Source organism: Dendrobates tinctorius, unplaced genomic scaffold, assembly GCF_039654945.1.
Source record: "Dendrobates tinctorius isolate UK_male_01 unplaced genomic scaffold, ASM3965494v1 ptg000022l, whole genome shotgun sequence".
NCBI lineage: Eukaryota > Metazoa > Chordata > Amphibia > Anura > Dendrobatidae > Dendrobates > Dendrobates tinctorius.
The window spans coordinates 50,012,833-50,157,011 of NW_027361690.1; the positions used below are offsets into that span (position 1 = coordinate 50,012,833).

Below are 144,179 nucleotides of genomic sequence, written 5' to 3' on the forward strand. Positions count from 1 at the left end.
GCTTTGTTTTAATACCCTGCTCTGGTCAAATAACAGCTGCACTGTGATAGGTCTAATAGAAAAAGTAACCAATTATTTTTTCTTTATATAGGAGAGCAGTGGTACAGTAGGCGAGACTCTACGGTACACACACACACCAACCATGCCACATACATTGCACGGGACCCGCACCCAGTCCCTGCCGCATACATCACACTGGACTCGCACCTGGTCCCTGCCACATATGTGGTGCCCCTGAGGGTCCAGTCGCCACAGAGGTATTGCACCTCACCCAGACGGGGGGCACCACCTAGGACTCTAACACCTGCACCCAACACACACTATAGTCCCTGTCGCATACATTGCACAAGACACGCACCCAGTCCCTGCCGCATACATCACACTGGACACGCACCCAGTCCCTGCCGCATACATCACACTGGACACGCACCCAGTCCCTGCCGCAAACATCGCACGGGACCCGCACCCAGTCCCTGCCGCATACATCACACTGGACACGCACCCAGTCCCTGCCGCAAACATCGCACGGGACACGCACCCAGTCCCTGCCGCAAACATCGCACGAAACATACACACAGTCCCTGCCGCATACATTGCACAGGACATGCACACAAACCCTGCTGAATATTTTGCACGGGACACGCACACAGACCCTGCAGCACACATCACACAGGACACGCACACAGACCCTGCAGCATACATCACACGGGAAATGCACACAGACCCTGCAGCATACATCACACGGGACATGCACACAGACCCTGCAGCATACATCACACGGAACACACGCCCAGTTCCTGCCGCATACATTGCACGAGACACGCACCCAGTCCCTGCCGCATACATCACACAAAACACGCACCCAGTCCCTGCCGCATACATCACACAAAACACGCACCCAGTCCCTGCCGCATACATCACACAAAACACGCACCCAGTCCCTGCCGCATACATTGCACGGGACATGCACACAGACCCTGCTGCACATTTTGCACGGGACACGCACAAAGATCCTGCAGCATACATCGCACGGGACATGTGTAATGCCAGTAAAGCACTACTCTGCCATAGGCCCCGCACCATGTGTTGTCTGGATGTTACCACCTCACTATGGCAGGAACACAAGTAAAATGACCCTGCTGCATATATCACATGGGACACACACAGACCCTGCTGCATACATTGCACAGGACACACACACAGGCCCTGCCGCATATATTGCACGGGACACGCACACAGACCCTGCCACATACATTGCACAGGACACGCACAGAGATCCTGCTGACTACATCGCATGGGACAAGCACACAGACCCTGCTGCAAACATTGCACGGGACATGTGTAATGCCAGTAATGCCCTACTCTGCCATAGGCCCTGCACCATGTGTTGTCCATGTTAGGCATCGGATTTCTGCGTTTACTCTGCAGGGATCCAGACCCTCACATTCTGCAGTCTCCTGCTGTTTATCTACTGCAGAGGAGATTGCAGAGGAGATTGCCTTGCAGCAAATCTCTCCTGAGGCTAAGTCCTTCTGCCCTCCTACTAAGCATGCTCATGGGACGATCTTCCATTGGAGATAGGGAGTCATGTGCTCAGGTCCTGCTCCAGATCTGATTGGTCCATCTCAGAGATCTGGAGGCTTGCAGAAGGTCCCAGCTGCTATAAAAGGCGCACATGGCTCTTCCGCCATGCGCTAGTATAGACTTACTTGCTGCTGTGTGTATGAGGACGGATGTATGATTCTGGTGAATTACTCATTATAAAACCCCTTCCCTCTGATATTACGTATGTGGTTAGGGACTGAGTTTAGGATCAGCACCAGCGCTCCTCTGCTGCAACATCCACAGCTGCTAGCGTCCGACATTGCGCTTGTGTCATAGCTTTGTTGTTTGGCGGCAGTGTCCACGCCGCGCTGCAGTAGCAGCCCTCCTTAGCGTCCGCAGCTGCGACGCCGCACACACGGTAGGTCTAGACGGACATAGTGCCGCCGTCTTGGGCTACTCCTGTGACCTAATACCGTGTGTGTATTTATATTGAGTACGTGACCTCAACAGGCTCAGTCTTTGTAGTTGTGTTTATGTGGCATCTCTGTGACTTAACAGAGATTGCTCTGCGCACCTGGGTGACCTTTAACCCTGTGCACATTACCACCATATTACTCCTGCCACCACTTAGCAGCGGTTATATCACCTACTGCACGGTGGATCCCGAGCGGCGAACGCACTTTATTATTATTTTTATTTAGTGCGTTCCGCCGTTCCTAACAGTCCGGATGTTACCACCTCACTATGGCAGGAACAAAAGTAAAATGATCCTGCTGCATATATCACATGGGACAGACCCTGCTGCATACATTGCACAGGACACACACACAGACCCTGCTGCATCTATTGCATGGGACACGCACACAGATCCTGCCACATACATTGCACAGGATACGGACACAGATCCTGCTGCCTACATCGCATGGGACAAGCACACAGGCCCTGCTGCAAACATTGCATGGGACATGTGTAATGCCAGTAATGCCCTACTCTGCCATAGGCCCTGCACCATGTGATGTGCGGATGTTACCACCTCGTTATGGCAGGAACAAAAGTAAAAGAAAATGACCCTGCTGCATATATCGCATGGGACACGCACACAGACCCTGCTGCATACATTGCTCAGGACACGCACACAGGCCCTGTGGCAAACATCGCATGGGATTCACCCAGACACTATCGCATACGCTGCACAGGACGCACCTAGACCCTGCCACATATATCGCATAGGACAGACCTAAACCCTGCCACGCACATTGCATGGGACACGCTCCAGACTCTGCCGCATACATCGCAGGAGACACACACAGACCCTGCCACGTACAGTGCATGGCACATGCACATTGCACGGGACATGCACCCAGACCCTGCCGCATACATAGCATGGGACGCACCTAAACCGTGCCTCATACATCGCATGGGACATGCTCCCAGACCCTGCCACTTATATCGCATGGAACACACCCAGACCATGCTGCATACATCACATTGGACACACCCAGACCCTGCCGCATACATCACACGGAATGCTTCCAGACCCTGCTGCATACACCGCATGGGACGCATCCAGACCCTGCCGCATACATCATACGGCATACACCCAGACCCTGCTGCATACATCGAACTGGAATGCACCGCATACATCGCACGGGGTGCACCCAGACCCTACCGCATACACCGCATGGTACACGCCCAGACCCTGCCACGTACATCTCACAGGACACGCATCCACACCTTGCCGCGTACATCTCACAGGACACGCACCCAGACCTGCCACGTACATTGCACATAACACACCCAGACCCTGTCTCGCATACATCGCATATGACGCACCCAGACTCTGCTGCATACATTGCATGGAACGCACCAAGTCTCTTCAGTATACTTTGCACAGGACGCACCAAAACTCTGGGTGTGTCCTGTGTCTCCAACACAGGATACACTGCAACTGCTGTATATACATCACATAGGATACAGTGAGACAGCTGTATATGCAGTACATCACATGGGACATAAAGAGACTGCTATATACATCTCAGGATACAGTGAGACTGCTGTATATACGTCACATAGGATACAGTGAGACAGCTGTATATGGAGTACATCACATGGGATATAAAGAGACCGCTATATACATCTCAGGATACAGTGAGACTGCTGTATATACGTCACATAAAATGCACTGAGATTGCAGAGTATACATCACATAGTATACAGTGAGACTGTGCCATATACATTAAGAGACTTATAACTGCATTACCCCATGTATTTAAACCATTGTAAACATTTTGGGGAAAAAAATAGTCAGGTTGGCCAATCCCTGCAAGATAACAAATGAAAACCATGACATAAAGTTAACATGCAACAGATGTTGTTCCTGATCTTTCATAGACACTTCCTTGATCGTTCACAGAACCATAAATGGAGAAACCCATCTGTGGTAGATTTCACAATATATTGGTTTGTGTCCATTGGTGTATAAAAATTATTCTCAGCTAAAAATGATTTTGGCACTGTTAAAATTTTATTTTAAAGGTTAGTTTGCTAATAATTATTTTCAATATAATGAACAGTTATACTGATTCAGAAAGTATAGTGGAAAATTGTTTAATATAAACAGCAAGTGTTACTAAATAAATCTTTGGCCTGGTGAGACAGGTGTACTTACATTGAAAAGTCTTGGCAGAATGGATGAATAATCCTTTGTAAAAGGCAGGTGCGAGCAAGGTGACCTACTAACCTGGATAATTTACACCAGTTTTGTCAGGAGGAATGGGCCCAAATTCCGACCAACTATTGTGAGAAAGGAGATCTCAAACGTTTGACCCAAGTCTTTCAGTTTAAGGGCAATGGTACCTCATATTAATGTAATGTATGTAAACTTTTGACTTTACGGTAAGTAATAAAAATGGCTTAAAGCATTCTCTCTCTCATTATTCTGGCATGTGACAAATATTAATAATTATGGTAATCCTAATTGACCTAAAATGGGAAAAGTTTATTCTGATTTCATGTTAGATATTGAAAAAACATGGATATGAGACTTTTTATATAGTGTATGTAAACTTCTGGTTTCAACTGTAAGTAGCATTTACCACCATTCCTGATAGCTTGATTCATTTTCAGTTTGGCTCAGTGCCCACTTTTGTTTATAGAATTCTTTTGGCTAATTCCCAGTGTACTAGAACATTTGGTGGCATGCAGCCTAAAAGTGTAAGAAAAGTACTTTTTCGTATTGTAGATAGTCGTGCAAACACATATTCATGCTGTTACTTGGCAGAAGTCAAAGTAGTCGAGAACTATAGCTAAAATCTACAGACATCTATTGGTAGCACAAGTCCAGTAGTGGAGGTGTTCAGATCTTCTATGGATTGGTTTTTGGTCTTGGAAATACCATATCTTACCTTACACTTCATGTGATCTGCTATAGAAATTTTATTTCTCCCACCCACATCCATCATTTCACATGGTGATCTGTCACCAGAACTAGCAATATTGTCTGTATCAATCATGTAACAACAAATTTAAGCTGCACACTAACCGCTACAGCATGCAGACATGGAATATATGAAATTAGAATTGCATTACCGCACTAGAAAATAGGTTAAAATGAAGATACTTAGTGCATAAATTGGCATGTTCATTTTAAACCGGAGTCAAATCCAATGCACGATATCACTATGGCATGACACATAGAAGTGATCTATAAAATACACTTTTATTGAAGATTATTTTTAAAAAGTTTTAAAATCAGTATAAGGTGCAAGATAGAAAAACAAAGAGCCGGGGCTCAAAATAACAATATCACTGGACTGGTTATAGGTGCCAAATAGGTAATAACAACATCTTGATGTATACATACTAACTGAGAGACCAAAGATAACATTTAACCGGTAATAGGTATGATCAATATCTACAGCTTCCAATTAGTGGTATACTGTTTTCCTAATGACTAAGGTACTCCATACCATTATTAAATTAACAAGCGATTATATCCTTTAGCCCAGAGGTCTCAAACTGCATTCCTCAAGGGCCACAAAAAGGTCATGTTTTCAGGATTTCCTTGTATGATGGTGATAATTTAATGACCTGCACAGATAATGATTCCAGCACCTTGTGCAATCCTAAGGAAATCTTAAAAACACGCATGGTTTGCAACCCTCAAGGAATGCAGTTTGAGACCCCTGCTTTAGCCTGACTGTAACGATAATGTACCTATCATGTATGATGTTCCTTGTTATTACCCTTTTCTAGAAAGATTCATAGCTGCACAGAGGCAAGCGACCCCCCCTTCCCTTCCCCCTGTCACACATTGCAGCTTTGCGTTCTCCTCTGCCTGCATCTTCACACACACTCAGTGTAACTTGAGACACCAGTGAGTGATTTCCCACCTCACAGCAAGGAGCTTCTTTGTCTGCCCATGTGCTCTGACTTCCCATAGACAATAATGAGAATCTAATCATTTGGGTCATAAAACGATGTGAGGTGGTGATAGAAAGATAAAAACTACATATCTGGCACATGCGTCGACTAAGCTTCATAGCCTGTGCTTTTCCTGGTTCCAGCGCTAACAGAACCGGAGAAATGGATTTCTCCTGAACCGAGTGGATTAACTAGTTTGGGTTTGGAATAATTGGAAAGCTAATTTCAATACAAGACGAATGAGGGTTCTGCCGATATTCTGCTAGGTTCTCAAGCCCAGTTATGATCGTTATAAGTTTTCAGAATCAGATCTGTAACTCTGAGCTAGGGGAGGACTGTCACAAGCCAGCCCCTTTAGTGATGTCACAAGCCCAGGGGTATAAGTCACTTTCACACAGGACAGCCCTCATTCTAGCCTGGGGAACTGCTGCCTCAAGACCCAAAATACATTGTGATATCTGGCTCCTGCTCCAACATGGTTTTGCCTAAGATGATCTGACCAACATGTGAGTTTATTCCTTCTGTTAATCCTCTTTTACTTGTATTCACATTGTACATATTTTAATTGTCTCATTTTGTAAAATCTTTTTATATCTCTGTAAACACTGCCTATCTTTTGGGATTAAAATCTAAAATTATTAGTTCTGTCTCCATGCTCTATACCGAACTTTTACGTGCCTGAAGTGATTACACTACTAATTTGGGTTGGCTTCGTACCCCTTTATTAATTTTAAATATTAATAGAGAGATCGGAAGCTGGTGGCAGCAAAGTGTGTTTTGGCAGTGACGGGGTAGCGCTGGCAGTGACGGAGCGGGTTTTATAAGCTGATTGTGTGGCTGCGGCCAAAGCATTTATAATTCCCTCGCTGCAGCGTGCCTAATAGCCAGCGCACATCACGTGGCCCTTCCGGCGACAATTATCCTAGGTGCATGAAAAACTGAGAAGAGAGGTACATTCACAAAATGGGAACTCCAGCACACAATTTTGACAAAAAATATAACAATTGTTATTGGTTGCATGTATACAAAACAGCAAGAAGATAAAAACACTTAAAAACACACAAAAAGCATGTCACAATCATGTAATACTGACATAGTGACTCTCCCACAGTAGATACCCCTATCTTGTAATATTATAAAGATATATGTATATAAATATAGCAGGCTACCAAAAAAACAATGACTATAGCTCTCAATATGTGTGCACTAACCATGATTGAGCAGAGAAGGCCCTAAAATACAAGGCAGCACATTAAACACAGCACCATGCAAAAGTAGTATAATGGCAATGCCAGTTTCTTAAGACAGCTAGCAAATGTTAGACTAGTCAATAAAGGTCTGATAATCCCTGAATAAAAAGGCAAGCAAAAAACCTTTACATGTCCGGGAATGGAGTGCTGAGGAAAAAGCCAAGAGATGGTAGTAGTAACCTGCGGGGTATAAAGTAGGGGGAAGCACATATCACGCATATCGCCACACCCTGTGTGGCTTTCTCAAGGGAGGATAAAGCGCTGGGAGGATACATGCATAGCGTCATTATATACGAAAAAAAACACATGATACATAATTAATTAGTTAACACAGTACTGACCCATGAGGCGGAGAGACGCAGCATGGCAGCGGCCATCTTGTCTGCGTTCAGGGTATATAAATAAAGCTGTTTTTACACAGTACGAGCGCCACCAAGTGCATTTGCGCATGCGCAGTCTGGCGGCGGCCTTCTTGTCCGCGTTTCTGAGCGAACAAATAAAGTTGTTGCGACGAAGTAACAAGTGATAGATAAATAAATGAATGTACCTGCACACACAAAGTGTGACGTTAGTCATCTTATCAGAGTTCTAAATACATAAGTTGAATCTTTCAAAACAGAATGGTGACGCCGCTAGAAAGCCATACACAATATAGTGGCGGCCATATTGTCAGCGTTACCCATAGATGAATAAAGTTATTTCACAAAAAAGAGGGGATATTGACATCACTGAATCAAACGTTAAGTGCGCAATGAAGAAGACCTAATATATGTTATTAATTAAGTAGGAGATGATATTCCCAAGTAATATAACGCCTGTACAGTAAAATACTTGAAAAACACGCATGCGCAATATGGTGACGGCCATCTTGTCCGCATTTCTAAGTTGACACATAAAGTTATTACAGCAAGTAATAAATGTGCCTATACATACACAATATGGCATCAGCCATCTTTATCAAGCCTCACAGCAGGGGGCTTCTTTGTCTGCCCATGTCCTCTGACTTCTCATAGACAATAATGAGAATCTAATCATTTGGGTCATAAAACGATGTGAGATGGTGATAGACAGATAAAAACTACATATCTGGGACATGCGTCGACTAAGTTTCATAGCCCATGTGTTTCCTGGTTCCAGCGCTAACAGAACCGGAGAAATGGATTTCTCCTGAACCGAGTGGAATAACTAGTCCAAGTTTGGAATAATTGGAAAGCTAATTTCAATATAAGACAAATGAGCATTCTGCCGATATTCTGCTAGGTTCTCAAGCCCAGTTATGATCGTTATAAGTTTTCAGAATCAGATCTGTAACTCTGAGCTAGGGGAGGACTGTCACAAGCCAGCCCCTTTAGTGATGTCACAAGCCCAGGGGTATAAGTCACTTTCACACAGGACAGCCCTCATTCTAGCCTGGGGAACTGCTGCCTCAAGACCCAAAATACATTGTGATATCTGGCTCCTGCTCCAACATGGTTTTGCCTAAGATGATCTGACCAACATGTGAGTTTATTCCTTCTGTTAATCCTCTTTTACTTGTATTCACATTGTACATATTTTAATTGTCTCATTTTGTAAAATCTTTTTATATCTCTGTAAACACTGCCTATCTTTTGGGATTAAAATCTAAAATTATTAGTTCTGTCTCCATGCTCTATACCGAACTTTTACGTGCCTGAAGTGATTACACTACTAATTTGGGTTGGCTTCGTACCCCTTTATTAATTTTAAATATTAATAGAGAGATCGGAAGCTGGTGGCAGCAAAGTGTGTTTTGGCAGTGACGGGGTAGCGCTGGCAGTGACGGAGCGGGTTTTATAAGCTGATTGTGTGGCTGCGGCCAAAGCATTTATAATTCCCTCGCTGCAGCGTGCCTAATAGCCAGCGCACATCACGTGGCCCTTCCGGCGACAATTATCCTAGGTGCATGAAAAACTGAGAAGAGAGGTACATTCACAAAATGGGAACTCCAGCACACAATTTTGACAAAAAATATAACAATTGTTATTGGTTGCATGTATACAAAACAGCAAGAAGATAAAAACACTTAAAAACACACAAAAAGCATGTCACAATCATGTAATACTGACATAGTGACTCTCCCACAGTAGATACCCCTATCTTGTAATATTATAAAGATATATGTATATAAATATAGCAGGCTACCAAAAAAACAATGACTATAGCTCTCAATATGTGTGCACTAACCATGATTGAGCAGAGAAGGCCCTAAAATACAAGGCAGCACATTAAACACAGCACCATGCAAAAGTAGTATAATGGCAATGCCAGTTTCTTAAGACAGCTAGCAAATGTTAGACTAGTCAATAAAGGTCTGATAATCCCTGAATAAAAAGGCAAGCAAAAAACCTTTACATGTCCGGGAATGGAGTGCTGAGGAAAAAGCCAAGAGATGGTAGTAGTAACCTGCGGGGTATAAAGTAGGGGGAAGCACATATCACGCATATCGCCACACCCTGTGTGGCTTTCTCAAGGGAGGATAAAGCGCTGGGAGGATACATGCATAGCGTCATTATATACGAAAAAAAACACATGATACATAATTAATTAGCTAACACAGTACTGACCCATGAGGCGGAGAGACGCAGCATGGCAGCGGCCATCTTGTCTGCGTTCAGGGTATATAAATAAAGCTGTTTTTACACAGTACGAGCGCCACCAAGTGCATTTGCGCATGCGCAGTCTGGCGGCGGCCTTCTTGTCCGCGTTTCTGAGCGAACAAATAAAGTTGTTGCGACGAAGTAACAAGTGATAGATAAATAAATGAATGTACCTGCACACACAAAGTGTGACGTTAGTCATCTTATCAGAGTTCTAAATACATAAGTTGAATCTTTCAAAACAGAATGGTGACGCCGCTAGAAAGCCATACACAATATAGTGGCGGCCATATTGTCAGCGTTACCCATAGATGAATAAAGTTATTTCACAAAAAAGAGGGGATATTGACATCACTGAATCAAACGTTAAGTGCGCAATGAAGAAGACCTAATATATGTTATTAATTAAGTAGGAGATGATATTCCCAAGTAATATAACGCCTGTACAGTAAAATACTTGAAAAACACGCATGCGCAATATGGTGACGGCCATCTTGTCCGCATTTCTAAGTTGACACATAAAGTTATTACAGCAAGTAATAAATGTGCCTATACATACACAATATGGCATCAGCCATCTTTATCAAGCCTCACAGCAGGGGGCTTCTTTGTCTGCCCATGTCCTCTGACTTCTCATAGACAATAATGAGAATCTAATCATTTGGGTCATAAAACGATGTGAGATGGTGATAGACAGATAAAAACTACATATCTGGGACATGCGTCGACTAAGTTTCATAGCCCATGTGTTTCCTGGTTCCAGCGCTAACAGAACTGGAGAAATGGATTTCTCCTGAACCGAGTGGAATAACTAGTCCAAGTTTGGAATAATTGGAAAGCTAATTTCAATATAAGACGAATGAGCATTCTGCCGATATTCTGCTAGGTTCTCAAGCCCAGTTATGATCGTTATAAGTTTTCAGAATCAGATCTGTAACTCTGAGCTAGGGGAGGACTGTCACAAGCCAGCCCCTTTAGTGATGTCACAAGCCCAGGGGTATAAGTCACTTTCACACAGGACAGCCCTCATTCTAGCCTGGGGAACTGCTGCCTCAAGACCCCAAATGCATTGTGACGTCTGGCTCCTGCCCCAGCATGGTTTTGCCTAAGATGATCTGACCAACATGTGAGTTTATTCCTTCTGTTAATCCTCTTTTATTTGTATTCACATTGTACATATTTTAATTGTCTCATTTTGTAAAATCTTTTTATATCTCTGTAAACACTGCCTATCTTTTGGGATTAAAATCTAAAATTATTAGTTCCATCTCCATGCTCTATACTGAACTTTTGCATGCCTGAAGTGATTGCGCTACTAATTTGGGTTGGCTTCGTACCCTTTTATTAATTTTAAATATTAATAGAGAGATCAAAATCTGGTGGCAGCGAAGTGTGTTTTGGCCTTGGCGGGGTAGCGCTGGCAATGACGGAGCAGGTTTTATAAGCTGATTGTGTGGCTGCGGCCAAAGCATTTATAATTCCCTCGCTGCAGCATGCCTAATAGCCAGCACACATCACGTGGCCCGGCCGGTGACCAATTATCCTAGGTGCAGTTCTATGACTGACCTGAGGGTAAAGGGGGCACCGGAGAGCTGCAAGTTCCAAAGTGGAACTGGAATATACATAAAGTCCAGCAGTTCGTGATATGGTGTGGCAGTGGTGGGAAAACTAAAATAAGCCCCCCTGGGGTAAATTGTTAGGGGAAGACTAGCTTGCTGTTTTTCATCACATTGTGGCAGCTGTGGGATAACTAAGATAAGCCCCCCTGCACATGTGATAGCCGTGTGCTGGCCAAAGGTCACACCCCTGATCGTGACTGACTCAGAATTCATATGTGGCTAACAAAAGCAGAAAAAAAGGATAAAAAAGAGATGAGACACTAGCGCTAGACACGATAAAAAACTACTCCGCTGCCTGGTTTGGCAGACTACCACCCTATGCTTGAAAAGTGTATAAAAAGTTAATGAAGTCTAAACGGCGCTTCTGGCAGATTAAGGTGGGCACATACTGTATAAGGCGAGACCAGTGTTCAGATGAGGTCCCTAGTAGACAGTTGCATAAATTATTGCTCAGTAGATTGGTATAACAGGTGTCATTCACGCATAATATATGGAAATATGTGTGACAAGACAATCTTGGGAAAGGAAGGTTTTTTACCTGCTGCTCTGTGACTGTGTAGAAGATGAGTGAAGGTCGCTGTCTTTGGTCCTTGGTTGCGGGGAGAGAAGTTGCCGTGATGCACTAGTCCTGCTGCTGTCATACTCTGTGGGAGATCCGTGAAGTCCGTTATCTCTGTTCCTGGGAGAAGGTGCCGTGGTGCACAGATCTGAGGGATCACAAAGTATCAAGCTGATCCAGGAGGTGAGGACTCGCTGCCCGAGTAGGCAATATGATCAAAGTGCAGCAAACAATGATCTTCAGGTGGGTGTCCAATCGGATATTCCACCACCAATCAGTCTGGCTGATGGCTGCCAAACAGTCACACATAAAATCTACCATATAATGCACACTAAAAGCCAGACATTGGAACAGAATGTATATAATCATGCATCTCCTTTGGTAAGAAATGAAAGTAAAAAAGTGCACTGTGCAATCAAGTCTATAAGCATGATAGATACAATGAAATCCACAGAAAATCGAGCAATAAAGTGCAATGTGCAGCAAGGCCTATAAATACATCAGATATAACAATACCCTTAAAGTCTAAAGTTTGTGACTGCTGAAATAAAGAGTGTAGAGTTATAATTTACCCTTGTTGCACACCGCTGTTAAGAAATGTGAAGAGCTCCTGCCAACAGCCCGGACGTGCACGTTTCACCCTGCTTCTTCAGGGGGCATGGAGGTGTTCAGATGGTCCATAGATTGTTTTTGGTCTTGGAAATACCATACACTACCGTTCAAAAGTTTGTGGTCACCCAGACAAGTTTGTGTTCTCCATGAAAACTCATACTTTTATTAATCAAATGAGTTGCCAAATGAATTTAAAATCTCGTCTAGACATTGACAAGGTTCGAAAAAAAGATTTTTATTTGAAATAATAATTTTCTCCTTCAAACTTTGCTTTCGTGAAAGAATGCTCCCTTTGCAGCCATTACAGCATTGCAGACCTTTGGCATTCTAGCAGTTAACTTGCTGAAGTAATCTGGAGACATTTCACCCCATGCTTCCAGAAGCCCCTCCCACAAGTTGGTTTGGCTTGATGGGCCCTTTTTGCATATCTACGGTCAAGCTGCTCCCACAGCAGCTCAATGGGGTTGAGATCTGGTGACTGCGCTGGCCACTCCATTACAGATAGAATACCAGCTGCCTGCTACCTCCCTAAATAGTTCTTGCATAATTTGGAGGTGTGCTTTGGGTCATTGATCTGTTGTAGGATGAAATTGGCTCCAATCAAGCGCTGTCCACAGGGTATGGTATGGCATTCCAAAATGGAATGATAGCCCTCCTTATTCAAAATACCTTTTACCTTGTACAAATTTCCCAGTTTACCAGCACCAAAGCAACCCCAGACCATTACATTACCTCCACCATGCTTGACAGGTGGCATCAGGCACTCTTTCAGCATCTTTTCAGTTGTTCTGCGTCTCGCAAATGTTGTTCTGTGTGATCCAAACACCTCAAACTTGGATTTGTCAGTCCATAACACTTTTTACCAATCTTCCTCTGTCCAAGGTCTATGTCCTTTTGCCATATTAATATTTTCCTTTTATTAGCCAGTCTCAGATATGGCTTTTTCTTTGCCACTCTGCTCTGAAGGCCAGCATCCTGGAGTCGCCTCTTCACTGTAGACGTTGATACTGGCATTTTGCATGTAATATTTAATGAAGCTGCCAGTTGAGGACCTGTGAGGCGTCGATTTCTCAAACTACAGATTGTAATGTACTAGTCTTTTTGCTCAGTTGTGCAGCGGGGCCTCCCACTTCTCTTTCTACTCTGGTTAGAGCCTGTTTGTGCTCTCCTCTGAATGGAGTAGTACACACTGTTGTAGGAAATCTTCAGTTTCTTGGCAAATTCTCGCATGGAATAGCCTTCATTTCTAACAACAAGAATAGACTGTCGAGTTTCACATGAAAGTTCTTATTTTATGGCCATTTTGAGAGTTTAATGGGTCCAACAAATGTAATGCTCCAGATTCTCAACTAGCTCAAAGGAAGGTCAGGTTTATAGTTTCTCTAATCAGTCAAACTGTTTTCAGCTGTGCTAACATACTTGCACAAGGGTTTTCAAGGGTATTCTAACAATCCATTAGCCTTATTACACAGTTAAACACAAAGTACCATAAGGATACTGGAGTGATGGTTGTTGGAAATGGGCCTCTATACACCTATGAAGATATTGCATTACAAACCAGACGTTTGCAGCTAGAATAGTCATTTACTACATTAACAATGTATAGAGTGCATTTCTGAATCATTTAAGGTCAGCTTCATTGGAAAAAAATGTGCTTTTCTTTAAAAAATAAGGACATTTCTAAGTGACCCTAAACTTCTGAACGGCAGTGTACATTACGTTACACTTGATCCGCTGTAGAAATTTGATTTTCTCTGACCCACACCCATCATTTTACATGGCGATCTGCCACCAGAACCAGCAATATCGTCTATATCAATCATGGAACAACAAATTAAAGCTGCACTCTGTAAACGCTATTGCATGCAAACATGAAATATATGAAAATGTAATTGCATTATCGCTCTAAAAAATAGGTTAAAATCAAGATACTTAACGCAGGCGAAGAGGGACAAAGAACTTGCCTGGCGGAACTGCCTCAAGAGCGACCAGAGTCACGGTCCTCAGGCTCTCCGTGGGGACGATTAGCCGAGGTTCAGCCTCCTCTTCCTCCGCTGAGACCACCGAGCGAGAGAGAGCATCCGCATGGACGTTCTTCTCTCCAGACAGAAGAGCGACCACGTAGCTTGATGAGAGTTCAAGTGCTGGGCTGTTTGCAAATAGACCAGGTTTTTATGGTCAGTGTACACCTGGAAGGGAAACCGGGCTCCCTCCAGGAGATGTCTCCACTTAGAAAAGGCCAGTTTCATGGCCAGCAACTCCCTGTCCCCGATGGAGTAATTCCTCTCCGCCGGTGAGAAGGTCTTTGAGAAAAAGAAGCAAGGATGCTTCCGACCTTGAGCATCCTTCTGGAAAAGGACTGCTCCTGCACCGACGGATGATGCATCCACCTCTAGGATAAAGGGTTTATCCACATCGGGATGGTGGAGGATAGGAGCGCCAGCAAAATGGGACTTCAGAGAAGGCCATGGAGACCTGCTCTGACCAAACCTTAGGATTGGCTCCTTTCTTGGTGAGAGTGACCAAAGGAGCTACCAGTGTGGAGAAATGGGGAATAAACTGATGATAATAATTAATGAACCCCAAAAAGCGCTGCACCGCTTTCAAGGAATGGGGCTCCTGCCAGTCCATTACTGCTTGCAATTTGGCAGGATCCATAGCCAACCCCTGGGCCGAGATGATGTAGCCCAGGAACGGCAAGGACTCCTGCTCAAACTGGCATTTCTCCAGCTTGGCGAAGAGAGAATTCGCCTGCAAACGGTCGAAGACCTTGCAGACGTCTTTCCGGTGAGAGGTCAAATCTGGAGAAAAGATGAGAATGTCATCCAGATAGACCACCACCGAGGTGGAAAGCATATCGTGAAAGATGTCATTTACGGAGTCCTGGAAGACAGCAGGTGCATTACAAAGGCCGAAGGGCATGACCAAATACTCGCAGTGGCCATCCCTGGTATTAAAGGCTGTCTTCCACTCGTCTCCTTCGCGTATGCGGATCAGGTTGTACGCCCCCCGTAGATCCAATTTCATAAAGATCCGGGCCTCTCGCAACCTGTCAAACAACTCAGAGATCAAAGGAAGAGGGTATTTGTTTTTTACAGTAATGGCGTTGAGACCTCTGTAGTCAATGCAGGGGCACAACTCTCCACTCTTCTCCTGCACGAAGAAGAACCCTGCACCAGCCGGTGACACCGATTTTCTGATAAAGCCTCTTGCCAGGTTCTCCCAGATATATTGTGACATAGCCTCCGTCTCGGGGAGAGATAGAGGATACACGCAGCCTCTAGGAGGTTCCACGCCTGGCAATAGGTCTATCGTGCAATCATATGGACGGTGCAGCGGAAGCGTCTCTGTAGACTTTTTGGAGAGAACTAGTGTCGGTAGTGTGTAGGAAGCACGGAAAGGTCCACGGGCACTTCTGTGAAGGCTACTTGGACACTGCCCCTCATGCATCTCCCCTCACAGTCCTTGCTCCAACCCAGTATATTCCCCGAAGACCAATCAATATGAGGGGAATGGTAACGGAGCCAGGGAACTCCAAGAAGCACCTGGTCGATGCCATCTGGCAAAATGAACAGGGACAAGGTCTCGTGGTGAGATAGGTCTGGGTGGGTGACCTGAGATGGTAAAGGCGCACCATTAACCACCCTGATAGTCATGGGATGGGGCAGTAGCACCAGCGGGATAGCGTGCTTTTGGGCGAAGGATGAAGACATTAAATTTCCTTCTGCCCCTGAGTCCACCGTGACCTCTACCTCCCAGGTGGAAGCACCGCTATCTAGCGTCCCTCGGAACACCGGTTTGGGAGAAAAGGGTGTCATATCAGATAGCCCCCCTCCTACGACCACGGGGCGTGATCGTTTTTTCGACCGCTGTGGACATGTGTTAGCCGAGTGACCAAACTGCCGGCACTGATAACAGCGTGCGGTGCTTCGCACCAGACGCGGTTTAGAGCCGGTGCGAGACACCTCCGGGGGTTCAAGAGGCACGGAGAAAACAGAACCCTCTGCCTGGATTGAGCTCGCTCCAACCCGCGCTCAATATACGGAGATCAATGCGGGTGGAGATAGTAATCAACTCCTCCAGTTACGGGAACCTCCCTGGTAGCTAGAGCATCTTTGATATGCTCCGCCAAACCCCTCCAGAACACAGGGACGAGCGCCTTTTCAGGCCACTCCAACTCGGAAGCCAGTGTCCGAAAATGAATGGCATAGTGGCTGACCGAGAGAGAGCCCTGTGTTAAAGCTAATAGCTGTAGAGAGGTGTCGTTAGTGACCAGTGGTCCCAAAAAGACCTGTTTTAGAGAGGTTAGGAACTGAGCAGCGCTCAGAACCACGGGATCACCACGCTCCCACAGCGGCGTGGCCCATTCTAATGCCCTGCCCGAAAAGAGGGAGATGATAAACCCCACCTTAGCCCGCTCTGTAGGGAATCGCACGGCCAGTAACTCAAGCTGGATAGAGCACTGGCTCACGAAACCCCTGCAGGCGGCACTGTCACCAGAAAATTTATCGGGCAACGGGAGGTGGGACATTTTCAGCACTGGCGTGGGCACATGCGAGACAGCCTCTGTGACTACCTGGGCAGCGGCCACTGCAGCATTCGCAGCTGAGGTGGAGCTCTCAATAGCCGCCAACCTGCTCTCCAGCTGCCGAATGTACTGCCGAAGCTGCTGCAGGTCCACCATTACTAGCCAGACCCTGGCGCTAGTATAATGCTAGGGACGGCAGAATGCGCTAAATATTAAATAGAAAGTGCGTTCGCCGCCCAGGGTCCACCGTGCAGTAGGTGTTAAAACCGCTGCTAGACAATGGCAGACGCGCTTTATGGCGGTATAACGCACGCGGGTTATACGTCACCCGATGTGCGCTGGGCGTACTCTGTTGATTCACAGAGTCACCTAAGGCATGAACATAAATGCCGAGCCTGTTGACCTCACAGGATTCAGCGAAGAGCACGCACGGTATGTGGTCACAGGACTAAGCCCAAGACTCTGGGCGGTGTCCGTCTAGACCTACCGTGCGTAGTGTCGCTACTGCGGACGCCAACTAGTGCTGCTACAGCAGCGTGGCGACGGACTCAGCCGCAAAGTGACAGTGCCCCAGAGGGGCGTACTGTCGGACGCTAGCACTGTGGAGGATGTGCCATGTGGCCAGTAACTTGCCACTGACTTTATAACTAGATCCCTAAACGCACTCATAATATCAGAGGGAGGGGAATCTTAATGAGTCGTTTGCTGTCCATACATCCATCACCATTCACACAGTAGCAATTAGAGTCTATACTAGCACATGGCCGAGCGGCCAAGCGGGCCTTTTATAGCCGTGCGCTTCCGGGACCTTCCAGATCTCTGAGATGGACAAATCAGATCAGGAGGACCTGAGCACGTGACTCCCGATCTCCAATGGGAGATCGTCTTGTGAGCATGCCCAGTAGCGCGATAAGAGGACAGCCTCTGGAGTGGCTTGCTGCAGGGCAGCCTGCGCTGCTATTGCTGACCCAGAGGTGGCAGCAACAACCAGCCCTACAGAGCTGGTCTGAGCAGAGCATCTGGGACGCCAAGATTGCTGTGCAGGCTCCTGAGCGGTCAGTGGAGAATGGGAGACTGCTGGATGCAAGGCTCTGGATTCCCACTGTGCAGCTGCAGGAACCCGATGCCTAACACAGAGCCACCAGACTACTAATATCCCATCATCCAGAGCGACCGGACAACTACCCCTAATATCCCACATCGTCCCGACAGTCAGAGCCACCGGACTACTACCCCCTAATATACCACATCAGCCTGGGGTCAGAACCAGAGTGCTGAGTGGAATAGCCCTATCTTCTATACCAATGATCCCTTTAATAGAAGCCTGGGGTGAGAATCAGAGCGCTGAGATAGTTATCCTAACTTCCATACTGGAGATCCCTTTAAGAGAGGCCTGGGGTCAGTACCAAAGCGCAGAGTGGATTTGCTCTCACTTCCATACTGGGGATTCCTTTGAGAGGCCTGGGGCCAGACCACTGAGTGAAATTGCCCTAACTTCCATGCCAATGATCCCTTTAATAGAAGCCTGGGGTCAGAATCAAGAGTGCTGAGGGATTTGCCCTAACTTCCATACTGGAGAGGCTTGAAGTCAGGGAAGATGTGCCTGGAGGATGTGTATATGGGCACGGAAGGGGAGATTCATTTCTGTCATGTGCTCGCTGCTCCTTTTTGGGGGCAGGCAATAGCTGGGAGCCTATATTTCCGGGAATGCTAGGTTTCTCCCACCATGTCATTGTCTGCTGAGGTGTTTTCTGGAACGGGAAAACTGATGCTCATAGCAACCAATCAGATAAGCTTCTTTTAAACAGCTCTGGTGAAATGAAATATGCTTAGTGATTAGTTGCAAGGAAAACTGTTGATCATAGCAACCAATCACAGCTCATCTTCTTTTACACAGCTCTGGTGAAATGAAAGATGCGTCGTGATTGGTTGGTGATACACACATACATACATTCAGTTTTATATATAGAGATGTATATATATTCATAGTGCAGGTCCCAGCTGATGAATACTCCCATCACCCGACACCTGTGATCATAGGTAAACTTTTTAGCTCAGGTGACATCTGCAGGCTCAGGCTCTCATCTGACAGCGTGGGAGGCACGGCTCTCTGACCAGCAGTAATGATCAGAGGCAGTGACATGCACATGACAGCATCGCAAACACAGGCTGTTCATGCCCGTGCCCCCCCAATCCAAGTGAATTGAGTCCGGGTTCTGTTCTAGTACCCGAACCAAAGGTTTTTTTTTTTTTTTTTAACTGTTCGAATGAACCCTAACGTCTAGGGGTTTACCCATCACTAGTTATCTCCATTCACTTAGTTTGACAAGCTCTTTTCACCATCCTCCTCCTCCGTAGAAGCTGCAGTCTTGATAGGTAAAGTATGAAAAAAGTCTGTCTAGCAGCACTTTCCGTGTGTAATAACCATATTCACCAGGAGTAACTCTATACGTGCCCATTATATCTACAATAGAACATGGTAGATTTGTCCAGACTATAAGAAGGTCTTGGTTAACGATCAGTGTTGAGAGGGAGGAGCGGTAAGTGACTAATCAAAAGCACTCACTTAAAGTTTACTTATTTGTAGAGTTGAGCGAAACGGGTCGAAAAAATTCAAAAGTCGCCGACTTTTGGCAAAGTCGGGTTTCATGAAACGAAACCCGACCCTAGGATGAGGTCGGCCACGAGGTCGGCGACTTACGCGCCAAAGTCGCGTTTCAAAAGTTTGTTTTGCGCTCTTTTTCAGCCAATCAGGATCCACGGACACTGTGGGCAACGTGATGACCTAGGCACGGGTCACCACCATCTTTCAGAAGGGCATGCAAGTGATTGGCTTGCTTTGGTGGGCGTCACAGGGGGTATAAAAGGGCGTGCACGCCGAACGCCATCTTACTTCTGCCGATCTTAGTATAGGGAGAGGTTGCTGCTGATTCTGTAGGGAGAGCGTTAGGCAGGGAAGAAGACAAAAAAACTGCTTCTGCTGCTAGCGATTTGGCCTGCACAACACACAAGTCACTGTGTGTGCAGTGCAAGGGGAGGCTATATAGTGGTGTATCAGTGGTGTTGGTTGTTGGGCTGCCTTTTAAGGCTTCCTGACATGCTGGCATTGCTGTTTACCCACTGCTCTGCAAACTGCTTTTTTAAAAGCAATCCAATCTCCCTTATCCTCTAGTCACTTTTGTCACAGCTGTGCCATCGAGCGTGTCACATAGCACTCAGATATCAGTGGGCCTCACACAATCCACAAGTGTCCAGTGTCCAAAAGTGTGCGCAGAGATTCAAAATCTCCATTATCCTCTCGTCACTTTGGTCACAGGCAGCTGTGCCATCGAGCGTGTCACATAGCGCTCAGATATCAGTGGGCCTCACACAATCCACAAGTGTCCAGTGTCCAAAAGTGTGCGCAGAGATTCAAAATCTCCATTATCCTCTCGTCACTTTGGTCACAGGCAGCTGTGCCATCGAGCGTGTCACATAGCGCTCAGATATCAGTGGGCCTCACACAATCCACAAGTGTCCAGTGTCCAAAAGTGTGCGCAGAGATTCAAAATCTCCATTATCCTCTCGTCACTTTGGTCACAGACAGCTGTGCCATCGAGCGTGTCACATAGCGCTCAGATATCAGTGGGCCTCACACAATCCACAAGTGTCCAGTGTCCAAAAGTGTGCGCAGAGATTCAAAATCTCCATTATCCTCTCGTCACTTTGGTCACAGGCAGCTGTGCCATCGAGCGTGTCACATAGCGCTCAGATATCAGTGGGCCTCACACAATCCACAAGTGTCCAGTGTCCAAAAGTGTGCGCAGAGATTCAAAATCTCCATTATCCTCTCGTCACTTTGGTCACAGGCAGCTGTGCCATCGAGCGTGTCACATAGCGCTCAGATATCAGTGGGCCTCACACAATCCACAAGTGTCCAGTGTCCAAAAGTGTGCGCAGAGATTCAAAATCTCCATTATCCTCTCGTCACTTTGGTCACAGGCAGCTGTGCCATCGAGCGTGTCACATAGCGCTCAGATATCAGTGGGCCTCACACAATCCACAAGTGTCCAGTGTCCAAAAGTTTGCGCAGAGATTCAAAATCTCCATTATCCTCTCGTCACTTTGGTCACAGGCAGCTGTGCCATCGAGCGTGTCACATAGCGCTCAGATATCAGTGGGCCTCACACAATCCACAAGTGTCCAGTGTCCAAAAGTGTGCGCAGAGATTCAAAATCTCCATTATCCTCTTGTCACTTTGGTCACAGGCAGCTGTGCCATCGAGCGTGTCACATAGCGCTCAGATATCAGTGGGCCTCACACAATCCACAAGTGTCCAGTGTCCAAAAGTGTGCGCAGAGATTCAAAATCTCCATTATCCTCTCGTCACTTTGGTCACAGGCAGCTGTGCCATCGAGCGTGTCACATAGCGCTCAGATATCAGTGGGCCTCACACAATCCACAAGTGTCCAGTGTCCAAAAGTTTGCGCAGAGATTCAAAATCTCCATTATCCTCTCGTCACTTTGGTCACAGGCAGCTGTGCCATCGAGCGTGTCACATAGCGCTCAGATATCAGTGGGCCTCACACAATCCACAAGTGTCCAGTGTCCAAAAGTGTGCGCAGAGATTCAAAATCTCCATTATCCTCTCGTCACTTTGGTCACAGGCAGCTGTGCCATCGAGCGTGTCACATAGCGCTCAGATATCAGTGGGCCTCACACAATCCACAAGTGTCCAGTGTCCAAAAGTGTGCGCAGAGATTCAAAATCTCCATTATCCTCTCGTCACTTTGGTCACAGGCAGCTGTGCCATCGAGCGTGTCACATAGCGCTCAGATATCAGTGGGCCTCACACAATCCACAAGTGTCCAGTGTCCAAAAGTTTGCGCAGAGATTCAAAATCTCCATTATCCTCTCGTCACTTTGGTCACAGGCAGCTGTGCCATCGAGCGTGTCACATAGCGCTCAGATATCAGTGGGCCTCACACAATCCACAAGTGTCCAGTGTCCAAAAGTGTGCACAGAGATTCAAAATCTCCATTATCCTCTCGTCACTTTGGTCACAGGCAGCTGTGTCATCGAGCGTGTCACATAGCGCTCAGATATCAGTGGGCCTCACACAATCCACAAGTGTCCAGTGTCCAAAAGTTTGCGCAGAGATTCAAAATCTCCATTATCCTCTCGTCACTTTGGTCACAGGCAGCTGTGCCATCGAGCGTGTCACATAGCGCTCAGATATCAGTGGGCCTCACACAATCCACAAGTGTCCAGTGTCCAAAAGTGTGCGCAGAGATTCAAAATCTCCATTATCCTCTCGTCACTTTGGTCACAGGCAGCTGTGCCATCGAGCGTGTCACATAGCGCTCAGATATCAGTGGGCCTCACACAATCCACAAGTGTCCAGTGTCCAAAAGTGTGCGCAGAGATTCAAAATCTCCATTATCCTCTCGTCACTTTGGTCACAGGCAGCTGTGCCATCGAGCGTGTCACATAGCGCTCAGATATCAGTGGGCCTCACACAATCCACAAGTGTCCAGTGTCCAAAAGTGTGCGCAGAGATTCAAAATCTCCATTATCCTCTCGTCACTTTGGTCACAGGCAGCTGTGCCATCGAGCGTGTCACATAGCGCTCAGATATCAGTGGGCCTCACACAATCCACAAGTGTCCAGTGTCCAAAAGTTTGCGCAGAGATTCAAAATCTCCATTATCCTCTCGTCACTTTGGTCACAGGCAGCTGTGCCATCGAGCGTGTCACATAGCGCTCAGATATCAGTGGGCCTCACACAATCCACAAGTGTCCAGTGTCCAAAAGTGTGCGCAGAGATTCAAAATCTCCATTATCCTCTTGTCACTTTGGTCACAGGCAGCTGTGCCATCGAGCGTGTCACATAGCGCTCAGATATCAGTGGGCCTCACACAATCCACAAGTGTCCAGTGTCCAAAAGTGTGCGCAGAGATTCAAAATCTCCATTATCCTCTCGTCACTTTGGTCACAGGCAGCTGTGCCATCGAGCGTGTCACATAGCGCTCAGATATCAGTGGGCCTCACACAATCCACAAGTGTCCAGTGTCCAAAAGTGTGCGCAGAGATTCAAAATCTCCATTATCCTCTCGTCACTTTGGTCACAGGCAGCTGTGCCATCGAGCGTGTCACATAGCGCTCAGATATCAGTGGGCCTCACACAATCCACAAGTGTCCAGTGTCCAAAAGTTTGCGCAGAGATTCAAAATCTCCATTATCCTCTCGTCACTTTGGTCACAGGCAGCTGTGCCATCGAGCGTGTCACATAGCGCTCAGATATCAGTGGGCCTCACACAATCCACAAGTGTCCAGTGTCCAAAAGTGTGCGCAGAGATTCAAAATCTCCATTATCCTCTCGTCACTTTGGTCACAGGCAGCTGTGTCATCGAGCGTGTCACATAGCGCTCAGATATCAGTGGGCCTCACACAATCCACAAGTGTCCAGTGTCCAAAAGTTTGCGCAGAGATTCAAAATCTCCATTATCCTCTCGTCACTTTGGTCACAGGCAGCTGTGCCATCGAGCGTGTCACATAGCGCTCAGATATCAGTGGGCCTCACACAATCCACAAGTGTCCAGTGTCCAAAAGTGTGCGCAGAGATTCAAAATCTCCATTATCCTCTCGTCACTTTGGTCACAGGCAGCTGTGCCATCGAGCGTGTCACATAGCGCTCAGATATCAGTGGGCCTCACACAATCCACAAGTGTCCAGTGTCCAAAAGTGTGCGCAGAGATTCAAAATCTCCATTATCCTCTCGTCACTTTGGTCACAGGCAGCTGTGCCATCGAGCGTGTCACATAGCGCTCAGATATCAGTGGGCCTCACTCAATCCACAAGTGTCCAGTGTCCAAAAGTGTGCGCAGAGATTCAAAATCTCCATTATCCTCTCGTCACTTTGGTCACAGGCAGCTGTGCCATCGAGCGTGTCACATAGCGCTCAGATATCAGTGGGCCTCACACAATCCACAAGTGTCCAGTGTCCAAAAGTGTGCGCAGAGATTCAAAATCTCCATTATCCTCTCGTCACTTTGGTCACAGGCAGCTGTGCCATCGAGCGTGTCACATAGCGCTCAGATATCAGTGGGCCTCACACAATCCACAAGTGTCCAGTGTCCAAAAGTTTGCGCAGAGATTCAAAATCTCCATTATCCTCTCGTCACTTTGGTCACAGGCAGCTGTGCCATCGAGCGTGTCACATAGCGCTCAGATATCAGTGGGCCTCACACAATCCACAAGTGTCCAGTGTCCAAAAGTGTGCGCAGAGATTCAAAATCTCCATTATCCTCTCGTCACTTTGGTCACAGGCAGCTGTGCCATCGAGCGTGTCACATAGCGCTCAGATATCAGTGGGCCTCACACAATCCACAAGTGTCCAGTGTCCAAAAGTGTGCGCAGAGATTCAAAATCTCCATTATCCTCTCGTCACTTTGGTCACAGGCAGCTGTGCCATCGAGCGTGTCACATAGCGCTCAGATATCAGTGGGCCTCACACAATCCACAAGTGTCCAGTGTCCAAAAGTGTGCGCAGAGATTCAAAATCTCCATTATCCTCTCGTCACTTTGGTCACAGGCAGCTGTGCCATCGAGCGTGTCACATAGCGCTCAGATATCAGTGGGCCTCACACAATCCACAAGTGTCCAGTGTCCAAAAGTGTGCGCAGAGATTCAAAATCTCTATTATCCTCTCGTCACTTTGGTCACAGGCAGCTGTGCCATCGAGCGTGTCACATAGCGCTCAGATATCAGTGGGCCTCACACAATCCACAAGTGTCCAGTGTCCAAAAGTTTGCGCAGAGATTCAAAATCTCCATTATCCTCTCGTCACTTTGGTCACAGGCAGCTGTGCCATCGAGCGTGTCACATAGCGCTCAGATATCAGTGGGCCTCACACAATCCACAAGTGTCCAGTGTCCAAAAGTGTGCGCAGAGATTCAAAATCTCCATTATCCTCTCGTCACTTTGGTCACAGGCAGCTGTGTCATCGAGCGTGTCACATAGCGCTCAGATATCAGTGGGCCTCACACAATCCACAAGTGTCCAGTGTCCAAAAGTTTGCGCAGAGATTCAAAATCTCCATTATCCTCTCGTCACTTTGGTCACAGGCAGCTGTGCCATCGAGCGTGTCACATAGCACTCAGATATCAGTGGGCCTCACACAATCCACAAGTGTCCAGTGTCCAAAAGTGTGCGCAGAGATTCAAAATCTCCATTATCCTCTCGTCACTTTGGTCACAGGCAGCTGTGCCATCGAGCGTGTCACATAGCGCTCAGATATCAGTGGGCCTCACACAATCCAAAAGTGTCCACTGTCCACAAGTGTGTGCAGAAATTCTAAATCTCCCCTGTCCTATACACACCTTGTACCTTGTTTTACATTACTATATAGCTTGTTGGATTTTGTCTACATTTCTACCAAAAATGAGGAAGGCTGGTGGAAGAGGCCGTGGAATTGGGCGGGGGTTGGCAGCTGGTAATGATGGTGTTGGTGGTGGATCTGATGGTAGTGGCAAGAGCAAAATAGGACTGAATGCAGGAGGTGCTGACCCTGCGTCATCGTCTGGCTACATAAGGCCTCGAACGCTTAGTTTTCTAGGAGTTGGCAAACCGCTTTTAAAGGCAGAGCATCAGGAAAAAGTTTTGTCTTACATTGCTGACTCAGCCTCCAGCTCTATCGCCTCCTCTTCTTCAGTTGTAAAAAGTAAAAGCACTGAGTTGTCATTGGAGGCTCATGTTCATGAACCACACCTTTCCTTGTGTCCTTCACCCCAACCAAGACTGAAGGATGACGCAGGCCATACTACTGATTACTCCATGGAGCTGTTTTCACATACCATGCCTGGATTATCAAGTCAAATGGTGAATTACCCAGGCCAAGATGAATCTGACATGGAGTGCACTGATGCACAGCCGCTGATAGATGATTCTGCTGGTACATTCACTCAGAGCACTACATTGTCCTCGCAGTGTACAGAGCCAGATTTTGACCCTGATGAGACTCAGGTGCCCCTTCCCGCACACTATACCACCATACACGGTGACACAGAGAAAGGTGCACATGACATAGAAGAGGAGGTGATGGATGACCCAGTTGTTGACCCAGATTGGCATCCATTGGGGGAAGAGGGTGCTGCTTCCAATAGCTCAGATGAGGAGCATCCACAGCAGACATCGACATCGCAACAGCTGTTATCTGGCAGGCCCGGAGCACTCCAAAGACAGGTTCCAAACATCAAAAGAGTTGCTGGACAGCTTGTCCAGAGGGTCAAAAGATCACAGCGTGCTAGGCCGCAAAATGTCTGCCAAAGTAGGAAGAGTGCAGTGTGGCACTTTTTTGAACAAAATCCTCATGATCAGGCCAAGGTTATCTGTAAGAAGTGCGCAAAGACCTTTAGCCGAGGGAAAAATCTGAAAAATTTGAATACCAGTTGCATGCTTAGACATTTAACCAGCATGCACTTGCAAGCGTGGACACAACACCAAACCTCAAGTGCCACATGTGCAACTGATCACAACGAAGGTAGTCAGCAACGCTACATTGTTTCCCCCACTGTAAACCCACCGGTTAGCACAGCAGCAAATGTTGAGGTGTCGTTGCAAGGCCACAGCAGTCAGGGAATCCCACTGTTATATCAATGAAAGACTGATTCTAGGCCATCAGAAAGAACACCAACTCCATCACCATCATCAACCCTCTCTCAGTCCGCCCTGTCCACCGCTACTTCCACCATATGCAGCTCTCAAGTCCAGCTCACCCTCCCAGACACTATGAGTAGGTCAAGAAAGTACTCAGTCTCTCATCCGCGTACACTGGGTTTGAACGCCCACATTGCCAAACTAATCTCGTTTGAGATGATGCCCTTTCGGTTGGTGGAAAGCGCAGCTTTCCGCGAACTCATGGCCTATGCAGTACCACGCTATGACCTACCCAGTCGCCACTTCTTCTCTCGCAAAGCCATCCCAGCCCTCCACCATCATGTGAAAGACCGCATTGTCCATGCACTCAAGCAGTCAGTGAGTGGAAAGGTGCACCTCACAACTGATGCATGGTCCAGTCGGCATGGCCAGGGCCGTTACGTGTCCATCACTGCGCACTGGGTTAATGTGGTGGATGCAGGGTCCACAGGGGACAGCGGTGGTGGGACAGTGCTGCCTAGCCCACGGTATAGGAAACAGTTGGCTGTAGGCGTTCGACCCTCCTCCTCCTCCTCCAGAAGCGAAAGCTCGTCCACAGAGCGCAGTCGTACGAGCACTCCATCTGCAGCTGCCACTGTTGCATACGATGTGTCCCCCTATCGAGCAGCTAGTGGAAAGCGTCAGCAGGCTGTGTTGCAGATGATGTGTTTGGGCGACAGACACACCGCCGAGGTGCTGGCCGAGTACTTGAAGCGACAAACCATGGCTGGGCAGTGTACATCTTGAGGCAGGCAAGGTAGTGATAACGGCCGTAATTTTGTGGCAGCCATAGCCCTTTCAAAACTCAGCCACATACCTTGCTTGGCTCACACCTTGAACCTGGTGGTGCAGTGCTTCCTCAAAAATTATCCGGAGTTAACAGCCCTGCTCCAGAAGGTGCGAAGACTGTGCACGCACATCCGCCGGTCGCCTGTACACTCTGTTCGTATGCAGAAGCTGCAGCGATTGCTCCACCTTCCCAACCACCGCCTCATTATCGACATTGCAACAAGGTGGAACTCCACCCTGCACATGGTGGAGCGGCTGTGCGAGCAGAGGCAGGCCATAATGCATTTGTGGGAGGATACACGGCCAGGCACTTTGAGAGCAGACATGGAGTTGACAGGCGTGCAGTGGTCGAAGCTGAAAGACCTTTGTAAAGTCCTTCAGTGTTTTGAGGAATGCACACGGCTGGTAAGCGCAGACGACGCCATCCTAAGCATGAGCATCCCACTTATGCGTCTGCTCATGCAAACTTTGACGCACCTTAAGGAGCAGGCGTCTGCAGCCAATGTTGATGAGGAGGAAGAGGAGGAGGGAATCCTTGATGACATTCAGCCATTGTCTGCTCAGGGACCTCTCCTGGACGAGGTGGAGGAAGAAGAGGAGGAGGAGGAGGATGATGGGGATGATTACTTAGGGGAGGAGGATGCATCTCATGGGGCAAGTGAAAATGTTGGCGTGGCAAGGTCTGGTACAGGGTTTGTGCGTGACTGGAGGGATGTGGATTTGCCAGAAAGTGCTCCTCCACCCAGCACTCGCAGTGCATCATTGACACCGGGAACATTGGCCCACATGTCAGATTATGCCTTGCGGATCCTAAAAAGGGACCCCCCGCATTGCCAAAATGATGAACGATGACGACTACTGGTTGGCCAGCATCCTGGATCCACGCTATAAAGGCAAATTACAAAACATCATGCCACAGGAGAACCTTGACCTAATATTGGCTAATAAACAAGCAACTCTGGTAAATCGGTTGCTTGAGGCATTCCCAGCACACAGCAGCGGTGATGGTTCTCACACGAGCCGTACGGGCCGGGGGCAGCTTGGCAGAGGTGTTCGTGGTGCACACAGCAGAAGTGGCGTTGGAGACAGGGGTTTCATGACAATGTTGTGGACTGATTTTTCAAATACCGCTCACACAACTGGTAATACTGCATCGATGGAAAGTGACAGGAGACAGCAGTTGTCAACTATGGTTACAAACTACTTTTCCTCCCATATCGATGTTCTCCCACACAGGTCATTCCCCTTTGACTATTGGGCCGCTAAACTGGACACCTGGCCTGAATTGGCCCAATATGCCTTACAGGAGCTCGCTTGCCCAGCTGCAAGTGTGCTATCGGAAAGAGTCTTCAGTGCAGCTGGATCAATCCTGACAGAAAAAAGGACCCGTCTGTCAACCCAAAATGTGGATGATCTAACCTTCATTAAAATGAACCACGCATGGGTTTCCAAGGATTTTGTCCCACCTTCCCCTGATGACACATACGGTGACAGAAAAATGGCTTGCTTTGGTCCACCTCTTCCTGGTACTTCACCTATTTCGCCTTTTGCATCAGCTGAATGTCCAACATCAACATATGCCACTTTCTAAAACTCCCTAACTGTGCTGCCTCCCCCCCCATGGCCGGGGTCACCACCTAGCGCACGACACCGTGCGAGTGCCGTTGCCCTGGACAGGTGGGTAGGCCGACTCTTGGGTGCGGGCACTGGCACAGGGTCACTCATAGTGCAATCAAGTGTCTCTGACGGTGGTGGTGCACACCCGCCGTCAGACACACCGCTGTACTATGAGGGGCCCAGTGCCAGTACCGACGCCCACGAGTGGGCCCCCCTTGCTTGGGCAGGGCCCCAGCATTTGCAATCTTTACCTCTCCCTGCTCCTCCGCTGTGTAATCTGGGCCGTCAAATCCATACTGTGCCTGACACCGTCTGAGCCTGCCTCCTGAGACATATATTTTGAATGTGTACGCTATCCATACATGTTATCCGGGGATACGGTACCCTTTCTAACCTTTGTGCAATCACGTGCAATCCATACTGGGCCTAACACCGTCTGAGCCTGCCTCCTGAGACATATATTTTGAATGTGTACGCTATCCATACATGTTATCCGGGGATACGGTACCCTTTCTAACCTTTGTGCAATCACGTGCAATCCATACTGGGCCTAACACCATCTGAGCCTGCCACCTGAGACATATATTTTGAATGTGTACGCTATCCATACATGTTATCCGGGGATACGGTACCCTTTCTAACCTTTGTGCAATCACGTGCAATCCATACTGGGCCTAACACCGTCTGAGCCTGCCTCCTGAGACATATATTTTGAATGTGTACGCTATCCATACATGTTATCCGGGGATACGGTACCCTTTCTAACCTTTGTGCAATCACGTGCAATCCATACTGGGCCTAACACCGTCTGAGCCTGCCTCCTGAGACATATATTTTGAATGTGTACGCTATCCATACATGTTATCCGGGGATACGGTACCCTTTCTAACCTTTGTGCAATCACGTGCAATCCATACTGGGCCTAACACCGTCTGAGCCTGCCTCCTGAGACATATATTTTGAATGTGTACGCTATCCATACATGTTATCCGGGGATACGGTACCCTTTCTAACCTTTGTGCAATCACGTGCAATCCATACTGGGCCTAACACCGTCTGAGCCTGCCTCCTGAGACATATATTTTGAATGTGTACGCTATCCATACATGTTATCCGGGGATACGGTACCCTTTCTAACCTTTGTGCAATCACGTGCAATCCATACTGGGCCTAACACCGTCTGAGCCTGCCTCCTGAGACATATATTTTGAATGTGTACGCTATCCATACATGTTATCCGGGGATACGGTACCCTTTCTAACCTTTGTGCAATCACGTGCAATCCATACTGGGCCTAACACCGTCTGAGCCTGCCTCCTGAGACATATATTTTGAATGTGTACGCTATCCATACATGTTATCCGGGGATACGGTACCCTTTCTAACCTTTGTGCAATCACGTGCAATCCATACTGGGCCTAACACCGTCTGAGCCTGCCTCCTGAGACATATATTTTGAATATGTACGCTATCCATACATGTTATCCGGGGATACGGTACCCTTTCTAACCTTTGTGCAATCACGTGCAATCCATACTGGGCCTAACACCGTCTGAGCCTGCCTCCTGAGACATATATTTTGAATGTGTACGCTATCCATACATGTTATCCGGGGATACGGTGCCCTTTCTAACCTTTGTGCAATCACGTGCAATCCATACTGGGCCTAACACCGTCTGAGCCTGCCTCCAGAGACATATATTTTGAATGTGTACGCTATCCATACATGTTATCCGGGGATACGGTACCCTTTCTAACCTTTGTGCAATCACGTGCAATCCATACTGGGCCTAACACCGTCTGAGCCTGCCTCCTGAGACATATATTTTGAATGTGTACGCTATCCATACATGTTATCCGGGGATGCGGTACCCTTTCTAACCTTTGTGCAATCACGTGCAATCCATACTGGGCCTAACACCGTCTGAGCCTGCCTCCTGAGACATATATTTTGAATGTGTACGCTATCCATACATGTTATCCGGGGATACGGTACCCTTTCTAACCTTTGTGCAATCACGTGCAATCCATACTGGGCCTAACACCGTCTGAGCCTGCCTCCTGAGACATATATTTTGAATGTGTACGCTATCCATACATGTTATCCGGGGATACGGTACCCTTTCTAACCTTTGTGCAATCACGTGCAATCCATACTGAGCCTAACACCGTCTGAGCCTGCCTCCTGAGACATATATTTTGAATGTGTACGCTATCCATACATGTTATCCGGGGATACGGTACCCTTTCTAACCTTTGTGCAATCACGTGCAATCCATACTGGGCCTAACACCGTCTGAGCCTGCCTCCTGAGACATATATTTTGAATGTGTACGCTATCCATACATGTTATCCGGGGATACGGTACCCTTTCTAACCTTTGTGCAATCACGTGCAATCCATACTGGGCCTGACACCGTCTGAGCCTGCCTCCTGAGACATATATTTTGAATGTGTACGCTATCCATACATGTTATCCGGGGATACGGTACCCTTTCTAACCTTTGTGCAATCACGTGCAATCCATACTGTGCCTGACACCGTCTGAGCCTGCCTCCTGAGACATATATTTTGAATGTGTACGCTATCCATACATGTTATCCGGGGATACGGTACCCTTTCTAACCTTTGTGCAATCATGTGCAATCCATACTGGGCCTGACACCGTCTGAGCCTGCCTCCTGAGACATATATTTTGAATGTGTACGCTATCAATACATGTTATCCGGGGATACGGTACCCTTTCTAACCTTTGTGCAATCACGTGCAATCCATACTGGGCCTAACACCGTCTGAGCCTGCCTCCTGAGACATATATTTTGAATGTGTACGTTATCCATACATGTTATCCGGGGATACGGTACCCTTTCTAACCTTTGTGCAATCACGTGCAATCCATACTGGGCGTGAGAACGGCTGGCGAGCTGTTAAGCAAGCTACAGCACCTGTCCAGACAAGTACAGGGATTCCCTAGCGAGGAGACTTATTTGATTGTTTTCAATGTTGGGACAGCAATTTTTGGGGAGCACTATACTCTGGAGAATGATAGATGGGGCCCACCATACACTGGAACATTCCAAAGGTGGACATCAGACACTGGAGCCGCATTTACAGGGCCCATTATACACTAGAGCATTAGAAATGGGGCCCATTATGTTTGGAGCATTATTTGGGCCCATAAGACAGTGGAGCTTCATCCATGGGGACCAACATATACTGTAGCATTATGTGGAGCTCATCATATACTGTTTCAAATATTATATGGGACCAATGATTCTGTATGGAGAAATAGATGGGCCTCGTCATGAGATGTAAAAAGTGAGGTATTTTTCATTGTACTATACCGCTATTTCTCTGCCGTATCGGAGCATGATGAGTTGTGGTATGTGTTAAAGGGGCGCTCTTTTGCCCAGGGCACATGAAAACCTGCAGCCAGCCCTCCCCCCCCCACAACTTTAGCCAAATAACCCCCATTTTTCAGTGCGTAACTTATATTATGAAGTTAATTAAGGTTGACAAGCTTAAGTAAGAAGAATTGATGCTTTTGGCATTCAAATGGGCACTGTAGGTGTGTTTCCTGTCCTCCTCTCACTGCCGACTTTTATTCCCCATTGACTTACATTGGGTTTCGTGTTTCGGGACGACCCCGACTTTTCCCTATAATCGGACGATCTTGCTCGACCAGACTTTTGGAAAAGTCGGGTTTCACGAAACGAAACGCGACCCTAAAAAAACAAAAGTCGCTCAACTCTATTTATTTGTCAGAAACACTGGAACACAGTTTTATTTATATATAAAAGGACAGCAATAGAGTTGAGCGAAACGGGTCGAAAAATTTCAAAAGTCACCGACTTATGGCAAAGTCGGGTTTCATGAAACGAAACCCGACCCTAGGATGAGGTCGGCCACGAGGTCGGCGACTTACGCGCCAAAGTCGCGTTTCAAAAGTTTGTTTTGCGCTCTTTTTCAGCCAATCAGGATCCACGGACACTGTGGGCAACGTGATGACATAGGCAGGGGTCACCACCATCTTTCAGAAGGGCATGCAAGTGATTGGCTTGCTTTGGTGGGCGTCACAGGGGTTATAAAAGGGCGTGCACGCCGACCGCCATCTTACTTGTGCCGATCTTAGCATAGGGAGAGGTTGCTGCTGCTGATTCTGTAGGGAGAGCGTTAGGCAGGGAAGAAGAAAAAAAAACTGCTTCTGCTGCTAGCGATTTTGCCTGTACAACACACCAGTCACTGTGTGTGCAGTGCAAGGGGAGGCTATTTTGTGGTGGATCAGCGGTGTTGGTTGTTAGGCTGCCTTCTAAGGCTTCCTGACAGCTGCATTGCTGTTTACCCACTGCCCTGCAAACTGCTTTTTTAAAAGCAATCCCAATTTTTTTTTTTGTCCTGCTGAGGTACTGAGCGTGCATTTTTTCACACCATACAGCGGTGTACGCTCCTCACACAGTACCGTGTAACGGCTGTTATCACAGCCACAGTGAAGCTATCTGTGTGTCACTCTGTGAGAATAAGTCGAGGACATGTTCCGTTCTTACAGACCTGCACCTACTAGTTTGGTCTAGCTTTCAAACAGTTAAATATATTTGCTGTTTGATCACATTCAAAACTATAGAGAGACAGCGTGTGTCAGTCCGTATACTTAAAAAACACGGAGCTTGACAATTTTACGTACACCGGACAGCTGTGTACGTGCACGCTCCTCTCAGTACCGTGTAACGGCTGTTATCATGGCCACAGTGACGCTATCTGTGTGTCACTCTGTGAGAATAAGTCGAGGACATGTTCCGTTCTTACAGACCTGCACCTACTAGTTTGGTCTAGCTTTCAAACAGTTAAATATATTTGCTGTTTGATCACATTCAAAACTATAGAGAGACAGCGTGTGTCAGTCCGTATACTTAAAAAACACGGAGCTTGACAATTTTACGTACACCGGACAGCTGTGTACGTGCACGCTCCTCTCAGTACCGTGTAACGGCTGTTATCACGGCCACAGTGAAGCTATCTGTGTGTCACTGTGGAAGGATAAGTGGAGGACTTGTTCCGTTCTTACAGACCTACACTCTAGGGAGATTCCTATTCTGCCCAATTCTACATACACCTTGTAGTTTGTGATACACTAGCCAATTTCTGCCTGTGACATAGCGCTCTGATATTCAGTGGGCCTCACACAATCCAAAAGTGTCCAGTGTCCACTAGTGTGTGCAGAAATTCAAAATCTCCATTATCCTGTAGTCACTTTTTTCACACCTGTGCCATCGAGCCTGTGACATAGCACTCTGATATTCAGTGGGCCTCACACAATCCAAAAGTGTCCAGTGTCCACTAATGTGTGCAGAAATTCAAAATCTCTGTGATCCTGTTGTCACTTTTTTCACACCTGTGCCATCGAGCCTGTGACATAGCGCTCTGATATTCAGTGGGCCTCACACAATCCAAAAGTGTCCAGTGTCCACTAGTGTGTGCAGAAATTCAAAATCTCTGTGATCCTGTAGTCACTTTTTTCACACCTGTGCCATCAAGCCTGTGACATAGCGCTCTGATATTCAGTGGGCCTTACACAATCCAAAAGTGTCCAGTGTCCACTAGTGTGTGCAGAAATTCAAAATCTCCCTTATCCTGTAGTCACTTTTTTCACACCTGTGCCATCGAGCCTGTGACATAGCGCTCTGATATTCAGTGGGCCTCACACAATCCATAAGTGTCCAGTGTCCACAAGTGTGTGCAGAAATTCAAAATCTCTGTGAGCCTGTAGTCATTTTTTTCACACCTGTGCCATCGAGCCTGTGACATAGCGCTCTGATATTCAGTGGGCCTCACACAATCCAAAAGTGTCCAGTGTCCACAAGTGTGTGCAGAAATTCAAAATCTCCCTTATCCTGTAGTCACTTTTTTCACACCTGTGCCATCGAGCCTGTGACATAGCGCTCTGATATTCAGTGGGCCTCACACAATCCAAAAGTGTCCAGTGTCCACTAGTGTGTGCAGAAATTCAAAATCTCTGTGATCCTGTAGTCACTTTTTTCACACCTGTGCCATCGAGCCTGTGACATAGCGCTCTGATATTCAGTGGGCCTCACACAATCCAAAAGTGTCCAGTGTCCACTAGTGTGTGCAGAAATTCAAAATCTCTGTGATCCTGTAGTCACTTTTTTCACACCTGTGCCATCGAGCCTGTGACATAGCGCTCTGATATTCAGTGGGCCTCACACAATCCAAAAGTGTCCAGTGTCCACTAGTGTGTGCAGAAATTCAAAATCTCCCTTATCCTGTAGTCACTTTTTTCACACCTGTGCCATCGAGCCTGTGACATAGCGCTCTGATATTCAGTGGGCCTCACACAATCCATAAGTGTCCAGTGTCCACAAGTGTGTGCAGAAATTCAAAATCTCTGTGATCCTGTTGTCACTTTTTTCACACCTGTGCCATCGAGCCTGTGACATAGCGCTCTGATATTCAGTGGGCCTCACACAATCCAAAAGTGTCCAGTGTCCACAAGTGTGTGCAGAAATTCAAAATCTCCCTTATCCTGTAGTCACTTTTTTCACACCTGTGCCATCGAGCCTGTGACATAGCGCTCTGATATTCAGTGGGCCTCACACAATCCAAAAGTGTCCAGTGTCCACTAGTGTGTGCAGAAATTCAAAATCTCCCTTATCCTGTAGTAACTTTTTTCACACCTGTGCCATCGAGCCTATGACAGCGCTGTGATATTCAGTGGGCCTCACACAATCCATAAGTGTCCAGTGTCCACAAGTGTGTGCAGAAATTCAAAATCTCCCCTGTCCTATAGACACCTTGTACCTTGTTTTACATTACTATATAGTTTGTTGGATTTTGTCTACATTTCTACAAAAAATGAGGAAGGCTGGTGGAAGAGGCCGTGGAATTGGGCGGGGGTTGGTAGCTGGTAATGATGGTGTTGGTGGTGGATCTGATGGTAGTGGCAAGAGCAAAATAGGGCAGAATGCAGGAGGTGTTGAGCCTGCGTCATCGTCTGGCTCCATAAGGCTTCGAAGGCTTAGTTTTCTAAGAGTTGGCAAACCGCTTTTAAAGCCAGAGCATCAGGAAAAAGTTTTGTCTTACATTGCTGACTCAGCCTCCAGCTCTATCGCCTCCTCTTCTGAAGTTGTAAAAAGTAAAAGCACTGAGTCGTCATTGGAGGCTCATGTTCATGAACCACACCTTTCCTTGTGTCCTTCACCCCAACCAAGATTGAAGGATGACGCAGGCCATACTACTGATTACTCCATGGAGCTGTTTTCACATACCATGCCTTGGATTATCAAGTGAAATGGTGAATTACCCAGGCCAAGATGAATCTGACATGGAGTGCACTGATGCACAGCCGCTGATAGATGATTCTGCTGGTACATTCACTCAGAGCACTACATTGTCCTCACAGTGTACAGAGCCAGATTCTGACCCTGATGAGACTCAGGTGCCCCTTCCCGCACACTATACCACCATACACGGTGACACAGAGGAAGGTGCACATGACATTGAAGAGGAGGTGATGGATGACCCAGTTGTTGACCCAGATTGGCATCCATTGGGGGAAGAGGGTGCTGCTTCCAATAGCATCCACAGCAGACATCGACATCGCAACAGCTGTTATCTGGCAGGCCCGGAGCACTCCAAAGACAGGTTCCAAAAATTAAAAGAGTTGCTGGACAGCTTGTCCAGAGGGTCAAAAGATCACAGCGTGCTAGGCCGCAAAATGTCTGCCAAAGTAGGAAGAGTGCAGTGTGGCACTTTTTTGAACAAAATCCTCATGATCAGGCCAAGGTTATCTGTAAGAAGTGCGCAAAGACCTTTAGCCGAGGGAAAAATCTGAAAAATTTGAATACCAGTTGCATGCTTAGACATTTAACCACCATGCACTTGCAAGCGTGAACACAACACCAAACCTCAAGTGCCACATGTGCAACTGATCACAAAGAAGATAGTCAGCAACGCTACATTGTTTCCCCCACTGTAAGCCCACCGGTTAGCACAGCAGCAAATGTTGATGTGTCGTTGCAAGGCCACAGCAGTCAGGGAATTCCACTGTTATATCAACGAAATACTGAATCTAGGCCATCAGAAAGAACACCAACTCCATCACCATCATCAACTCTCTCTCAGTCCGCCCTGTCCACCGCTACTTCCACCATATGCAGCTCTCAAGTCCAGCTCACCCTCCCAGACACTATGAGTAGGTCAAGAAAGTACTCAGTCTCTCATCCGCGTACACTGGGTTTGAACGCCCACATTGCCAAACTAATCTCGTTTGAGATGATGCCCCTTCGGTTGGTGGAAAGCGCAGCTTTCCGCGAACTCATGGCCTATGCAGTACCACGCTATGACCTACCCAGTCACCACTTCTTCTCTCACAAAGCCATCCCAGCCCTCCACCATCATGTAAAAGACCGCATTGTCCATGCACTCAAGCAGTGAGTGGAAAGGTGCACCTCACAACTGATGCATGGTCCAGTCGGCATGGCCAGGGCCGTTACGTGTCCATCACTGCGCACTGGGTTAATGTGGTGGATGCAGGGTCCACAGGGGACAGCGGTGGTGGGACAGTGCTGCCTAGCCCACGGTATAGGAAACAGTTGGCTGTAGGCGTTCGACCCTCCTCCTCCTCCTCCAGAAGCGAAAGCTCGTCCACAGAGCGCAGTCGTACGAGCACTCCATCTGCAGCTGCCACTGTTGCACACGAGGTGTCCCCCTATCGAGCAGCTAGTGGAAAGCGTCAGCAGGCTGTGTTGCAGATGATGTGTTTGGGCGACAGACACACCGCCGAGGTGCTGGCCGAGTACTTGAAGCGACAAACTGAGTCATGGCTGGGCAGTGTACATCTTGAGGCAGGCAAGGTAGTTAGTGATAACGGCCGTAATTTTGTGGCAGCCATAGCCCTTTCAAAACTCAGCCACATACCTTGCTTGGCTCACACCTTGAACCTGGTGGTGCAGTGCTTCCTCAAAAATTATCCGGAGTTAACAGCCCTGCTCCAGAAGGTGCGAAGACTGTGCGCGCACATCCGCCGGTCGCCTGTACACTCCGTTCGTATGCAGAAGCTGCAGCGATTGCTCCACCTTCCCAACCACCGCCTCATTATCGACATTGCAACAAGGTGGAACTCCACCCTGCACATGGTGGAGCGGCTGTGCGAGCAGAGGCAGGCCGTAATGCATTTGTGGGAGGATACACGGCCAGGCACTTTGAGAGCAGACATGGAGTTGACAGGTGTGCAGTGGTCGAAGCTGAAAGACCTCTGTAAAGTCCTTCAGTGTTTTGAGGAATGCACACGGCTGGTAAGCGCAGACAACGCCATCCTAAGCATGACCATCCCACTTATGCGTCTGCTCATGCAAACTTTGACGCACCTTAAGGAGCAGGCGTCTGCAGCCAATGTTGATGAGGAGGAAGAGGAGGAGGGAATCCTTGATGACATTCAGCCATTGTCTGCTCAGGGACCTCTCCTGGACGAGGTGGAGGAAGAAGAGGAGGAGGATGATGATGGGGATGATTACTTAGGGGAGGAGGATGCATCTCGTGGGGCAAGTTAAAATGTTGGCGTGGCAAGGTCTGGTACAGGGTTTGTGCGTGACTGGAGGGATGTGGATTTGCCAGAAAGTGCTCCTCCAACCAGCACTCACAGTGCATCATTGACACCGGGAACATTGGCCCACATGTCAGATTATGCCTTGCAGATCCTAAAAAGGGACCCCCGCATTGCCAAAATGATGAACGATGACGACTACTGGTTGGCCAGCATCCTGGATCCACGCTATAAAGGCAAATTACAAAACATCATGCCACAGGAGAACCTTGACCTAATATTGGCTAATAAACAAGCAACTCTGGTAAATCGGTTGCTTGAGGCATTCCCAGCACACAGCAGCGGTGATGGTTCTCACACGAGCCGTACGGGCCGGGGGCAGCTTGGCAGAGGTGTTTATGGTGCACACAGCAGAAGTGGCGTTGGAGACAGGGGTTTCATGACAATGTTGTGGACTGATTTTTCAAGTACCGCTCACACAACTGGTAATACTGCATCGATGGAAAGTGACAGGAGCCAGCAGTTGTCAACTATGGTTACAAACTACTTTTCCTCCCATATCGATGTTCTCCCACACAGGTCATTCCCCTTTGACTATTGGGCCGCTAAACTGGACACCTGGCCTGAATTGGCACAATATGCCTTACAGGAGCTCGCTTGCCCAGCTGCAAGTGTGCTATCGGAAAGAGTCTTCAGTGCAGCTGGATCAATCCTGACAGAAAAAAGGACCCGTCTGTCAACCCAAAATGTGGATGATCTAACCTTCATTAAAATGAACCATGCATGGGTTTCCAAGGATTTTGTCCCACCTTCCCCTGATGACACATAGGGTGACAGAAAAATGGCTTGCTTTGGTCCACCTCTTCCTGGGACTTGACCTATTTCGCCTTTTGCATCAGCTGAATGTCCAACATCAACATATGCCACTTTCTAAAACTCCCTAACTGTGCTGCCTCCCCCCCCATGGCCGGGGTCACCACCTAGCGCACGACACCGTGCGAGTGCCGTTGCCCTGGACAGGTGGGTAGGCCGACTCTTGGGCGCGGGCACTGGGTCCCTCATAGTACAATCAAGTGTCTCTGACGGTGGTGGTGCACACCCGCCATCAGACACACCGCCGTACTATGAGGGGCCCAGTTCCAGTACCGACGCCCACGAGTGGGCCCCCCTTGCTTGGGCAGGGCCCCAGCATTTGCAATCTTTACCTCTCCCAGCTCCTCCGCTGTGTAATCTGGGCCGTCAAATCCATACTGTGCCTGACACCGTCTGAGCCTGCCTCCTGATGTATAGACATATATTTTGAATGTGTACGCTATCCATACATGTTATCCGGGGATACTGTACCCTTTCTCACCTTTGTGCAATCACGTGCAATCCATACTGGGCCTAACACCGTCTGAGCCTGCCTCCTGATGTATAGACATATATTTTGAATTTGTACACTATCCATACATGTTATCCGGGGATACGGTACCCTTTCTCACCTTTGTGCAATCACGTGCAAGCCATACTGGGCCTAACACCGTCTGAGCCTGCCTCCTGATGTATAGACATATATTTTGAATGTGTACGCTATCCATACATGTTATCCGGGGATACGGTACCCTTTCTCACCTTTGTGCAATCACGTGCAAGCCATACTGGGCCTAACACCGTCTGAGCCTGCCTCCTGATGTATAGACATATATTTTGAATGTGTACGCTATCCATACATGTTATCCGGGGATACGGTACCCTTTCTCACCTTTGTGCAATCACGTGCAAGCCATACTGGGCCTAACACCGTCTGAGCCTGCCTCCTGATGTATTGACATATATTTTGAATGTGTACGCTATCCATACATGTTATCCGGGGATACGGTACCCTTTCTCACCTTTGTGCAATCACGTGTAATCCATACTGGGCGTGAGAACGGCTGGCGAGCTGTTAAGCAAGCTACAGCACCTGTGGTTTGCACACGTAAGTTTTTCATTTTTTCAGGAATGACGGTTAGGCCTAATTCCGGAACTGCGGTTGACCTGCACTTACTGGGAAATCATCGTTCGCGGGTAATAATTGTAATCAGTGATCCCCATCACTAACGTTGTTCAGCGGGTTATCTGCACCTGTAAGCGACAAACGCTGGCCTTTTCAGTGTAGCGCACATGCAGCCACGGACATGTAAGGGAATGACACACCAGTTATTGGCCAATCTCATGTGCCAGAGCCTCACGTGTCCCTCTAGTAAGCCGGACTCGGACCGCGGGGCATGACGGAGTCTCGTTCGTTAACAGAATTAAGCTTGCAATGTGTGCATCTTTTCTGTAGCTGGCATGGTTGAGGTTTCCCAGGTGGAGTCGAATTTAACCGTAGGCTCCACTCCTGGTGGTGCCCTTCTGGACATTCCTTTAAGGTTCAGCTTTGCAACCATACTGCCCACATAAAACAAACACTTTGCCTTCATGAACGCTGTTTGGAGGGTCATGACTCGTGGGAATAACGCCACCCAATCAGTTAACCTGCTAGAGAGATCCTTCGTTGCTCCCAAGCATGACATCACACTCCCTAGGAGGAAGGTAATGCCACTGCGGTGACTGTACTCCTGGGGGCGACACAAGTGCACTGATGCCCAGCCACTGCTCGATTAATCTGCTGGTACATTGACCCAGACCACTACATTCCCCTCGCACGCTACCCGGCCTGAATCTGACCCTGATGAAACTCAGGTTACCCTTCCCATATACAGTTCCATCTTACACGGTGACAAAGAGGAAGCTGCAGATGAAAGTGCAGGTTCGGCCCACCCGCCATCAGACGCACCACCGTACTATCAGGGTGCCAGTGCCGTCGCCAACGAGTGGGCCCCCCCTGCTTGCTCAGGATCACAGCACTTGCAAGGTTGAAATACTGTGCATTGAGATGGAAGATGGGGACGACGAGGAGTCCAGACTAGTACAGGGATTCCCTAGCGAGGAGACATTTGATTGTTTTCAATGTTGGGACAGCAATTTTTGGGGAGCACTATACTCTGGAGAATGATAGATGGGGCCCACCATACACTGGAACATTCCAAAGGTGGACATCAGACACTGGAGCAGCATTTACAGGGCCCATTATACACTAGAGCATTAGAAATAGGACCCATTATGTTTGGAGCATTATTTGGGCCCATAAGACAGTGGAGCTTAATCCATGGGGACCAACTTATACTGTAACATTATGTGGAGCTCATCATATACTGTTTCAAACATTATATGGGACTAATGATTCTGTATGGAGAAATAGATGGGCCTCATCATGAGATGTAAAAAGTGAGGTATTTTTCATTGTACTATACCGCTATTTCTCTGCCGTATCGGAGCATGATGAGTTGTGGTATGTGTTAAAGGGGCGCTCTTTCGCCCAGGGCACATGAAAACCTGGAGCCAGCCCTACCCCTCCACAACTTTAGCCAAATAACCCCCACTTTTCAGTGCGTAACTTGTATTATGAAGTTAATTAAGGTTGACAAGCTTAAGTAAGAAGAATTTATGCTTTTGGCATTCAAATTGGCACTGTAGGTGTGTTTCCTGTCCTCCTCTCACTGCCGACTTTTATTCCCCATTGACTTACATTGGGTTTCGTGTTTCGGGACGACCCCGACTTTTCCCTATAATCGGCCGATCTTGCTCGACCCGACTTTTGGAAAAGTCGGGTTTCACGAAACGAAACTCGACCCTAAAAAACCAAAAGTCGCTCAACTCTAGACAGCAATACTCTAGAAACATTAGAGCAAGCGAGCAATGTGATGAGTGTTTAATGAGCTTAATACCTTGGTGACATTAAATGGGTATTGTGAGAAGGTCACTGGTAGAATACTGGAGAGTAGCTATATATCACTCAAGATGTTAGACTTAGTGATATGAACCTGTATATTAATTGCTGGGAGGAGATAATCGGTCATGTTAAGAGCTGGGTTTTTAGTGACTAGCTAAAGAGTTGGTGGGAGGCTGTTCACCATATCTCCACCCCAGGATGTGTTTCAGAAGAAAAATATGGAGCATTTGGACTCAGTGTCTGGAGAAGAGAGCTCCAGAGCTGTGCTCGTGTTAAGAAGAGCAGAACAGTGAAGTTTTTTTTTTTTCTTCCTGAGCGGGTGGATCCCCAAAGCCACACAGACTGTACTCTGTGAGCCAATCTACCACAATTGGTGTTAGAAGTGCGGGCAGAGTTCCCAGAGTGAAGGCGGTCATAAGCCAACAAGCAATGTCTGACAGCATGGAGGACCTGATTAAACATCTGGTGCAAGCCCAGCTGAAGAAACAGCTGGCACATCAGGAGACAAGCATGATGCTTATGCAACAGCAGAACCAGCAGCAGCTCCAGCAACAAGTCCAGTACCGACAACAGTAGCAACAGCAGATTGGGTTGCTCACAGACAGTTCTTGGCACGGATGTAACTCCGCCTCCAAGGACAGCTCGTAATTTTTGCATCTGGAAGGCAGTAACGAAAACCTTGCAGAAAACAACCCTGGGTGAGGTCTTTTTGTCAGTGTTTGAAAGGGTCGCAATGAGGGAGAAATTCCCGCCAGTGCAATGGGCGGAAGTACTGGCTCCATACTTAACAGGGGAACTCCAGAAAGCCTACGATGACTTATCCTTACAAGACAAGATGCCAAAGATGCACTTAGACATTGCCTGTCAGGGAACAATGGGTCCACCTCTGGGCATATCTGTGTAAAAACCCTCGCTCCCAAATGTTTTATCTACTGCAATTGGTCCAAAAAGGTTGCAGTCCAAATCCTCTACTGCCCAGATAGAGCGTATGGTGATGTACCGCTTTGTGCACTCCCTTCCGAGGTCAATGCAGACTTGGGTTGCCCAGGGTGGTCCACAGAATGCTACTGACCTGGTTGGACTCGTCAAAAGGTATCAGGAGGTTGAGGGTTCCTTGGGGATACAACCCACTCCAAACTGGGAGGTCCCAACAGGTGGCAGAGGCCCAAAAGGGGGTGGGGCATCCAAAGAGGCAAGGGAGTAAGTGCCAGAGGTCCCAGCTGGCGATATTATATGCTGGAAATGTAAGGCCAAATAGTCGCCTATTGTCCCCTGACCTCAGAGCAGATTGACTTTAGCCTGTACGCCGCTGTTCATACTACACGTATCCTACCTGCATTGTGAATGGTTCACCCAGTGAGGGACCACAATGTTGTCCCATAAAAGTGAATGGTCTGAAAGTTACTGGACTGCTAGACTAGGGCGTTTGGGGATCCTCGTGAGGGCCACACTTCCTCCTCAGCTGGTCCCTAGGAATGTTGGTGTTCTCTGCATCCACGGGGATGCTAAAGATTATCCAATGACCAGAGTGAACATTGACACAGACCAAGGTACTGAGTCCCACGAGGTCAGCATGGTCCAGGACTTATTACACCCCATTATCATAGGCTGAGACTTTTTTTTGGGATCTGTGGGGAAAGGCTCAGCTGCTCAAAGAAGATGGGTCGCTCCTAAAGAAGTGTCACCAACCCCAGAGCCTGATGGGTTTCCCTTTTGTGTTCTTGTGGAGAATGAGGAGGTAGCATCCCCTGTGGCTGATATTCTTCAGTTAGGTGGTGCTCAGTGAAAATTTTGAGACTGCTGAAATGAAGGACCTTACAATAAAAAGGGCATTTGATTATGTTACTGTGCTAAGTGGGGTTGCTCAAGAGCCAGGGTCTGACGCCAGGTTTCCATACTTTGCAGTAAATGAGGACTTGCTATATAGAGTCACTAAACTGAGGGGGAAGGTAATAAAGCAACTGTTAGTACCGGGACCCTATAGGAGTAGGTTGTTAGACCTTCCCCATTCTCATGTCTTGGGTGGGCTTCTGGTAACAGATAAAGAGGGTCCTTAAGAAAGTTCTAGTGGCCTGGATGTCACCAAGAGATTGTTAACCATTGCCCATCCTCTCCCATCTGTCAGCTAACTGCTCCAGTCTCTCATTTCCATAGTCTCATTACTAGAGATGAGCGACTTTGCCTTTTTTAGGGTCGAGCCGTGTTTCATGAAACCCGACTTTCTGAAATGTCGAGTGGAACGAAATCGGCCGACTATCGGGAAAAGTCAAAGGTCCGACTGAAACGCGAAACCCAATGCAAGTCATAGGGGAAGCAAAGTAGGCAGTGAGTAGAGGACAGTAAACACACCTACATGCCGGCAATTATCACCTGAGCAATGCTAAGGAAATCCTGAAAACATGATCTGTTGGTGGGCCTTGAGGACTGGAGTTGGGGAACCCTGGTTTACAGTGTTTGCATCGGTGTGATACAACAGTGGTAATTTACTTTAATATTTATCTACGTATTTCCCCATTTTATTAATGCACAAACAAAACCATATACCCATGTGGAATAATTTGACTCAGACATAATGAATTAAACAATCTTTATTTCATTATATTCAGTTCCATTAAATCCAAAAAGTAACAAAAAAGTTTCGATTACAGTGAACCGCCATACATATAGTCGTAAAAAGAAAAAAAAAAATGCAGATAAAAGAGTCACTGTTTTTAGATAAAAGTATGTATTATAGAAAATTGCATTGCTAGTTGCAAATCGCATTTCTAGATATTGTGTGAAGCTGCAGTCAAGTTTCAGGCTATCAGCTGAACCTTAACCACAACCAAGATGTTGGCAACCTTGGGCTGACCAACAGAAAACTACTATCAGGCTTGGTCAAGAGCCACCTGGGCAGTCAGAGGTTGCCAGCTTCTAGACTAAACTATTTTAGGGCAGCATTTAAAGTTGTAAAATGAAACCATCATGAATGTTTCACCAATATTAGGAGCAAGCCAAACTAACTGAAGAATACAGTGAATTCTCTACAGTGTGCACACACCACTTCCCTGTGTATTAAGGCAGATGTGTTTGGGAATGAGGACGCATAACAAGCAGATTGGCAATATCATAGACAGTCAATAGTTTTGTTTGTCAATTTTAAAAAAAGGTTGATAAAAAGATTCTCCGATATTTTGGGTGCAGGAATAGAAAAAGTTAGTGTACATTCCTCGAGCAGGTTAATATGTGATTAAAAAAAATCATTTAAAATCACCATGTTGACTTATGTAGACCACAAAGTCAGCACAGCACCTCAACAGAAACTATATTCTGTAGATATATGGCTTGCTCCAAAAGGCTTCTGTTCCTATATGTTCATTCCCAATTGTAAAATATTTTCTCCCCCTAATCAGTTCTTTAAAAAAAAAAAAAAAAAAAACCCAAAACCATTGTGCATGCAGTACAAAACGATAAAAGGCATAGAGTACAAGAAATGGCCGCCTACACACAGTGTAAGTTGTGAAGCCACAGAACTACAAGTGGGTCCATCACATCAAGGGACCTTAAATGGTGTCACGTGACTTAAATGCCAAGTTAATGGATCAGAGCACTACAACGGCTCAGCATTTTGGGAATGGTAATCGCGATAAATGCTGCCCTAATGAAAATTATTCTGATCGGAGTCAACCAGCAAACAAAAGGAAAAAGCGTACTTTACAGCTAGAGCTTTTCTAGGACTTTCTGCACCTAAAAATCGCCAGATTGGCTAAGGAGTCTACTTGTGGGCCAAATGGATATCTGAGAGATAGATCACCAGGGACCACAGACTACATTTAGCTATTGATATTATAAGTTTCCCGCTGACTTTTTTTTTGCAGGGCTCAGCATACAAAAGAGCTGCTGCCTTTCCTGTGCAAGCACTGGATACAATGCAAGTACAGTACAACTGTGCTTCCACACACAATACATCAAGAGACAAAACTCAAAGCGAAGAATATTAAGGGGAATTGAAGTAGTACAGGCATTTGTTGTGGTCACATATTTAGCGGCAGTGGTACAATTCGATGTATCCGTCACTGGGCCCTGGTTGTCTATAGGACATAGTTGAGGAAGGAGGCTTCCAGCTTCATAAACATTTGCACAATTTTATTGAAAATATTAAATTATAAAGATTCCATTGTAGAACAAGCAACGCGTTTCGAACGCAGCCGCGTTCTGTCAACATTCAGAGCTTGTTCTACCATGACATGGAATCTTTATAATTAATATTATTCAATTTTTATGAAGCTGAACCCCTGCTTCCTTATTTCTACATGTGGTCCCATGGAATCCGTTCTTCTACACGCCTAGAGCCTTGGTGAGCCTTTTTTTTTTTACCTATGCTGTCTATAGGATGTGCCTGGTAAAGTAGCCAAGTACAGAATTGTATAATGGCTGACAACACCCATTAACAAGAATGACAGGCTTTTTTTCTTGTCTCAATTAATGAAGCAACACATTTTGGAAAACCAAACAATTGAAAAATTTCTGCCAACACTTTGAGATATGACATAAGATAAAACAAACAGGATATAATGTAAGAAGATACTTACAGACTTGCAATAAAGTATGGCTAAATGTATACATAATGTGACATAAGGTGGCACCTATTTTTAAAAAAACAAAAAAAAAACCCTGCGTTACGTAAGCAGCAGCTCTGTTTCCAGATCGCTTCATATTTAGACTAAGTTTACATTGGGCGTTTTTGCTGCATTTTTTTCTGCAGCAAAACCTGAGTGCTTGGCAGGAAATTAGCCGAGGCAAAAACGCAGGAATTGCTGCGTTTTTCATGTCTTTTTATCCATTCAATGGTTGAAAAAAAAAAAGGCTCAAAGAGGAGACATAAGCCCCCGTCACACAAGTTTTGTGACGCAACAGCGATCTCACCAGTGAGATCGCTGTGTGTGACACTTATCAGCGACCGGCCCCCCTGCTGGGTATCGCTGATCGTTGTTGAAACGTCTGGACATTTTTTGGGTCGCTGGTCTCCCGCTGGCCAGCATGCATCGCTGCGTGTGACAGGTGGGAGACCAGCGACCAGAAGCTGGTAACCAAGGTACACATCGGGTTTTTAAGGGGCGTGCGGCGCCTAGAAACCAAATGTGTACCTTAGTTACCAGCGCGCTGGTGCAGGGAGCTGGTAACCAAGGTACACATCGGTATCTAAGTGCTGCGCGACCCTTAGAAACCCGATGTGTACCTTGGTTACCAGCTCCCTGCATCAGTGCGCTGGTAACTAAGATACACTGCGGGTAACTAAGCGACGTGCGTCGCTTGTTACCCGCATGTCGCTGGTCCTGATAGCTGGTGAAGCTGCCTGTTTGGCAGCTCACCAGCGATCATGTAGCGACACACTAGCGATCCTGATAAGGTGATATCGTTGTCGGGATTGCTGGCGAGTCGCTATGTGTGACGGGGCCCATACTCTATGTCCAAAAAAACAAGCAAAGCACAAAATACTGATGACAAAAAAAAAAAAGGTTTGTCTGCATGAGATTTCTGAAATCTCAGACATAGCGGATACTGTCAAATGCAGCTGAAAATGAACATAAAAACACATCAAAACAGCAGAAACGTCCAGCCTTAATGGAAGAATGGAGCTGCCTGCCGAGTCATTCTTCCTACCAAATTAAAACACACTATTGTAAATCAATTGAGTTTCTAAAGTATCGTTGGGTCCGTCAAGCTGTTATTTTCAATTTTATGTCAGAACAGACCATGTAGATGTGCGCTCTGGCTACCGCCGGTTTCACAAATCTGACCTTCAATTTCTAAAGTAGGGACCGGATGTAAACACTTATGAAGTGGCGGAGTTTGCATCAGGTGACTTGAGACTGGTCAATATGTTCTTTATGTGGAGTGTGGAACTGGCCTTAGAGAGCAGAAAATGTTCACTTAAAAAGGAATATGTCACCATATTCGACCTATCTAAAATATTAATATGGGCATACAGGATATAGACTGCTGTAAACAGTCTTCCCTGTGTGTCCCATATCAGATGTGCTGTTCTTGAGAAATCATCCTTTATCACTTCATATAAGTGACGTCTTCCAGGCTCTGGGGAGGACGCTGCCTGGAAGATGAGAGATACCAGTGTGAGACAAGTAACCAACTCAGAAATAGGAGAAATTAAATTTATTTTCTTTCAAACACATTTTTTGCTCCTCTCTCAGGGATGCAATATTATTACAATACAGCAGAGCTGTCTGCCTGTAAGATAGAAGCTGAAGCCAAGAGGAACCTACAGATGAGTCAGGTATAAATCACACACAGCTCTGCAGTGAGATCAGGAGAGCAGAGAGCGGCCATTACAGATCACACTCCATATAAAATAAGTTCTGGAGGCAGAGTTATCTTACAGGCAGCGTCCTCCCGAGAGCCTGGAAGAGGTCATTTATATAAAGTGGTGAAAGATGATTTCTCAGCAAGAACACATCTGATATGAGACACACAGGTAGGACTGTATTTAGCAGTCTATATTCTGTATGCCCATATTAATAGTTTAGATAGGTCAAATGTGTTTTTTCTTCCTTAAATTTTGCTTCTCCATTGTGGAGATATTAACCAAGTATTCAACATCTAATGAGTTATAATTTTTTTAGTATTTTTTTTTTTAAGTGGATGTTATACCCTTCAGAAAAGGTCCCTGTGAGGAGAGGGCCAGCAAAGTGGAGTTTAGCTGTGTCACATTACAAACCCTTCCTTCTACCACCTCTTCTCCTCTCTTAACACTGTCCGCTGTGCTGTACTACCTGTCCACAGATGTGTCAGTAATAACACTGTAATGACCTAGATGACGCCTCAAAACAACTGGAGATGCTGCATCCCCTGACCTACTTTCTCCTTCTCAATTACTCTATAGATTGGTACATGGGGGGGCGGCAGAGTACCCTGCCCTTGCGGGAGTCCAGTCTGTTACTATTAGGCTGCTTTTACACTTGCTGTGTTTTTGCGGGCAGTTTTTATGTCCCCAATAGATTTCTATGGGGCCGCAAAAACAGCCAACAAAAATACATCGGAGCGAAGTGTGCCGTTTGGCCGTATATACAGCCGTGAAAAAATATCGAGCTTGCTTGATATTTTTCACGGCTCACGGACAAGGCCTCCATTTAAAATAATGGTACCTACTGCAAAAACAACGGTAGCTTGTTTTTGTGGTACACCGTATTTGTGGATCGGCGTTTTTTTCCTGCAATTTGTTACAACAGGCAAAAACGGCGATCCGAGAAGGTTTTTTGCGGCCCGTAAAAACGGGCTGCAAAAGACCCGGCATGTGTAAAAGTAGCTTTAGTTTGGTCATTGTAATATATGTATTTTATGTTAACCCTTTTCAAAACACTTTTTCATGGAATCAATGGTGCTTTAAACATAATGTCTGTTGTGCTCAACTTGCACTCTCTCCACAGCGAGAGCATATCAGACCATCTACATCTCAAAGTGGATTAGTCCAGAAGAGACTGCTCCTGTGTGAGACATAATGACAGTCCTGATCTCATCACAAATTGATTACAAGCAACTTAAAGCACAGCAGACATGACTGATTACATCTCCCACATTGAGAAAATTGCTCTAAGCTATGGTGGGAGCATGTTCTTTCCCTTTAGTGTTGCTGCCTGCTTATGATTGGACAACTCATACAGGGAGAAAAAGTACACGCCCCCAAGTGATTAGTTAAATTCTGAAATTTGATGAATAAAAACAAAAAACATTCTAGTGTTATTTTTCACCTTTCAAAAAGCATTGGAAGCACTTCAACAACTCTAACCCCACCTGTCTACTACTCTGCTCCTGCCCAACACTCCTCCAAAAAAAAAAAAAAAAAAAAACAAACGCCGGCATCAATTGACGAAAATTCCAGGAAGAAAACCAAACACGTCACAAAATCGGAAACCTGATACAAATTCACAAAAGTTCAGGTTTTAGTTCATTAGACTTCTCATCACCAACATACAGTGTCGGCAGCCATTATGTGGACTCAACAAGTGATCAACTAATGGATTCGTTAACCACCAATGACAGCACTTTGGCATGAGAAACAAATTACAATGGTTTCATCTGAGGAAAAAAAAAACATGTATGTACTAGTAGACTAATGATCCATCCTGGGTGCATATATGTTATAACTAGATACTAAGTGACCCGGCCTTACATTGACTATATGCACACCTACATTAAGAACTACTGCCACCTACTATTTTCTGAGCAACTATCAACCAAACAAAAAGGCCTCCAATTAGTTGATTGATAGGAGGCTCTCGGATACCCAGAGCAGCTTACAGATCTATTTCTCTATAAGGGGAACACATTGCGAAGAGACCCCTCAGCAAGCCCAGAACTAGAAGAAGCAAAAGACAGGCATGTTACCCAGATACTGTAGATTTTGCTGAAATTCTGTACAAATTATACAAATGTTTTAAATGCCCAATGAACAAGGCAATGCTGATGTTTCTGTGGATGCAAAGCTGGAAATAAAACCAGTGTACATATGAAGCAGAAACTAGAACTCCCAGACTTTAGTGCCCCTGTGTCATTAGGATCGGCCAACGTGCTAAGCATTTAAACCGTCATCTCCTCTGATCGGCATTTCCCCAGTTGTAACATAAAACACTTTGGTTTGTGGCAGTAGTTATATCCCTGAGTGTTAAACCAAAAAAGACAAGCATGCAAATAATGAAGAAATTATACTGTACAGTGCCAAAGCAAAAAAAAAAAAAAAAAAGAAAAAGTAACTGCTACAATTTAGGGTAATGCACAAATGCAATCAGAATGTCAGAATCACTAAGACTATAACTCATCAAAGACCCTATATGAAGAAAAGGCTTACAGATATCAGACGGCCCATCACAAGCTGTTACACTCCTCTTCTGAGTGAAGTTACCGATCTCCAGACGGGTCACGCTGTGCTCTGTGTGGACCAGAAGTGGCTTTCACAAGGTAAGCCTATGGGGTATCAGAACAAGGCTCCACAGTAATCCGGACGGTGAAGAGCGGTGACTAGCGTTGAGCGACTTTGGTCGGATCGGGTTTCATGAAACAAAATTTGTTTCAGATGAAACTGGTCCGACTAGGGCAAAAAAAAGTCAGAGTTTCGTCTGAAACCCGACCCCAATGCAAGTCAATAAGGAATAAAAGTCGGCATTGAGTGGATGAATGTCATCCGCTCAATGCCGACTTTTATTCCTCATTGACTTGCAGGTCGGGTTTCGGACGAAACTCCGACTTTTTTTGCCCTAGTCGGACCAGTTTCATCTGAAACAAATTTTGTTTCTTGAAACCCGATCCGACCAAAGTCGCTCAACTCTAACGGTGACATCATGGAGAAGAGCAGCAGAGCTAGATCCCGGAGAAGGCAACGGTAGGAGAGTATATTAATACACTGACAGTGTACTACATACCCAGAATTAGAGAAAGAAGAAAAAAGATAGATAAGATAGAATCATAACTTACTGATTCTAAGGGCCCAGTGTGTGATGACAGGAGCATTAGGGAATGTATATTACATCTGCTATTTTTTATTTTTAAGTCTGAGCCCTTTTAAAGACCGCCCACAGTAGATAAACGTTGGCGCTTGCTGGGCTTTGTGCAGCGCCGACGTTTATCTACTGTCGGCGGTTTTGTGCCCCCCGGGACCCCCACATACCTTACAACGCGGGGATCCCGGTGCGCAATGCATGCTGGGACCCCCGATGTCATCGAGACCTGATTGGTTCAGGTCCCGATGACGTCAGCGTCACAGCAGCCAATGGGAGCGATCGCTGGGAAAGCTGCTCATTTCCCGGCGATCTCCCTCATTGTAACGCGGCTTCTCCCTCTGATCTAACACTGACAGCTGATCAGAGGTGAAGCAGCGTTATTGTGTGACTAGATCGCTGCCTGGCACAGCTGATCGCTGTCTGGCACAGCTGTGCCAGGCAGCGATCTTGTCACACAGTAACGCTGCTTCACCTCTGATCATCTGTCATTGTTAGATCAGAGGAGAAGTCGCGTTATTATGTGCCAGGCAGCGATCTTGTCACATAGTAACGCTGCTTCTCCTCTGATCTCACACTGACAGATGATCAGAGGTGAAGTGGCGTTACTATGAGTCAGATCGCAAGGCAGCGATCTTGTGACAAAAATAAAAAAAAAAGTAAAAAAAAAAAAAATGCTAGGGCTAGGGTTAGGGCTGGGATTAAGGTTATGGGTGTGTTGGTGTTAGGTTTGTGGTTAGGGTTATGGCTGAGATTAGGGTTAGGGGTGTGTTGGGGTTAGGGTTGGAATTAGAATTGGGGGTTTCCACTGTTTAGGTACATCAGGGGCTCTGTAAATGCAATATGACGCCCGCAGACCATTCCATCAAAGTCTGCATTTCAGAACGTCACTACTTCCCTTCCGAGCCCCACCGTGTGCCCAAACAGTAGTTTTCTCCCACATATGGGGTACCAGCGTACTCAGGACAAATTGGACAACAACTCTTAGGGTCCAATTTCTCCCATTACCCTTGTGAAAATAAAAATTGGGGGCTAAAAGATCATTTTTGTGGAAAAAAAATGATTTTTTTATTTTCACGCCTCTACATTATAAACTTTACTGAAACACTTGGGGGTTCAAAGTGCTCACCACACATCTATATAAGTTCCTTGGGGGGTCTAGTTTCCAAAATGGGGTCACTTGTGGGGGGTTGCCACTGTTTAGGTACATCAGGGGCTCTGCAAACGCGACATGACACCCACAGACCATTCCATCAAAGTCTGCATTTCAGAACGTCACTACTTCCCTTCCGAGCCCCACCGTGTGCCCAAACAGTAGTTTTCTCCAACATATGGCGTACCAGCATACTCAGGACAAATTGGACAACAACTCTTAGGGTCCAATTTCTCCTGTTACCCTTGTGAAAATAAAAATTGGGGGCTAAAAGATCATTTTTGTGGAAAAAAAATGATTTTTTTTTATTTTCACGGCTCTACATTATAAACTTTAGTGAAACACTTGGGGGTTCAAAGTGCTCCCCACACATCTAGATAAGTCCCTTGGGGGGGTCTAATTTCCAAAATGGGGTCACTTGTGGGGGGTTTCCACTGTTTAGGTACATCAGGGGCTCTCCAAATGCGACATGGCGTCCGATCTCAATTCCAGCCAATTCTGCATTGAAAAAGTCAAACGGGCACTCCTTCCGTTCTGAGCTCTGCCGTGTGCTCAAACAGTGGTTTAGCCCCACATACGGGGTATTGGCGTATTCGGGAGAAATTGCACAAAAATTTTTAGTGGTTCATTTTCTCTTTTTACACTTGTGAAAATAAAAAAAAAATGGTTTTGAAGTAAAATGTTTGTGAAAAAAAGTTAAATGTTTATTTTTTCCTTCCATATTCCATTCATTCATGTGAAGCACCTGAAGGGTTAATAAACTTCTTGAATGTGGTTTTGAGTACATTGAGAGGTGCAGTTTTTAGAATGGTGTCAATTTTGGGTATTTTCTGTCATATTGACCCCCCAAACTCACTTCAAATGTGAGGTGGTCCCTAAAAAAAATGGTGTTGCAAATTTTGTTGTAAAAATGAGAAATCGCTGGTCAACTTTTAACCCTTATAACTTCCTAAAAAAAAAAAAATTATGTTTCCAAAATTGTGCAGATGTAAAGTAGACATGTGGGAAATGTTATTTATTAACTATTTTGTGCGATATCACTCTCTGATTTAAGGGCATAAAAATTAAAAGTTTGAAAATTGCAAAATTTTCTAAATTTTTGCCAAATTTTGATTTTTTTAACAAATAAGTGCAGATCATATCTAAAATTTTTTACCACCATCATGAAGTACAATATGTCATGAGAAAACAATGTCAGAATCAGTAGGATCCGTTGAAGCGTTCTAGAGTTATGACCTCATAAAGTGACACTGGTCAGAATTGAAAAAATTGCCCCGGTCACGAAGGCAAAAACAGGCTCGGGTGCGAAGGGGTTAAAATGTTCTTTTATCTGCTAGACTATTTTTTTAAGGAAGTGTTACCAAGTGTCTTTTTCCTGCATGCACATTGTTGTGGTTATTGCAATATTACATATACAAAGTAGACGCACAATTTATTTATTTTTTTCCTTCCTTATATTGTCATGGTCTCCAAAAAGGAGACTTGTATGGTAAGAATGAAAACAAAATCAGACTTAAGGCAAAATTAAATAATAACGGTATGGCTGAAGCCACACGACTACAATGTCGTACTTACTGCTGTCTACAGCAAGGTGCAAAAAACTTCTGTACTAATAAGACAAGGATAATAAAGTGCAAATTCAAAGGGGGCGCAGTGCACAATGCCAGAAGTGGGGGTCACCGGCTAATAGAGAATTTGTCTGCCAATCCTGGCATTAATCAAAAGTTACTGTCGGTAACATGAAAGCAAAATCAAACATTTTAAATAATAGAAGAATACAAATCTGTAAAGTGCAAAACGTCACCATCTCGCTCAATAGTTCAGATGATGGCATTGTCATTTATCACACAGGAGCTTTCCAGCTCACAGTGTCCGAAGAAGGGACCCAAGTGCTTTATCTGTCGCTCAAATTCAGGAACAACGGCCGATCTCAATGTGCCACCAGTCTTACTTACCAAACGTTGCGCTATATAGATACATAACCATGTGTAGGAAACACAATCTGGCTGGAAGCTTCCTCCAGAAAAGACCCAAGAAACCGACGACATAGAAAACAGTATCTTCTACATTCATCAGGGCAATATAGGAGCAGATCCATATACAGGACCGAACACTTACAGAACTGATGGGAAGTTTCTTGGAACTTTTCAGAATGAAACATTAATAAAATATACCACAAAAAAAAAAATGATCTACTATGCATGGATAGCTAAGGATCAAATTATAGAAAACACATATGGAAGGAAGATCTCTGGTTTCCAAGCTCTGGAAGTAAAGACCCTGTTTTCCTGTAAAGTGCTGATCAGAGAAGAAAGACTGTACAGAAGTCCTCACATCACTTACTGAAACTTCCACCACATGACCGTCTTCAGCTAGAAAACTGAGGATTCTGGCAACGAACCGCAGAAGCATTGTAGAAATCCTGTAGAGCTGCTGAAACAGATGATTACCATTTTACAGTTTGCGTTCTTAGTGTAGTTCACACAAACAAGCCAGCGCAAAAAAAAAAGCGGCTTTAAATAAGCCAATAGTTGGTTCAAATTGAAAGTTTAAAACATTGGTAAAGCTAAACACAACCAAAGTGCAGTCTGGAAAACTGAAGTACACAAGTCGGACAAGTGGGATTTTACTATTTTACGCCACAATACCCTTACTTCTTGCCCTCTTGTTTCAATGTTTAAAGTCATCTAACAGTGAGAAAAGGACCTGCAAAGAGACGCTCAGGAGAACGGACCCTTCACCTGGACCTGGCTAAGGTATGACGCCAGTATTTGGCAGGAAAATGGTGTCAATTCAGCATTTTACCAAAACCTGCAGGTACACCCCCAAAAGTGTAATCACCTGGATGACTTTTACAAAGTAGGACAACAACCAAGGTCACCCGAGAGTCTAAATGACACCAACAGTGCTAACTCTGAAAAGTGAACAGGGTTCAATAACTCTCGCCACATAACTCTCGGTGAATTTTGTCTCCATGTTTTCCAACAGTTTAGCGGGCTAGATACAAGCATCACCAACTGCGCAGCCAGGCCGAGGGAACCAGAACATCCCCATATTGCCGAGATGGGAACAGGAGACATCATCATATAAAAAGTTCCAGGTGAAATTACAGGGCCAATAATCCCTTCTTCACATGAATGAAATAATTACGACACAGATTTCAGTTCTGGCGTTAACTAGAGTGGGATTTATCAGTGCCTATATGCAGATTTTCATTTTTACATTGGTCTTGTCCCTGTAATATATATAAAAATAATCTAGAAGACAGATTGTCATCAGAGAGCCAGTTTGCTGTAAGCACAAAATGTACGTGTCTTATGTAACTAGAGGTCCTTAGTTATCAGAAAAAGGCCTAATTGAGAAGTATGCATCAGTATACATTTTTTAACTGCTTGCAATAGCATAGTCAAGTACGCTATTCTATTCAGGATGCATCAGTAGATATGAGAGAATAAATTTGCCGGATCATGGTCCAGCAGCCACATCAGTATTTTGTGGGTTTTGGATTGCGTACCGCCTCTTACATGCTCAGATCCCCAATGTCGCTTATTACATGCAGGCTCACTGCCAAATATTCATTGTGGCCTGACTCATGCATGACGTCACACCAGGCCTACTAAGAAAAAAAAAAAAAAAAGGGTCCGAGGAAGTCGGTAGATAAGAGGTGGTTCGCAGGGTTCTCAACCAGCGGACACCAGGATCCTGGCTAATGGATTTGCTCATATGTAGCATCCATTAAAGAGAACACATACTGTGAGGAATGTTATTCTTTCACATCTGAAAGCCTATAGGTGACTGATGCCACCATAATCCTATAGTCGCACTCATTGGAGGTATAGGTCAGGAAATCCTCCCTATGTACCTCTCTGCATATACTACAAAGGCAGTGTGAATGCATCCTTAGAGTGTGTTCACCAATACAATAGAAATATGTGCCATTAAAAAAAAAAAATTATATATGGACCCCCCATTAGTCCAGCAAAATTAGTTGGCCCCATAAGGTGTCCAGTCTCCCTTCATAGCGCATGTACAAGTGATACAGAACTAATGCAATGACTTACATAGATGTCAACTTGATTTCCAAAAATTGGAATGTACGTTAAGCCTTGAGAATCTCAAAAACTCAGATGAGGTGTATCTGGGGTAGACGAATATCTACTTCAGCTACTATTTGACAATATATTGATAGAAATACAATGGCCTTGCTGTACCAAACAGCAATAAATATAATATAATATATATATACTACATAAAGCACTGCAGCAACTATCCAGAAAGGGAATGCAGGAGCTCTGTAGGCTCACAGTGGAGTCACGGCCTCTTCCCTTGACGTTTTACTGCAAAGATAATCTGGGTAGACCCATGAATTGACGGACAGTTGCAAAAAAAAAAAAAAAAAAAGAAAAAAAATTACAGTAACTGTTAATAAGGAATTATAAATGCATAAAAAACGATGGATCTGTAGACCAGTCTTTGGGAAGATAACCAGTTTAACTAGGCTCAGACTGCTTGTTCTTTGTCAGAGCACTTGGATTTATTCTCCCACTGACAGATAGCATTGGAGTACTGAACCAGAAGTTTATCCATCCAAGTCAGGGGCTCTGGGAAGAGAACTGCACCTTCAAAGAAGCCAAGATGTCCCCCGTGAAGAGGCAAAACCACCATGACCGTCTCCTTGTTGGCTAAAAATAAATCAGGCACAAAGAAAACAAAAAGAGAAGGTTAAAAAGAACAGACACAGATCAAATGGAAGCAATGTACAAACCAAAAAAAGATACTTTTACTTATCCTCCATTAAAGTGCTCACTGCAGCAAAAAACACTTACTTGCCAGAGTCTTTGGAATGGACAGGAGGCTTTCATGGACTAGAGGGTCGTCTGTCGAGTTAACCAACATAAGTGGCACTTGTATCTAGAGAGACAGACAAGGCTCAGACTTACAAAGAAAAGACCTCCCTTTGCCCCAATCATACACAATCCCTAAAACGTATCAGCATGTGCTAGCAATCAAAGCTTACATTGTGCAAATACCGGACACAGCTTTCTTCTTCATAGTACTCCTTAAGGGACTTATAGCCATGGAACCTCCTGACAGAAAAAAAAAAAAAAGACGATGAAATCACATCACAGGCAATACACCTTAAAAGGTGTTTTCCCACGAACAAGGTGTTGATTTTAATTAATAAATCTTGGAATAATAATAATTTCCACAATTGGATGTGTTTAAAAAAAAAAAAATGTTCCTGTGCTGAGATAATCTTATAAATGTGCCCCTGCTGTGTACTGCGTAATGGCTGTGTCTGACCGTGCAGGAACATGGTCTGATCACGCGATACGCGTGGGTTTGGGGGTCCCATGTAACCTACCCGGTAGCTTGTTCATCCTCAGAAACCAGGTGATATCATGCTAGGGAAAGGGACTTATTAATGTATGTTTATTTGTGTTGGCAACATGATAAGCATTCAATTTTCTGTCCATGGTATATGTAGAATTTCTATGTAACCATAGTAGTTATTGATAATATGGTATTTTTTGATTTAAGGTCATGATTGTCATTACAATTGATTTGATAGACCCTAGGTTATTGTAACTAGCAGATACCTGGCATTACACTGTATGGTTGGTCTTGGGACCCATACCATTTAACTATTTATCAAAATGACCCATTGTCTTTGTTTTGTTATTAATGTCTGGTTGTTCAGACTTTTTAATTGTTTCTAACCACAAAGTGTCTGTTTGTTGTGTCCATTAATAAAATTGATACATTTTTTCCATATCTATGTGGTGATCCCTACTTGTGTGCATATACTTTCTTCTTTTCATGTGTTTTCATAACATGGTCTGATCATGCCGCAGCTCCTGGGGGGGGGGGGGGGGGAGAAAGATTTGCAATACCATGCCCCTGCACAGCCAGACACAGCCATTACACAGCAGTGCACATTTATAAGATTATTTCTGCACAGGAACATTTTTTTTTTAAAATACATTAATTGTGGAAATGATTATTCCAAGATCTATTGATTAAAATGAACTTTTTGTTTGTGAGACAACCCCTTTAATAAGAACCAAACTCAGCTCCACAACTCAATACCACATACACAAGAAACTTATCAGCCCAGGAACAATATGTACCACAAAGCAGATGTACAGTTGTATGAAAAAGTGTTGCCCCCTTCCTCACTTCCTACTCTTTTGCATATTGTCACACTTAAATGTTCCAGTCGGCAAACAAATTTAAATATTAGATGAAGATAATGCAGTTTTTAAATGAAGAAATCCAAACCAACAGGGCCCTGTGTGAAAAAGTAATTGCCATCTAAATCTAATAACTGGTTGAGCCATCTTTAGCAGCAACAACTGCAATCAAGCATGTGCAAATACTGGCTAGGAGTCTTTTACAACGGTCGGGAGGAATTTTGACCCACTCATCTTTTGCAGAATTGTTGTAATTCAGCCATACTGGAGTGTTAATCGAGTACGAACCGCCTTTTAAAGCTCATGCCACAGAATCTCAATCAGATAAAAGGTCAGGACTTTGACTAGGCCACTTCAAAGTCTTAAATTTTGCTTTTCTTAAGCCATTCAGAGGTGGACTTGCTGCTGCGTTTTGGATCATTGTCCTGCTGCATAATAAAAGTGCACTCAAGCTTGAGGTCACAAACAGATGGCAGGACATTCTCATTCAAGATTTTTGGTAGACAGCAGAATTCATGGTTCTATTTACCACAGCAAGTCTTCCAGGCCCTGAAGCAGAAAAACAGCCTCAAACCATCACACTACCACCATAATTTACTTGATGTTCCTTTTCTAAAATGATGTATTACACCTATGCCAGGTGTAATAGGATAAACACCTTCTAAAAATTTCAACTTTTGTCTCGTCAGTGCACAGAGTATTCTCCCAAAAGTATTGGGGGATCATCAAGATGTTTTTTGCAAAACTGATACGAGCATTTATGCTCTTATTTGAAAAAAGGGGAATGGGGAAAGGAAGAAGTCAGCTCACCATTTGCAGTCTCTTTCCAAGAATGAGTTCCACACACGGAACTGCCTGGGCTTGGGAGTGCAAGTTCCACAGAATGAAGAAAAAAAAAAAAAAAAAAAGGTACTCCAGCGTAGAAAAATATAAAACTTTGTCTTGAATGGAAAAATTCCTAAAAACAAGCACAATGCGGACAACACTCCAGTCTAAGGCTAGTTTCACACTAGCGTTTTTTTGCACTGCGTTTTTGCGCAGTGCAAACGCATACAGAAAACGCATCATGTGTTTTGTATGCGTTTGCTGCTTTTTTGCGCATGTGTTTTAACTATTTTTTAGCCATTTTTACTCTTAAAACACATGCGTTTTTAAACGCAGACGTGCGCATATCCATGCGCAGATCTGCGTTCCCATAGACTGTAATGTGTTTTTTTGTGCATTCCGTGCACATGCGTTTTTTTGAGACCGGTCGGATGGACCAAAAATTCAACAGGTAGCGTCCGGCGTGCCTGGGCGCACACTACAAAAAACGCATGCGCACGTAAAACGCGTGCAAACGCTAGACCATGCGCCCCCATGTTAAAGATAGGGGAAAAGGATGTATGCGCAAAAAAACGCTAGTGTGAAACCAGCCTTAGTCATGGTTAGTATAAGTTGTCAGACTGGAGGCTTAAAAACCAAAAGGTTTTTAAGCCTCCAGTCTGACAACTTATACTAACCATGATTAAGACCGGAGTGCAGACACGCGTCAGTTGGTAGCTCTCTGGGATCTATATGTTGTCCGCATTGTGCCTGTTATGTTTTTCTATGCTGGAGTACCTTTTTTTTTCGTCACTTTATGTTTTTATTGTTCTGCAATGGTTTTCATTGTGGAACTTTGACACACAGGCCATTTTTGCCCAGTCTCTTTCGAATGGTGGAGACCATCACTTTTTCACACAGTGCCCTGTAGGTTTGGATTTATTTTTCCCTTAATAATAAACACCCTAATTTAAAAACTGCATTTTGTGTTTACTAGTGTAATATTTACATTTGTTTGATGATCTGAAACATTTCATTGTGACAAACCTGCAAAAGAATATGAAATCAGGAAGTTGGCAAACACTTTCACACAACTCTATATATAACATGTCTGCGTGTAAAGCACTTACAAAAATGAACCAATATTAGAGATGAGTGAATTGATTGGAAGGACCCTTGTTCAGCTACCAAGTCAGTAGTCCGTTGCAGGATGGGAGCAATCTTCTAACTACGGGCATTCCTCTTAGGTCAGTTAGTCAAAAGAGGAGCCGCGATGAATCATACAGGAGTCAAATGGCAGGGCTCCTGTCCCACAGCACTTGAATACTTACCTGGCAGCTGTATCAGGGTCCCCCAAATCCTCTTTAACCATTATTACTGCTCACTTCACATCAGAGCCCTTCATCAGATTTGATATATATATACTCCGTATACAGGCATTCAGTAAAGAAAGTTACAATGTGTGGTGACATGACACTGTGCACTTATATTCAGCGGTGGTATATACTGTGAAGAGCTAAATACATATATTTTAAATCTCCTTTTTCCATTTTTATATATGGTACCTTTTATGTTCATCTGACAATCTGCAGTGGCCATTGTGTGTGTGCGCGCACACACACACACACACACACACACACACACACACACACAAAAAAAGTACCATATATAAAACCTGAAAAAGGATATATTCAGAATAAATATGAAATACAATCTACAGGCCTGGAGCCATAAATAGTGCGCAATACCAAAAATAGCCATATTAGATGCCGGAGAAGATAAATAAAAGGAATATAGAGATAATAAAGAAGGGGTAACAGGCACATATAAAAGAACAAAAGTATATTGATTAGACCTGAATGACAATAGAAAGACCCAAAACACAAGTTTTGCTTTTAGCTTTTTCCTGTCAGGAGGGGAGGTGTTTATATTCACTGTGTTTCCAGTATATGGCGTTTATTTGCATCGTGAGAGTTGTAGGTGTACACACCCAACGTATCCACTGGATCCCACTGACCTGATGAATGCCACCAATATAGTGCATTATATTGATATTAGATCCTTTATATCTGGTATGTGAATATAGATCTCCCCAAGTGACATAGTGACTCTGAATATACTGTTTAATATGCTTGTATTCTGTTCCTTTTGTAATATAATCAATGTAAATTTGAAGTCAAAACGCTTATAAAAGGAACAGATCAGTAGAGGGACAGATGTACGTGTGTGATGGATCCATGCAATCAAACAATACTAATGTGCTATAGAGTATACTGGGTTGGCAGTGAACATGAATAACAATACTCTACAGTAAGTAGAACCGCAATGGGTGTAAATAAATTGTCCAATTAAATCATATTGTGTGGCACAATAGGTGTAAGAGTCAAGAACTCAATATTTATACTATGACCCAGTATATGTTAAATGGCTGGTACAAGCATTATAGCGTTAGTATGACATAGCAAAATCAGGGATATTACCTGTGACAGCAGGTGGGTTGATGCAGGAACGCGCCCCGATGTGCGTTTTGGAATAAATCCTTCGTAAGGGGTGGTCAATGCTTGTACAAACCATTTAACATATACTGGGTCATAGTTGAAATGTTTGAGTTCTTCACCCTTACACCTATTGTGCCACATAATATGATTTAATTGGACAATTTATAGTGTCAATCACCACCTAGCAAACAAAACAAAGACTGCAGCTAGACCTCACCATTGGCCTCAAACCAGGTGAATGGTTCCAAAGATTGTGAAGAGCATCCTGTGCTTACCTCATTACAGTATCGTCTATCTGCATGAGAGACGTGGCGGTGTACAGCCGGCTGAGCACAGAGTCTTCAAATACTTTATTCATTCGGCTGTCCGTAAAAAGCGCATGTCTAGACGAAGACGACGACACAAGAAACGTCAAAACCACAACTTCATATACAATCCTAGGCTACATCACATGTAGAAGACAAAAAACATAAGAGATTGTGCTGTACAATAAAGCTGCCATCCCTTAAAGGGAACCTGCCACTAGATGCCTACTGCCCAAACCACAGGCACCACGAATCAGAGCCTGGTCACACGATTTCAGCCAGAAAGTTTCACGCTAATTCACTTCTGAATTTCAGAGAAAGTCTAGTTTGAATATTTGTCCGGGGACCATAGCAGGAGAGGGGACAAGTCTGGCACCACTTCCGGATATAGCTGCTCCCCGCATCCCTTTAGTTGATTAAAGGGAATCTGTCACCCTTTTTTTGCCCTATCAGCTGCTGGCATTGACATCAGGGGCTTATCTACAGCATTCTGTAATGCTGTAGATAAGCCCCGATGGAACCTGAAAGAGAAGAAAAACACGTTAGATTATACTCACCGGAGGGGGCGGTCTGGTCCGGCTCCTCCCATCTTCATACGATGCCGTCCTCTTCTTCCCTTCCTGTAGTAGCTCCGGCGCAGGCGCACTGCTCTGCCCTGTTGAGGGCAGAGCAGAGTCCTGCAGTGCGCAGGCGTCGGGAGAGGTCCGGTTCCTACGCACTGCATTATTCTGCTCTGCCCTCAACAGGGCAGAACAGTGCGCCTGCGCCGGAGCTACTACAGGAAGGGAAGAATAGGACGCATCGTATGAAGATGGGATGAGCTGGACCGGACCACGACACCCATCGGACCGGACCGCCCCCTCCGGTGAGTATAATCGAACGTGTTTTTCTTATCTTTCAGGATGCTGTAGATAAGCTCCTGATGTCAATGCCGGCAGCTGATAGGGCAAAACACATGGATTTTTGTGATAAACTCACCGTAAAATCCTTTTCTCCGAGACGCTCATTGGGGGACACAGATACTGTGGGTGTATGCTTCTGCCGCTAGGAGGCTGACAGTAAGTGAAAAAAAAAAGAGGTTAGCTCCTCCTCCGTCGTATACACCCACGCCCCTATTGCGGGCGGAACTCAGTTTGGTGCAAAAGCAGTAGGAGGACAACAAAATCAGCCTTAATACAGGTACATGTCCAGAAAAGGACCACCCTTATATCACATAAATAAATGCGTATTAAACAAAAACAGAGCCAACTGGCTAATAGGGTGGGTGCTGTGTCCCCCAATGAGCATCTCGGAGAAAAGGATTTTACGGTGAGTTTATCACAGAAATCCATGTTTCTCCTTCGCCTCATTGGGGGACACAGATACTGTGGGACGTCCTAAAGCAGTCCCTGGGTGGGAGATTGACTCACCGATCCAAGCTACATGCACCTCTTGTTTAAAGGTGCGCCACCGCTGCTTGGAGAATCCTTCTACCCAAGCTCGCATCCGCCGAGGCCCGAGTATGACTATTATAATGTCTGGCAAATGTGTGCAGGCTGGACCAGGTTGCTGCTTTGCAAACCTGTTCCGCCGAAGCCTGATGCCGAAGCGCCCAAGAGGCACCCACTGCCGGAGTAGAGTGCGCTCTGATCCCTGCTGGAATCGGCGTGCCTCTAATGCGATAGGACTCGTGTATAGTCAAACAAATCCATCTGGCTATGGTCAATTTTGAGGCAGCGAGTTCTTTCCTGCGCCCTTCCGGGAGCACGAACAGCGTGTCCGTCTGACGAAAGGGTGCCGTCCGCGACACGTACCTCGGAGGGCTCTTACCAGGTCCAACTTGTGAAGAGCCTTTTCCACACGGTGCACAGTTGCTGGACAAAATTAAGGCAAAACATTCATTAATGTGAAAAGAGGACATGACTTTCGGCAGAAAAGGAGGGGCTGGTCTGAGGACCACCTTATCCCTATGGAAAGTGAGGAACGGAGCTCGGCAGGATAGGGTCGCCAGCTCTGCAGCTCGCCTGATGGAAGTGATGGCCACTAGGAACACCACTTTCCAGGAAAAAGTACCTCAAAGAGATATCCTGAAGCGGTTCAAATGGAGCTTCCTGCAGAACACTTAGGACCATGTTAAGGTCCCAGGCATCCATAGGCGCCTTATAGGGAGGTACCAAGTGGGTGACTGCCTGAATGAAAAGTCTTCACCTGAAAATTGGTAGCAATTCTGTGCTGGAACAGGACGGATAAGGCCGATATTTGTCTCCTGAGGGAACTAGGAGCAAAGCCCGAGTCTAATGCTCTACCGAATGAGCTATCCGGGCTCTCTAAGCCCGACTGGAGAAAAGCCAAGATGTTGGGGATCGAGAATCTCAGCGGAGAAACACCGCGGCCTCGACACCAAGCAAAGAACACCTTCCAGGTGTGGTGGTAAATTCGTGCTGAAGCCGGCTTCCGGGCGCTAATCAATGTAGCAACCACCTCGCTTCCGAACCCTGCCTGGGTTACAATCCAAGATTCAACGGCCATGCCGTCAAACATCGGGTCCCTGAGTTCGGGTGGCAAATCGGCCCTTGAGACAGTAGATCTGGGTACTCTGGCAGGCGCCAAGGAACGTCGGCGAGCAGCTGCATTAGATCTGCGACCCCGTTCGACGGGGCCAGTCTGGGGCCAGCAGAATCGCCGGCACGCCTTCCATCTTGATCTTTTTGATGCCTCTCAGAAGTAGTGGCAGTGGGGGAAATAGATATGGGAGGCGAACTGGTTCCATGGCAGAACTAACGCGTCTACTGCGAACGCCTGCAGGTCCCTGGCCTGAGCGACATATGTGGGCACCTTGGCATTCACTCTGGACGCCATCAGGTCCACATCCGGAGCTCCCCACAGTTGACAAATCTGCTGAAAGACTTCGGGAAGTAGAGACCACTCTCCGGATACAAGACCCTGCCGGCTGAGAAAGTCTGCCGTCCAATTATCCACACCCCGGGATGTGGACAGTCGAAATCCCTGAGTGGTTTCCTTCGGCCCACTGAAGAACGTGCCCCACCTCGAGCATTGTTGCTCTGCTGCGGGTGCCCCCTTGATGATTTATGTAAGCCACCGCCGTGGCGTTGTCCGATTGAATCCGGACGGGGCGGCCTGCTAGAAAGTGATGAAACTTCTGCCGAGCCAGCCGAATTGCTCGTATCTCCAATGAGTTGATCGGGAGGCGTGCCTCCTGTGGCGACCTCCGTTCCTGGGTTGTGTGGTGGCGAGACACCGCTCCCCCACCGAGGAGACAGGCATCGGTTGTCATTACCAGCCAATGATCTGGGGGGAAAGGTTCCCCTGGGCCAGAGAGGAACTGGTTATCCACCATCCGAGTGACTGCCTGACTTTAGAGGACAGTCGGCACCACCGATCGAGCGTGAAAGGATTCTTGTCCCAGGCTGACAAGAGGGCGTGCTGCAGGGGGCGAAGGTGGAACTGGGCGACAGGTATGGCTTCCATTGCTGCCACCATTTTCCCTAGAATCCTCATCTCGGATTGGATGGTATGAGGGACTCTTTGGCGAAGTGTCCGGACTCCCTGCCGAAGAGCTAGCGCCTTTTCCTGAGGGAGAATTACCAACCCTCGGCAAGTGTCGAAGATCATTCCTAGGAAGGAGATCCTCTGAGCTGGCACAAGGGATGACTTCTTTGCATTGACCAACCATCCTAAGCGGGCAAGAGTATCTAGCATGATGTTGACTTTTTCTTCGCATGCCCGTATTGACGGGCCCTTGACCAAGAGGTCGTATGCCTCGAGAATGCAGTTTGGCCATGACAACTGCCATAACCTTTGTGAACACTCTGGGAGAGGTGGCTAGCCCGAAGGGTAGCGCTACGAACTGAAAATGTTGATCGCTGATGGCGAAGTGTAGAAACCACTGATGAGGAGGAAAAATGGGAATATGCAGATATGCATCCTGAATGTCTCATGGCCGATATGTCTGAACGGAGAGACTCCATCCGGAAATTTCTGATCCTGATGAATTTGTTCAGAAGCTTCAGGTCCAAAACAGGCCTGACAGATCCGTCCTTTTTGGGAACTGCAAAATGGTTGGAATGGAACCCGAGCTCTTTCGTGTTCCGGAACTGGAACAATGACTCCGTTGTGCTGGAGCGATTTTATGGCTCCCAATAGAGCCCTTGCCTGGGTATCCACCCTGGGAAGCCAGGAAAGAAAAAGTCATCTTGGAGGATATCTGACAAATTCTATTTTGCAACCTGAGGCCACCAACTCCTTACCCATGCGTCATGCGCGACACTGAACTAGACGCGGCGAAACCAGAGTTGCCGGCCGTGCACCTTGCTGGTGTCGTCTGGCAAGCACCTCGAGTCATTTGGCTGATGATATTTGGGATCTGAATCCCCTCAAGCTGGCTGTTGAGTTCGCATTCTCCTCAATGGGTTGGTTCTTTTGAGACCTGCCGCCCCTATCCTGGTTGGGGCAGCCTGAAGCGGCAGAATTGGCCACTGTGGTCCACCCAGGGTTGCGAAAGGCCGAAAACGAGCATAAAAAGGGTGGCGAAAAGGCGGTTTGACCTTTTGTTGAGGGAGAAAACCGCTCTTTCCTCCTGTGGAGTCGAAGATAAGTTTATCCAACTTCAAGATTCCACGGCCATGCCATGTCCTTAACTATAGAGCTCTTCTGATAGCTATTGCGTTAGCGGCATCAAGTGACGAGCAATTGGCCGCATCCAAAGACGCCTTGATTACGTAATCTCCGGCCATCACGATCTGACTCGTGATTTCCGATCTTTCTGCAGGTAGCTCTTGCTCCTGCGCGACCCTGTTTAATGATTCTGACCATGAGATTATGGCCTTGGCTAACCCAGTTGCTGCAAATGAGGGAGAGAGCACTGATCCTGACGCCTCATATACTGAGCACACTGAGCTCTCTATGAGGCGATCCGTGGGATCCTTAATAGAGGAAACGCTAGGCCCGGATAACAGGGTTATAGCGGCTAGGCGCGACACCAGTGGATCCACCGTCGGAGATTCCGTCCATTTTTTACGTAGGTCCGGGGAAAATGGATACCTTGCTTCAAGTGCCTTTTGACCCAAGAACGCCTGTCTTGTCGTTCCCTGTGTCGCTGCACTATGTTCTCAAACTCAGGGTGAGAGGAAAAAATTCTGTGCAACCGCTTCACTCGCTTAAACGCCACCTTATGCCCCGTAGCCGCTGCGGGATCATCCTCACTCCCCAAGGTCTGATTGACGGCTTCTATGAGGCTGTCCACTGTTTCACGTGACGCTGGAGTATCCAGGTCAAGGGGCTCGCCTGAGTCGAATTCTGAGGTCTGCTCGCTATCAACCACTGGTGACGGGGAGCAAGAAGCAGAACTTACGGATGCCGAGGCACCGGATGTACTGGGCGACACCGCGTGGATTTGTTTCCCTCGGGTCTGCCTGGAGTGTGAGAGCGACCCCTGCAGGCGAGAGGCTCTTGTGAGGTGGAGGTTCCCTCTAAGGCCGGCGAGCCACTGTCCCTGCCCCCATCTGGGGCCTGAAGGCACTCAATTGCATGAGCTGTGACAGTGATAGGGCCCACTCTGGTGGGGCTTGGCACATTGGTCGCGGTCGCCGGGGAGGACGGACACTGACGTTCTGTTAGGCGTCGGGTTCCGGGCGCTGCACAGCGGGAATCCCGAACCTTGTCCTCTGCGGTGTGCCCATACCAGCTGTCAGGAACCCCGCACTGCACTTGCTCACTGAGCCAGTGCAGGTGGCCTGAGTACAAAAACAGTAAAAACAGTGCTCCAAGATACCTGTGGAGCAGGGCAGCAGCGGTGACGATGCGTGCTTCAGAGTATGGGGACCTGAAGCACATGACTGCTGGGGGCGTGACCTAAGCTCCACAGAGCTAGGAGCTGCAGGGAAACTCCTAGAAAAGGTAACTACAGGACAATGTTACCAAGAGGCATAGACAGACAGAAACCAGATGAAGCCAGGGTCAAAGCACAAGATAGCAATACAGTACTAAAGGGTTAGACAGAGCGAATAGTCAGGATGTAGCAATAGATCAGAAAACCAGAACGGGCAATAGACGGTACAATAGGGACAAACTAACGGAGTAACGATAGCCAAGCCAGGAGGTCAGAACCAGAAAAGACAATAGTACCAAAACGAGAGACGGAGTACAGAGTGAGGGAACGGACCGGGTCATACACAGGAATCAAACAAGCAATGCAGAATACACGCACACTAGGGGTCAGACACACCAGAACAACAGTATAGCTGACAGAGAACCCTGGTAAAGAGTGAGTATAAATACCCCTCCCAGATCCAGAAAGAGGCCACGGACACTTAACCCTGTGAGTGCAGAGCAAGAACCCTGTTCAAACCATGACACCAGCATTGTGGGTTCGGTCGCAGGTGAGGGCTCCTGGACGCGTTTGGAGTCGCAGGCTTTGCATAATCGCTTGCTCTGCACCCGCGGACACGCAGCCCGACCAGAGATGCATGCTGATTCTTCGGACATGCTGTATCTGTCCACTACTGGGGATGGGGGGGGGAAGGAGGTAGCACCTCGTTTTCCCTGTGTCTCCTGGGCAGCACTTACCCCAGTCCTGTGCCCACCCGTTCCTGGACGCCTCCGCACAAAAAAAATCACGTGCCACCAGCTGTGGGGCGGACCGCCAACATATGAACCTGTCCAGGGGTGGTACTTCCGGGTCTGCGGCCTAGCCACGCTCCGAAGCCCGGGACTAAATTTATCCACCGCCGCAAGTGACGCGCAGCCTGGAGGCGGAACTTCCGGTCGCGGCCTAGCTTCGGCTAAAGCCGCGGCCTCAATTTATCCCTTTATCCCCTGCCCGCAACGGGGGGGCGCGAACTCCATGACGCCACAAAAAATGACGCTGCTTACTGGAGCGGGCTTCTCCGCACCGCTCTGCAGCCACGCTCAGCCAGACATGGCCGGTGGCATCTGACAGCTAAGGGCTCCAGCCCCGGATCTTCGCCGCAGGAGCCCTCCCAGGCCCTCTCCTCACTGACGATCCTCTTCAGCTTCCCAGCTCAGGTATGTGAGGGGGCCTTGAAAAAAAATAGGACGGTGCAAGCACCCTAGCTCCATCTAACCCCTTCAGGGGGTGAGGAGAGGGACCGTCCGCCGCCTTGCAGCACCGCAGTCTAAGCATTGGTGGAGCAGTGGGGGCCGCACGGACTAGTCTTGTGCCTCTGTACAGCCCATGGTTTCAATACCTAGGGGTGGTCAGGGCTAAGCCCGGCATTGTGTCCCACGTCGCGGGAGAGGATATGTGGAGGGACACTCGCATGTGGTCGCCCATTGATGGTTTGGGGAAATCTGACCCTTTCAATAGGATCCGTTGCCCCTGTCTCATCTTCATAGACGGTAAAAATAAAATAAAAAAGGTCTGGGGAAAAAGGCCCAGATATGTCCCACGGTGCGGGAGAGAATTACGCGGAGACGATACTCAACACGTGCTTGCCCGTTGATGGTTTGGGGAGATCAGACCCTTTCAAATAGGGTCCGTCGCCCCTGTCTCATCTTCATGGAAAGAAAAAAAAAAAAAGTCTGGAGCAAAACCAGACGTGTGTGCCTCCATGGACACTAAGCAAAAAACTGAGTTCCGCCCGCAATAGGGGCGAGGGTGTATACGACGGAGGAGCTAACCTCTTTTTTTCACTTAGTGTCAGCTTCCTAGTGGCAGAAGCATACACCCACAGTATCTGTGTCAATGAGGCGAAGGAGAAAAAGGGTGACAGATTCCCTTTAACAGATCTTTCCTGTGTGAATACATAGCCAAAACATGCCAGATTACACAGACACACACACACACACATATATTATATATATATATATATATATATATATATATATATATATATATATATATATATTTTTTTTTTTTTTTTACACACACACATATATATACATTGCATAAGGAATTATCTAGTTAAAGTGAATCTTAGTGCAGCAGTGTGGGTACAGGTCTGCTCTTCTATCATCTAATGGCACAAAAAGCTCTCCAGCCTTTGATCTTCCTGTGTATGCACCTGTAGACACATTGCTCTCTGCAGGGAGTGTAAGATTATCTTTTTTCAATATATTAAATGCCTTTCCATTGCATATCAAGTATCTACAATATTGTACAAAGTCTGCCAAGTAAGTACCATATGCATGAAATTAGGAAATTAAGTGATCAAAGTTCTCATTTGCTCAAGTCCTTGCATGTTATTCGTCAGGAACGCAAATTAAAATCTGCAGAGATTTTAGTGATTACATGGTATAAGACAAACATCTGATGTATGATCAATGAAAAAAACACATCTGCTATTTCTGGCTAGGATTCCTCAATAACTGATTGAAAACGAAAGCTCAGATAAGCCCAACACTAAAATCGATGTTGTAAATGTCCTCCAAGAGCAGATATGTCCAGCCACTACACAGATGACTGTCACTGCTGTGGTCCTCCATCTGCTCTAAAACAAACGTATCTGTGTCTCCTACAATGCTCACATCAGTCCTGCGCAGACCTACATTTCCACCTCAGTCTAACAACTTATTTATGCTTTCTGTACTGATATTCCAAACCTTCCACACCAATTTTCAAAACTTACTTGTGCTGCACCGGTTTTATGGAATGCACTACCCTAGACTGGTAGTGCCTGAACTTAGCTATAGTGTCACCTCTATTTCCTACAATTTGTAAGCAATACTTTCACTCCTCTTATTGAACTATGTGTTACTCTAATGTCTGTAAATCCTTAACTCTGCCGCCCGACTAATTCATCTCTCTCCTCGCTACTCCTCCGCTTCTCCCCTCTGCAAATCTCTTCACTGGCTCCCATTCCCTCAGCGTATCCAGTTCAAATTACTAATACTGACCTACAAGGCCATCTATAACCTGTCTCCCCATATGTCTCTGAACTAATCTCCCGATACCTTCCTTCAAGTAATCTCCGGTCCTCCCAAGACCTCCTTCTCTCCTCCACACTTATTCGCTCCTCACCCAACCGCCTCCAAGACTTCTCCCAAATAGCCCCTATTCTCTGGAATTCTTTGCCCCAACAAGTCCGACTATCAACCACATTTGGATCCTTCAGATGGAACCTGAAAACCCACCTCTTCAAGAAAGCCTACAGCCTGCAATGACCCCGCTACCAGTGATATCACCTCAACTAACACCGGAACTGCTACAACCCACCAAACTACAGTCTCCTTCCCCACCATCCTGTAGCATGTAAGCCCGAAAGGGCAGGGTCCTCTCTCTCCTCTGTATCAGTCTGTCAGTGTTAGTTTGTTTTACTGTAAGTGATATCTGTAATTTGTATGTAACCCCTTATCATGTACAGCACCATGGAATCAATGGTGCTATATAAAATAATAATAATAATAATAATAATAATAATAATAATAATGTGATTCTGCTTGATCGTTGTATCATTGTCTGACCACAGCCCATTTACGGTCCATTCTTTGTCTTCCAATTATGTGCCTTCACCCCTCCGGCCAGCAGCCCTTCTGTGGAAGCAATCTTTTGTAAGAGCAGATCCCCGAACAGGGGTTAAAGGTGAAGGACCAGGTCTTCTGGAACCTGCCAGACGGAGTGGTTCATGCCACATCTGTCCAAGGTGGCCTTTTTGAGCCTGCGACCTCTGACAGACACTATACGTAGGTATGAGGATTAGCTTGACGTACAAATATACATACGTACTGGATCTCTATTTCTACCATGTGTTGGCTGCCTTCCTGCACTACATTGGATTTTGCTACACCTGAAACTTTTTTTTTTAATGAAAATAAAAAACTGAAAAAGGTGAAAGCCAAATACAGGTTCACATAGCTAGCTGATGTGCAAGTACAAATAGTTTACAAGGTTACTGTATGCGAGCGGACGTGGCAGGCCATTTCCATAGGTCACGGTTCCCTGGTAAGTTTAGGGAGTGTAATACCTGTGAGACAGAATGATTTTCTTCATGTTGTCGGCCATGAGGAAGTTGTAAAACCGTCGGCACTGATCCCATTGCAGAAAGGTCTCCTGAGCGCTGGAAGAAAATCCTAACAATCAATGAACTGTTATGAGCGTGAAAGACCAAGAGGCACAGGGTGCATGAGCCACACAAAGCACCAAAGGAAAACAATGCTTTAACTACAGGGTCCACAGCAATAACAAATGCATGAGAAGGGGGAGGCGATTCTGCAGAAAAGGTAGACGTTATAAGCTTACATTACTTCATTGCATCTGTCATTCTGAAAAAAGCCTTACTAAATTGTTCTACATGGTTCTGGCCCCTCCACGTAGAGGCAGTGATTGGACCTCACTGCACACGACATCAGCCGATAAACTGTAGGACTGCACTGTGTAACTTGCTTTCTTTACAAGTTTATATCAGGAGAACTTACAGAACGTACGGATCATAGACTAAAATGTATAGATTACAGAACATCACATGAAAGGTCAGTCACACCCTGCACAAGCCACTAGGGGGAGCGGCCGAGGCACAGGATGCAGGGACATCAGCACAATCAGTGTCTGGGCCTCATTCACACAAGCACCCAAATACATGGGAATAAATACGAAAAGTAGACTTGGGTGGATGAGGAGCAAATGAGAATGATCGATAAGGTTCACTAAAGTGAACATATGCACCACATTTACCACAATGTCCTCCTCTCTCCGAGCTGCTTCACATCATAACCCAAAATGTAGTTTTCGATAGGCTTCAGTCACATCAGACAGACACTGCGAATGTCCTAGAGAACTGAATGCCAATATCGGAATGCTTACCACGGACGTGTCCATTTTTCATATTCATTTGTTAGGCCATAAAGAAATTACTGACATCAGAATTAATGGCATTTCTGCACAACTAGAAAAACATGGCTGCTTCTTTCAGAGAGAGTGCCATCTCCAAGCTGAATTTCGAACTGAAGCTCGGCTCCTCTAAAGTGAATGGTGCTGAGCTGCAAAAGCTATTTTTTGGAAGCTACAGGCCATGTGCAACGCTTACCTTTGCCTTTGTTGACCCTCCATTGGGTCTGGCTGGTCATGCCCAGATAGCAGCTTCCTGAATATCAGCCTTCTGTTGCACTACCTCCATTTAAAGGAACCAGTCAGCAACACTATCCATGAGCAAGCAGAGGTATTGTGGGATAGATCATTATGCAAGATGCCCAGTCATGCAGTGCCTTGGGACAGTGGGCACAAACCAGAACCCTAAAACTAGGGGAGCTCTAGTCTATTAAAGCACAAAAGAATAATCCTCAAAGAAGGTTATCACGATCCCTTCAGCAAACTGACGCATAAACCAATAGAGGCCAATGAAGGAGTATGATCAGAAAATTAACAAAAATATCATACTTTATTAAATCCGATAAAAACTACATATAATAAACACAGTCAATAGGATACCAATATACAGGGACAATACAATGAAGCACACAGAAGATAAATACCCCTAAAGACAGCAATATCACAAGGTAAATATGTGTCAAATACAAAAATTCATTGCTAGCCTCAAAAGGCTAGTGAGGGATACAAAAATGCCATCAATGTTAAAGTGGCATATCACCCATATGTAATACGGACGGCAAATACAATATAATTAATGACAAATATATTATGCACCCTCATTGTAGAAAGTGTACATACATACTAATCCTAATGTGAATCATCACAGACTGCCAAAAAATTCAATGAGACCATTACCTGCAGTCATGATGAAATGGGGGATTTCCACCTGTGGTGACACACCTCGACGCGTGTTTCACCGTTTCAAATAGGCGCTTCATGAATGTGTTGTGACTGTCACACAGCTGCGACACATAGCAGGTGCGATGCTGAACAGATGATTATCGGGAGCGCTCCAGGTATCCAAGTTACCGATGCAGCTATTCGGATAAGCACTTATCCAAAGCTATTCGACCAACCCTACTAACAATCTCTAATTGCCAGAGGCGATCATATATAGCAGAGAGGGTTGGACAACACTGAACAGTTGAGACAATCTAGGTAGGAAAGCTCCAGGAGTTTCAACTGAATAGATTAACCCTTGCACCGCAAGCAAGGAAAAAACCTGCACTGTTTAATAAGATGGTGAAACATTTCTAGCCAAATACTGCAATCTTCAGGCCTCTCACTGTCACGATATTCCCATGACATGCCCATTATAAACCGTAAAGATTATGGTGTGCTCACCGCGTATTAAATAGGTACTCAGAGGTAAAAAGTACAAACTAATATAGAAAACAACCTCGGCACACAAATGCAATGATTCTTTTCATGCGACTGCTTTTATTATATTTAAACGGACCAAAAAGATGAAGTACAGATAAAATAAATATCAACGTTTCGGCTCTCTAGCCTTTATCAAAAATTTATCTGTAATAAAAAAAAAAAAAATCTCATTTCAATGAATGAAAATATTTCCACAAAAGAAAAAACAGGTCCATAGAATACATTGTTATACAATAATCCAAACATTACATATTGAATGCAAGCCAAACCACCATATAATGTAACTTTACCCATAAGAGATTTATTCACTAGTGAGGCAATATATATCCCCTCATAAATCCAAAGTAAAGGAAAGTAAACAAATGCAGACAAGATTTAATGTTCAGTAGTGACTTATAGGAGTCACAGTCTAGTCAAAAGACATAACATCAACGAGAAAAAAAAGAAAATGAAAGCATAATCCAGTATCCCTTAAACAAAAAATGAGATAAAGAGCCAAAGTTTAAAGGAGAGACATACCAAAGGTGCGCGTTCATAATCAAGCTATCTGGAGCTGGTGCGGTAACGTGGTGCGCTTGTGGCCGGCATGTGAGCCGTCCGCCCCTTAAGTATGAATGCAGCGGAGGCACTTCCGTGTAAGGGTCGGCGTTCACTAGTGTGTAATGCGCATGTGCCGCCCGAAGAATGCCGACAGAGTCCGAAGTAAAAGGGGCGTGTGTCTCCGATGACAGGTGGAGAGTGTCGGGACCTAACCTGAAGTGCTGTGAATGTTGCTGGAAGCTAAACCGTGCACGTGACATAAGCGCTCTGACAGGGTACTGGAGAGTGATTACTAGGATATCTAAAAAAGAAAGGCGAAAACATGATTCTTTATAAAACAGCAAATGCGCACACATGGAGTACCTTAAGGCATAATCTCAGAACGACATATGAGATAATATAATAGTAATGATAATGTATAATATATAATAATACCAACTAATACAAAGGAGAAGGGAACCTTATCAATAAGAATATCAACTTTCTATCATTAGTTACATTGCTGATGAATCATAAGAAAAATATCAATGGGAAATTTCATATTCCCTATTAAGCCCTAACGGTGTTAATGTTTGTAACGTGTGGATCCAAAAGGATTCACGTTCCTTAAGTCTCTGTATCCTATCGCCACCCTTCTTGATATTTGTACTTGATCAATTACTTGATATTTCAACTGCGCGACCGAATGGCCACACGATAAAAAATGGAATGGTATGGGTAACAAAGTACGTCCACATCTGATAGTGGACTTGTGTTGACAAATGCGAAAGTTGATATTCTTATTGATAAGGTTCCCTTCTCCTTTGTATTAGTTGGTATTATTATATATTATACATTATCATTACTATTATATTAACTCATATGTCGTTCTGTGATTATGCCTTAAGGCACTCCATGTGTGCGCATTTGCTGTTTTATAAAGAATCATGTTTTTTCCTCTCTTTTCTTTTTTAGATATCCTAGTAATCACTCTCCAGTACCCTGTCAGAGCGCTTATGTCACGCGCACGGTTTAGCTTCCAGCAACATTCACAGCACTTCAGGTTAGGTCCCGGCACTCTCCACCTGTCATCGGAGACACACGCCCCTTTTATTTGGGACACTGTCGGCATTCTCCGCCATCTTCGGGCGGCACACGCGCATTACACACTAGTGAACGCCGACCCTTACACGGAAGTGCCTCCGCTGCATTCATACTTAAGGGGCGGACGGCTCACATGCCGGCCACCACGTTACCGCACCAGCTCCAGATAGCTTGATCATGAACGCGCACCTTTGGTATATCTCTCCTTAAACTTTGGCTCTTTATCTCATTTTTTGTTTAAGGGATACTGGATTACGCTTTCATTTTCTTTTTTTCTCGTTGTTGATGTTATGTCCTTTTCTCTTTTGACTAGACGGTGACTCCTATAAGTCACCACTGAACATTAAATCTTGTCTGCATATATTAGGACCAATTTATCTACAGGTATTACAGTGCATTTGTTTACTTTCCTTTACTTTGGATTTATGAGGGGATATATATTGCCTCACTAGTGAATAAATCTCTTATGGGTAAAGTTACATTATATGGTGGTTTGGCTTGCATTCAATATGTAATGTTTGGATTATTGTATAACAATGTATTCTATGGACCTGTTTTTTCTTTTTTCTTTTGTGCAAATATTTTCATTCACGGAAATTAGATTTTTTTTGTTATTACAGATATATTCTTGATAAAAGCTAGAGAGCCGAAACGTTGATATTTATCTGTACTTCATCTTTTTGGTCCGTTTAAATATAATAAAAGCAGTCACATGAAAAGAATCATTGCATTTGTGTGCCGAGGTTGTTTTCTATATTAGTATGCCCATTATAAAGCAATCAGCCAAAATTTGGCTTTTATCAGTATGCAAATTAGGTCAAGTGAATTGGTGGGTGTATCAGTGTACTTGCAGCCTTATGAACGGAACATACATGGGGGGGGGGGGGGGAAGCCGAAACGTCTCAGTGGATGACGCTAGAATAGGCACCTTCCATAATATTTTCCACTGCTCCATCCCGCAATATCTCCACTTGTTCATGAACAATGTCTGACAGGTTCTCTTAAACAGTCAGACCAGACCAAGTTGTTTAGCTTGGTCTACTGTAATCCAACAGCCAGCAATAGGGCATGTGGACTGGAGATTTCATCGAGAAAGGTAGGTTACACAGTACTGTCTTCAGCTTCTGCTGTAGCAAAAACCCACTCACTGATAGTGCTCAGTCCCTAGTTCCAGCAGACACAATGGGACAGATCAGTTCCTCCAGGGACTAACAGGTGCTCTCATTTTTACACAAATTCTGAATTTGTTCATTATTTATAGATGTCAATTACTGTTCTGTACATAACACAAAAAAGCAGTAGAAGGGTGAAAAGAAAAAGCAGCTATGCATAGTAAAGAATAGTTTACTGCTGTGAACGGGTTGCATTTGTGGAACCTTTGTCTTTCTTTTACTTTGTGAACTATTAAACACCAAATCCATCTTTTTAGAAGTCAACTCATCAACTTCTATAGTTACATGGCAGAGAGTAGGAGGCATTACCAGCACCCGGCGTAGATCACTTACCGGGAGGCGCTGTAGCCCTGGCAGACACTCACGCAGCACAAGACTCGCTCCTGATTAGCCACTGCTTCACCCAGGTATTTACAGACTATGTTTCCTCCAAGGCTAAAGCCGACAACGATCAGTCTGGTCTGTGGAAAGGTCTTCCTGATATAGTTCACCATGGCGCCAAATTCCCAAGTACAGCCTGGAGTAAAAAAAATAAATAAATAAAAAAAGAGGGAAGAATGAAACTATAAAAGGTCATGTTCATATGTTGCATTTTTGCTGTGTTTTTTATGCAAATTTTAAGCCACATTTTACAGTGCCAGCAAAAGCTGTGAGATTTCAGAAATCTCGCACACGTTTTCTTTTCCTGACTGAATTGGAAAATTGCTGCGTTTTGGAACACTGCAGCGTGTCACTTCTTTCAGTGTTTTTGCAGCGTCTTTTTCACCCATAGAAAGGGTAAAAACGCAGCAAAAAAGGCAGGAATCAGGTTTTGTGGCATTTTTAGTGTAAAAACCTCAGAAAAACCGCTGCAAAAATGCAACGTGTGATCATAGCCTAAAACTGGCAAATTGACCTAACCATCCAGCAGTTACTCGAAGCTACATCCTACTGAATGGGGGGCTCGGAGAGACATCTGAGCAGGATGAAAGTACGTACCCACCAGAAGACAAAATAATAACAAAGGTTTGATTGTGCCAAATTATAGCTTCTGATTTTCTTAGGCCTGGGTCAGAGATTTCCCCATAGAAAAAAAGGACTGCGCTAAACAAATGAAGCAAGTACGGTAGCCATAAATAAAGTGAGTAGTCACCCACAATTCCTGCCATCAATGGTCCACAAAGTTGTAACACAATTCATCTTTACAATGCGATTCACAAGCATACTTACCAACTGGAGAAGTAAAAATTACAAAGGAAAACTTCCCGTGTATTACTTTAACTGGCGTCACCAAATACGTAGTCCTGTCCGAGTGAGAAATGGAGCAGGAGGAGTGCGGCACACTGATATATAGGGGTGGAGGAGAAGATTCAGGACAACTTGGATTCTTTTTAAACTCTCGTCTTTCTATGCTTAGGAGTCTGGTGGGCAGGCAGATTTAGTGACTGACAGCTATCTGTACGCACTATTCTACAATGAAGGCTGTCAGTCGTTCATTAGGACTACCCACTAGACTTCTATGGCCAGAATGAGCATATCTGACATCATGGTTGCCCTTATTGGGGGGAAAAAATGTTGTGGATTTTGTGTATTATATATCTATTTTAAGGCAGAGAGTATTTTGGCCATGCCACCACTTTTATGCAGATTTCTCCATCACCAAGCTGTATGTACTTGAATGCTTATTGGATGAAGATCAGGTGATATGTATTTGGGTATGATAGGGGTGGGGCCTGAGGATACAGCACCCTTTATCAAGGGGGAGCAGAATTATTAGGCAGCTTGTTTTCCTCAGGCAAAATGGGCCAAAAAGATTTAAATTATGAAAAGTGAGAAATTGTTACAGAGTGATGCAGTATTTTTGAAATTGCTAAGATATTGGGAGGTGATCACAGAACAAATCAAAAGATTTGTTTCAAATAGCCAACAGGGTTTCAAAAACGTGCAAAGGAAAAAAAAAAAGGACGCACGGGAAACGTCAAAACTCCTGGTCGCTTCACACTATCCTCCAACGCTCTCATATTCCAGAGCTACAGCCTTCTTGCAGTACCCAGAAGCACATGGAAAGAGACGGCCAAGGTAAGGAAGACCGACACACAACAACTATTGAACAAGACACAGAAGTTGAAAAGTCAAGAACAACAGCAGAGAATGTTTGTGTATAACGGCGTTGGGATAGTAATTCAATGTGTATGAGGGACTTTAAAAAGGGGTACTCTCAATATTGAAAGTGTCATAAAGACAAATTTTTAAAAAGGCATAAAAGTCATCTCCGGAGAGGGGACACAACAACACCCTCACATTGAACATACAGGACTAATTGTAATTGGGGAAGTGAAAGAGTTGATAATTCAAACCTCTGCTGAAATAAGTACTCCTGCCATGAACAGGTAACAAGGGATCTCTGAGAACCAGCCAACAAGCCTAGGATTCTCAGAAGCAAAGACGTACATGGGCTTCCTTTGTTCAAAAGTATCTCAGACTTTCTTTAGCCAGTGGTCAATGATGAATATTGGGGGTGGATCGATCTGATAATTATGGGAGATATAATTACGGCATTGTAGTGAAGGGACAAACAACACATTAACTCACGTCACCGTAAGGCCGGCTGAAAGACTCCAACTTAACCTCTTCGCGACCGCCCACAGTAGATAAACGTTGGCGCTTGCTGGGCTTTGTGCAGCGCCGACGTTTATCTACTGTCGGTGGTTTTGTGCCCCCCGGGACCCCCTCATACCTTATAACGCGGGGATCCCGGTGCACAATGCATGCTGGGACCCCCGACGTCATCGAGACCTGATTGGTTCAGGTCCTGATGACGTCGCGTCACAGCAGCCAATGAGAGAGCTCGCTGGGAAAGCTGCTTGTTTCCCGGCGATCTCCCTCATTATAACGCGACTTCTCCTCTGAGCTCATGCTGACAGATGAGCGGAGGTGAAGCAGCGTTACTGTGTGACTAGATCGCTGCCTGGCACAGCTGATCGCTGCCTGGCACAGCTGTGCCAGGCAGCGATCTTGTCACACAGTAACGCTGCTTCACCTCTGCTCATCTGTCAGTGTGAGATCAGAGGAGAAGTGGCGTTACTATGTGCCGGGCAGCGATCTTGTCATATAGTAATGCTGCTTCTCCTCTGATCATCTGCCAGTGTGAGATCAGAGGAGAAGTGGCGTTACTATGAGTCAAAAATACAAAAAATAAAAAACACAAAAATAAAAAAAAAAGTAAAGAAAAAAAAAGCAGGTAGGCAGGCTAGGGTTAGGGCTAGGGTTAGGGCTAGGGTTAGGACTAGGGTTAGGGCTAGGGCTAGAGTTAGGGGTGTGTTGGGGTTAGGGTTGGAATTCGAATTGGGGGTTTCCACTGTTTAGGTACATCAGGGGCTCTGTAAATGCAACATGACGCCTGCAGACCATTGCATCAAAGTCTGCATTCCAGAAAGTCACTACTTCCCTTCCGAGCCCCACCGTGTGCCCAAACAGTGGTCCCCCCCACATGTGGGGTACCAGTGTACTCAGGACAAATTGGACAACAACTTTTGGGGTCCAATTTCTCCTGTTACCCTTGTGAAAATAAAAAATTGGGGGCTAAAAGATCATGTTTGTGGAACAAAAATGATTTTTTTATTTTCACGGCTCTACATTATACACTTTAGTGAAACACTTGGGGGTTCAAAGTGCTCACCACACATCTAGATAAGTTCCTTGGGGGGGTCTAGTTTCCAAAAAGGGGTCACTTGTGGAGGATTTCCACTGTTTAGGCACATCAGGGGCTCTGCAAACGCGACATGACACCCGCAGACCATTCCATCAATGTCTGCATTCCAAAACGTCACTACTTCCCTTCCGATCCCCACCGTGTGCCCAAACAGTAGTTTTCTTCCACATATGGGGTACCAGTGTACTCAGGACAAATTGGACAACAACTTTTGGGGTCCAATTTCTCCTGTTACCCTTGTGAAAATAAAAAATTGGGGGCTAAAAGATCATGTTTGTGGAACAAAAATGATTTTTTATTTTCATGGCTCTACGTTATAAACTTCTGTGAAGCACTTGGGGGTTCAAAGTGCTCACGACACATCTAGATAAGTTCTTTAAGGGGTCTAGTTTCCAAAATGGGGTCACTTGTGGGGGTTTCCACTGATTAGGCACATTAGGGGTTCTCCAAATGCGACATGGCGTCCTCTCTCAATTCCAGCCATTTCTGCATTGAAAAAGTCAAACGGCACTCCTTCCTTTCTGAGCTCTGCCGTGTGCTCAAACAGTGGTAATAATAATAATAATCTTTATTTTTATATAGCGCTAACATATTCCGCAGCGCTTTACAGTTTTGCACACATTTTCATCACTGTCCCCGATGGGGCTCACAATCTAAATTTTTAGCCCCACATACGGGGTATCGGCGTATTTGGGAGAAATTGCACAAAAAATTTTGTGGTTTATTTTCTGTTTTTACACTTGTGAAAATAAAAAAAAAAATGGTTCTGAAGTAAAATGTTTGTGAAAAAAAGTTAAATGTTTATTTTTTCCTTCCACATTCCATTCATTCATGTGAAGCACCTGAAGGGCTAATAAACTTCTTGAATGTGGTTTTGAGTACATTGAGAGGTGCAGTTTTTAGAATGGTGTCACTTTTGGGTATTTTCTGTCATATTGACCCCCCAAACTCACTTCAAATGTGAGGTGGTCCCTAAAAAAAATGGTGTTGTAAATTTTGTTGTAAAAATGAGAAATCGCTGGTCAACTTTTAACCCTTATAACTTCCTAAAAAAAAAAAATTATGTTTCCAAAATTGTGCAGATGTAAAGTAGACATGTGGGAAATGTTATTTATTAACTACTTTGTGCGATATCACACTCTGATTTAAGGGCATAAAAATTAAAAGTTTGAAAATTGCAAAATTTTCAAAATTTTTGCCAAATTTTGATTTTTTTAACATATAAGCGCAGTTCATATCTAAGAAATTTTACCACTACCCTGAAGTACAATATGTCACGAGAAAACAATGTCAGAATCAGCAGGATCCGTTGAAGCGTTTTAGAGTTATGGCCTCATAAAGTGACACTGGTCAGAATTGAAAAAATTGGCCTGGTCACGAAGGCAAAAACAGGCTCAGGCGCGAAAGGGTTAATTAATATTGGTCATAAGGTTGGTGCAACTCATGCCATTTTTCATCACGATAGAAAGGTAAAATCATGATTGGAAACACGACAATGATATCGCCCTCCTGGGACCTCTATGGGCGAAGAGATCTTGAAAGTTGGGGACTTCAAACTTCTGAGACCTAGCACACCCACGACCAGCCCCCATATGAGGTCACCAAGGGGAGGTATGTGGGCGTAGCCTTGACCCAATAAAAATGAGAGTGTGTGGGTTTTTGTATTTGGTCAGTCCTGGAAGGTACAGCTTGCTGTAGTTCTGTCAGTTTTCCTAAGGAGCATCTCCCTCCCTCAGTCAATTGCGCAATTGCCCAATGATTGGAGGCAGCAAAGTTGCATCCCCTGACAAATTGGTAGCAGTGGTGGGATCTGTGTGATCTCTCCAATGTTCTCCCTGACAGAAAGGGTATCTCATATCCCTCAATTAGGCTATAACTTTCCTATTGCTTCAGAGCTTCAGCTCAACGCATGGGCGGTCGATCATTCACACTGCCCCTCCATTCACTCTCTATAGGACTACCAGAGATAGGAAATCTCAGGTGCTCCATTAAAGGCCCTGTCTCACATAGCGAGATCATTAGCGAGATCGCTGAAACATCACAGATTTTGTGACGCAACAGCGACCTCGCCAGCGATCTCGCTACACGTGACACATAGCGGCGACCAAGCCTCCGCTGCGATCTTGCTGATCATGCTGGAATGTCCTGGGCCATTTTTTGATTGCTAGTGTCCGGCTGGCCAGCATGCATTTTTGTGTTTGACGCCGACGAGCGACCTCGTTGGTGACTAAGAACTCAGGGACGCAGGCGGGAGTCGTCAGAATAGCTGCTGTGTGACAAGTTCCCGCCGAAAGCCGAGGTCGTTATACGGATTGCCGGATCATTGCTGCGTCGCTGAGTGGTGCTGTTTGACAGCTTACTAGCAACCATTTAGCGACGTACCAGCGATCCTTACCAGGTTGTATCGTTGTTGGGACCGCTGGTGCGTCGTGTAATGTAATAGTACCCTAAGAGTGAATGGAGTAGCAGTGTGCATGATCGACCACCCCTACACGGACCTGGAGCTCCTGGTTCTCAATATTGCTAGGAGGCCCAGTAGTCAAAGTGATCAAAGTTTTCCCCCAACCCATGGATAGGTGATAACATTCAATCTTTAGAATACCTTTATAAGTCTAATGTTAGATTCCTACGTGCTAATCTGTCTGTGTTCAGTAGTCTCATCATCTCTATGGGCAGGATAAGGATAACAATGACAGATAACACCTCTATATATACAGTAGATAATACAGAATCCAGCATTCACAATAGATATTACAGCTCACCTCCCATTCCGGGCACCATGACCTTTGCCCAGATTAGAGTATGACTGGAAGTCAATGAGTCAGATCCGGTCTAGTGCTGCCTATGGGCCATGTTTTTGCTGTAAAGCATATCTTTAAGTGCTATTAACAGCTGCTCAGACAAGATGCCTACTAGAACATATTCCCTTTTGGTGATGCAGAATGACAAACCCCTGTGACCCATTATATGACTGCTGTGTTAATGCTATAGCCAAAGCCATGAAATCTTCTGATGATTAGGACACTGTATGCTGACATGGGGATGTCAGAGGGCAGGGTTTAGAAACAAGGGCTGCAAACTTTTCTGATCGATAATTTTCTTTAAATGGTTATCTTGAAGTTATATTGGATGCTCCCCTAAATGAGACTTTCCTTAATTTCCCAGAGCTGCTTGTGAGGCTATGAAGCTCTTCGGCACAGAAAGTAAAAGCCCTTTGGTTTTTGTCTTGATATAATATTTGTAATGCACCTCAAACACTTCAAGCTGTATTAATTGGTGAAGTTTTAGAGCCAAACGTCAGGATACCTTACTTGGCTTTCTCTACAGTGAAGTCTCTTCATTAGACAATATTTCAAAGGTTTGTCCATCACAGTTCATTTCCAAACTAGGAAATGAGCGATGCTGGTGCTGTGGCAGCAGATACCCGTCCAGGTGTGTGGCCGATCAGCAGGTATCATGGAAGCAGTTTATTCCAATGACTAGAGCATGAGCACAAGACTTGCTGGCTGGGATCAGCAGATATGATCAGAGCCGCTTGCCTCCAGTTGCAGATGACTGCGCCAGAAAACCCCTTTAACATCAGCAGTTCCCTTCACATTACATGCCACCACAATTCTATAACAAGTGAACCTGACGTCACTGCTGCTCAGCTTTCAGGATCACCAGTAATAAATTTGTGAGGCATGGGGTAGGGAATGACAAGAAGGAAATTTTTAGTTTTGGGGCGAAATCTAAAATGTTTGCATGAAGAAAAAAAAAAAAAAAAAAAAAAACAAAACAAAAAAAGTGGTTTGTTTCTCCCCCTTAACCGTCATCCCCTGAGGAAGTAGTAACTTACTTCGAAACGCGTTGGGAATAAAACAACAATCCTTCATTATAACTGGAATTGTGTCTATTGTTCGGCAGCGCACAAAGTCCGTAAAAAAAGTTCCATATGGTTTTATATATCGGTGGTCACTGGTTTGGACCTTGGACGTGCAGCAGCTGATCATTTACATGCTTTACCTTTCCTGCAAGGGGTGAGTGGATACTATATATTTATATGTATTTTATTATCGGATAAGACCCTATTTGCGCTCCTCTCGTTCCTACAGTTTAAATCAGCTGAAATCTATCAGAAATTAGAAAGCAATCCTGCCACTTAGTGGGAATAATATCAGTTGGTTCAACTGATGACCTATAAAAAGGTGTTTCATTACCAAGGTGCCACACAAGAAACATTTCATGATGGGTAAAACCAGTGAGCTGTCTAAAAACCTTTGCAACCTTATTGTTGCAAAACATACTGATGGCTTGTATCGAAGATGGCACCTATAGAATTACTAAACTACAGAAGGTTCCAGTGTTTAGAAAATTGGTGACGTGTTCAAAACTTATTCACCTGCTGTATGTGCAGAATGAGTGATCAATGAAAATGCCGTGGGCATGTAACCGCATCAGCTACTGGAAGCAAGCAAAATTCATTTTCTCCTGGAGTACGGCAGCATTGTAAAGTTATCTAACTGCAGATTAGCCACACATCTGCATGTAAGTAGCAATTTTTTCTTGACAGGTTCCATTTAAAGTTGAATACGTCAATGAGGTTGAGCTGTAAAACTAGAAATAATCTTATGCAATATCCTGTGTGGCATTCCCCCCCCCCCCAAGTTTTGTGACTTTTTTTGGGGGGGGTGAGTAAATGTATCATAGACCATATAATAAACCAACACGTGTGAAGCTACAAATCCACTTTTCTCAGTGTAGGAAAGATTTATCTTAAGCTCCAGTGCAGATACAATGGGTGTATAGAGAACTGGTCCTAAAGCTTCAGGGGAAATATGCTGAAAGCGGATTACTGGCCCTCCAAACAACAGTACTGGCATCATACGGGGTGAGTGCAAATGCCAGTCTTCACAAGCCTGGAAAGAACTTTTAATACACAGGCGATTAGGAAGAGAACAAGAATTTCTTTTAATTGCTAAACTTGGGCCACCGGCCTCAAGATTTCTATACTAGTAATGGGAGTACTAAACCTCATCTGATGTCTTGGCTTGTAGATTGTGGGAAGGGATTTTTTACTAAAGGGCCTGTCACACTAAGCGATATCGCTAGCAATATCGCTATAACGTCACTAGTTTTTGTGACGTTATAGCGATATCGCTATGTCTGATACTTACCTCCAACCGCTCCCCCGCTGGTTATCACTGATCGAGCGAGAACGTCCTGGACTGTTTCTCGTCGTCAGCTTCCTGCTGGGCTTCCTGTGGAGAGACGAGCGTGTAGGCGGGCGGGAGGACGTCAGGATCACCTAGTGTGACAGGTAAGTAGCGACCCCCGACCCCTGCGATGTCGCTGGTGAGATCTGCCTGTGTAGCAGCTCACTAGCGACCACTTAGCGATGTACCAGCAATCCTGACCGCGTCATATCGCTGGTCGGGATCGCCGATACATCGCTAAGTGTGACAGTACCTTAATAGATTGCCTGTCTATTAATTTTAGCACTACGCCAGCTTAATCTCATTATCAGAAAATCTAGTTCCGGACTCAAAGTATGAAGCAACCTTGTTAGATGTACTAATAAGATAGATCTGTCTGATGTTTGCAGGTTAAGATGACATATCAAGAAGTGTTGTCAGAGGGCCAATATGCACTGTCTTGGGAGGCCTCCTGGCTGCTTAATGTCACTAACAAGCTATAGATTGCAATTAATGATTTTTGTCTTGCAAAATGGACTCTGCATATATGAGGCTCTCAGTCCATGGATAGCTGCCTGTACTGGGACTGACACGGACATCTGAACTCGGCCTAAACCTGCATTTACACACACCCGTCTAAAGGGCCTGTCACACTAAGCGATATCGCTAGCAATATCCCTATAACGTCACTGGTTTTTGTGACGTTATAGCGATATTGCTAGCGATATCGCTATGTCTGATACTTACCTCCGACCGCTCCCCCGCTGGTTATCGATGATCGCGCGACAACGTCCTGGGCAGTTTCTCGTCGTCAGCTTCCTGACAGCCTTCATTGTAGAATAGTGCGTACAGATAGCTGTCATTCACGAGCGACGCATGGACGCGGGTGGGAGGACGTCAGGATCGCCTCGTCTAACAGGTAAGTAGCGACCCCCGACCCGTGCGATGTCGCTGGTGAGATCTGCCTGTGTGGCAGCTCACTAGTGACCACATAGCGATGCACCAGCGATCCTGACCCCGTCATATCGCTGGTCGGGATCACTGGTGCATCGCTAAGTGTGACAGTACCTTAAGAGTAACCCTCGCTTTAAAAGTAGAGCAAGTAGAGCAGCATAATGTAGATAGAGAGACCTTGATTCCAGTGATGTGTTACTTACAGGGCTGCTTGCTATAGTTTAGATAAAAATTACTGTTCTATCAGCAGAAGATCATCACTAGAGGACTAGTAAACCTGCTGCCAGGTAGTGCTTTATATTCATGAGATCTTTATAACCCCACAGCTGAATGGTATAATCCTGTGTACACTGTGTATAGGCAGAAAGCTGCCAATCAGTGGTGTGGGCAGGGTTATAGAACAAAGCATTCAGGCAGCTGCTAAATCTGCAAGAACGTAAAACTCTTGACTGTCAAAATGACAGAAAGCATCCCAGAAAGTGACACATCACTGGAATCAGGGTCCCTGCCTCCACACCATGTTCATTTCAGATTACATAGCAAAAATGTTGACAGATTCCATTTAAGTCATTTTCATAAGTGGGTAGAGATTAACTCCACTCCTGCAGTTAGAGGCAGATGACGGCTGAACAACAATCAGCATCTGCCAGGAATGATGCGGGTTCAGTTTCATAGCGTTCAATGATAGGGATCTGATATAAGAGATAATAGCGTGTCATATGTCAGGAAGGGAGCAATTGCCTTTTCTGGCCATTGTTCTGCCAGCATAGGACATCATTTCATTTAACAAACAAGCCTTCTGTTTAGACAGGCTGATAATGATAAAAGAGCCATATTTCCATCTCAAATGCTTGGAATAAGACATTACTTCACGATCAGTGGAGGCTTGATTTCTGGGCTTAGATAGATCCGCTTGATTCACCAACAGGCAAAACCTCTTGATAAACCCTGGAGAGTCTGAAAGGTGGCGTGCGATTCACTGCAAATCTTATTACAGTAGGGACTTAAGATTTAAGTGAAGTCTCGAGTTTCGCCAAAACGTTGCAACTTTTCAAAGCATTTCACTCCAGAATTCTGGCATAAAACCTTTGATAAATCGCGCCTGAAAGATCACAAAACTAAAGGTCTACAAAGCATTTTCCATTAGGACACTGATCAGGGATTGCACAAAGGCTACACAGGCTAGGGACGGGAAGTTTCTGGTCTCAAGGATCAGACAATCTGTAGACATTATGGGTCCGATTCCTTATTTTATTAGTCTTTTTTGCGGCATGTTTGATGCCACACACTTGTTTTTTTCTTGCACCAAATTCATCATTCCATTTGCGCCTTTTTCAAAGTCTAATTTGTCTGCTGTCCATTACGATTTTAGTTCGCCATTGTGGACGGAGTTTAAGGTTTGCCAATATTTTTGCTCGATTCATCATTTGCCACTTTTAAAAAAAAAAAAAAAGTTGCAAGGATTGTCACAACGGTTATCTAGTCCCCCCAGAATGATTTCATGTGCACCATAATTTTGTTACCAATTTTGTACCATTTTGCAAAACGTGCGTTTTGTTCTAAAAAGTCGCAACAAGATGTTATGGACTGAAAAGAGTTTTTGACTTTGGGTAAAACTAATGAACCACACGCGCCATTTAATGAATGCGGACGGCCCCAAAAAAGATCCAGCAAAATGATAAATTGCGTCATTAAAATTTAAATAATACATACCGTAAGTGAACATACGTGGGGACGTTAACTCTATGTTTGGCAAGGCTCCAAGGTGATTCAGCACAGCACATCTGTAGCCATTCTTCTGGGCATAGTCCACGAAAGTCCGAATATACTGCTTTTCACTGTGATTAGCTATACCCGGACATATAACCATGGTGACACTCTCTGTGTAGGAATAAAGAAAATCAATGGTGGATTAAGACGTGCGCACAACTTTCAGCTAGCCATCCCGACCATTAGCTGGTGGTTGCAGGTTCCAGCTTCCGCTACATAAGACCATTAGTAATTATCATGAGTAGAAGCTGCGTGACACCACAGATGCGGTGGCTACATGTGTATGAGCTACCCGCTGCAAGAGGAAGGTCCTGGGGGAGCACGCCTCAGTCCATTTCTACATGCCTCATATAGAGAATCTAAGAGCAGCATAATGTAGTGAGAAAGACTGATTCCCGCAATGTGTCACTTACTGGGCTACTTGCTGTAGTTGTGATAAAAGCACTGTTTTAATCAGCAAAAGATCACTAGAGGACTAGTAAACTTTCTGCCAGGTAGTCCTCCATATTCATGAGATCTGTATAGCCCTGCCCCCACCACTGACTGGAAGCTTTCTGCCTATGAACAGTGTACACAAAAAGCTACCAATCAGCGGTGTGGATGGCATTGTAAAGAAATCAGCATTCAGATAACTGATAGATTAGCAGAAGTGATTTTATCAAAATGAATGACAACAAGCAGCTCAGTAAGTGACATCACCAGAAGCAGGGACTCTGTCCCTACATTACACTACTCTTATCTGGGGTGGCAAAAACCTGGTGATTCCTGTTAAGGGTAATATGTAATCTAATGTTAGGGACGGCGGAATGCACTAAATAATAAATAATAGTAAGTGCGTTCGTCGCACGGGGTCCACCGTGCAGAGGTGTTACCCTGCTGCTACGTAATGGCAGACGCACAATATGGCGATATAACGCACGCGGGTTGAACGTCACCCGATGTGCGCTGGGCGGTCTCTGTTACTTCACAGAGACACCGAGGCGTTAAATACAAAGATCGAGCCTGTTGACATCACAGAACTCAGCAGAATGCACGCATGGTATATGGTCACAAGACTTGGGCCAAAGACACAGGGTCAGCATCCTTCTAGACCTACCGTGAGTGCGGCGTCGCAACCGCCAATAAGTACTGCTGACTGCAGCGCGGCAACAGACACTGCTGCTGTACGACAATGCCCGGAAGCAGGCATACTGTCGGACGCTAGTACCGTGGATGATGTGCACTGTGGCCTGTAGCTTGCCACTGACTGGCGCTGACTATCACTAGTTCCCTATCCACACACGTAATATCAGAGGAAGGGGAATCTTAATGAGTCATTTGCAAGTCCATGCATCTGTCATCATTCACACAGGTAGCAACTAGAGTCTATACTAGCGCATGGCCGAGCGACCATGCAAACCTTTTATAGCCGGGACCTTCCAAAAGCTTCCAGATGCCTGAGATGGACCAATCAGATCTGGAGAAGGACCTGTGCATGTGACTCCTGATCGCCAATGGGAGATTGTCTCGTGAGCATGCTCAGTGGAGCGAGGGAAGGACTTAGCCTCTGGAGTGGCTTGCTGCTGATCAGCCTGCATTGCTATTGCTGGCCCAGAGGTGGCAGCAACAGCCAGAGCCACAGAGCCGGTCTTAGCAGAGCAGGCTCCTCTGCGTTTGATGGAGAATGGGAGACTGCTGAATGCAAGGCTCTGGATTCCCAGCTGTGCAGCTGCAGGAACCAGACGCCTAAGGGAACCGTCACATTTAGCGATGCACCAGCGATCCTGACCACGATACAACCCGGTCAGGATCACTGGTGCATCGCTAAATGGTCACTAGTGAGCTGCCAAACAGGCAGATCTCACAGCGATGCAGCAGCGGTCGTTACTTACCTGTCAGACGCGGCGATGAAGACGTCCTCCCGCCCGCGTCCACGCGTTGGACCAGGACGTTCTCGCGCGATCAGTGATAGCCAGCGGGGGAGCCGGTCGGAGACAAGTATCACACATAGCAATATCGCTGCTGCGTCACGAAATCGGTGACGCTTAAGCGATCTCGCTTAGTGTGACGGGGCCTTAACACTATTACTGGCTATCCACAGATTATAATGGTCACCATACCGTGCTTACAATCTGGCCATGATGCCTGCCGCCCCCCCCATGGACACGCAAGGTCAGCTTAGTACACAGTTTTACACAATCTCCTGTCCACACGAGCCCAGGGAGGCACGAGTGAGAGGATGTAGCCCCAACAATTGCTGACGTGCCACTGCACAAGCTCACAACCCTGTCAGGGTGAGAAGCCCCTTTCACTAGCATCACTGAAACAGCACCTGGTATAGATAAGCCCAGTCCATTTAACAAGATTATATTGGGCCAGAAACCAGCCCCGGTAGCATGGAAAGTTAAAAATTGAGAACACGGATGTGTGGATTCGTGGATTGAGATAAAAGAGCAGCCTAAGGTTAAATTATATATTTAATTGCCTTAAGGGCAAATATCCAATACACTATACACAATGGTCAGTTATGCAAATACAGGAGCTAATAAAAAAAAACATAAACAGATGATACAAAAGTCAATTTCTGGCTTGATGTTTGGTCGTTGGATGCTGGCAACCACATGGGAGGTGTGGGGGCCAGCCATTTCCGGTTTCTTCAAACACGTGGCATGGCGTGACCTCCATTTGCAGAGAACGAAGGCGTACAGTCACACGTGGATTTAACCCATTGGTCAGTCACCCCCTTCCCCGCTCGCCGGAGGGTCCTATTCTCCCTCCCACTTGATCTGGCTCATGAAACTCCAAAACCTATGATGGATCATAACTTCTCTATGGAAGATTACAGGAAGGAGGTTTTGGCGCCATCTAATCCGGTCGGGCCCTAGTTACACTTGGAGACCAAATACGGCTTAGCTACTTGGCTTCTACTAGCTGTTCTACGCATCTCCATACCCCATCCCAGGGTGCTAAAACAGGTTGAGACCCTGGCTGGCGTTCGGTCCGTTCCCGAGAGCTCGAAAATGTAATTGGTACACAGCTAGGACATACGATAAGTCCATAACTCCACATCAAATTACAGCTCCGGTCCGGGTGGGGGAATTCATCAGTAAATTAGCTTCACACTCTCAATAAGGATCCATCCTGCCAGGAACAGCTTGGTCCCAGCTCTTTGCTGGAGACATAAATTTAGTTCGACTACCTACTGAGAATGGTTTCCTGTCTCAGCTTCACACTTTGTTAGAAGACTACAATCTTGAACTGGAAATGATAGTTGATTGGCAAGAAATTATAAACCCCATAATTTCCACATAAGCCATTACCAATGTACCTACCTCCAGTGCAATGTTCAGCAAGAGGCTCAAAGAGGTCAAATGTTGCAGTAGCTCCGTCAGGCATTGTTAGATACTTGCGCAATCCGTACGGATTCGGAGAGCTGACTCGCCCCATCTTTCCATAAAGTGCAGTTTGGATATGTCCACTTTTCCCCCAGATTAATGGTGGAATGTACCTAAGAATATATAAAATGACTGATAAATAAATGGCGCTAGCCGTCTAGTTATTCACAATGCTTTACTTCAGAGAGCAGAAAAGCTTCAAGAAACCACTGGCAGTGATTAGGAAAAACTGGTACAATAAGTGCCTGCCTGATTACTCACTCTTTGGTCAGCAAAGGACACGACTTTAATAGAAAGTGGTTTAATGTCGAGTCTTGGAAAATTAGATCTGGTGGAGCAGTCGGACTTTTTAAGTTTAGGCAACGTACAATAACATAAAGGGCAGCGGCAACAGCGGCCAGCTTCATCCCGTCAAAGACGGCGGGCATCTCTGGGGTTTCCAACATCATACTCATCTTGACTACAAAGACAAAAAACAAAACGGCTCAGTGTCAGAACTTTTCGTTACAGAGTAGAGCAGCATTTTTCACAGCCATGAGATATCTGGGGGGGGGAAAAGTCTAACTATTGCTTTAATTCAAGTAACCAACGCCTAGAATTCTCACAGACTGACAGGAAAGTGGTGAAATGTGTGACAGCAACATCTTCACTTTCAACACGGGAACAAACTGAGAAATTGCAGAAGGTTCCTCTACCACAGTCCACATTTGTGAGGACACCAAAATCCCTGTGCCTCTGTAGTTAAGAGTTGAAACCCAGAGCAGAAGTCACAGAATATTCATATAACATATGTCCCATACCATCCCAATATTCCTGCCCCATCTCACTCCCAAAAGTAAGTGTTTAACCTCAAAATTCAAAGGGGGTTTCCAGGTCCAGAATATTGATGACCTAAGTTTAGGCTTCAAAACAGCCAAGTGTAAGCGGTTGAAGAGTCAGCTCCCACTTACCAGATATTGAGGGTCTAGCTTAGGGCTGAGCCATCAGAATTCAGAACTTGAAAACACTAAAAAAGGTCTCAGAAAGACCCCTCTACAATACAGGCAATCAGAACCCAGTATAAAAAGGACCCAATCTTACCGGCTTCGTAAGAGCTCCTGCAGTAAGAATTACGCTTCACACAGTGATGAGGTCAATTCTATCTGGAAGGAAAAAAAAGAGACACCTTGGTAAACATTTCATAACGTTCCCAAATTATTCTGAAAACATTTACAGCACATCCTGCACTGAGCTACTGTACCCAACTTATTAGAGACATTAGGAATCTGAATTGGTCCATTTTATTCCGACTCCACAGCCCTGCGTGCTACGCCAAGAATTGCAACTCCGGTCCGGAACTGGAATAGTATTTTTGGAGTACAAAAGCCGGCAGTTTTGATTAATTTACTGTCCTATCTCAGCCCATTGCAGCAGAGCTAAGTCAATGGCAAAATTTGCTAAATTTCTGTGTCAACTCCACATTTGCAATTTTTTTTCCACACTTTCAAAAGCTTTTACACCAGTTTCCTTGCAAAAAATTCACTACAGCACTAAGTGTCTTGTGCTTCGTGGTCAAGTGCTCCGTGTAACCCGCCCCCACCACTGATTACACAGGAAGCGGACAGTGATGGTGGGGGGTTATACGGAGCTCAGCATTCAGAGAACTGCTAGATCTGAGAAAAAAAAAAGCGGTGAAAACTGATTCTATCAATTGCTGCACCCAGTAAGCTAAGTGACACATCGCTAGAATCAGGGTCTCTGCACGATGCTGCTCTCTGATGAGGAAGCAGAAATCGGACACATTCCCTTTACATTTCTCTGTGTTATACCGTGACACAAGAGCGTAAGTAAATATGCTCATCCTCAAGCACAAAACACATCCTAATTTATGGATTAAAATGACGATACGGACTGATCTTTACAATACATTTCTCCACTTACGAGCTTTCCAGCAACACTTGATGTATTTTCCAGCAATGATCTGTCATTAAAGCTAATTTCAGTACATCCCCTTCCTAATGGCTATGTACCCGAATTAAAACAAGTTATGTCTATCAGAAAATGTTCAAGTCCTCCTTTACTGGAGGACATGCTGAAAATAAAAAACCCTCACAGCCGCTCACCCCACTGCAGGGTTAGAGAACGTTCACACACACATTTTTCAAGGTAAATCTGCAAAGCCCACGTTACACACAGATTAGTACATGTGGCAGATTTCAGCCCAAGCATCGGAAAGGTAGAAAGATTTAGGGTATATCTGCAGCCACATGTGACATACCGTGGAGCGAGGTCATGTTCACACGGAGAAAGGTTTTGCTTTAGATTTTGCTGTGGATCCAGAAACAAAACAGCCACTGTTATATGAGGATTTCACCTTAACCCATTCCAAAGCATTGGATAAAGGTAAAAACTCTGCACAAAAACGAACATGCGCTAAGCTCCAAAACTGGTAGTGAAGTTGAGGATTTTCGTGGGTGGGGTATCTAAACCGATATTCACTTCTATTGTGCTGTAATCTGCTATGGATTTGGAGGTGCAGCATCCACTTCGAAAAACCGGTGGCATATTGTACATTTATATAGCATCATTTATTCCATGGCGCTTTACATGTGAAAAGGGGAAATATAGACAAGTACAATAAGCATGTGAAAGACAAGGGATACACAAGTACAGAAGGAGAGAGGACCCTGCCCGCGAGGGATCACAGTCTACAGGCATATCCTAAAATGTGGGAATATGGCCTTAAAGCAGGGCTGTGGAGTCGGTGTCCATTTTGGAGTCAGTATAAAATGGAGCGACTCCTTAAATATCTAATAAATTGCTACAGTAGTACAATGCAGGATGTGCTATAAATTTTATCATAATAATTTGGGAAAGTTATGGAATGTCCTATAAATATCTGTTCTGTTCCTCATCTAAGGATCTCGGCTTTTAGTGGCGATGAATCTGTGCTGCACTTTATGTACATGCTCTGTAGGGGGCAGTGCTGTGGAGTTGTAGTGGTGCTGAATCTGTGCTGCACTTTATGTACATGCTCTGTAGGGGGCAGTGCTGTGGAGTTGTAGTGGTGCTGAATCTGTGCTGCACTTTATGTACATGCTCTGTAGGGGGCAGTGCTGTGGAGTCGTAGCTGAGATGAATCTGTGCTGCACTTTATGTACATGCTCTGTAGGGGGCAGTGCTGTGGAGTCGTAGCTGAGATGAATCTGTGCTGCACTTTATGTACATGCTCTGTAGGGGGCAGTGCTGTGGAGTCGTAGCTGAGATGAATCTGTGCTGCACTTTATGTACATGCTCTGTAGGGGGCAGTGCTGTGGAGTTGTAGTGGTGCTGAATCTGTGCTGCACTTTATGTACATGCTCTGTAGGGGGCAGTGCTGTGGAGTCGTAGCTCAGATGAATCTGTGCTGCACTTTATGTACATGCTCTGTAGGGGGCAGTGCTGTGGAGCCGTAGTTGAGATGAATCTGTGCTGCACTTTATGCACATGCTCTGTAGGGGGCAGTGCTGTGGAGTTGTCGTGGAGCTGAATCTGTGCTGCACTTTATGCACATGCTCTGTAGGGGGTAGTGCTGTGGAGTCGTAGTGGAGATCAATCTGTGCTGCACTTTATGTACATGCTCTGTAGGGGGCAGTGCTGTGGAGTTGTAGCTGAGATGAATCTGTGCTGCACTTTATGTACATGCTCTGTAGGGGGCAGTGCTGTGGAGCCGTAGTTGAGATGAATCTGTGCTGCACTTTATGCACATGCTCTGTAGGGGGCAGTGCTGTGGAGTCGTAGTGGAGATCAATCTGTGCTGCACTTTATGTACATGCTCTGTAGGGGGCAGTGCTGTGGAGTCGTAGTTGAGATGAATCTGTGCTGCACTTTATGTACATGCTCTGTAGGGGGCAGTGCTGTGGAGTCATAGTTGAGATGAATCTGGGCTGCACTTTATGTACATGTTCTATAGGGGGCAATGCTGTGGAGTCAGGGAAATTAAGGATTTGGAGGTTTGGCTTACCGACATCACAGCCCTACCTTAAAGGGAACCTGTTACCAGAAAAAAAAAAAAAAAAAGCACTATTACCCTGCACATACATGTGGTTAATCTGTACGTTAATAGTGTTACTAACCGTCCCTGCAATTAGACGAACGCTGAGAGGAGAAAATGAACTTTATTCCCCCACAGCATTCTGGTTTGAGTCACGGGGGTGGCGCCTGTTCAGTCACCACTGAGTATACAGAGCGGTTGCTGTAACCACAACCCTGGACCTACATTATAGTTGACTGTCAGTCAGTGCCGGGGCAGCGGTCACAGCCACTGCTCTGTGATGACTGAACCAGCGCCGGCACCGTGACGGGTTCTTAATTGAATCCAGGTGTGGGGAATGTAAAGCTCTGTCTATGGCATGAATGACTTTTTAATACAGGAAGAGCCCACACACTGACGATATGAGGCCGGGTATGTATCCGTGTGTCAGGCGGATCCCTGAGCCAACAGCTACCTCATAAGGTCTGACAAAGGCTCTCCAGATTTCATCCTGATACTGAACTGTCATGGGACTTGTGGCTGTAACACTGAGGATTGTGTGACCCTCCATATATATTTCTCTCCGGACCATCACTGAGCCCACTGATAAACAGGTCATGTTACCGCCAGCAAAACATACAGCACAGCATCCAGGGCTGTGGAGTCGGTAACCCACAGTTGCGACTCCGACTCCTGGATTTTATCAGGCTCCGACTCCGGCTCCTTCATAAATGGCCAATTCATAACAACAAATTTACTGTCGTAAAATATTAAACATCGTGCTTATTCAGTTTCTCACCATCATATAAGTAATCAGACCACTTAGAGCAAAAACTACATTTATTAGAATACAATTAGAATATAGCAAATAACTTTTATAAACTTTTCTAAACTGTAAGTAAATATGCAATAAACACTTATATGCAGTTAATAAGAAGAAATCTATAAATTTGTCCTCAGAAAAAGTATTGCCTCTGTCAGATCCTCCTTCATGGATGCCCTCAAATCTGATCTAATTATTTTGAGAGCAGAGAACAACCTCTCTACACTAACTTGTGTTGGTGGCAAAGCAGTAACCAGTCGGGCAACATCTCTGACAATGTCAGGATACAGAGGAATCGCTTGTTGCACTGTTATTTTTGATGAACGGTCAAATTTCTCAATTTCTTTTAGTGCACATGAAAAATTCTGCTGAAATGTGCTGGCTGTGTTCCTTGATGGGGATGACTCTTCTTCTATGCGGGAACACTTTGCACGGTCCTTGTGATCCAAATTATTTTTCGACATTAAATTCTTCATCAGTTGATGATGAGGGTGAAGATGTGGCAGGACGACCAAATTCTTCTTGTTCCTCCTGACTGTTCTGCAACCCTTTCATCCTTACTGCTATTTCAAACAGAGCTTCTTTTCCTTTACTTAGCTGTTGATCATCTAGAAGAATCCGATGCATTGGGTCTACATAAACAGCTGCCAAAAGAATGTTATTTTGTAATAGTAGCTCCTCTCTCCGTTTCATTGATGTAGCAATGCCACTTGCAATTAACCCTCCTCTTTGGGACAGGCGAAACATCAGGTTCTTCCACTCCTTTAAGAAAATACCTGGAGTTAAGTCCTCTGCTTGTAATTTTTTAGTCACTGTAAATGGGTGCTCTAGCAATTTTTCCAGCTCAGTCACCTGATTCCACTGACTTTCATTTAGCGTCAGTTGAGGGTTAGCCATGTCTACAAGAAAGGTTTTCAGTTCAACCAAGCGCTGAATCATTAAGTAAGTACTGCCCCATCGTGTGGCTTGATCAATAATTGCCCCTTTTCCAGCACGTCTCTTCAAAATTGAGTCAACTTTAGGGGTTCTGGCAACAGTAGCCAATTTTCTCACCTTGCCAATCAGTGCAGCAGCATGTCCTTCTTGCAGACTGTCTCTTATAGCCAGCTGTAGCGTATGCACAACACAGCACATGTGATGAATGAAAGAACATATTGACACAGTTTCAACAAGATCATCTAAACTATCATGTTGCTGTTCATCTGAAGCAACTTCAGTTTGCTCCTCAGTTACAATACTGTGTTCCTCTATTTCAAACATTTCTGTGTCTGTGGACCCAGAATGTTCTTCTAGCTGCTGGTCACCATCATTACTCTCATTCATTAGCTTAATAGTACTTATCATATTTGAAGCATTGTCAGTTATGACAGAAAGAACTTGCTCTTTAAGTTCATAGTCTTGCAGAACCTTTTCCACCAAGACCTGGAGAAACTCACTGGTGTGATGAGCTTTGGTGTCTTTTACTGCCAATGTCTTGGTAACTATTTCATTTTTGTCACAAACAAATCGGACATTGATGGCAAAATAGTTCACTCTGTGACGTATGCAGGCATCCATTTTAAGAAACAGAAAGCGTCCCTTGAGAGTTTTTTTTAAGTTCTTCCTTTTGTTTAAAAGCTTCTTCGATTACTAATTTTCTAATACTCTCTCTCTCCAGAGAAACACCAAGCTTGCGGGCCATTTCCCCATTCAGACACATAAAAGCTGGTCGTGAAAATAATGAAATAGGCACACTATCCTTTACAACAAGCTCTATGATCTGTTTTTTAAATGTATCTACTGTCATTTTCACAGTAACTTTGTCACTGACAAAATATCTTGCAACTGATGGCTGCAAAGTTCTCTTCTCCTTTGTTTGGCTGGAAGAGCTGGGCACTGGTTCATTGGTTTGGATGCAGTCTTTCTCATCCACTGCTTTCAGTACTTCTGGATGAAAGCGCTGTAAATGTCTCTTTAGATTAGAAGCTCTGGTAGGAGCATTTTTATCTTTGCCTGAATATGCACTCATCTTGGCTTCACAGCATTTGTTTTCGTCTGGATCATTTGTCATACACTGACAAACATAATGTTTTCTATCTTGAGTGATGGTGAAATGTTCAAATACAGCTGATTTAATGTGATGCTTCTTTGACATTCTCAGGTTTTTAATTCTGCATTCACAATCCAAATGACAATTGTTTTTCCTAAAAACCAGGGCTGTGGAGTCGGTAAGCCAAACCTGCAACTCCGACTCAGACTCCTCAATTTCTCTTACACCGACTCCAACTCCGACTCCACGACTCCGACTCCCACACATATTGCTTATATTTAAGTGAAAAATTTATTGTAGTACAATGTGAACCTCAGACATTTAATCATTTTTATGATCCCATAATCAAGATATTTAGATAGAACAGAATATATATTGGTGTACTACCCGGTTTTCATTCTTTTTGGTACAGATACGATATGGATAGACAGATATGGATAAATGGATAGATAGAGCAGATTTCTAATCTGCTCTTGCTATTGAAAACATTATCTATGAGCTCAAAAACCTTTCAGGTGATGCGGTTTTTTAAAAAGATGATCAGCTTTTGCAGCTGAAAAACGTATCCTCAAAAAACACAGGAAAAACGCTGTGTGTGAATGTAGCCTTAGATCAGGAATAGAACAGCCATTTATAGGACATTTCATAACTTTCCCAAATTCCTATGAAAAAATATTCAGCACATCCTGCATTGAATTACTGTACCCAATTTATTATATATTTTAGGAGTCGGTCCATTTTATACCGACTCCAACTCCGACTCCACCAAAATGAGCACCGACTCCGACTCCGACTCCACAGCCCTGCTAAAAACAATTGTACAAAATTATTGCCAGGTCGTACAACTGATATAGTGGTCAGTAATACTGTTATTATTCCTCATGTACTCACAGTTAACTGATGCAAAGTTTGTTGAAAGGATAATACTTCTTACAGTCTTCCTCTTCTGAGTAGCAGGCAGCTGTGAGATGCTTGGAAGACGCACACCTAGTATGATCTGAGTAACATTTATAAAATTCATATGAAAGTTCAATTATGAAATATTAATACATTTTTTTTTTTAAAGCTGGAGTCGGTACATTTCTACCGACTCCACGACTCTGACTCCGACTCCACAGCCCTGATGGGTATACAGGTTATAGACTGCCGAGGAAAGTGATGGGTATACAGGTTATAGACTGCCCAGGAAAGTGATCCCTGTATGCCTCAGATCAGATGTGTGGTTGTTGAGAAATCACTATGTAAATTACCTCTCCCAGGCTCTAGGGGGAACGCTGGCTTGAAGATAAGCTCTGAAGGCGGCGTTATTATACAAGGAGAGTTACCAGTGTGAGACAGGTAACTAACACACAACTGAACTTTGTCTTCTTACAAACACGTTTTGCTTCTCTCGGGCTCTGATGTAATGCAACAATATTGCAGCACTTGCTGCCTGTGAGCTGAAAGGGCTTCTTCACTACTAGGACAACCCCTCTAAAACTAAATGTTTGGCTCTGATAAAATAAAAAAATAAAAAAAATAAAAAATTTACTCCCCTCCCGTGCCGGCGCCGTTCCAGCGGTGTCAGCACTCGTGTTCACGGGGGCTCTTATTCGGTTGTTGGGACACATGAGCCCTGCACCCAATAAGCGCTGTTGTCACTGTCCCCACATTCAGACAACTCAAACATCAAGGAGAAGTGAGAGAGCAACCTCAGCCCTGACTTTCCCTTGACATTTGATTTTTCCAAAGATGGGGACAGTGACACCAGTGCGGACTGGGCGCCAGACTCATGTGTTATAACAGCACGAGAGCCCCAGGAATGCGAGTGCCGATATCGCCAGCACCGGAGGAGAGAATAAGCTTATTTTCATTCATCAGGGCCAGACATGGGGTATACAAAGGGGTTGTCCAAGTAGTGCACGACGTCTGGAAGCACTGAGAGGAACCTGCAGATGAGTCCGGTATAATCACACACAGCTCTGCAGTGAGATCAGGAGATGAGAGAGCGGCCATTACACATCACACTGGTAAAAACCGCCTCAGAGCTGTAATATGCCAATGTGAATACGCTCTTGTGCAGCAATATCTCCCCCACTATACTGGTTTACACCAAAGCAGTTTATCATTACAGAGGAAAACGTGAAGCAGACGTGATACCTGAACATAAACATTATTAATGATTCTTAATGGCACACTGATCGGTGCTCTGGGATGGTCTATAGAAGACTTTCCACTTACTTATGTCTTAACATTTCAATTAGATCCATAAAGCTCCTCTTACTAGTCCAAGTCTAGAATCTACTGTGGGCAGCAAGAACACACAACACAAATGATACCGTACACTCCATCAGTAACGGAGAAACCCATCAGTATCTGGAAGACGAGACACGTGTGATCACAGCTCCTAGCACCTTGTGATACCAAGAGATACCACGCTCCAGTTACACAGCAGGCGGAGCAGCAGATAAGACTGTACTACTCCAGCTTGTATATATGTACGGAAAATTAGAAGTACAAGTTGGAGTAGTAAAATGTCATCTGTGATATTTCTTTTTCATGCCAAAATATCAGCTTTTTCACTTTGGGTCACTGTAGGTGCGTGGATACGTGTTTGAGAAGTCGGTGCACAGCACCTCTCGTGCCAACTCATCTACCTTGCAAGGAGACCCGGCTGGTTTTGCGCATTTGCAGTATGCATTTCTGGCAAGCAGGACTTTTGCCCGTGCCTTACATCACAACTTCCGCCAAGGGTGGCCCACCTCCTTACTATAATACACTACTCCTGTTGCTTGCAGGAGATATACGTCATGACTCCACCTGGCTCCATGAATTGGCTGCCACAGAGCGTTCACCACCAGTTCGTATTTCATTCATTAGAACTTGTGAATATTAAGTGCTATGGATGCCCTATGGACCATATTCCCCTGACAAAGCTGTGCTTGCCACAGCGAAAAGCGTGGGGCTCTACTCCCTGCGCTCTCCTCCCCAGCCCTCACAGACCCTAACTGGATCCTCCCGTAGGTGCCAGTGGTTAATTCTCTCGTCCTCCTCATTGCATGTACCATCCATATGACCAGCCCTTATTACAGGCAGAAACCTTGGTTTCAGCCTCTTGGTCAGATGTTCCACCACCCCCCCCTATATTTGTTCCATACTCTCTTGCCTTTCTTGCACATGGTCCACCTCTTAAGTATTCCTTGTAGAGGTGAGGCTGTGCTACACAGAGACAAAGTAGCCATCTTATGGACTTTTCATTCTATTTTGATATCATTGATGTTCATAGGACTTTATGCCCTTATATTAGAAGTTCTGCCCAATATGCACAATACAGGGCTCTTTATCCGGATGCAGATCCTTTATGCGGGTTCCCTCTGATTTATGCTACCATTAGGCCTTTAGATATTATAGGCCTAAAGTGACATATAATAATAATAAATTTTATTTCTATAGCGCCGACATATTCCGCAGCACTTTACATTTCAGAGGGGACTTGTACAGACAATATAGATTACAGCATAACAATAATCACATAGATCATAACAGATACTAAGAGGAATGAGGGCCCTGCTCGCAAGCTTACAGTCTATGAGGAAAGAGGTAGACACGAAAGGTGGGTGGTAACAGTTGCCCTGATTGTATGGACCAGCCATGATGTTAAGTGTGTAACAGTACAGATGCAGAGGGCTAATGGATGCATAAAGCATGTGGGAACATGATGCGGGGAGCCACATAGGGATAGATTAGGTTAATGTGTTGAGGCGGTAGGCCAGTCTGAATAAATGCGTTTTCAGGGCACGCTTAAAATTGTGGGGAATGGGGACTAATCGTATTGACCTGGGACGTGCATTCCAAAGAATTGGCGCAGCACGTGTGTAGTCTTGAAGACGGGAGTGGGAGGTTCTGATTATTGAGGATGCTAACCTCAGGTCATCAGCAGAACGGAGGGCGCGGGTAGGATGGTATACTGAAACAAGGGAGGAGATGTAGGGTGGTGCTGGGCAATGAAGAGCTTTGTGGGTGAGGGTAATAAGTTTGTACTGGATTCTGGAGTGGATGGGTAGCCAGTGTAATGACTGGCACAAGGTAGAGGCATCGGTGTAACGATTGGTGAGGAATATGATCCTGGCAGCAGCATTCAAGACAGATTGGAGGGGGGAGAGTTTGGTAAGAGGGAGACCGATTAGAAGGGAGTTACAATAGTCGAGACGAGAATGAACAAGAGAAACAGTAAGAGTTTTTGCAGAGTCAAAAGTAAGAAAAGGTCGAATTCTAGAAATGTTTTTGAGGTGCAGAAAACAAGAGCAAGCCAATGATCGGATGTGGGGGACAAAGGAAAGCTCGGAGTCAAGTATGACCCCAAGACAGTGGGCATGTTGCTGGGGAGTAATAGTAGAACCACACACGGAAATGGCAATGTCGGGTATAGGTACATTAGTAGCGGGAGGAAACACAAGGAGTTCAGTCTTTGACAGGTTCAGTTTCAGATATAGTGAGGACATGATGTTAGACACAGCGTTTAGACAATTGCCGGTGTTTTCTAGAAAGGCTGGCGTGATGTCAGGAGAAGAAGCGTATAATTGGGTGTCGTCAGCATAGAGATGGTACTGGAAACCAAATCTACTGATTGTTTGACCAATAGGGGCAGTATACAAAGAGAAGAGGAGGGGGCCTAGGAATGATACTTGAGGAACCCCAACAGTAAGGGGAAGATGAGAGGAGGAGGAGCCAGCAAAAGATACAGTAAAGGAGCGGTCAGAAAGATAGGAGGAGAACCAGGAGAGAATGGTGTCCTTGAGGCCAATGGAACAGAATATAGTGAGGAGGAGCTGATGATCCACAGTGTCGAATGCTGCAGAGAGATCCAAGAGAATTAGCATGGAGTAATGACGATTTGATTTAGCTGTTAGTAGATCATTAGAGACTTTAGTGAGAGCAGTTTCAGTAGAGTGTAAAGAGCGGAAACCGGATTGGAGAGGGTCGAGAAGAGAGTTGTGTACTTGACCTCATTTTTCTGTACTTCAGAAATGTTATAAAGAATACGTGATTATGTGTTACTTCTCTATTTGATTTATGTTTTCTGGATATTACAGACCTACAGTGACTTATGTATATGATATGGCATTGTTATGCATTTTACAAATTGTTCACGATACATAATTATATATGCTACACCTGATTGTACAAACTGAGTGTCTTATCTAAATATATTTGCACCACCAGACTCTGAAGCTCTCGTTGTGTCAATATACGTTTATCACCTGAATTTTTTTACTCCTCTTCTTTAGGGTTTGTTGATGTCCTAACACTTGGATCTTTCTTATTACGAGTAGCTGAATACTGTGGGACTCAATATTGGTTTTGTATCATCTATGGGGAGGTTTGCCTGAGATTGTTTTTTTGGTTTTAAATGTTGTCCATGTTACCCAATAAACTTCAGTATATTTGTTGAAATTTTGAGTGTGCTCATCAATATGTGGTGTTGTTTTTATTGTACATAAATGTTATAAGTATTAGTTATCATTGTCTTTAAAAATGTCCAACTTGGGTCACACATTTTGGGGAGGCTTCCAGAAGCTTCTCGCCATGCTGCTCTGGGGCGGTAAGTGGCTCAGTGGTTAGCACAGCGCTGGGATCCTGGATTCAAATCCTACCAAGGAATCCATCTGCAAGGAGTTGGCATGGGTTTCCTTTGGGCATTCCAGATTTCCCCACAGTCCAAGACAATGATAGGAAATTTAGCTAATGAGCCCAATGGGGACAGTGATAAAGTATGTAAAATGCGGCAGAATATGATGACGCTAAATAAGTAAAGTTGCTAGAATTTTTAACCATTCTTCCTGACAGAACTAGAGTAACCGAGCCTGGTTTCTAGCCTCCTTGGTCGCTCACACTTTCTTTCAGTTCTGCCTATATTTTCTCTACAGGATTGAGGTCGGGGGCTTTGTGATGGACATGCCATTACCTTCACTTTGCTGTCCTTAAGCCATTTTGCCACAACTTTGGAAATATGCTTGCGGTCATTGTCCACTTGGAAGATACATATAAGCGCTAAGTTTAATTTCTTGCCTGATGTGTTGAGATGCTCAATATCTCCCCATAACTTGCCTTCCTTATAATGCTATTTTGTCACGTGTGCCGGTATCTTCAAAAGAAAAGCCCCTCATCCCCACACACAAAACATGATGCGGCCACCCCTCATACTCACGAATGAGATTGTTCTTTGGCTTTCAAGACTCCTCATGTGCTGCTGTAAAGTCTATCCTGGCTTTTCTATGGTTTTGGAGCAGAGGCTTATCCTTTGCTGAGCAGCCTTTCAGGACATGACAATAATAAGGCACTTTTTATTGTTAATATCAATGCTTTTTTACCTATTTCCTGCAGCATTGTCACAAGGTCTTTTGCTGTTGTTTTTGGATTAAATGGTACATTTTATATACTGGGCAACAGAACGCGTCTCCTTCCTGACCAGTATGACGCCTGCGAGCTCCCAGGGTGATTAAACTTGCAGAATAGCGTTTGATCAGAAGAACATGGGACCTTCAAGCATTTTTACTTTGTTCTCAGGGATGTACCAAACTTGTGGAAGTTCATTATCTGTTCAACGTCTTAGCCGCTATGTTGTGGTTTCCGCAGAAGCTGAGGGCATATCTGATCGGGGAAGCAGTTACCCATCACTAACATCAAATGGGCTCCCCTGACTGAAAACATACAAGGATAAGAAATCACTGCGATGGACCCTTGCCTAAGAGACCCTCGCTGATCCTGAGAATGAATGGGCTGCAGCTGCAACTCCTTCAATATTTTCCCAACATAAGCGCTGTCGGCCACCAAACTCATTCAGTTATACGCATCAGACCAACGTTGGTCAAAGCCGCTGATATCGGCAGGCTTAGTCAATAGTCTAATGTGTGGGAGCCTCATTCCGACAGGTCTAACTTCAGACTGCTGACACTTATGTTCTGTGTTCTGAGATGTTTGGCAGCGGATCTCTCAGAGAAAACAGGTACTCTCAGGTGAGCGAGTTATCCAGTGTATGGCGGAGTCAGGATGGATAACCAGTGCTGTGGAGTGGGAGCCCATTTTGGTGGAATAGGGAGTCAGAGGTTTAGTTTACAGACTCCTTAGCCCTGATACGAGGGAGTCGGAGTCGTTGAGTTGGAGTCAGTGGCATGGAAATTGAGGAGACAGAGTTGGAGACGTAGGTTTGGCTTATCGACTCTACAGCCCTGTGGATAACAGGAGGCTTAGCGATCGGCCAACACTCATCTACTGGTTATGGTGCCCCATCGATTGTGCTGCGACACTCTTAGGGCACAGTGGGAGACCAAAGCACAGGTGTGCAGATTGGAGGAGCTGCAGTGGTGGGACCTGTCCATTATCAGGATTGCTAGGTTCCCAGAGATCGGCCCTCCGTATCCCAGCACTGCAAGACAACACTCACCAGCAGCCTGGTTTTGCCCATCTCCACAGGCACAAGTGTATACAGAGACATTAGACAGTGACCTCCTGAACGGCACACAAGGGAAGAGCATGAAGCAGAACATGAATGCCGCATATCTGTACAGAAACATTCACTCATGTAGAAACATATATGAAACATTTAGGAGTTCAGTGTATTCTTTCATTACTCCCATTAAACAAACACTATAATTTTGGCTAACAACTGAGCCGCCTTGGCCCTGTAACATGTGGCTCTTATATAACCCATTTTAGTTAGATGTCAGGTCACTGCCAGTATTAATAGGGCATCAGTGAGCCGCCCAAATGTAAAGATGCTACTAATCTATACATTGATAACATCTGATTCATTAGCCTGGGGCAACATTTCTGTGGGAATGACACCTATAGCCGACAGTCTCCTCTATAGATTGTGATTGGTGCCACCCTCGGAGCACGGCAGAGTGACAATACAAGACATGGACCTGGACATGTATTACATGGGAATTACAAACTCGTAACAGCCTGCAGATCTGGAAACAATGTTAATAAAAATGCTCCATAACTAGTGTATTCACATATATTACACATGAGTTTTAGGCAAGGGTGGAAAAATCCTACAGAGTAACAATGCTTTACACAACAGAAGTCTTAATAATTTACTTTTATCAGTTAACAAAATGCAAGTGAATGTGAGTCACATCAATGTTTGGTGACCGCCCTTTGCCTTCAAAACCTGAGTGCAGGTCGTACCTAGAAAAATGAATGCCGTTTTAAAGGCAAAAGATGAGAACAATAAATATTGATTTGATTTAATTTCTGTCCAACATAATTATCATCACAGGCATATAAGAAGCAGATTAGTTTGGGTCAGGAGAGACTGGTCCAGGCATTATAGTCCATACTCACATGGCAGGCAACCTATTAAGCTATACCTTTGACAGACTCTATAGGCAGATACCACTGTCAGATATGGAGGCTGTTCACAGGCCGCCCTGCAGCCAATTTAACCCATTGCCATCTGTGGTCACGGTGCTGAGTGCCAACTGCTTGACTACATCCATAAATGCCACTGCGGACCACAGCAACAAAGGGGTTAAACTGCCAAGATTGGAGGCAACATTGATCCTGGCAATTGTGGCAAGAGTCAAGCTGTGCATGCTATCGTATTGTTATTATTGCAAAATCTTCACGGCTCATGGCCTAGCTCCCCACTCTTGCAAGATGTGCAACGTCAGCTTATTTTTATGTCTATATTCAAATGTTGACGTCGTCCATTTATTCCTGTGCGCACCGGGCATTGTACTCGGCTGGCAGGGTCCCGCTCTACTGTACTCGGCTGGCAGGGTCCCGCTCTACTGTACTCGGCTGGCAGGGTCCCGCTCTACTGTACTCGGCTGGCAGGGTCCCGCTCTACTGTACTCGGCTGGCAGGGTCCCGCTCTACTGTACTTGGACTTAACTACATTTTTCACCACCGTGACCTAAAAGATTGGCTGCTGCCGGCCATCTGAGCATAGGACGAAGAGGGGCAACATATGGTGGGACTCATTATAGCCTTTAGTCACAAAGAAAGACATCTGGCTTTCAGTCCTTTTGGGTTATGTAGAGGCTCCCAGCAAAAAACGGTGACAGATAAGAGGGGTGGCTTCCGTGATGAGCTAGCCGAGGCGGGATACTATTCGCCACCATCTACAAGGAAGGTACGCGAGTGTCTGACCTGCCGGATGTTTGTGGAAAAAATGACAAGACAAGCAGCTCGATCCCTCTGGGAGACGTCACAAGACCGTGATCCCAGTGACAAGGCAGTAAGCATATACTTATGTAACACCGATTACATGCATCAAGAGCACTGGCCTTGTTTGACAGGTAAAGTGCTAAAATTAGAGGAGAGGGCCTGAGGACACGCCACAAGTCACGGAAACCTAAACTTTACACCACAGAGCCTCACGTTTTAGGATTAATAAACCAACAGTGATTTCTGACACCCCACACTGGGGAGAGAGCCTCCGAAAAGTAGATGTTGGACTGTGACTTTTGTAGGAGGCGCATTAAGGCGGATTTTTCTATCGTCAGATATCAGTGGAAATCCGCATATGTTTCCATCTGACAACCAAAGCATAGTGTTACTTTCTCAAGCTTACAGCGTGCGATGTGATAGGCTCAGTTCACATTTGATATCTCTCGTCCATGAAAGGAGAAAATAAAGTCTGATCCGAGATGGATGCTGCAAAGTCAGTCCAGTGCCCAAGATACAAAGACTGCATTACACAACAGGGCAATGAAATGCTGACACCATGGAGGAAAGTCGGAAAATGATGCTCAGGCTCTCATAAAGGCGTTCAATCCTGCAGATCACAGCTGTCAGTCCGCCATGGCCGGCACATCCGGGATGACAGCTGCCTCCTCCCTAAGAACATAGATGTGGAAGCTTGCCTTAATGTGTCCTGTCACTTGGCGGCTTGATGCTAGGAGGGGTGCGCCCCGGGTGTGGCACGCGTGGCTCCATACATATAACATTGCTGTGTGCACGGTGGGATGTGTGCCAGGGATTAACTGTTTATTCACCTTGCACCATTTCTGAGGATATGGGGGAGGGGTGTCTGGATATTGGGACAAGTAACTTTCCCCTTTCGCGACACAATAGTGGAAAGGAATGAAGTGACTATGAAGAACTCCAGCAAATAAGGATATAATTTATAGTGGAAAAATCTTAGCTCTACTGTCGAAATATACTAAAATCCTCTGTAAGGATAGAAGACCCACAGGTGCAACACAAGCAGGGTGTGTGGACCCCTAAAATGTGGAATCGGTCAGTATTTCACCCTCCAAACTATTTATATTTGCATACAAGTCCTGTCTAAAAACACAAATGAAGCAGAAGATTATTTGCAGATCTGACGCCTCTGTCACTCCAGCTCTATTCCCGTTCAGCGGCACCTCCTCCTGACTGACATCTATGGTGTGCCACTTCAGGGAGAGGAGCAGGAGGAGCCTGCACTGGGAGGGGTATAGAGCTGGAGTGATCTTTAGATCTAGCATAGTCCATCAGCCTCATTTACATATCAATTCAAACACTGATTTCTCAGTAATGGAGGATCAGACGGGCCATATATCACCGGACAGGTCTGTGAGAGTTACTGGCACATACAACATATTGTGGGTCTGTGAAATCCCGCTTTGCCATTTTCTGGCAGACACGCTGCGTAACACACCTGAAAAGATGATAAAGAAGCAAAGAAGGACGATCACAGCCCTGCAACATGAAGAACAGCGACTCACTGCTCAGGTGTCAGCCACTTCAAGGACCCAAAGTTGTCGGCCGGACTATCTCATTTAAACCTGAAGTCGCTGTAGTGCAGGACATCAGTAGTGATGACCCCTTATCTTTGGTCATCGCCCCCCTTAGTCAATGACAATAATGGTCCACAGGGAGAGATCGCTCCAGTCTGAGGTCCCTCGCCTCCTGCGGGACAGAAGACTTACCAGGGGGCCATGTGCGCTCTGATGCCTCACACTGGGCACACATAGACCAGGGGCACTACAACTCCCAGCCTCCTGTCACATGGGCACACATAGACCAGGGGCACTACAACTCCCAGCCTCCTGTCACATGGGCACACATAGACCAGGGGCACTACAACTCCCAGCCTCCTGTCACATGGGCACACATAGACCAGGGGCACTACAACTCCCAGCCTCCTGTCACATGGGCACACATAGACCAGGGGCACTACAACTCCCAGCCTCCTGTCACATGGGCACACATAGACCAGGGGCACTACAACTCCCAGCCTCCTGTCACATGGGCACACATAGACCAGGGGCACTACAACTCCCAGCCTCCTGTCACATGGGCACACATAGACCAGGGGCACTACAACTCCCAGCCTCCTGTCACATGGGCACACATAGACCAGGGGCACTACAACTCCCAGCCTCCTGTCACATGGGCACACATAGACCAGGGGCACTACAACTCCCAGCCTCCTGTCACATGGGCACACATAGACCAGGGGCACTACAACTCCCAGCCTCCTGTCACATGGGCACACATAGACCAGGGGCACTACAACTCCCAGCCTCCTGTCACATGGGCACACATAGACCAGGGGCACTACAACTCCCAGCCTCCTGACACGTCCGTGGCTGCTCCCCACAAGCACACAATCCCTGTCAGTACACAATGGGGACGCTATGAATAATCCCTGCAGGCCGCCCATACACAGGAGCCAGGCCCCAGCTCACCTCACGGGTCCGGTAATCCGGAGGGAGCAGCTCCTGCACCACACATCAGCTGGAAATGACATCCACAGCCGGCTGCTGCCACCACCGCCCTCCTGCACCTTCCACCTCTCAGTCCCTTGACAACAGTTACTTCCCTGACAACGCAGCTGCCGCTATCTCTTCCACATGATTGGAGGAAATCCATGTCAATCACTTGTGCCCTTCTTCCGTTGGTCAATAGCTGCAAGAGCTTTCTATTGGCTGAGCGCCTCTCAGTGCTCGTGAGCCGGCCGCATGTGAGTCACTACAAGTAACAACAAGAGCTGGCCGCTGATTGGCTGGTGGAGCTGCCAGTCATGTTTAGGTACCGCTTGCGGGGCAGGCACGTGAAGTGTGCGGACTGTGCGGGAAGAAGCGGGGAGAGAGTGAGGGAGCCGGTACAGTGCGCTGCTTCACGCTGCCGCAGGGTTACATGGGACATGGTGTGGCCAGACGAAGGTAGCCATGTTATCTGCTCAGCCTCGGGCAGCGCTCCAGTGTGGAAACAGACCGGTAATCACCGGCTATACAAGCGCCTCACTCATTGGTCAGCTCTCTAAGCTTACATCATTCTCAGCCGCACATCCTCATGTGTGGCCCCGGGCGGGCGGGTCTCAGTGGGGCCCATTATGCATGGTGAACATACGGCAGAGAACTATAGGTATAGCACAATGCCAAAGATATACATTACCAGTGATATCTAATGGAAGTTCCTCTCTAGCTCAGAAACCAGCAAATCCGCTCAGCGCTGAGAGGACCTTAGAGTCTGCAGTCACACAGAGACACTGCAGACTTTATTTTAGACCGGACAGCATGGTCGTCCATACAGTATTATGGGCACCACATAGTCCTCTATATAGTATAATGAGCCCCATATAATCCTCCATACAGTAATATGGTCACCACATAGTCCTCCATACAGTATTATTTGCACCACGTAGTCCTCCATACAGTATTCTGGACACCACAGTACTCCATACAGTATTATGGGCACCGCGTAGTCCTCTGTACAGTGTTATGGGCACCACGTAGTCCTCCATACAGTATTCTGGACACCACAGTACTCCATACAGTATTATGGGCACCACGTAGTCCTCTATACAGTGTTATGGGCACCACGTAGTCCTCTATACCGTAACATGGGAACCACGTAGTGCTCCATACAGTATTATGGGCACAACGTAGTCCTCCGTACAGTAATATGGGAACCACGTAGTGCTCCATACAGTATTATGGGCACCACAGAGTCCTCTATACAGTGTTATGGGCCCAATATAGTCCTCCATACAGTATTATGGGCCCCACATAGCCCTCCATACAGTATTATGGGCTCCACATAGTTGTGACGACTCCTGGAGTGGACCCTCTGGGTCGTGACACCAACCCTCCCAGGGCGAGCTGACCTAGTGAAGACCACCCCCTATACAGGGAGTGTCAGGGGCAAGCCCCAGGGGGTGAGGCACCACGACTGCTGGCACCAGGCGGCCGGCTCACAGGAGACACGAGTGGGTGAGAGTGTCTGCAGGAACGTGTAAATTGTGGACACGGGAACACGTGGTATACAGAGACTTCGTTCGTCCGGGTGTGAGTGAAGCAGGAAGCGTGCAAGGAGCACGTCAGAGCACTGAGTCAGGCAGCAGGTGTGCCAGGAGGTGTAACAGAGTAAGAGACTGAGTACAGGATCAGAGTGTGTGCCCGGAGGCACAACTGAGTATAAGACAGAGCATGGAATCGGAGTGTGTGCCAGGAGGCACGACTGAGTATAAGACAGAGTACAGGGTAAGAGCGTGTGCCAGGAGGCACAACCGAGTATGAGACAGAGTACAGTGTCAGAGCATGTGCCAGGAGGCACAACCGAGTACGAGACAGAACACAGGGTCAGAGCGTGTGCCAGGAGGCACAACCAAGTACAAAGCAGAGTGCAGATTCAGAGCGTGTGCCAAGAGGCACAACAGAGTGCAAGGCAGAGGACCTGAGTACAGCGCACAGCCAGGCAGGGACACGGCAGACCAAGCCAGGAAGCACAACAATAATCAGGCACCTCCCCTAGGGGGAGGTCGTCTGATATAGCACATGACTACTACTGGTTCCGGGTCAGGAACTAGCCAGAAAGCACATGACCACTACAGGTTCCGGGTCAGGTCCTCCATTACCATAGAGAGGACCGAGCCCTATACAGCACTGACAGGAGCGCGCAAGCGCAAACGTGACATGTAGGAGGAGGCCCGGGGACGAGAGCTGCGCGTGCGCACCCTACGGGACCCCCGGAGTGACCGCAGCTCCGGAAGAGATGACGTCGGGACCGAGGTCCCGCCCCCAGGTGAGCACGGCGTGACAATAGTCCTCTATACAGTAATATGGGAACGACATAGTGCTCCATACAGTATTATGGGCACCACATAGTCCTCCATACAGTGTTATGGGCCCCATATAGTCCGCCATACAGTATTATGGGCATCATATAGTCCTCCAAACAGTATTATGGGTACTTTATAGTCCTCCATACAGTATTTTTGGCCCCATATAATCCTACATACAGTAATATGGGCACCATGTGGTACACCATACAGTATTATGGTCACCACCTAGTCCTCCATACAGTATTATGAGCACCATATATTGCTCCATACAGTGTAATGGCCCCACATAATGCTATATACAGTATAATGGGCCTCACATAATGCTCCATATAGTATAATGGACCCACATAGTGCTACATACAGTGTTATGGGCCCCGCATAGTGCTCCATACACTATAATGTGCCACTCATAATGCACCATACAGAATAATGGACCCCATATATTGCTCCAGACAGTATAATGGAGCCACATAAAGTATAATGTGCGTCATATGTTGCCCCATACAGTATAATTGGCCCCATATATTGCACCATACAGTATAATTGGCCCCATGTGTTGCTCCATACAGTATAATGGGCCACACATTGCGCCATACAGTATAATGGGCCCCATACAGTATAGTGGACCCCATATATTGCTCCATACAGTATAATGGGCCTCATATATTGCTCCATACAGTATAATGGGCCTCATATATTGCTCCATACAGTATAATGGGCCCCATATATTGCTACATACGGTATAATGGGCTCCATATATTGCTCCATACAGTATAATGGGCCCCATATATTGTGCCATGCAGTATAATGGCCCCACATAGTGCTACGTACAGTTTAATGGACAATAACTATCTATAATAATAAATGCCCTAACCAGCTTCCGGTTGTAACAACTTCCGTCCAGTTGTAACCGGTGACGTCACCACACACACGCACATGTTAACCCTCAACACACCACACCGTCTCAACACACACTCCTCTCACCTTTCACCTCCACTCATGTGCACTCACTCTTTCACTCCACATACGTTACTTTCTCTCACTCCGTTTCTCATACTCACACCGTCATCGTCGCTGCCCCGACATCTTCCTCCGCCGCCGCGATCCAGGATCCAGACGTTCTCCAGGCCGCCGACATGTTCTTGCGGGACGCCATCTTGGATTTCGTGAAATCCCGCGATATTCAAGATGGCGTCGCCGCAACAACATGTCGCTGGCGTGGACGACATCGGGATCCAAAAAGATGGCGTCGGCGAAATCTCGCGAGATTACGCCGACGCCATTTTGGATCCCGATGTCGCCCATGCCAGCGACATGTTGTTGCGGCGACGCCATCTTGAATATCGCGGGACTTCACGAAATCCAAGATGGCGTCCCGCAAGAACATGTCGCTGGCGTGGGCGACATCGGGATCCAAAATGGCGTCGGCGTAATCTCGCGAGATTTCGCCGACGCCATCTTTTTGGATCCCGATGTCGTCCACGCCAGCGACATGTTGTTGCGGCGACGCCATCTTGAATATCGCGGGATTTCACGAAATCCAAGATGGCGTCCCGCAAGAACATGTCGGCGGCCTGGAGAACGTCTGGATCCTGGATCGCGGCGGAGGAGGAAGATGTCGGGGCAGCGACGATGACGGTGTGAGTATGAGAAACGGAGTGAGAGAAAGGAACGTATGTGGAGTGAAAGAGTGAGTGGACATGAGTGGAGGTGAAAGGTGAGAGGAGTGTGTGTTGAGGCGGTGTGGTGTGTTGAGGGTTAACATGGCAAGAGGTGTTAACGACGTCGGCGAAATCTCGCCGACGCCATCTTGCATTCGTGAAATTGCGTCATTTACCTCACGCCGACTTGCTGTGCGGACGCTTGGCATTGCCTGTACCACCATAACTACTGCTGCCTTGGTCTTATGCCTGTTTACTGCCGGTGTCTAATTACTGGACCAATTTGCCTGTACTGCCATAACTATTGCTACCTTGTTACTCTGCCGGTGTCTAATTACAGGGCTAATTTGCCTCTACCACCATAACTACTGCTGCCTTGCTCCTCTGCCGGTGTCTAATTACAGGACCAATTTGCCTCTACCGCCATAACTACTGCTGCATTGCTCCTCTGCCGGTGTCTAATTACAGTGCCAATTTGCCTATACCGCCATATCTACTGCCTTTGTCCTCTGCCGGTGTCTAATTACAGGGCCAATTTGCCTATACTGCCATAACTACTGCTGCCTTTGTCTTCTGCCAGTGTCTAATTACAGGGCCAATTTGCCTCTATCGCCATAACTACTGCTGCTTTGGTCATCTGCCTGTTTACTGCCGGTGTCTAATTACAAGGCCAATTTGCCTCTACCGCCATAACTACTGCTGCCTTGCTCCTCTGCCGGTGTCTAATTACAGGGCTAATTTGCCTCTACCGCCATAACTACTGCTGCCTTGCTCCTCTGCCGGTGTCTAATTACAGGGCTAATTTGCCTCTGCTGCCTTGCTCCTCTGCCGGTGTCTAATTACAGGGCCAATTTGCCTCTACCGCCATAACTACTGCTGCCTTGCTCCTCTGCCAGTGTCTAATTACAGGGCCAATTTGCCTCTACCGCCATAACTACTGCTGCCTTGCTCCTCTGCCGGTGTCTAATTACAGGATCAATTTGCCTCTACCGCCATAACTACTGCTGCATTGCTCCTCTGCTGGTGTCTAATTGCAGGGCCAATTTGCCAATACCGCCATAACTACTGCTGCCTTGCTCCTCTGCCGGTGTCTAATTACAGGGCCAATTTGCCTCTACCGCCATAAGTACTGCTGCCTTGCTCCTCTGACTGTTCACTGCCTGTGTCTAATTACAGGGCCAATTTGCCTCTACCGCCATAACTACTGCTGCCTTGCTCCTCTGCCGGTGTCTAATTACAGGGCCAATTTGCCTCTACCGCCATAACTACTGCTGCCTTGCTCCTCTGCCGGTGTCTAATTACAGGGCCAATTTGCCTCTACCGCCATAACTACTGCTGCCTTGCTCCTCTGCCGGTGTCTAACTACAGGGCCAATTTGCCACTACCACTTCATAACTACTGCTGGGCAATTACAGGGTCAATTAGTATCTGTTTACTCTACAATACTCCAGGACGCCTTCTTCACTGCCAGATAACTGCCAAATAGACTCCTTTACCTGTGCCAACATGAGTCATAACAAAAAGTATGCCAATGCCAGTGAAAGGAAAGCAGCTTTAGCACTACGACAAAAACAACGCCGTGCTAATGAGACTCCTGAGGAAAAACACCATCGCCTTGAGAAGATTAAGGCTTATAAACGCCGTCGCCTCACACACGAATCCCCTAACTCTAAATCCATAAGATTGGCTGAAGAAGCCTCTGCACGCCGTCACCGCCGACAACAGACGGCCTCTTCCTCATCATTATTATTAGACTCACAACAGGATGCTTCCACATCAGCATGTGGAACAATTTACTGCTACACTTCATCCCATATGCCGTTCACTGACATAACTAATCAGCAATCTGTTTCTGCCCTATCAATACCACCATTGAATACCGATGCACAGTATGCCAATGCCAGTGAAAGGAAAGCAGCTTTAGCACTACGACAAAAACAACGCCGTGCTAATGAGACTCCTGAGGAAAAACAGCATCGACTTGACAAGATTAAGGCTTATAAACGCCGTTGTCTCACACACGAATCCCCTAACTCTAAATCTATTACATTGGCTGAAGAAGCCTCTACACGCCATCACCGCCAACAACAGACGGCTTCTTCCTCATCATTATTAGTAGACTCACAACAGGATGCTTCCACATCAGCATGTGGAACAAGTTACTACCACACTTCATCCTATATGCCGTTCACTGACATAACTAATCAGCAATCTGTTTCTGCCCTATCAATACCACCATTAGTCAATACCAATGCACAGTTTCTTCACATACAAGCTCTAGTTAGCCCGCAGAAAGTGCAACCAAGACAAATATACGTTGGTCTCAAAACTAGGCGCACCCCATCGGTTGGACATGCACTTCTACTACAACCTCACATTTTCACTAATGATGAAAATAGTATTACCGAACACAGCTGTGGTGACATGACCCATGTATGTGAGCATTGCGAAGCTTTGCATTTTGTAGCAGAGATACCTTCTGATAACAACTTTACGCTCTGCTGTCAGAAGGGTAAAGTCCATGTACCCATACTACAATATCCTGATGTCTTTACACGTTTGCTGAAAGGGCAATGTGAATTTAGCAACAATTTCATGGATAATATTCGAAGTATTAACAGTTCCTTTGCTTTTGCCTCCATGGGTGCAAATATTTCACCACCTCCTGGATATGGCCCATACTGTTTCCGCATACATGGCCAGATCTATCATAGAACTGGAACACTACATCCCTCAGATGACCAGCAACGCGCATTTGCCCAACTTTACATTCTCGATACCACTACCGCAAACGAACAACGCTTACGATGTAAAGAAAATCAAAAATGTCATCCTACATTGATGAACATTATTGCCGTTCAAATCCAAACTATTAATCCTTTTGTGGAAGCTTATCAAATGTTACGTGATGTGGAAGAACAAGAAAAAATTAAATCTCTACAAAACGGAACTGTCATGCCAAACATCACTATGGCTATTAAACAAGATCGTACTCAAGACCCTCGACGCTACAATAATCCCACTGTCAGTGAAGTAGCAGTCGTGTTTCAAAATGACAATGGTGAGCCACCTTTCAATAGAGACATATTAAGTCATTTAAAACCTGATCCCCATAACCCTTTAGCTCCAAAAACACAACAAATTAGTATTCTCCATAGCAATTTGGATGCCCTCCTCTATCCAATATTTTTCCCTTATGGAGACCAAGGATGGCATGATGGACTCAAACAACAAGGCAAAAGTCCGAGGAGGATCACTCAACTCCAATACTATTGCTATATGTTATCTGTCAGAAATTACTTTAATCCACTCCTCAATGGTGGTAAGCTAACACAGCAATATTTAGTAGATGCTTATGTCAAAATCGAAGCTAATCGCCTACATTACATCCGCAAACACCAAAAAGATTTAAAAGTGGAGGATTACTGCCTCCTTCAAGAACATCTACTCAAAAAATCGGTTCAAAAGGGCATCCCTATTGGGAAAACCGTCATTTTACCATCTTCTTTTGAAGGCAGTCCAAGAAACATGCAGCAGCGCTACCAGGATGCTATGACTATTGTTACAAAGTATGGTCGACCAGATCTATTTATCACCATGACATGTAATCCTAAGTGGAATGAGATTACTACACATTTAGAACCGTGGCAGCGTGTTGAACACAGACCAGACTTGGTTGCACGTGTCTTTAAAATTAAACTGGAATCCCTCTTAAAAGACATTAGCAGTGGATTATTTGGAAACGTCACTGCAATGGTCCATGTCATTGAATTTCAGAAGCGTGGTCTCCCACACGCTCATATTTTAATTATTCTTGACAGCCTGTCTAAATTACAGACTGAGGCGAACATAGACAATATAGTCTGGGCTGAAATACCTGATGAAACAATCTACCCTCAGCTCTATAACATTGTTCTTCAACACATGATTCATGGTCCCTGTGGAGAACACAATCCTAATTCTCCCTGTATGGATCTTGGAAAGTGTAGCAAAGGTTTCCCAAAACAAAACCAACCATATACCATCAAAGAAAAGGATGGCTATCCCACTTACTGCAGACCCATTGGCAAAACATATGAACACCATTCTAAGACGATTGACAATTCATGGGTAGTTCCATATAACCCATTTTTACTCACCAAATACAAGTGCCATATTAATGTAGAAATATGTGCTTCCATTCAAAGTGTAAAATATTTATTTAAATACGTTTACAAAGGACATGACAAAGCCAACCTTGAAATTTCCCAAAATAACATCCAACATGATGAAACACACCAATTTACGGATACCAGATATGTTAGTGCACCTGAGGCTGCATGGCGGATATTTGCTTTTCCTTTCCATGTTAACCCTCAACACACACACTCCACTCACCTTTCACCATCTCCACTCACGTCCACTCACTCTTTCACTCCACATACGACCCTTTCTCTCACTCCGTCTCTCATACTCACGCCGTCATCGCCGCTGATCCACAATCCCCGACATCATCTTCCGCCGGCGCCATCCTGGATCCAGACGTCCTCCATGCCGGCGACATGTTCTTGCGGCAACGCCATTTTGGATCGGCGAAATCCCGCGATAGTCAAGAACATGTCGCCGGCGAGGACGACGTCGGGATCCAAAATGGCGTCGGCGAAAACTCGCGAGATTTCGTCGACGCCATTTTGGATCCCGACGTCGTCCACGCCGGCGACATGTTCTTCCGGCGACGCCATCTTGACTATCGCGGGATTTCACGATACTCAAGATGGCGTCGCCGCAAGAACATGTCGCCGGCGTGGACAACGTCTGGATCCAGGATGGCGCCGGCGGAAGAAGATGTCGGGGATCGTGGAGCAGCGGCGATGACGGCGTGAGTATGAGAGACTGAGTGAGAGAAGGGGTCGTATGTGGAGTGAAAGAGTGAGTGGAGATGGTGAAAGGTAAGAGGAGTGTGTGTTGAGGAGTGTGTGTGTTGAGGGTTAACATGGCAAGAGGTGTGATGCTATCGCATCCTCCCGATGCGATAGCATCGGGCCATAATCTAGTGTAAAATAATCTTCCAGGCACCATCCTTCCCAGAGCCTGGAGGAGGTCATTTATATAAAGTGATAAAAGATAATTTCTCAACAACACAGGTGATATGAGACACACAGGGAGTACTGTTTTCAGCAGCCTATAGCCTATATGCTGACTAATGCACTAGCAGGATGCAGCAGACCTCCATTGATAGAGGCTGGGGTAGCACAGGTGCAAACCAGTGATGAAGGCAGCCAGTAAACCAACACAAGAGGGGCTGGCTGCCTAGTGAGAAAAATGCACAAAAATATGGCTTGCATAAGACATCAGTCACACAGATAAGTGTGGTGCAAAAGTGTCTGAACAGCCTATTAATGACGCTCATAGTATTAGCAGGCGGGCTGCTCAGCACTATATATATGCATCACACAGAAAAAACAAGCCAACATAAAGAGGCCTAGCTGCATCCTGCAAAAATTATAAAAAGTGCAAAAAGAAATGGGGTATTAGTTACTATTTTGGCCAAAGCAGATAAGCTCACAACCCAAACATCAAGGGTCCCCACACATGGTTTTCATCCAGCAAGTGGCCATGGCTTGAAATTGACCAGAAAGCCATTAAAAAAAATACAGATCTCTGATTGAATAGGAAGTGTGGCTTCCAAGTCTAGCGAATGGATTAACAGATTAAGGATGCAGTCAGACGGTTGTATAAATCAGACCAAGATCAGAACGCAGTAGACGGACTGTCCTGCGACTCTCCTGACGCTAGTGTGACAGGTGCATAAAAATACATGAAAGTATCATGCTCAGGTCAGGGGAGTCCATACATTGTGTTCTGATCATGGTCCAATTTATACTACGGTCTGACTGCGTCCTAAAAGGAACTTGTCAGATGATTCATGCTAGAAGTGGTTCACTGGACTCTACCCAAGTGTACAAGAGAGAGACCTGTCAACCACCTGCATCAGTGCTGAGAAGAGGCGGCTGGGGGCGATGCAGGACTAGTCTGGTCTTTGGTTATGCTCCCCTCCTGTATCGTCAAAGTATATTTGTATATGGCTGGGATTCATGCTGTCCACGGGTCGGGCAGCATGAATCAGGTGATAGGTTCCTTATAAATTTGCAGGTTTAAATATTTTTGTTGCAGATTTATGGAAAATAAACCCACCCTTGTTGACCAAAGTGTAGTAAAATGATTGCAAAATGGTAATTGCACATAGACTAATACAAAGCCGTGAAAGCACACACATAGTACTCACTGTTAGTACAAAGTCTGAATGCAAATACAAAGCAAACAGACAACTGAACTTGCTACAAGTTTTCCATAAAGCGCAACCACAATCCATGGACTGTATCTGCCATATCTCTTGCCCATACATTTTGTTCTGTAGATGGCTTATTCCCACTGTGACAACCAATTTAGATGTATGTGTTGTGGCAGATTGTAGAGGTTGTTCCCAGAGGCCAACTCATGGCTGGGGCTTTGGTGTCTGGAGGCCATGATCAGCTGTTGGCAGACACTGTATTGTATCTGCTTATTTTTCTTGTAGCTGAGCTGCTCTTCTCGATGATTAGTGAATGAGGGGGCATGCTGGAAATAATTATATTTTTTATGTTTTTTTCTTTTATAATTGTGACTAATTAAATACATATGTAGTGATTAAAGGGAACCTATCAGGTCCCCCAGATCCACCAGTAGTTGTCTACATATATAAATCCCCTGCTAACTGTCCCTGTACTACATTACACATATAAGCAGATCTTTAGAAAAAGCATTTCTACAGTCCGTTTATGATATTTAAATGAGGGCTTTGACTTGTCGATGGGGCGTTAGTGTCCCCAGGCTAGTCGGCCCACTTAGATGTTATCACGCCCCTGTGGGCGTAATAACATAACTTGCAAGAGCCAGCATCATCGCAGGCGCTATACTTACCTTGCACATGCTCACGGCTTTGTTTCCTCACATCACTGAGCCTCTGAAGCCAGGTGACATCTATAGCATAACCACAGGAAATCCCATAGCAGCTACTTCTCCATTCATAATGTTCAAGATGGAGCGTCTCTCAAGAACATGAGAATTGTGAAAAAAACTGTATTTCATATTTTCCTATTGACATCAAGTTGACAATAACTGTCAGAATAAATCTACCAAAAAAAATGACAATTTTCAAAAAAATTTCCAAAAATGGCTATTGTAATTACCTTAAATTGCTTACAAACAGCATTTAATGGTTGAAAGTAACAAAAAAAAGTAATACTCACCAATCCTCTGCCGGTCCCTCTTGACAGGTTTCACCGATGACGTGGTATCTCAGCAGCTAAGTGAATAGAGACCGGCAGAGACCAGGAAAGCTGTGGCGCAGGAGTGGCAGGTGATCACTAAGTACTTGTTACCCTTTTTATAATTTTATACCAGTGTCAGCTGTTTTTAAAAAAATTAATATTGTTGAAGGTGGACATTCATCGTAGAGCTGCAGAGTCAACAATGCAATGCATGGATGGATCAGGCAAACCAGAGCACCTGTGGCTCTTAAAGGGGTATTCTTGAGTAGCACACATTTCTGCAGTCTCCTTCCCTGTTGCTGGGTGTGGATCTACTCCTCCTTGAGTGACAGTTCTGGATCAGAAGCTTTGTCCTGCTGCCGAGCTTATGGTACCATGACATTAATGGTCAGTCAGTGCTTGTTTTGAAATCTTGTCTTTGAACAAGGGAAAACTGCTTGGGGTGCCCCAAAGACTGGGATGCTGCAGGACTAATAAGGGGTCAGAAGCTGAAACGGAATGGGGGGGCATGTAGGCCTTTAAAACATAAGACAATCTGTACCTTTACATAAGCAATCAAATGATCCATAACTGAAAAAAATATCTTTTATTTCATTTTCATATGATGTAGATGTGCTCTGGACATGATCTGAACACTTCCCAGGCCTCTAACTCTTTGGCTGTACTCGCTGTCTAGTGTCCAATTCTTCATATTGACCACCAGCTCACTCACTGTGTAGTCATAAGGAGAATGAGGTACTAGGCAGGGAATAGAGCCAATGAGGGGAAGGCTCGGGAAGTGCTCTGATCATATCTAGAGCACATCAGCCTCATTTACAGTGGGGCAAAAAAGTATTTAGTCAGCCACCAATTGTTCAAGTTCTCCCACTTAAAAAGATGAGAGAGGCCTTTAATTGACATCATAGGTAGACCACAACTATGAGAGTCAAAATGTGAAAACAAATCCATCTTCAATTCCCTTGCTGATGGAAGGAGGTTGCACTCAAAATCTCACGATACATGGCCCCATTCATTCTTTGATGTACACAGATCAATCGTCCTGGTTCCTTTGCAAAGAAACAGCCCCAAAGCATATGTTGCCACCCCCATGCTTCACAGTAGGTATGGTGTTCTTTGGATGCAACTCAGCATTCTGTCTCCTCCAAACACGACGAGTTTTGTTTCTATCAAATAGTTCTTCTTTGGTTTCATCAGACCATATGACATTCTCCCATTACACTTCTAGATAATCCAAATGCTCTCTAGCAAGCTTCAGATGGGCCCGGACATGTACTGGCTTAAGCAGGGGGACATGTCTGGCACTGCAGGATCTGAGTTCCTAGCGGCGTAGTGTGTTACAGTGGTCCCAGCTTAATGCAGGTCATTCACTAGGTCCCCCCCGTGTGGTTCTGGGATTTTTGCGAGAGATTATCAGTGGTCTTGTATGTCTTCCATTTTCTTTTTATTGCTCCCACAGTTGATTTCACCAAGCTGCTTGCCTATTTTAGATTCAGTCTTCCCAGCCTGGTGCAGGGCTACAATTTTGTTTCTGGTGTCCTTCGACAGCTCTTTGGTCTTCACCATAGTGGAGTTTGGAGTGTGACTGTTTGAGGTTGTGGACAGGTGTCTTTTTTACTGATAACAAGTTCAAACAGGTGCCATTACTACAGGTAATAAGTGGATGACAGAGGAGCCTCTTAAAGAAGAAGTTACATGTCTGTGAGAGCCAGAAATCTTGCATGTTTTTAGGCTACAAATACTTATTTTCCACCATAATTTGAAAAATAAATCTTGCCAAATCAGACAAGGTGATTTTCTGGATTTGTTTTCTCATTTTGACTCTCATAGTTGTGGTCTACCTATGATGTCTGTTACAGGCCTCTCTCATCTTTTTAAGTGGGAGAACTTGCACAATTGGTGGCTGACTAAATACTTTTTTCCCCACTGTACCTATGACATAAAATTGTTTTAGTAATGAACCAACAGACTGCCTACGTAGAGGTATAATCTTATGTTTTATAGACCTACATGCCCATGGAAGCAGTTTTGGGGAGTGGAACACGCTGACAGATTCCTTTTAAAAGAGAAAAGAAAAAGGAAGGCAGCCCTAAGGCAGAAGTGTGTGTCTACAAAATGTATTTCTATCCAGTGATGCAACTTTTCAGCTATGCTTCGCCTTTTTCAAGAATAGAAGGTGTGCACTTTGTGGCAATCATTCCTGCCTGACTGTTTTCTTCCATTTTCTTTCTTTGGCCATGGGGACTGTTCAATCATAACAGTAAAAGTAATCGCATTGATTGTCTCATTACAATGACATCTGTCAATCATTGGGATATACAGTACTATGCAGTAAGTGAACTCTGAGCAGCAAGTGAACGGCTCTTGAACTTGTGATGGCTAGATGAATGGCGTGAAGCATCTCCAAATCAGCAGGTCTTGTGTCATATTCTTGGTGTACAGTGGATAGTGCATATAAAATCCGTCCAAATTAAGACAGCTGGTGACAAGAGCACCCCAGGCTCACTGTTCAATGCGTGAAGAGCAAAAACTGGTTTGTCTGGTTCGATCTCCCAGAAGAACTAATGTAGTACAATTTCAGAATACATTTCCTGCCGGCTATGATAGAGAGGCAACAGAACAGACAATGCATTGCAGTTTGCTGCGTATGGCACACCGGACAGTCTCCATGCTAAAAGCGCCTACAATGAGCATGTGAGCAATGAAGCTGGAGAAGAAGGAGAAAATGTGATGCTCTGCCCACTGCTTTGTTGGAAATCCCACTATTATAAACTAAGTACACCCCTTCAACAGTATTCCCTAATGGCAGAAAACTCTCGAAGTATGATAATGAACGATACTCTATACTAATATAAGGGGCCATACATACTGTAATTTCAGCCATGCAGGATACCGTGCGTTACCTATTTGCAATCTTTACAGTATCTCCTGTAATATGGATTTACTCTGTATTGAAGCATACAGTACATGTATAGTTAAGAAGTCACCATTGACCGTTGAAATGACAGGTGTTGTAAGCTGATCTTTAGCCTGCTCATAGCCTCATTATATGTATTCAGATAATAGACTTATGAATCAGTGCCAATTTCATTGCATCATATATTTAATACTAGGCGAACTTTATGTTGCCTCCATGATATGAGCAGAGAAGAGTAGTACATTAGTGACACCTACTAGGTTGCTTCTGGTAGGTAATACAACTCCATAATCAAACTGCATATCAATTAACTAAAACTAAAATGTATATTCATGCCAATAAATTCAAGATAACGTTTAGAAACTAAATAAATGTTCTCCTACACATACTGGTCTGCAAGATATTCATGTGGAAATTCATTTGGATTTATTAATAGATTTTTCCAAATGATGAAAATTTTCAAAAATCAAGTCAAAGTTATACATACAGTCAGGGCAGGTTTTAGGCAAAGTGGGGCCCTAGGCAAAGTTTAAAATGGGGCCCAAAATGCTAACATATTGCACATCACACAGAAGTATTTTGATTGTATTTACATGCGCTGAGTTTAGGCTGCTAAATGAGTGTGATTGACAATATTGAAGTCGTTCAACACTTGTTTCCTGGCCTCTTTCCACCATCTGAGAAAGCATAATAGGGACAGAACAATCACTAATGGATCAATCTGTCCTCATACAGTATCATGTTATCAGCAGCACATCTACAGTTTACACCCCATAGTCCTCTATATAATATAATGTGCCCCATAGTCCTCCATATAGTATAATACTTATAATACACTACCTATAGTCCTCCATATAATATAATGTGCAGGCAGCACGGTGGCTCAGTGGTTAGCGCTGCAGCCTTATAATACACTACACTACTTATAATACACTACCTGCTTATAATACACTACTTATAATACACTACCTGCTTATAATACACTATCTGCAAGGAGTTTGTATGTTCTCCCCGTGTTTGCGTGGGTTTCCTCCGGGCACTCCGGTTTCCTCCCACATTCTAAAGACATACTGATAGGGAATTTAGATTGTGAGCCCCATCGGGGACAGTGATGAAAATGTGTGCAAACTGTAAAGCGCTGCGGAATATGTTAGCGCTATATAAAAATAAAGATTATTATTATTATTAATGTGCCCCATAGACCTCCATATAGTATAATACACTCCTCAGTCCTCCATATAGTATAATACACTCCTCATAGTCCTCCATATAGTATAATACACTCCTCATAGCCCTCCATATATTAAAATACACTCAGTCCTCCATATAGTATAATACACTACTCAGTCCTCCATATAATATAATACACTCCTCATAGTCCTCCATATATTAAAATCCACTGCTCAGATCTCCATATAGTATAATACACTACTCATAGTGCTCCATATAGTATAATACACCACCAGTCATCCATGTAGTACCATTCACTTCCCATAGTATAATGCACCCCATATTTCTTCATATAGTATAATGTATTCCTCATAGTCCTCGATACAGTATAATGCAGCCCACATATAGTATAATGCAGCCACCCCATAGAGCATAATGCAGCCACTCCACAGAATATAATGTAACCCCCCCATAGAATATAATGCAGCCCCCCTCTTATAGCATAATGCAGCCACCCCACAGAATATAATGTAACCCCCCATAGAATGTAATGCAGCCCCCCTCATATAGTATAATCTAACCCCTCCATAGAATATATGGCAGCCCCCTCAGTATAATGAAGCCCCCCATAGAATATAATGTAGCCCCTTATATAGTATAATGTAGCCCCTCCATAGAATACAATGTAGCCCTCCTCATATAGTATAATGTAGCCCCCTCATAAAGTATAATGAAGCCCCCATACAATATAATCTAGCCCCCAATAGAATATAATTCAGCCCCCCTATAGAATACAATGTAGCCTCCAAATATATAGTATAATGTAGCCCCCTCAAAGTATGATGCAATCACCCCCCATAGAATATAATAAATATAATACAGCCCCCCATAGAATATAATGTAGTCCTGAATAGAATATAATACAGCCCACCTCCCCATAGAATATAATGCAGCCCCCCATATTATATAACAGCCTCCCCCATAGAATATAATGTATCCCCCATGGTATATAACAGCCACATAGTATATACCACAGCCACATAGCATATAACACAGCCAACATAGTATATAACACAGCCCCACATGGTATATAGCAAAGCACCATGGTATATAGCACAGCCCCACATGGTATATAGCACAGCACCACATGGTATACAGCACCATGTTATATAGCACAGCACCACATGGTATATAGCACAGCCCCACATGGTATACAGCACAACCACACATGGTATATAGCACAGCACCATGGTATATAGCACAGCCCACATCTCAACCCCCCCCGAGAATTGCCCCACAGTCCAGTACTCACTGTTGCATTAAAAAAAACACTCCTCACCTCTCCTCGTGCCCGCGCTGCTCCCGGCTCCTGTCTCAGCCTGCACTGCCTGGTACACAGTGAGTGCGCGATGACATCATCGCGCATCTGCAGTGTCAGAGGCAGAGCGGGAAATGATGGGAGAGGGAGCGTCAGCTGACGCTCTCTCCTCCATCATTGCTTTGAACTGTACTGGCATCTATGACGCCGGTATAGTTCAATGTGGCGGCGGGGGGAGTCGGCGCTGGCAGCAGGCGGGCCCGCCTGCCTCACAAGACCCATAGCAGCTGTGTGATGTGTCGCTAGCTGGGGGCCCCTGGGGGAGGGGGGCCCTAGGCAGCTGCCTGGGCTGCCAGCCCCTAACGTCGGCCCTGCATACAGTACTAAGTCTGAGTCCAAGTCCTTTTTAATCAGTGGTACACTGTTTATTGCCATGTGACTAAAAGATGTTGAGTGAAAGCGCACCCACTCATTGATGAATAAGTAAGTATACAGAATACTGCACTGCACTCTGTAATCCGGTGATTGTAACTTTAACAGGTGAACAAGGGGATAAAGGCTATACATGGACAAAGTATGCAAGAAGGATCACCTTTAGTTTTGTTATGAGCACAACACCAATGTAAGTAAGAAACAAAGGTGGGTGATCTTCTGCAGAAAGCAAAGGTGGGTATCTGCTGCTGCCTGCTGAAAACAAAAGTGGGTGATCTGCTGAAAACAAAGGCTGGTGATCTGAAAGCAAAGGTGGGTCATCTGCTGCTGAAAACAAAGGTGGGTGATCTGCTGCTGAAAACAAAGGCTGGTGATCTGAAAGCAAAGGAGGGTTATCTGCTGCTGAAAACAAAGCTGGGTGATCTGCTGCTAAAAACAAAGCTGGGTTATTTGCTGCTGCTGAAAACAAAGGTTGGTGATCTGCTGCTGAAAGCAAAGGTGGGTGATCTGCTGCTGAAAACAAGGTTGGTGATCTGAAAGCAAAGGTGTGTGATCTGCTGAATGCAAAGGTGGGTGATATGCTGCTGAAAACAAGGTTGGTGATTTGCTGACAGCAAAGGTGGGTATCTGCTGCTGAAAACAAAGGCTGGTGATCTGAAAGCAAAGGTGGGTTATCTTCTGCTGAAAACAAAGGTGGGTGATCTGCTACTGAAAACAAAGGTTGGTGATCTGCTGCTGAAAACAAAGGCTGGTGATCTGCTGAAAGCAAAGGTGTGATCTGCTGAAAACAAAGTTGGGTGATCTGCTGCTGAAAACAAAGGCTGGTGATCTGCTGAAAGCAAAGGTGGGTTATCTTCTGCTGAAAACAAAGGTGGGTGATCTGCTACTGAAAACAAAGGTTGGTGATCTGCTGAAAACAAAGGCTGGTGATCTGCTGAAAGCAAAGGTGTGATCTGCTGAAAACAAAGGTGGGTGATCTGCTCCTGAAAACAAAGGCTGGTGATCTGCTGAAAGCAAAGGTGGGTTATCTGCTGCTGAAAACAAAGGTGGGTGATCTGCTGCTGAAAACAAAGGTGGGTGATCTGCTACTGAAAACAAAGGTGTTAGGAATCTGAGTTCTGCCATACCTATGCAGAAACCCAGGTCCTCACATTTATCTCCAGAGGCTAAGTCCTTTGTGCCAGCTTCTGAGCATGCTCACAGGACGAGCTCCTATTGGAGTTCGGGAGTCAGGTGCTCAGGTCCTGCTCTGAATCCTATTGGCTCCTATTGGAGTTCTGGAGATTTCCGGCAGGTCCCGTACGCTATAAAAAGCGCACATGGCTGTTCCGCCATGCGCTAGTATAGTCATACTTGCTGCTGTATGTTTATTGATGGATGCATGGACTGGTGAATGACTCATTTGAAACCCCCATTCCTTGGTTATTACGAATGTGTGAGAGTTTGAGTTAGAGCCAGTACTAGTGCCAGCGCGCCTTTGCTCCAGCACCTCAGCAGCTAGCGTCAGCTTGCGCCTGCTTGACAGCGGCGTTTCTTTAGCGGCTTAGTTATCGCTGCGCTGCAGTTGCAGCACTAGGTGCGTTCACACGTGCAACGCCCTATTTTCCAGACGTCCACGGTAGGTCTAGACGGAGTTGGTACCGTCAGCTAGGGCCACTCCTGTGACCAGATACCGCGTCTGTGTCGCTGAGCTCCTGTGACATTTAAACAGACTCAGCGTTATTGCACATGTGTATATGCTTGCAGCTCTGTGTGTGCAACAGAGCTTGTGCATGCTTGCAGCTCTGTGAGTGAAACAGAGCTTGCTCCAGCCTTATCTGTTCATGTGCTTATCCTTGCAGCTCTGTGAGTGCAACAGAGCTTGCTCAGTGCACCTGGGTGAAGTCTGAACCCTGTGCACTCTACCGCCAGATACCTTCTGCCACCACCTAGCAGCGGTCTTACCATCTACCGCACGGTGGACCCCGAGCGGTGAACGCACTTTATTTATAATTTTATTTAGTGTGTTCCACCACTCCTAACAAAAGGTTGATGATCTGCTGAAAGCAAAGGTGGGTTTGCTGCTGCTGAAAACGAAGGTCGGTGATCTGCTGCTGAAAACAAAGCTGGTTGACCTGCTGAAAACAGCTGGATGAACTGCTGCTAAAAACAATGCTGGGTTCTCTGCTGCTGAAAACAAAGCTGGGTGATCTGGTGCTGAAAACAAAGGTGTGTGATCTGCTGAAAACAAAGGTTGGCGATCTGCTGTGGAAACCAAAGGTGGATGATCTGTTGCTGCTGCTGAAAGCAAAGGTGGGTGATCTGCTGCTGAAAACAATGTCGGGGATTTGCTACTGCTGAAAACAAAGGTGGGTGATCTGTTACTGAAAACAAAGGTGGGTTACTGTTGCTGCTGAAAAGTAAGGTTGGTGATCTGCTGCTGATGAAAACAAAGGTTGGTAATCTACTGCTGAAAGTAAAGGTTGGTGATCTTCTACTGCTGAATACAAAGATCGGTAATCTGCTGCTGCTTGTCTCAATATAGCACAAAGGAAAATCACATAGTTGTTGGCCATTACTAGCCAATACAACATCTTCAGTCCTATGATGGAGAAATATATTGAGCAGACAGCAGGTTGCTCTGGGTTAATTGTTAAAGGGACTTTGTCAGTACAGAATGATTGTTCAAACCAAGCAACCTTAGGTGGCAAAAACATTTAAGTGCACCTTCCTAAGTATTTCTTTTCCCTCTGTCTCCGCCCTTCTCTGGCTCTAACAAGTCACATTAGGAAGGAGGTGTAGACAGACTGAAAACAAGTAAATAGGAAGGTGACCAAACTCGGTTTGAGCAGTGATTCTGTACTCAGAGTCCCTTTAAAGTTTGTTAATACTGTACTGTGTGACCTCTTTGTGACACTTCCCTCCTGTAATTTTCCATGGTGTTCATACGGAAGATACTATAATGGTTACTGTGTGTTCAAAGTAAAACAGTTCATTCTCCCACAATGTGTGTGTCCCAATGATTCTGCTGAAATATGAAATCTGCAACAATATTACATTTTGTCATATACAATCATAGACTGTAAACGTATTTTCTTCATTGTTAGCAAGGACAAAACTTCCCCTTTCACAGTGTCAAATATAGGAATCCATGCGAAAAGGAAGCAGAACATTTGCGGATGGTACCCACGGTCCGGAGGAGAGGAGACTGTCCTCCGGGCTTTGGGTACCATATCCCTGTAAAAATTAGAATTTAAAATAAAAAATATTGTTATTCTCACCTTCCGACGTCCCGCGCAGCCTTCCCGCCTCTCTCCACGCTCCCGGTCCAAGTAAGTCTTTGCGAGCGAATGACCGCAAGACGTCGCGATCCTGCGAGAACGGACGTCATCGCGGTAATTGTCGCAAAGGATTACTGGGAGCGTGGAGAGAGGCGGGAAGGCTGCGCGGGACGTCGGAAGGTGAGAATAACAATATTTTTATTATTATTTTTTAGATTCTATCTTTTACTATTGAGGCCGCATAGGCGGCCTCAATAGTAAAAAGTTGGTCACACTCGTCAAACACTATGTTTGACGAGTGTGACCAACCTGTCAATCAGTTCTCCAAGCGATGCTTCAGATCACTTGGAAAACGCTAGCAATTCTGCAAGCTAATTACTCTTGCAAAATGCTAGTTTTTCCGCGGGAAAATCGCCGGAATTTAAAAGATTTTCCCGCTGAATGGAATTCCGGAATTCTCACGGTAATTTCCGCGAGAGTTCCGCTACGTGTGAACCCATCCTAAGTGTAGTGGTCTGAGAGTCTCCAGCTGTTGTGAAACTATGATGCCCAGCATTCCTGGAAGCCTTTAACTGAACATGCTTGGAGTTGTAGTTTTTCAACAGTTGGACACCACTGCTTTTGAGTATGTTCACAAGTGGTGGATTCAAAATAGCAGCAACATTTATTTTAATTTTATCTTACCAAATTACGTCAAAATTGACCTTCGGTGTGGTTTTGAACTTCACAGTATGTTAATTTGTATGGCTGTTTATTGTGAATTTTCTCTACTCATTTTAATAGGGATGTCAGAATCCAAGAAAATCTCTACTTGTTAAATTTTTATTACAGGTTATGCGAAGCAGCAAGTTCTGCATTAAAAAAGAGAGCCACACGAGTTTTGTGTTATTTTGCACGCTGATGTTTTCTGCAAGTCAATCAACATCAATGTCTGCAGCACTAATACATTTTAGATTGAATAGCAAATCAGCTCTATTTCAGTCATGCAGTCATATATAAGCTTTCAAAGGGTAGATGGCACATTCACTTCTCTTCAAGTGTAACGTGGCGATGGCTGGTAGCTGCACGTGAGGTTCTCATCTTCAGGGCCCCCGAAACCTTACATTAAAGTGTGTGTCCTGGCTGGGTGTGTGGAGTTTTGTTGTTAGTGCATTACGTCCGTGCAGGCCGCATATAGCCAGTGTTATGGGATTGCCAGGGCCAGATGTTTCACAGTTCAATGAGGGAGACCATCATTGCAAAATAAACTCTTCTGAGCGGTAACTTGATAAGGGTTACATACAAGACATAGCGGGTACACACAGTCTTATGGACTTTTCCTTTACAGTATGATGCATTTTCCGCAGTGTCCTTCCTCTGTAGTGTACTGCAGGGCTTTCAAGGCACAGTTTCCCCCTACTTCGCCACAGCCCAGCTTTAATGCTACAGTTCTGAGTCACAAGTCTCCTTTACTTGGTCAGTGGTTCTGTGTCCTATTTCTTCCACTACTGGTGCCCTGTATCTCCTGTTTGGGACCCTTCACTAGTCCCCGTCTCTGTGTCCCTGTCACAACTCTGTTGTCAGGTATCCTGGTACCATAGGCTCCTTCCCTGTCCCTAACACTATGGGTACCCTAGCTTGCCTGTTCTCCAGATTACTTCTGATGGTGAAGATGCCGGGACCACGTACCTTGGCTTAACTCCTGAATCAGGCCTCAGCATGTACTCCTCCTCCACCCAGGGAAGAGGGGAGTAGCAATATACCATAATGCACCAACCAGACTAACTAGTTAATACCAACAGGGATAAAGAAAAATACCAATCTCACAAATATACTCACACAAACAACAGAGGTTAAAAAATGGGAAGTGAACAATGAGGATTAGCACACACCCAAACCTAGCAACAGTTGCAGATAAATCCACCAAATGACTTCTCAAACAACAACCACAATCTAACCATGTAGCATAAAGCTATCTCTGGCAATGAGTGCTTGCCAGGGCCCATTTTATATTGGAGATGGGAGTGACTAACAGTGAACAGCTGAGAGTCTTAATGCAGGAAAGCGTCCAAGACCTCTCAACTGAGCAGATTAACCCCTGCACTGTTGAAAGAAACCTGCACAGTTTAATATGAAGGTGAAGTGCTTCTAATCAGTGCGGGAGTAGAAGAAATCAGACACTGCAGTCTTCTGGCTCCTCTCTGTTGCGGTAAACCCCTGACAGTCCTGCATTGTAGTTTCCAGGTCTTGTGGCTAGGAGTTCTCTCATAGGACCTGTCTCTGGAAGGCCATTCTGTCTCTTTCTGTCACTTTTCTTTAGGATCACACTATCCCTTGCCTTTGGTCTCCTCTCACTCAGGGTCACCCTTGCATGCAGCTCTGTTGACGTCACACTCAAAACCCTAACTCCCTAACTATCAGGATGCAGTCACTTTGCCTAACACTAACCCCTCTCTTTCTGGGCTTGTCCCTAACATTAGCTCTATCTTACCCTAGTGTCAACTATCTGCATATCTATACATTACACTACCTATCATAACACTATACCCTAAATTATATATTATTAATAATTATCACACGCTATACATTATAACGCAGTATACACAATATATACATTTTTATTAGAATTTCATTAAAATACATAATAAACATTTACCATGGGTAAGACTGATGCATTTCTGACATTCAAAGCTTCTTAGTCATAGTCTAAACAAACTGGATCATGAAACAGCATTGTCCAATCATATGTGAATAGAATTTAATCCTTTAAACTGAATTAAAATACGCACAAATAACAATGAATCCACCTGAATGTTAAGAAACAGTATCTCCTTCATACCACATGTTGGAATATTGCTTACTATTGTATATAGTGCAACAACTACTATTTACTACTGTTTAACAGTGCATGAGTTTCTGTCTCCAGCAATAGTATTGTCTCGCAATGCTTTGGGACAGTGGGCGCTTTATTTTGTAAATCCACCTTTGGATTTCAACACTGCCTGAATCCTTTTGGGCATGCTGCTGATCAGATTCACACATGTGTCAACTGAAATTTGATATCAGGTCTCTTCTACACGTTCCCAAAGTTGGTGCATACTGGTCGGCTCATTTGGGTATGTATACATATGTTTCTTTTGCAAAGATTTTATTGTTCAAACATTAAACAGAAGGGGGAGGGGGGGGAAGGAGGGGGGGGAGAGATAATAGGGAATTAGGGAACATGTATCAGTTGACAAGGGATGCAACCCTTGAGTCGTAAACAAAGTCAGCATTATAATCTGAAACATAATACAAGGGTATTAAGGCAATGCAGATTAAACCGCATAAGGAGAGAAACAATATTACAAGGTAATACAAAATAGCGGCTCTGTATAGCAATATGTAGTTTAGATTGTGTAACGGTGTAGAAATAAAGATATTTCAATATAACACTAATGTGTCTTAGGAGAGAAATAAATCCAGTAGGTAGATAGGACTGAATTCTAGCATGGTAATGTTTAAGTGATGGGAGATGGGAAGACTTGGTCCCATTTGTGCCATTTACTAAAAAATGATTTGAACTGATTGCTAGACAAAGCGAACTTTAGTTCATGGGAACGATGACGAGAAACTAATTGTATAATGTCATTAGAGTTAGGAAGTGTAGGTCCCTTTCAGTGGTACGCAATGGAGTTTTTTGCTACCATGCAAATGTGCAAAAATAATGGTTTTAAAGAAGGTTCCTATTCTGCTATGTCTAAGGAAAGAAGTGCAGATTGTGGGTTCACAGTCATAGTAGAGCCAGCAAGTTTGCTTAGAATAGAGAGAATCTGAGTCCAAAAGGAGTGTGCTATTGGGCAGCTCCAAAATATGTGGAATATGTCTCCTTTTTGCCCACAGTTTCTCCAACATTGTTCTGAGTTTGACGAACCAAAATGGGCCATTCTGGCCGGAGTATAATACCAGCGGGAGGACACCTTGTAATGCGCCTCCTGCAATGGCATGGATAAAGTGGAATTATAGGTTAGAGAAAGGGAGTCTTCCCAGTCTTCAATGGAGAATGTGTGATTTTTTCCCAGTTGTAAGGGTTTTTTTTAAAAAATTGAGTCACAGTTGAAACTGTCATATAAGAAGCTATGACTCCAAAATCTTGGATGACTGCAGTTACATAACAGTTTCAAAGAAGTCTCAGAGAGGGTAGGTTTCTTATTCAGGAACAGCCTTAAGTTGCTTTTTAGAATCAGGAAATCCATGAATAGTGACGAGGGGATATTGTATTTATTCTTGAGAGAGCTAAAGCTTAGAAAGTCTCTACCGTTGACGATATCTCCTAATTTCTTGATATTCAAGAATATCTGCCCAAGTAGACAGAATAGAATGACCAATTATTGTATAGGATAAAGATAAAGGGATATTTTGCAAAATTTTTGTTTTTGGAGTTTTATTATCAGGTTTTAAGATTTTTAGCCAGGCAGTAGTTATTGCTTGGAAGACGGGATATTTCTGTTGATTCTGTTGCCTACGGGTTACTTTATCCAGTATTAAAAATTTAAGGGGTTTGTTATTGTTAATAGCAGTTTCAAGATCAAGCCAAGCCGGGTCGAGTGAATTAGAAAGCCAAGACAAACTGTGTTTGAGTAGGAGGGTAAGGTAATGTGCATTGAGATGGGGAAAGCTAATTCCTCCATGAGATTTTTTCTTATACAGGGACCTGGTGTCAGTCCTTGATCTTTTATTACCCCAAATAATTGAGTTTATTTGTGTTTGAATGTTCGTAAGGTATATGGTGGGGATGTGTAGAGGTAAGCATCTCAGGATGTACAGAATTTTTGGCAGAGTAAATAATTTTACCACAAGATTCCTCCCCCACCAGGTCAAGTCTTAGTCCTTGAAAGATCTGCTGTCTTTAAGTATTGATTCTTCTATTTTTTTAACGATGGATTTTGTATACATATTTTTCTTCAATTCTACCTACAAGTGTTTGATTGGGTTGAGGTCTAGGGACTGTGGAGCCATTCCAGAACCTCTACTTCACTGTCATTTAACCATTTCTTCGCCAACCTCGATGTATGCTTCGTGTTGTCCTATTGGAACACTGTCATCCTTTTTATACATATAGTACTTAAGCGTACGAAGTAACTCATCTTGTAGGATAGTCACATATAGCTCAGCATTGAGACCACCTTTGATCCTGGTCAAATATCCAATGCCTCTGGCAGTGAAACAACCCCATATCATCAGGTTTCCTCTCATTCTCCCCTGCTCTGCCGGCGATCGGCACAAGCAGAGGAGAATGGATGAAAAACCCGACGTGGGTTCCCCCTATGTTTTTGAACCAACCTGGCAAACTCACAGGTGCTATTTTCAGGCTGGTAAGAAAAGCAGCTGCCCAGAAAAGGTGCATCTATTAGTTGCGCCAATTCCGGAGCTTTGTCTGGCTCTTTCCACTTGCCCTGTAGAGGTGGCAAGTGGGGTTAATGTAAATTGTTGTAAAAATGAGAATTCGCTGGTCCACTTTTAACCCTTCTAACTTCCTAACAAAAAAAATTATGTTTCAAAAATTGTGCTGATGTAAAGTAGACATGTGGGAAATGTTATTTATTAACTATTTTGTGTGATATAACTCTCTGATTTAAAGGTATAAAAATTAACAGTTTGAAAATTGAGAAATTTTCAAAAAAATTTCTGTTTTTTTCACGCGAGTCATATCAAAGAAATGTTACCACTATTATGAAGTACAATATGTCACAAGAAAACAATCTCAGAATCAGTGGGATCCATTGAAGCGATCTAGAGTTATGACCTCATAAAGTGACAGTGGTCAGAATTGTAAAACTTGGCCTGGTCAGGAAGGTGAAAACAGGCTTCAGGGTGAAGGGGTTAATGAATACAATATACCCCATTTCTTTATCCTACTATCCCATCAACATTTAGTCCCCACACAGAGGACAAAAAAAAGAGAATATACACAGCTCAAAAAAATAAAAGGAACACTTAAACAACAGAATATAACTCCAAGTAAATCAAACTGTCCACTTAGGAAGCAACACTGATTGACAATCAGTTTCACAAGCTGTTGTGTAAATGGAATAGAAAACAGATGGAAATTATTGGCAATTATCAAGACACCCTCAATAAAGGAGTGGTTCTGTAGGTGGGGAACACAGACCCCATCTCAGTACCAATGCTTTCTGGCTGATGTTTTGGTCACTTTTGAATGTTAGTTGTGCTTTCACACTCGTTGTACTGTAGCATGAGACGTACTCTACAACCCACTCAAGTGGCTCAGGTAGTGCAGCTCATCCAGGATGGCACATCAATGTGAGCTGTGGCAAGAAGGTTTACTGTGTCTGTCAGCGTAGTGTCCAGAGGCTGGAGGCGCTACCAGGAGACAGTCCAGTACACAAGGAGACGTGGAGGGGGCCCTAGGAGGGCAACAACCCAGCAGCAGGACCGCTACCTCCGCCTTTGTGCAAGGAGGAACAGGAGGAGCACTGCCAGAGCCCTGCAAAATGACCTCCAGCAGGCCACAAATGTGCATGTGTCTTCACAAACAGTTAGCAACCGACTCCATGGGGATGGTCTGAGGGCCCAACGTCCACAGATGGGGGTTGAGCTCAGCCCAACACCATGCAGGACGCTTGGCATTTGCCTTAGAACACCAGGATTAGCATATTCGCCACTGGCGCCCTGTGCTCTTCACAGATGAAAGGTTCACACTGAGCACATGTGACAGATGTGAGAGATTCTGGAGATGCCGTGGAGAGCGATCTGCCTGCAACATCCTTCAGCATGACCGATTTGGCAGTGGGTCACTAATGATGTTGGGTGGCATTTCTTTGGAGGGCCGCACAGCCTTCCATGTGCTCGCCAGAGGTAGCCTGACTGCCATTAGGTACCGAGATGAGATTCATAGACCCCTTGTGAGACCATATGCTGGTGCGGTTGGCCCTGGGTTCCTCCTAATGCAGGACAATGCCAGACCTCATGTGGCTGGAGTGTGTCAGCAGTTCCTGCAACATGAAAGCATTGAAGCTATGGACTGGTCCGCCCATTCCCCAGACCTGAATCCGATTGAGCACATCTGGGACATCATGTCTCGCTCCATCCACCAACGTCACGTTGCACCACAGACTGTCCAGGAGTTGGCGGATGCTTTAGTTTAAGACTGGGAGGAGATCCCTCAGGACACCATCCGCCTCCTCATCAGTAGCATGCCCAGGCGTTGTACAGTAGAGAGGTCATACAAGCACATAGATGCCACACACAATACTGAGCATCTTTTCCTTGTCATGAGGCATTTCCACGGAATTTGGATAAGCCTGTAATTTGATTTTCCACTTTGATTTTGAGTATCATTCCAAATCAAGACCTCCATGGGATATTCATTTTGATTTACATTTATAATTATTGTGTTTTATTGTTCTGAACACATTCCACTATGCAATGAATAAAAATTTGCAACTCGAATATTTCATTCAGAGATATCTAGGATGTGGTATTTTAGTGTTCCCTTTATTTTTTGAGCAGTGTGTATAGAATTGTTCACAAGATAAATGTCCAATAGTTGAATCCTCCAAGGTGAGTATATTTAATCATAGAATCGTAGAGTTGGAAGGGACCTCCTGGGCCAACTGGTCCAACCCCCTGCTTCGTTCCTCATAGATGCCAACAAAAGACATACTTTGGAAGCCAATTTATCATCTGTGATGATCCAATCCTTAAAATTATATATGTATGACAGCATAACCACGCAAAGAGCATAGAGATCGGTCTCAATCTAGGGGTATAACAATCATGTCAAACATAAATAAACAAACAGAGACAATAACCACCATTAAAAATAAAATTAAAAGAGAGTATCCGCTATTAAGGATATAAAGGACAAGGTGGAACAAGGGCAGCTAAAGTTATGGCGCAAAGTTCAATTTCTCATTTAATCCCACAGGGGCCATTATATTAAGGGTGACAATCCATTTGTATTTGGTTTGTGCTAGAATGCATTTTATATTTCCTCCTCAATCTGTAGACCTTTTGGATCACAGCCATGGAATGTGCAAAAATGTTTGGGAAGGGTTTTGAGTATAGTAGGATATTCAATTTTTTGAGTATTCGTGATATCCCTCACGGGTTCACGTACTCGTGTGCGTTACTGTTGTGATGTTAAACCTACGTATACTTTGGAGCAAGAACATGTGGCCTGACATATCACATATTTTCTGTTACAAGTGATGTGATGCAGGATTTGACAGCGTTTCTTATTATCTGCTGACATAAAGTGTGTGCCTCTGACTAGATTTTTATATTTACACGCTAAAAAGTAGGACCTTTGTTAGTCGGATTTAGAGGATTTTTATTTTGGCTCCATAGTGGCTATTGACTAGTAAATCTTTGATGTTTTTCCCATGTCCCATGTCAAACGAATCGAATGTTCTGAGCAATTGGAATTTCTTTCTCTGCTTTAAATAGTAAATTATGTCTCTGTGTCTTTCTCACTCTACAATACCCTTGTCTTATAAAACGATTGCTGTATCCACGGGATTTAAATCTATTTTTTAGATCATCCAATTGAATCTCAAACCTCTGGTCAGTCAAGCAGATCCGCCTCATTCTGAGGAACTGCCCAAATGGGATGGCCTTGATGGTATGTGGAGTGCGAGAGGAGGACGCATATAGGGGGGTGGGAGTTTACAGATCCATATGTATTATTCCCTCATCGCCCACCTCTAAACTTATATCCAGAAAATCAATTTTCTGTTTGTGCGCCCTGTAACTCAATTTTATGTTCTGTGAATTATGATTGAGTTGATCCACAAATGCCATTATACCAGATTCACTCCCTTGCCAGATGAATAGGATTTCATCTATAATCCTATGCCAACACTGCACTCGGTCAATGGCAGAGATCCCATCTTGATGGAAAATGGATCTCTCCCATAGACCGAGAAGCGGGTTGGCATAGGACAGGGCACAGGCTAGGTAGAATCTATCCTTGAACACAAACATATCGTGGGTCAAAACAAACTGTAATAATTCTAAGACAAGGTCACACCCTTGGCCATCCCAGTTGCTGTTCCCCAGAAAGAAGCGGACCGCCTTGATACCATCCTCATGGGCAATGCACATATTTAGTGACTCAAAATCAGCAGTAACCGGCCACATGTCCTGCTCCAAAGTAACCCCTTCCACTTTAGTCAGTACATCAGTAGTATCACATATACTGTATATGAGGGCAATATGTCAACCATAGGTTTCAGATAGAAATCAATAAACCTGCATACCGGATCGCACAAGCCATCAATCCCAGGGAAGATGGGTCATCCGGGCGGATTTATGGAATCTTTATGAATCTTTGGTAGCAGATAGAATGTCGGGATTTTGGGAAATTCAATTAATGATCCCTCAAAGATCTTTTTGTTGATGATACCCTGATCCATTGCTTTTTGTAGGATATTGTCAGAGACACCGCACAACACTCGCTCACAGAGCCAGTGCGCGTGTCCTGAGTACAGAAACAGTGCTAAAAGATACCTGTGGAGCAGGGCAGCAGAGGTGACAATGCGTACTTCAAACTATTAGTGTCAGGGTCCAGTCAGCGCCGGAAAGTAAAAAAGCACAGGACCTGCGGACACTTAAGTTAGCAAGCTGACACAGGACCTATGGTCAGGTGACTGCAAGGGGGCGAGGCTTAGCATCCTGCTTTCAGATATGACAGGACACCATACAACAACTCAGAGTCAGGCAAAACGGAGGTCACAACAGTAGGGAAACGAGGCACAGGAGGGACAAACAGATGGGTGGTCAGACAAAGCCAAAGGTCATACACAAGAGGGCGACGTGGTACCAAGGGGACGAGCAGAGAGAAGTCGGGTCACAAGCAGAGAGTCATACACGAGAGGTAGCGCAGTACAAGAGGGGCAGGCAGAACTCGTAACAGGGACAGAACCGGATCAAAACCAAACAAGCAAGGAAGATATCAGGCACAAGGCACATGTACGCACAAGGTCAACTAACTCAGCCGAGGGCAGGAGTATAACTGACACCGGACCTAGGTCCAGTGAGCATTAAATAGCCGCCCTCTGCCAGAGAGAGACGGAACAACCCCCAGTCTGATCAGGACGGGCCAAAGCGAAACCCCGTCCTGGATCATGACAGTACCCTCCTCTCAATGGGGGGCCACCGGACCCCCAGGTCTCTCAGGGTACTTGGTGTGAAAGGCCCAGACCAACCGATCCGCATGGACTGTTCGAGCAGGAATCCACGACCGTTCTTCAGGACCGTAGCCTTTCCAATGTACCAGATATTGAAGGGCACGACGGACCAACCTAGAGTCGACGATTCGTTCCACCTCGTACTCCGACTGCCCGTCTACCAAAACCGGTGGTGGGGAAGCTGATGATCCCTCCCCATCGGACCTCACAGATTTCAAAAGGGCCTTATGGAAAATATTTGGGATCCGCAGAGATGGCGGGAGCTGCAACCGAAAAGCTACCGGGTTAACTGCTTCGGTAATTACATAGGGACCTATAAACTTGGGTCCAAGCTTCGCAGCGGGTACCTTGCGCCTTATATTCTTGGTGGACAACCATACCTTATCCCCAATCTGAAACACCGGTCCCGCGGATCGTTTTTTGTCCGCAAAAAAATTAAATTTGTCCTGGGCCTTCGTAATGTTACTCTGGACCTCCCGCCATACCTCCCCCAACCGCTGGATCGTCTCATCTGCCCCAGGACACCCAGAATTCAAACGGGAAAATTCTCCAAAATAAGGATGAAACCCATAATTACAGAAAAAGGGAGATGTACCCGTAGACTGGTTAATGCGGTTGTTAAATGCAAACTTGGCCAACGGTAACAGAACACCAATCATCCTGTCGGGCTGAGGTCAAGCAACGCAAAATTTGCTCCAGAGATTGATTGGTCCGCTCGGTCTGCCCATTAGTCTCAGGATGATAAGTAGATGAAAAGGACAGACCAATACCCAACCTCTTGCAAAAAGCCCTCCAAAATCTGGAAACAAATTGCACTCTATCAGACACCACATTCAGGGGTACCCATGCAACCGCACCACATGCTCAACGAACAATCTGGACAACGTTTCCGCATTAGGTAGAGCTGCCAAAGGTACAAAATGTGCCTGCTTACTAAACCTGTCCACCACAACCCAAACTACGGTATTACCCTTGGAGGGGGGAAGGTTGGTGATGAAATCCATGGACAAATGAGTCCATGGTCTCTCAGGAATTGGCAGTGGTACCAATTCCTCGGCCGGCCGGTTATGGGGAGTTTTTGCACGGGCACAAACATCACAAGCAGACTCATATTCCCCAACATCAGAGGCTAAAGCAGACCACCAGAATACTATAACAATGGCCTTTCGGGTAGCTGAGATCCCTGGATGTCCACCCAGAACTGAGTCATGGAACTCCCAGAGGACCTTGAGGCGAAACTGAGCTGGCATGAAAAGCTTATCCACCGGTTTAGTCGGAGGTGCCAGAGACTGAGCCTCCCGAATCTCCTGTTCCAACATATTAGAAATATCTGCCACCACCACCCCAGTCTGAAGAATGGAGGATGGAGGTTCTGGGGGGGATACCGGATCTAGACTGCGTGACAAGGCATCCGCTCTGACATTTTTAGATCCTGGCCAAAAAGTGATCGAGAAATTGAACCGGGAAAAAAAAAGTGACCATCTAGCCTGTCTGGGAGTCAACCTTTTAGCTGACTCAATGTAAGCTAGGTTTTTGTGGTCCGTAATTACTGTTATAGGATGGACAGCCCCCTCCAAAAAATGCCTCCATTCATCAAAGGCCAACTTTACGGCCAGAAGTTCTCGATTCCCCACATCATAGTTTCTCTCCGCAGGGGAGAACTTCTTTGAGAAAAAGGTCCAAGGTCTCAAATTGGTCAAAGTGGTGGGTCCCTGGGACAATACCGCCCCCACCCCCACCTCTGAGGCGTCTACCTCAACAATAAATGGTTCCGACGGGTCCGGTTGAATAAGAACCGGGGCAGACATGAAACATTTTTTTAAAAACTGAAACGCTGCTACCGCTGCGGTTGACCAATTCTTGATATCGGCCCCCTTTTGAGTCATGTCTGTGAGGGGTTTAACCACCTGTGAGAACCCCCTTATAAATTTACGGTAGTAATTGGCGAATCCTAGGAAACGCTGCAGAGCCTTCAAATCACAAGGCTGAACCCACTCGACAATGGCCTGCACCTTATTAGGATCCATGCGATACCCCTCAGCAGACACAATGAACCCTAGAAAAGACAGTTCCTGGACAAAAAATA

General features: G+C 45.3%; 1 protein-coding gene across 3 annotated transcripts; it reads right to left on the bottom strand.

Annotated features, from left to right (window-relative positions):
* Positions 1–54,529: 54,529 nt before the first annotated feature.
* ABHD2 (abhydrolase domain containing 2, acylglycerol lipase) lies at positions 54,530–111,757 on the bottom strand. Of its 3 annotated transcripts, none has more exons than XM_073568704.1 (11): positions 111,500–111,757; positions 94,071–94,128; positions 93,252–93,450; positions 92,928–93,103; positions 89,560–89,727; positions 78,361–78,544; positions 72,948–73,040; positions 62,998–63,105; positions 58,244–58,313; positions 58,053–58,137; positions 54,530–57,908 (listed from the first exon to the last, which is right to left on the bottom strand). In XM_073568704.1, exons 3-11 carry the CDS (start codon positions 93,443–93,445, stop codon positions 57,727–57,729), a joined length of 1,260 nt encoding a protein of 419 aa, XP_073424805.1. In that variant the 5' UTR covers positions 93,446–93,450; positions 94,071–94,128; positions 111,500–111,757; the 3' UTR covers positions 54,530–57,726. The 3 variants fall into 3 exon arrangements, with proteins under 3 accessions (XP_073424805.1, XP_073424804.1, XP_073424806.1); XM_073568703.1 differs by having other exon boundaries at positions 94,071–94,132; positions 111,500–111,756; XM_073568705.1 differs by lacking the exon at positions 111,500–111,757 and adding an exon at positions 95,248–95,268 and having other exon boundaries at positions 94,071–94,132.
* Positions 111,758–144,179: the final 32,422 nt, after the last annotated feature.

Coding starts and splice junctions, on each gene's coding strand:
- ABHD2 (XM_073568704.1), bottom strand. CDS start 93,445: ATGAGTATGATGTTGGAAACCCCAGAGATGCCCGCCGTCTTTGACGGG. Junction 93,104..93,251: donor TGTCCTTTGCTGACCAAAGA/GTGAGTAATCAG, acceptor ATATATTCTTAG/GTACATTCCACCATTAATCT. Junction 89,728..92,927: donor TGCTGAACATTGCACTGGAG/GTAGGTACATTG, acceptor ATTCCTACACAG/AGAGTGTCACCATGGTTATA.